The sequence below is a fragment of the Perna viridis genome, chromosome 5 (assembly GCF_037379345.1).
Source record: "Perna viridis isolate PV_CMFRI_1.1 ecotype Kerala chromosome 5, ASM3737934v1, whole genome shotgun sequence".
Lineage (NCBI taxonomy): Eukaryota > Metazoa > Mollusca > Bivalvia > Mytilida > Mytilidae > Perna > Perna viridis.
This window is the reverse complement of record NC_142449.1, coordinates 26,836,415-26,962,643: the sequence shown is the minus strand read 5'-3', so window position 1 is coordinate 26,962,643 and position 126,229 is coordinate 26,836,415. Positions and strand designations below refer to the sequence as shown.

The 126,229-nt window shown below is 32.2% G+C and overlaps 7 protein-coding genes and 1 long non-coding RNA gene across 10 annotated transcripts in view; 4 read left to right on the top strand and 4 right to left on the bottom strand.

Moving 5' to 3' along the window:
• Positions 1-7,599: 7,599 nt before the first annotated feature.
• LOC148616883 (uncharacterized) lies at positions 7,600-12,240 on the bottom strand. Its single transcript, XM_088581611.1, has 4 exons — positions 12,157-12,240; positions 9,604-9,787; positions 8,492-8,506; positions 7,600-7,909 (listed from the first exon to the last, which is right to left on the bottom strand). Exons 2-4 carry the CDS (start codon positions 9,773-9,775, stop codon positions 7,635-7,637), a joined length of 462 nt encoding a protein of 153 aa, XP_088437737.1. The 5' UTR covers positions 9,776-9,787; positions 12,157-12,240; the 3' UTR covers positions 7,600-7,634.
• A 4,523-nt stretch (positions 12,241-16,763) lies between these two features.
• On the top strand, positions 16,764-21,928 carry LOC148616882 (uncharacterized). Its single transcript, XM_088584033.1, has 2 exons — positions 16,764-16,995; positions 20,427-21,928. The coding sequence occupies exon 2, from the start codon at positions 20,461-20,463 to the stop codon at positions 21,571-21,573; it is 1,113 nt and encodes a 370-aa protein (XP_088440159.1). The 5' UTR covers positions 16,764-16,995; positions 20,427-20,460; the 3' UTR covers positions 21,574-21,928.
• Positions 21,929-26,081: 4,153 nt separating this feature from the next.
• Positions 26,082-33,543, top strand: LOC148616881 (aquaporin AQPAe.a-like). The gene is made up of 4 exons (XM_088584032.1): positions 26,082-26,219; positions 27,722-28,334; positions 31,944-32,024; positions 32,564-33,543. The coding sequence occupies exons 2-4, from the start codon at positions 27,750-27,752 to the stop codon at positions 32,810-32,812; spliced, it is 915 nt and encodes a 304-aa protein (XP_088440158.1). The 5' UTR covers positions 26,082-26,219; positions 27,722-27,749; the 3' UTR covers positions 32,813-33,543.
• Positions 33,544-35,298: 1,755 nt separating this feature from the next.
• On the top strand, positions 35,299-42,431 carry LOC148616880 (aquaporin-5-like). The gene is made up of 3 exons (XM_088584028.1): positions 35,299-37,453; positions 40,700-40,780; positions 41,380-42,431. Exons 1-3 carry the CDS (start codon positions 36,827-36,829, stop codon positions 41,620-41,622), a joined length of 951 nt encoding a protein of 316 aa, XP_088440154.1. The 5' UTR covers positions 35,299-36,826; the 3' UTR covers positions 41,623-42,431.
• A 441-nt stretch (positions 42,432-42,872) lies between these two features.
• LOC148616879 (GEL complex subunit OPTI-like) lies at positions 42,873-53,388 on the bottom strand. Its single transcript, XM_088584031.1, has 4 exons — positions 53,205-53,388; positions 49,842-49,945; positions 49,190-49,319; positions 42,873-46,253 (listed from the first exon to the last, which is right to left on the bottom strand). The coding sequence occupies exons 1-4, from the start codon at positions 53,304-53,306 to the stop codon at positions 46,209-46,211; spliced, it is 381 nt and encodes a 126-aa protein (XP_088440157.1). The 5' UTR covers positions 53,307-53,388; the 3' UTR covers positions 42,873-46,208.
• A 4,501-nt stretch (positions 53,389-57,889) lies between these two features.
• Positions 57,890-99,685, top strand: LOC148616878 (Golgi apparatus protein 1-like). 2 transcript variants are annotated; one of them, XM_088584026.1, is made up of 25 exons: positions 57,890-58,283; positions 64,207-64,239; positions 65,417-65,503; positions 66,291-66,512; positions 67,362-67,610; positions 69,589-69,769; positions 71,717-71,958; positions 72,336-72,457; positions 72,992-73,093; positions 76,828-76,981; positions 82,456-82,602; positions 83,846-83,998; positions 84,308-84,418; positions 85,675-85,763; positions 87,072-87,186; positions 88,418-88,510; positions 89,112-89,183; positions 89,598-89,660; positions 90,755-90,875; positions 91,489-91,631; positions 92,744-92,845; positions 93,271-93,432; positions 95,546-95,666; positions 98,396-98,502; positions 99,515-99,685. In XM_088584026.1, the coding sequence occupies exons 1-25, from the start codon at positions 57,909-57,911 to the stop codon at positions 99,680-99,682; spliced, it is 3,534 nt and encodes a 1,177-aa protein (XP_088440152.1). In that variant the 5' UTR covers positions 57,890-57,908; the 3' UTR covers positions 99,683-99,685. The 2 variants fall into 2 exon arrangements, with proteins under 2 accessions (XP_088440152.1, XP_088440153.1); XM_088584027.1 differs by lacking the exon at positions 76,828-76,981 and adding an exon at positions 80,526-80,679 and having other exon boundaries at positions 57,896-58,283.
• Positions 99,686-107,377: 7,692 nt separating this feature from the next.
• Positions 107,378-122,861, bottom strand: LOC148616877 (large ribosomal subunit protein mL66-like). Its single transcript, XM_088584029.1, has 5 exons — positions 122,682-122,861; positions 119,053-119,084; positions 118,274-118,387; positions 109,087-109,210; positions 107,378-107,495 (listed from the first exon to the last, which is right to left on the bottom strand). Exons 1-5 carry the CDS (start codon positions 122,833-122,835, stop codon positions 107,401-107,403), a joined length of 519 nt encoding a protein of 172 aa, XP_088440155.1. The 5' UTR covers positions 122,836-122,861; the 3' UTR covers positions 107,378-107,400.
• Positions 122,862-126,014: 3,153 nt separating this feature from the next.
• LOC148616876 (uncharacterized) overlaps positions 126,015-126,229 on the bottom strand; it is a 7,251-nt gene continuing 7,036 nt past the window's right edge. For both annotated transcript variants that reach the window (XR_015921913.1, XR_015921914.1), the window contains exon 3: positions 126,015-126,155. This is a non-coding gene — a long non-coding RNA (uncharacterized LOC148616876). The remainder of the gene's footprint in view (positions 126,156-126,229) is intronic.

The following is a 126,229-nucleotide window of genomic DNA, read 5'->3' as shown; positions in this document are numbered from 1 at the left end:
CTGTTTTCAGGTATTTCATGCAGGCACTGACGGATCCGCATATTTACAAAAAAGGGGGCAATGGTTCTAATCAAGATACTAACATAAAGAAGAGGTTCCAGGCAGGGACTATACCCCCTGTTCCAGGCTGTTATTTGCCAACTCATTTTTGCCAAACTTTTAACAAAAGGGTCACATAACCCCCCAAACAATCCTGATGTATCGCCGTTTGTATCGTATATTTTTTACTACGGTTACCACCTCGTGACATTGGAAGCCCGGAGATGACAAATAAAAATGAAACTTTGCTTATAGACGATGGAATAGGAATTTCGATAATGCATTTCTCAGGATTGTCAGTCTATGGTTTGGTGACATTGATGTTAGTAACACTGTGAAAATCTAATTGTTCGTGGAGTATCAATTTTCGTGAATTTAAGAAATAAAAATCAAAAGAGTTCAATTATAACCATTTACAACAATAAGCTTTTGTTTAGATACGTTTGAATTTGTTCCCATACTTTCCTTTCATCCCATATTTTTGCAATTTTACGATTATTTGAGGCGTAAAAATTCAAACGATCGATATAATTTTATTGAGTATTTGGGTACTTTGATTTACTATATAATCAATGTGGTAATGCCAAGAACCATTATTTGAAGAAAAAAAATAATACCAAGATGTTTATGGGATTCAACTTCCTGAAGATCCTGGCCTTTCATCATCAAAGTTGGGTGTAATGGCTTTACTGACTTACGTGAGACAATCATTGATTCAGTTTTTTTTGTGGATTAAATTTTACTAGCCACTGGCACGACTAGCGGTGTATCTTTTCTAGGTCAGTGCAGCTTAAGACTCCCGCAGCATTTTAGTGGTGTCTATAATTACATACATTGTATATAATAATGTCATCTGCGAAGAGCTGGATGACGCACCAATGTCAGATACTATATCGTTGATAAATAATACAATGTCTAAACCATAAAGGTCCCAGAATGGAACCCTCCCCGACAAACAATTTTAAACCAACGTCCCCGTAATTCCATTTTTTTTTTCAGTTTAAATAAGAGTCCAGCATGCCAAACTCGGTCGAATGCTTTACTTGTCACAAAATACGACTCTTATTTCTTTATCACTATCAAGAGCTCGACCACTATCTTTCGAAAAACTAATTATTTACAGCTGAATCACCCATGTAAAACCAGACTGACTGGGGGCGATAATTATGTTTTCCAGCAAAAAATGTGGACGTGTTTATATACCCATCTTTTAACGCATTTAAAAAGAATACATAATAATGAAATTGTCTATAATTTTTCACTTCAACGGGGTTATAATTCTTAAAAATAGGCGTTACTTTTCCATTTAGTTGGAAAGAAGGAAGAAGAGAGTGACAAGTTAAAAAGTTTACATAATGGAGACTTTAGCACAGAAACTGGTTCTTTTAACAGCTTGTGTTATATACATGTCATACGCACTGCAGTCAAATACAATAGAATGCTAACAAATGTTTAGGCTATATTGTCTGCTTGCCTTGAAGTTGTCAGCAAGACATGCTGCTATACATTTGATTTTGTTTTCTCATTGCTTAGTACTGATCGTTCATATCTAATGCAAATTTATTAATATATTTTTTTCTTTATTATTCATTATTATTTATTATTAAAGCCCATTATTGAGCTCATTTTCGTAGACTAAAACATTTTCCCGCGCGATATAACGCGAAACTTACGCGTCATGACGCAAAACTAACGCGTAAAAAACGAAAATTTCGCATAATAACGCAAAACTTATGCGTAATAACGAGAAACTAACGCGTAATAACGCAAAACTTACGCGTAATTATAATGCGAAACTTCGGCGAAATAACGCGAAACGTTTGTCTTGTTTGTATAATAAAAGAAGAAAACTTATGATTTGTCCGCCTGTATTTTCACATATGAACTTCCTAATTTTTTTATCTAAAATTTTCAATTTTCCCTCTTTTTGTGTTGGAGGTCGAAGTGGAGAGATTTTAGACTGTTTCTCATTAATATAAAATAGTACTTATATTTTGTTTGATCAAACAAAGTCACTTATGAAACTTTTATATCAAGAATGAAAATTGGAGGAAAATGGAACCAAAAAAAAAAAACAAATAAAAGTAAAAAAGAGAAACAAAAAACAAAATAAAAACTAAAACAAAAACAAAACAAAAAAGGAATATAGGAGCAACAATCATCTCTGGTGTAAAAGGTCATGACACAGAAAAGTACTTCATTCGTTCTATTAATGCCAATAAGTGCTAACTTTCTAATTAATATTTTTTTAAGCAGGGGTATGCAAATTACAGTCAAACCTCGGTAACTCGAACTCCAAGGGACCATTGAAATGTGTTCGAGTTATCGGGAGTTCAAGAAATTGAAGTTCGTATATTTCCGGATTTTTTTCGGTGCCGGTCCGAGTTATCGTCAGAAATAGCCTACTTCCTAGGCTAGAAACCACTAATTCCACTTCCCATAGGCTTCTATGCTAATTTCACAATATTCAATGGCTTCTCTGGACTTTACCTTAACTTTAACCTGCAGAGGACTATATATCAGCATGATTCTACATATGTCAGCTCACAATCCTCAGAATGGCATGTTGGGTTAGCAGACTTGCAGTGCAGTACTGGTCACCGGAAGTGAAGGGTCTATAAATAGCATGGGAAATCCCAGTGTTGTCACAAGATAGGGGTATATATAGAAATCATTATGGAAATTAGGCTTCACATCACAAGAAGCAAAATGCACCTATAAATTGTACAGAAATATTTTTCCTTTCAGAAACTGTTTAATTTTTTTAATAAGATGAGAACTTTTTTCACAGCACTATGAGGAACAGGGGTAATTTCTGCGTAGGACTATTTGTTCCAAATGCTCATTGGTTGAATTGGTGGTCTGTAACCTCCTACGAAGTTGTGTTAGTTCGTATATCTTTTTCGTTCGCTTTTGGAAGATAATGTTGATTTGTGAACATTAAAAATGCTGTGTTCTATTTTAAAAACGTTCAGAGTTCGAGTTCCTTGGTCAATAATTTGTTTTCATCCGATTTTCTTTCATGCTTTTATCATACCGACTTCGGAACATTCTCAGTGTTATGTTGAAGATCAAAACTACCTAATTAGTGATGACTTAAATTTTACCTGTAATTAACTAAAATGACACTGATTAATGATAGGGCTTCAGTTTTTCACAAGCTGACAAAATTGCTGACGGGTTCGAGTTAGTGATGGTTATTCGCTAAGATTGATTACCGAACGGACCGACAAGTCAGTTCGAGTGTTGGAGAAATCCAAGGTTATTTATATTGATTATATAGAAGAAAATTTTGGTACTTTGAATTGTGTTCGAGAAATCCCGGGTGTTCGAGCCATCCGAGTTCGAGTGAGTGAAGTTCGACTGTACCTGGCTGCCCCAATGATTATATAGCGATCACCATGAAGTTTCGATATAAAAAAAATGAAGCCGCTGAATAGGTTGTTTGCTTGTCATCGATTAAAAATGCATTCACTTTCAAGGAGAAGTTTATTCATGACCACAATGGCAGCGAGAAAACTCACTGCGACGTACATTTCAAGTGAATGATAGACATTTATAAAAAAAAAAATCGGTCTCCATAATGCATGTTTCATAATATATATATAATACTTCACGTTATAACGTGTAAGTTTCGCGTTATTACGCAAAATTTTCGCTTTAATCCCGCAGTTCTGTAACATCGGATTTTTCTGTTGCCCAAGCATCTCTCTAAGTCATAAATTTCAGTTTCTATGTGTGGCTTTTTTGGGGGTGGGTAGAGATCTGTACGAATATGAATGTTATCTCTTATAAGTGCTCTTATATTTTCTAATATTTCAAATTAGATTTCTAATATCACAAAACATTTTTTTAATATTAAAAAATGACTTTTTAATATTCGAAATTGATTTTCTAATATTAGAAAATGTATTTATCGTATTCACTTATGATTTTTTTAATATAAGAAAATATTACAAAAATATATACAAAATGTGTGATGTTTTGTAATATTAGAAAATGAATTTTTAATATTACAAAATGAATTTCTAATATTAAAAAATCGTTTCTAATATTAAAAAAAATATATTTTTTAATATTAAAAATTCATTTTCTAATATTACAAAATATTGATTTTTGTCCACTTTGGATTGCCATATACGAGCATATCTTTTACGATCAACATTTTTAAAACAAAATTAAAGGCTCGAAACTAAATAAAGGCCTTTTTATAAGCTGATTAACGGACAGCAGTTCTGCAAATTTTGAGTAAGAGGAGGTAAATTAAGGCATTAACTTTTTTTTAAATAGTTGGTTTACGGAATGCCATCTGTGTAACAAGTATTTTGTGAAGGTACGAGATCACAAATAATTTCCCTTAAATTTGCGTTGTATATAGTTCCTTTTTTAGTGTGTTTCTTCCTGATTTTTTTCTTCGCTGTCTTAAACTTTGCTGCAGAAATATAGGGCAAGGATCAAATTTACAAGAGCTTTTTCATGTGGAAGTTGTGATTTGGTCCTGTGGAAGAAGGTCAAAATTTAGGTCATTTGGCAGTAGTCACTTTTCAGGTCTACGGGGTCTCCGACGCAAAGGTGCTAAAATAACAAAATGATGATGATTTTTCTGCCACTTTAATAGAAATCTGCTTTTATACATGTTTCCATATTGTTGAAGTTTTATTGAGTTTGAAGCGGTGGATTTTTTTGTATGTCTAAATGGGTCTGTTGAAATGCACAATGAAATTAATTGTATTCTCGTACCCGAAAGGAAATTTTAAAAAATAATGCTACGCTTCTACACCATTTTGTGAGAAAGTTTGACATCAAAAATATAAATACATTTTTTGCCTTATAAAAGGGCTTGGTGCTGCTGTTTTCTATACATGCACTTCTATTTTTTTTGTGTGTGTGTTAAAATGTAGTAATTGTCCTTTGATCTCTTCCTTTCCATATTCCTGGTTTCGTTCTTTGTCCACACACTCTCCTCTTTTTGACACTTAGGTATACCACCTTTTTATACTAAGTAAAACATACCGGTAAGTATGCATAATATAAAGGTAAAAAATTCATTGGATTGCATGTTTTGTCTTTCGTTATTTCGATTAGCATCAGTTCTGGTTGGGCTATTGTGATTTCGATTGCTGTGCATAAGGCCATTATTGGCGGGAGGTACCGCTTTATATTCTGCTCTATCTAAACGCCATATTATTCAAAGTATCTATGGAAACTGATTATGAGATTGTCCCAAAATGCATCACCACAACATTTGAGTCCATAGTATCTGGTAGATTTCTTTTAATATACCAGTAGTTTGGGGTTGTTTCAGAATTATAAACCAAGCTTTTGACGGGTTTCCTGCTGTACATATGAAATTCATTCTTCTGGTTTTTTTTTGTTTTTGTTTTTTTGTTTTTATTTTTGCTTTTTGCATTCTAACAGGTTGGAAATTAAAACTAAATCGGTGTATTATACCTGTATTTGGAGACTCTCCTTCAATAGAGGGATACATTTATACCTATCTACACCATGTATGGTGGAATATGTATTAAGATATAGCAAAATATTTCCCTGTCAATTTTCAGTATAAAGTTGATTATAATATCCGTGAAAAGAAAGTAGTTTTAGCACAACTCAAACAGGGGAAAGGGATGTTCAGTTTCCGCAGAATCTAACAAAGATTGTATGACCGATCTTGTGACAAAAGATTATGTAAATGTGAAATATATTCATTTATGCTTCTTACAATGCACATTCAGTGATAGGAAATATCACCCAATTCATATACAATTGTGTAATAATTAATTCGAGGATTTGTCCCTTCCCAGCCTGTTTAAAGTTAAACCCTACCCACAAATCATGTTTGCTAATTCTGAAACAGCCCTTGTATACACAAAAACAAAAACAAAAACCAAAACCAAAAACAAAACTAAAAATAAACAAAAACAACTGTGTCGATAGAAAAATTTGAAGATAAATGGAGTCCTTGTGGTCAATATTCTGTGATGCTATATTTTTTCTTTATTTCTGAGTGAAATTTTGTATCAATAATCAGTTATTGTTTTTAATAATTTTACAAAGTACATGTTGTCGTACTCCCAAACAGTTATAGTGGGGAAACGCTCTCGGACCCACATGGGGTCTGGGTGTAGGCCAGAGCGTCAACACAACAGCCCAGCCGCTAATTGGAGTTCTTCGGTCAGGTATCCCGAAGGCTGGGCTCCGCAACCAATACCAGTTGGTTCTACTAACCCACTAGTTACACCGACCGTGAGAGGCCTGTATTGGTATTCAAGGTCGTTAAAACTCCCAATCATCATCAGTCAAGCATATTACTGGTTAGCAATAAATATTATATGCCGTAATCTTTTCTGTTTTTACAGGTAAATCTTTGGGTCAGTTGTCAAACAGTGACAATTCTACGGAATGTACAGGGAAGTAAATGTACGACATGGGAATGATTTCATCAAAATCCGTTCAAGGAGGTAGACCTAGGGTAAGGGACATCACTCTTGAAATAAGTGATAAGTTTGTATCATAATCATTTTCACCAAAGCCTATCAAACTTTCATTTGAAACAGAATGAAATCAGTCCAAGTTATCTTGATGCTTGCATGAGATTAATGTAAAATACTGAATATAAACATTCCATTGATTTGAAAGAGTTGTGTCCCTTACCTTGAGACAAGTATTTTATTAGTTTAAATATATTTTATTTATTAATATCAAGCATATGTACAAAATAGATCAAGCGAAGTTTAACAAACAGGATTCAGAAACAAGCACTAAGCTTTTATTAATCCGTCTCCTTATCAACACTGATAATTTATACATTTAAACATACAACAAGCATGCTTAGGAAATAAGAAACATCATATATATGTACTACTATGTAATGCAATATAGGTATTAATAATGAAAAGAAATTAAATTTAAAAAAATAATAAATATATATATAAGCATGTTGGGAAGAATGAAGGGAGTATTGAAATGCAGTTCAACAGACGCGTTTGCTCTGAATAATGTATTTTGGAACAAGTCTATATACATAAATATTTTCATCAAATGTTAGAATATCTGACCCATACAATAACAAGTTTATATCGATAGGATAACTAAGTGTATTTAAAGTTAATGTACGAAGCTGGTCATACTTATGACACTGAAAAAGAAAATGATAGGCTGATTCGACATGACCCCATGAACAGTTTGGAGAGTCTAGAAGATTTTGTATGAACAGATGCTCGTCAAGGGAGCTGCTGTTCATGCGAAGCCTTGCGTGTAGAATCTGTCCTTGCCTTGTCCCTGTATAATAATATTGTGGACATGTATTTTTATGTGTCTCTAGTTTTCTCTTAAATATACTTAATGAACCAGAAATTCGTGTTTCCAATGGCAAGCTATTCCACAAGCGGAGTTTATTGATTTTCAGACCACATCAGAGTTTTCTTTATTTACACAATGAAAAATACAGTCGGCGATAAAAGAATGCAATTTGAAGTTTTAATTTTATTCCACTTTTGACAAAAATCGAGTTGTCGGATCCGTAAACCTATTTATAAAAAAAACTAAAACTAAGTGAAATGATTTAAACATACTTTATTATACAACAATTTGATTTAGCGAAACTTAGGACATGCCATCCAACTCGCTACAATATTGATTGTTTTTGATGTACCCCAGGTATATAATTTCATTTTAAAACCAGTTTTCGTCACATCGGATATATACGCTTTAACTCGGACGTTTGTGTCCTTATCCGTATCTAGTTCTTCGAACCCGTACGTTATTACAGGTACTTCTTCGAAACTGGGACTAAACGTAAAAGTAGTTGTTCTGCTCTTGCCGAGTGGTGGTGGATTAGAATATCCAATTCCAGCTATTCCAGATTGGCCTGAATGAGATAATAGATAAAATAGAAAGTGTAATGTCATTATAAAGCTGTTCAAATCTGTGTCGCGTTTTGATATGTTGTTTGTTTTTACAAACAATAGTGTCGCATATACGAATTAGATGTTAATCAAATACAATTTTAACTATTTATTTTTTTAGCGAATAGGGTATAAAATAATGCCGATGCAATACATATGTACATTATTCCCATGTCTTGTACATTCGACTTGGTATATGTTCCAAGTCAATTAATAGACTTTATAGCTCTTGTGAAAATCATATACTTTCCCGTTGTTTTCATACTAAAAACTAAAACATTAATGACGTAACAATGTAAATTTACTTTGTTTCTTCGACATTGAAAAGTAACGCAGAAACAATTCTAGGGTCTAAGAGAGCAAAAGGAATTACTTAAAAAAAAAGATGTATGAGCTTCATCGTGAGACACACGAAAGATTTCTAGAAACTACAGGAGAGGACGATTTTGCTCTTCAGCATCATAGTTTATTCAGTACTTTGATTTACAAGCGAATATTGGTTGTTTGCTGCTATTCGAATAATTTATTTTTAGCACTATACTTACAACCATGCTTTCTGCCTGAAGAAAAAAAATCAAACATGAACATGCATTTATCACATTTGCTTTTTGTTAATTAACGATACATATTATATTTTCAAGTTTTGATTTTCTTTCATAAGAAAAATTGTTTTACCCCCACCCCCCCCAAAAAAAAAATAATAATAAAATATTGACATTCGCCACGTGGAGAGCGAATCAATTACGTAGATATAAAATCAAGGACATATATATGCGTAATAGTTAGATTTTAAGTAGCTGTCTTTGTAAGAATCATGCAAAATCTAAAAAATGTGATATACCCCAAAAAAGGCTACATATTTTTATTTTTGTAATTAAGTCGTTTTATGGGTCTACACTATGAAATGTGTAATTATTCATTCAAATCTGCCTGCTTTTAAGAGATAATCGACATTGAAAATACAGTAGATTCTAGTGTATTTGAGCGCCATTTACAGAGTTATCCCCCTTATGTTGAAATCTACACAGTGCATTCTATATAATTTTTATCTCCTAAGAGCACGGGTTATATGAAAGACCACATGTTTATTTCTGTTTACTGTGATATTTCAAACAAAATATCGAAAATAAAAATGTGCATGCTTTTTACCCATGAATCACATTTTGCATGATCCTTAGCTGGAGTGCTACTTAATGGTTAAGAAGGGGCTGCAGCAGCGAACGAGCCCCTTCTTAACCGTTAAAATTTTACTTAATATACTCTAACTAGCTTAGAATGTACCCTTATTTTTATTTGGTCGGTATTTGGAAGGCCAATTGTGAGGTCACAACTCAACAACACGAACGGTAGGTGCCCGTAATGGCTCGGAGATGGCTTACTGAATGATTTGAAAGAAATTGACAAGAAAGAAAATGTTACGTTGTCTCAGTTGCTGGACATCCCAACGATTTGTTGCTGGAAGGAGCTTCGCTTACACGATGTTTGGAACATATGGCCAAACAATCCAAAACTGTGCATGTGAAAGAGCAGAGAGAATAGGAACTGCATAAAAGTAACAACAAATGAAAATGAAAAGAATATATTAAGATTTTTATTTTGTTTGCAGCTTTCTTCAAAGAATTTTAAATATAATTTATCACATCAATAATAAAATTACCTTTTAGTTCGTTTACATCATTCTGCATTGTCTTTAGTTCCGTTACATCTTTTTGAACTGATTGCTTAAAAGCCGTATAAGCAGGAAACATATCCAGAACTGATTCCCCTTCCTGTTGTATTGACATTCCACAAAGCAATACTAATGTAAAACCAAATGCAATCAACATCATCTTTCTTTTTCTCTGAAATTTAGTTAAATATGTGACTCAATGTAGGTAGCATCATCAACGTTGGTGTTCAATAAAATGGTGATTTTATTTTCTTTAAACTTTTGCAATCTTAAATGTTTGCTTTCTTTTTATCACGATAACATCCGTACAAGCCTTCTTTCCTTTTTCATCATTTAAAATAAGACGAGTATCATTTTTCTCAACTATTTATTTTTATATTTACAAAAAAATATAATGATATTGAGGATGCACACTTTAAATTAGAGTTATTCCTATTGTATTAGGTATATCTACGCTGGCGACTTCTATTTTGATTCTAAATAAGTAACAGATTGAAATATATTATATTTTATTTAAAGTCCTTATTAATATATTAAGCGGCAAAATTTGACGTCTTTTTTGTATTGGGACGTACATCGTTCTATAATTGTTACATGTAAAAAGAAGTGTGCTTATTTATTTCTTTACATAAAATAACACACACGACATGTTTTATTATTTAATTATTCGATTCGATATTGATTTTTTTCGTACGTTTTGGTCAATTGAAATGGTCAGATTACATCCTGATATGGTAAATAGTTCGGCAGCAACCATTTAAAAATGATTTGAAGGAAATTTGATCCCATGAGAAAAATGTTAGGAGTTATGAAAACAAATTTCGTGATGCACTTAAAATAAAAACATAAAACACCCTCGCAAAACAGAAAGCTTACAAACCTACAAGCACAAAAGTCTGTAGCATTCCCCCCCCCCCGGAAATATTTTTGCAAGATTTGTTCAGCTTATTATATCTTATAGCTAAAATAATTGTCAAGAGGTAATTAGACGATCATGAATACATTGATTTTACAATATTTCACCAGAGAATGTGCAAGCGCGTGTCTACATATTTCAAAATACTTTGATGCAGGCACGCTGTACCCGATTTCATCAGGACACCATTGCATATGAACAGACAGGAGTGCGCGCGAAAGGGGGGGGGGAGGGGGGCTTTCTTTTTCTTGTTTCAATTTCTTTCATTATTTTATCAGATTCGCTAAAATCGTAATTTTTTTATTCATTACGTCAACAGTCGTAATAATTTAATGTAGCATCGTAACTTTTCAATACTTTTTATTGTTTTTAAAATTGACGTTAAAAGAGTTTTTACGAAAAATGATAAAACCATAGAGGAGGATGAATACATTTTTAAGTATATGAAGAAATCGACTCAACACCATTTGCCTTTTTGAACAATTCGTTCGAATTCCACATGGTGTACGCGTGAATAAATAAAATATACTAAGTTTAGATGTTGTGACATTTTGGTTAGACACAGACAAAATGCTTCTCTTAGATACTTGTTCAACCAAGTACCATTATTTTTAGAATATACTATATGCAGCATATATACATGTAAAATTCAAAATTTCACAGTTATTAGTTCACTCAAAGCGAACGAAAAAAAGCTTTTGATAAAGACTGGGTAGCACGCAACGTGAAGAACACTTCGGGAAAAAGAGAACGTGACATCACAACATACGTGCGTATTTATCAACTATTAGACAATGAAACTCATTATTTTTTAGAATAAACATGATATTCTGTATATTTATACAATCCGTTAAGCGCGAATAAACTTTGGTAAAAATACTATTCGTTGTTATATTTTACAATTGTAAGCAAGAAAGTAGCCAATGGCCAACGTTGAAAAAATTAAGATTTGTGACATAATTGAAATACGGACAAAAAGGCTTTTAAAAAAAAGACTGATAGAACATTTTATATATATTTTCATTGGGGTTATGTAATAAATTGTCAATATAGTTAATAAAAATACCGATTACAAAAAGCTGTCCGCATAACTTGTCTAAAATTTTGTCTTCAAATCGGTTTCTTTCCATTTTTACAATGTCCACATCAACGGGAAGACATTTGTGATATTGTAATACGCTTTGATCTTATCATTACGTCCTGAAAAAATATGATATTGTCTGCAGCGCAAACTGCTCTTTTCAAAAAAGTTGGTTTTATCAAAATACGCCAAGAAACAACTTATATTGGTGAAATGGGAAGCAAGCATTTCTTAATGTTACCCGTCAACATATGAAAATGGACGTTCTTGTGCTCGAATAATGCGTTCCCTCTAAAATGAACGGGATCTTTCAAAGATTTATGATTGTAATTCTAAAACAACAATCATTGTCGAACGTTTTAATATCTATATTGCCTTTGATGACTCCACATTCTAATAGTAATATTTCGGTTTTCGTAACCAGCCCCGGTTCAATCGAATGTGACAATAACGTCTAACCGAAAGAAACACATTTTAATTTTTTTAAGACCAAAATACTAGGAATATTAAAAAGCATGTTCATTTTGCAATTATTCGAACTTACCTTTTTCTAGCAGTGATCCGTCTAGCTGAGAACTGCAAATCTACACCAAAGCATTGCCTATTATATACGCTTTCTATACACACATGTTGCCAAAGGAGTATTTTCTATTCATAATGAACTTTTTTTATGATAACAATATAATTCTAAATTCATAATTATATTACCCCCGTTGCTTTATATTTCATTCCTATTTACACATAAACGTTTGGTTTCATTGTACTTTTATTTGAATTTCAGCACTTGTATTTAAATATCTGAATCTTTATTCATTTCTCTGTTTTATGGAATGATAAAATTCTTGTTCATTTTTGTTGAACATACATATTTCAACACATAAACTTCTATTAATACCTACCTTTTAAGACATGCATATCTATTACATAATAAATCGCTAAAGTTTATTACATGATGTTAGGGTCTTTTAATCAATTTAGATCAGAATTGATATACTAGTAGCTATCGTCAGAGCCTATAGATTTGTAAAGCCTGTTAGTATCTGTAACTATCTCTCCACCGCAGGAAAATAGTTCCTTTGGCATACAAATGCAAACACCAAGGTATTCTTTACCGTTATTTCTAAAATATCAGGATCAATTTCATGTTATGTACGCAAATGAACAAATAGACAACTTCAACTCCGAACCCTTTACTTTCGATACTCAAGTTGTCTAGGAATGTTAGACTCATAATAAGCTTTGTGATGTTAAGCTGGGAAGAAAATCACCAAATGTAAAGAGAGCTGTCGTGCTCATTACCAATCTGAAGAGATGTCTTCGCATTCCGTGTGGTGTTTGATCCAAATATTTACAAAAAATGGCAGTGATTCCGATAGAGGGAGGGCTCCCAGGCTATCATTAGCTCATTTTTGTTGGCATTATTTATAAACAAAAGGATGACCAAATCCTCGAAACCATCCTAGTGTATCCGTCATTGTAAGCCTTACTCTGCATTAGACCGTTATATCGAAAGAGTATGTTGTATTATTTATAGCCACAAGACATTCATATCCGATATATGTACTAAATATTTCTCCGAACGACAGTCCCCCCACCCTCGTGAAAGATGCTATATCAAACGAACTAATACTTGACTGCTATGTCGAAACCAAATTGTGATCCGATCTGAATCTAAATATTTTATTACGCTTATTGCTTCGGTCGCGACATCGGAAGGAGAAAAAATTAGCATAGAATTTTGCTTAGACGGTGTCATAGTGATTTTTACAATGCAATTTTCCCAGTAATGGTGTCAGTCTGCGGTCTGGTGTGATTGATATTTGTAGTAATCTGTATAGGCTTCTATGCGACAGTTTGTAGCAAATGAGCTATAGTTTATCAGTCGTGAATTAACTGCAGCTAGATGAGAGGACAAGGACAGGACTTATTTCATTGATAATGGCTCAAGTTTGAATGATTTTATAGACAGTTTCGCTTATTTCAATTTTCGACTTTTAACAATTTACAACAATCTTGTGTTTGGATGCGTTTGAAGTATATCCCGGTACTTTCTTCTTATCGTATTTTTGAAATATGACGATTATTTGATGGATAAAATTTCAAACAATCGAGTTAAATTGATTCAGTACATGAATACTTTGATATATGTATTACATGTAGTTTTTGAGTTGTTTTTTTTTTTAGTTTATGTACTATAATCCGTATTATTTTACGAAGAGTTAAGAATTTCAACCCTCTCACTTACTCTGGTTATGTCCCTTTGAACAGTAAAATGAACGCTACATTTATTTGTTTTGTAACAAGTGTGGACACAGACTGGTATTGCCCGAAGAGCAAATTTGAGCATACGTACGTTTTGTCTTGAATCTGTTTGCATTGTCTAGAAAACTCCTCCATTTATTGATATCAATAATAGAGTTATCCGTATGTTGATAAATATCCATTAACATATGTTACCAAATATCTACTGACATTAATAAATGGGGAACAAATTCCACAGTGGCTTGCCACAACCATAAGACAAGTCATATATATATATAACAATGCTTCTTTCTTGAAGGTGTACTTGCATGGATGTGTTGAACTTGATATGTCATATTAAGGATTGACCATTTCACTTTATGTACCTTAGCATGGTAAAATTCTGGACTCTCAATGTTTTTTTCGTTCCTATAAACGCACGATAGGAGCGTTCGTTTAAATGCACGATACGAGCGCTCGTTTAAATGCACGATAGAAACGTTCGTTTATGTTTGTACATTGATTATTTCCTTGATTCAACTGTTATTTTTATATTTTTTGCTATTATTAATGTACATAATTTCATTAATTTTAATTTTTTTTCTGTCTTCATTATTTGTCAATAGTATTATTTTTCGTCGTTCGTCTATCGTGCGTTTAAACGCACGCTAGGAGCGTTCATTTATCGTGCGTTGAACGCACTCTGGGAGCGTTCATTTATCGTGCGTTTAAACGCACAATAGGGGCGTTCGTTTCAACGCACGATAGAAGCGTTCGTTTATCGTGCGTTTGGTGAGCGTTTATCGTGCGTCTGGGTATTGTGTGTGCGGGAAACCTAAACGTCTCAAGGAGTGTAACTAAATAGTTTTTAAACAGTATTTTACAAAAGCGCTACAAACTAGTATGCATTGCATTTCAATTAGGATTCAGAAACAAGTTTCGAAAGTACTAACAAAGTAATTTACAAACTAACTTCCATAGACTGATTTACTATTTTAACTGCTGCACTGACAAGATAGATAAGTTAGTCGTACTTACTAATTTTATTTCAAGCTTTCTAAATGACTGACTGACTTAAAGTAACTTATATACTTCTTAGTAATCTACCAGCTACCTATTGGCTAACTTGAAATAGATTTCTGACCAATTGATTGATTTACATATCAATATTACTGACTAGTTAAAATCTGACCAGCATCGAGAATGGCAAAAGAAATAAATGAGTGAGCTGACCGTTTTATTATCTGACAACCTATTTTTCATCATACTCCACTACGCAGACTCGTTGGTCGAAAATTTTGGAACCCTTAATTTTACCATAAACTGTTTCTGTTTGTTTATTGTGTGTTGGATATCATTTGAATATGACTATCCTTTTATAGATTATTATCTGGTAGATAAGGCTTACTTGAAAATAACTGTGTGACCTGAAACATATCTAATTAAACCACTGATTGATGTGTTGACTAATCTAACGAGTAACCGAGTGTTTGAATAACCGACCGACTAACTATAATTGACTGAATATGTCATGGCTAAGTGAGTGAGCGAGTGTGTGGCTTGCTAATTTCTAGTAACCGAGTGAGTGAATTTCTCACCGGCTTACTGGTTGACTAATTGAAGAACTTGACGTACTTCAAAGCTCTTTAGACCACAGCCACTGTAAAAAAGTGATAAACACATGACCAACATTTCGTGCAACACACAGGGTGCGTCTACTAAAAATATAAAGAAAATAGTCCTATTAGAATCGAAATAAATCACGGAAACTATATTTTATCATTGTTTTACCATGTGCTGGTCATTTTTGTCGCATTGTTTTATATAACGACATAAATGGTCAGCCCGTGGCTTAAAACAATTATTTATAACCTACTACCCGAGTAGTAAGTGGTTACTTACAGACTTCTAAGTAATCAACCAATTATCTACTGACTGAGTTGAAATAGATTTCTGACCAAATGACTGATTTACATATCAATACTAACGATTAGATATTATCTGACTACAAATTGAGTAAGTGACCAGATAAATAACTGAAAATTCGGGACAATATTTAATTTAACCTTAAACATTTTTTGTTTTAATTGTACATTGTGTGTCAGTTACCTTTATGCCTATCATTTTTCTTGCGTTTAGTTTTGGATTATTATCTGGTAGATATATCTATCTTAATAAAACTAACGAAAATATCTACATGACATATTTCCCAACATAACTAATTAACCCACTGATTGTTTTATTGACTGACTACCCTAATGGGTTACCGAATGAGTGTTTGACCAACCGACTGACTAAGTGACTAAACAAGTGCCTATCTACGTGAGTGAGTGAGTGAGTGATTTTCCTATCAACTGGTTGAAATACTGACCGGCTTCATAGTTGATTAAGTAAGAGACTATCTGACTGTTTATTGACAAACTTACCAATTAACCTTCTTGTTTTTATTTTGTTATTCACTCACCTTCTAACTTATCCAATGATTAAGTAACCAATGACACAAATGAATAACGAAATGTCTCGCTTTTCAACTTCGCCTATATGGATGACCACTCAAATGAACTTGTATAGAATAAAAAAAATTGGTTTTGTTTTGAAAAATATGAAAATTACCAAATTAACCGAGTTCATTTAACATCGTTTCCGATGGGTAATCGTTTGTTTCTAGGTGAACAATACCTCAATGCAGTGATCAATACTGATCGCCGTGATTACATACAAGAAGACTATAGAGGATCAAATTGTTATCCTTGGATCTCATCAAATTTGACAGCGACGGGACTACTTCAAAAATAATGGTTTTAATCTAATATCTACAGATAAGCCTTAGATATAAATCAATATCTTTTGTAAATATTTATAATAAATATTTCATATGGTTCCATCGATTTAAATGTCAGCCTTACAATTGTAACAATTCTTTTGAATTACTATAAAAAGTGTTTTGCCATTAGACATATTTTGAAACGGAAGACTGGTTACGTTTATAAAGCAGCGTGCTATTGAGTACCATGATAATTGAGGAACTTTAACTAGTATGGGTTAATTGACGAGGTGTTTGTTGACAAGATTACACCGGATTTTAATAATCCAAAAACAAGAAAGAACACATACTGTGAACACAAGGATATTGCTGGACCAGGTATGTTGCCTTTATTCTTCTTTTTGTAAAATATTCGTTCTACCCCTGACTTAACTTTTTATGAACGGGTGTTTCTAGAAATTTGAAGCAGATGTGCGAACCCTGCAGTTGCACCTGATCCATGCTCTCAGTTTTAAATAGGGCATGAGGCACATTTTTCATTTGTTCCTTCGTACTCTTCATGTACTTTGTTGTGTGTGTCTGTTTTTCCTTGTCCTTATCGCTGGGTTACATATATATATATATATATATATATATATATATATATATATATATATATATATATATATATATATATATATATATATATATATATATATATATATATATATATATATAACAACAAACTGATCACATTTTTTTAAGCAGAGTTGAATTTTGATTTAAATTTTAATACACAAAACGTGGTCCATATTTGAATAGTCATTAGAGAGAATCAAAATTATCGAAGGTCATATATAAAGCAAAAACATTGTGCTATATTTTTCCAATCTAGTTTTCGTTCCATTTCCCTTTTTATTCGCTTTTTTAGTTTAAACGAGAAACAAGCTATATATGTTATGTTAAAACGTGGAAACATAAGAGTGGATTTGTGTATATGATTGTTACAACTAAGTCACCCTTAAATATTGTAGTTTGAAAATCGATTTGTCTTTTGTGAATTCGACCGAGTGAAAGTGTTTCTGTCATAATATAAGTCTCATTATTTCATGTCACCATGCATACAACTTAAGATGATCAAATTCCATACCCTCATAATCCTACCAACTCAAAAAGTAGCACATTGTCTCGCTGGCTCTAGTAAGCAAGCTCCACTCGTGGGTACGCCCCCTGTCGAGTCTCAGTAGTAATTGCTTTTTCGCCAAGCAGGCGGTATACAGGAGACACGACAACTGGTTGGTTCGAAGTCATAATAATCTATCCAACTGTGGTACGATGCTTACCCGTTGGCTGTCGCGTCTGAAAAAAAAAACAGGGTCTATTCGATTGGTTAAACGTTATGAAATGCATGAAATATCTGTCATCGAAAGTAAAACCACAATGAAGCAATCAACCCAATAATAATACCAACTCAAAAATTAACACAACCACTAGCTACAAAATGTACCACCACCCCCTGTGTTCCTGCTAGCACTACAATGTATCTGCTTTTGGAGTGGGTCAACTTGTACATTTATGAATATACATGTATGATGTAAATGAGAAACGGACATAAATACATATTACATATATAAATAAAGATTTCTCCTTTGGTATTTGTGTTACAATAAGCTAATGTAAGTTAAGAAATTTAAAGGTTTATTGTGACAAATTACGTGATTATCTGCTTAAGTATTTACTTAAGTTGCATACAAGGAGTTATTTTACGAGGTTAAATGGGTTTTATATGATAAAGCTGATTAACTCCCCAACACTTAAATGATTACAAGGATATTTAATTTCAATTATGCACAATCCTGAGTACTGTGCCCTGACTTAGGTAAGACTGCATGTTTTAATTGTCACAAGGCTGTGACCACCATAGAAGACTACATATGTAAATTGTCATAATGCTACAACCACCATGAAATACAAGTCATTTGTAAAATAGTAAAGATGCTACGACCATCAGGTAAGGCTACCTATGTACATTATTATTAGGCTACTACCACCAGGTAAGGCTATATCTGTAAATTGTTTTGAGGCTACGACCATCTGGTAAGACATTCAATTTATACTACATATGCAAATCACCATAAGAAAACAGCCATCCATTATGACTAAATATTTAAATAATTATTATAATTATTAACGACCATCTGGCAAGACTACATATGTAAATCAGTTTCAGACCATGTAAGTTATCATAAGACAACGGCCACCAGGTAAGACTATATATTTGAATAACAATAAGGTTACGACCACCAGGTAAAAGTACATTTGTAAATCCTATGAACATGACCATCAGGTAAGACTACATACGTTAATTATCATAAGGCTACGACCTCCCGATAAGATTACATATATAAATACTAGTATCCATTAGGCTACGACCACTAGGTAAAATTATATAGGTAAATAACCACACTGCTACGACCACCATGCAGGTAAAACTACATTTGTAAATCATCTTTAGACCACGACCATCAGTTAAGACTACATGTGTAAACAGTCATTAGATCACGATCATCAAGTAATATTATAAAATTTTATGTAAATTATCATTTATTCAGGCTACGACCACCAGATAAGACTACATATGTAAATACTAGTAATCATTTGTCTACAAACACCAGGTAAGACTACATTATAAATATTAGTAATAATCATTTGGCTACAATCACCAGGTAAAGGTAATACTTCATATGTAAATACTAGTGATCATTAGGCTACGGCTACCAGGTAAGACTTCATAAGTAAATACTAGTAATTATTAGGATACAACCACCAGGTAAGACTACATATGTAAATGCTAATGATCATTAGGCTACAACCACCAGGTGAGACTACACATACCAGTGATCATTAGTCTACAACCAACAGGTAAGACTACATATGTAAATACTAATGATCATTAGGCTACAACCACCAGGTAAGACTACACATACCAGTGATCATTAGTCTACAACCAACAGGTAAGACTACATTTGTAAATCCTAAAGATTGACCAACATCAAGTTTGTTAGGTTCACTATCGTATACGGAAATGTACAGACCAAAAGTGGACTAACCCGTGCCATGAAACATTTTTGTAAAAGAAATTTGTGAAAATATAATTATATTCATCAGATATAACCTGTGGTTATAATTGTTCATAACGAATATGACTGTTTATTAAATCATACTACATTCTGAGTAGTCCCAATGTTTTAATGTTTGGCGTGGTAAATGTAATATTTTAAAAAATGTAAATTTCAAAGATGTCACTCCTGGGTCGATTAATGTATTTTTTTTCTCAGATCGTGGTTGGATTTGCATGTTTGGGGTTTTCAATGCTTTATGGGAATTACTTAGTATTTTGTGCGTATTTCCAATATTCAACTCGTAGCGATGAAACAAAGTCTCTGCACGGTTTACCTGGTGATATAGAGCTAGCTTCCATTCACTAACTGTCAGTTCAATACTTATTCTATCCATGATCCGAAAGCCTTAAAAAAGGTCCCTCGCTGTGGATGTATCGGTATTCGATACAATATGTATCAATGACACTTAAATCTTTTAGATTATCCTCGTAGCAGGTCATGCTTTGATTATTTTAATCAACGTGCCGATTATAATGACTTGAACATGATTAATTGGGTGTAATTGCTATATTTGGATTTGAAGCGTTGATTTTCCCATAAAAATATTACGGTACCATGGGGTCCATATCAACACGAAAGATAACGGTCGTCGGCAAATCAATAAGCAGGATTTTTCTATACTTAAACATGTTCTTTCCATTTTTGCAGTCACTGTTGCGAATCAACTTCAGCGCTTACAGACATGAGTAAAAGAAGTAAAGACATCAAAGTGAAAACACTCAGCTTACCCGGCGAACGTGGACCGGAAATACAACATCGTCTGACACAGTTCAACCAAACGAACAAGATGAAGCCCGGTACAAAAACTAAAAATGTCCAAAGTACGAAAATAGCGACAAAAAATTTGACAACGAATGTTGTGCATGTCACTGTTCCGGAAGAGAATGAAAACACATCACCACAAACAAAAGACAGTGCAAAGAGTAATTTAGAATCGACTACGATATCTTTAAAAGAAATCGATCAACAGATTTCAGACATTAGTGGCTATGGAATGAAACCACTAACCGAATTTTGTTGCGCACACGAAAAAGACGCTACCGGAAGTTGGATAGCTGGAATAGAATTTGTTCAGGATGGTCATATAATTCTTCTTGACACCAATAATTGCAAACTTAAACGTTTTAACACGATGTTAAGATTTTTATCCTCAGTTGACGTTCCTGTCGATTGTGCAAACTTGACAAAAATATCCAGTAAGGAAATTGCAGTGACTTGCTTGAATGAAGTGCATTTTTATTCAATTGGACATTTTGGAATTAGTCGATCGCCTAAGCATTTTGATATTAGTGGCGATGCGTATGGAATAAGCTATGAAGACGGGAGATATTCTATCATTTCTGACGTAGATTTGCCGGAAAAACAGGCTATCCGTATTTTAGACATATTCGGCGATGAAATCCATGTGATCAAACCACAAGACTGTGTAGGAGAAATTACCCTCGGACCTTACTGTCAAATTAGCGCTAAGCACAACGCAGTCGCTGTCTCAGACTTTGACAACAGAATGATTTACTGTTTTAATTTCAAAGGTTCTTTAAAATGGAAATGTAGTGTTGAAGGTGGTCCAAGAGGATTGATAAAAGTGGGAAACGATTTTATAGTTTCAGATAATTATGGACAGGAGATATGTGCAATTTCTGTAGAAAGTGGTAAAAAGAGAACATTGTTACAAGACGATGATGGCGTATTTAACCCGGAACTCTTAGCAGTAAATCACAAAGACTTAAAACTTGCAATTACCCAAAGAGCGTTTGACACAATAAGCATGTTCAATTTAACAAAGGATTCTTAAACTTGCCTAATAGACTATTTTCACTAAAATACATAATGTAAAACAGTCGCAAAACTATGCCTACAGCACGCCTTATTATATCTGCCATATATAATTCATAGTGCTAGAGAAATATGCATGTAAGTGAACAAATTATGAAACGCCATAATATATGTGAACGTACCTTTAAATATGCACATTTATACTTCGGAAGATTATAGCAAAAAAAAATGTACATGTTCATATATATATGTTTGACGTATTGTTTTGTTCGAGATTAGTCTCATTTGAAATCTAGCCACCGAGTGCTTGGTGTTTTTTTGGGTTTTATATTTACGTTGGTGGTAAAATATTTATAGACACCTAATATGCTTGATGATTTTGTCTTTATATATTGTGGTTTCATTTTTACGTTTTGTGGTATTGCGTTGACGTATTTACGTGTGGTGGGTTTGTCTTAAATTATGAAGTATCATTTGTGTTAAGCCACATTTTCGTGCATTTTTAAGGTGGAATTTATTGAAATGCCGATCAACTGTTCCAGGTCAGAGTTTGATCAATAAGTTTTCGTTCAATAGAGCCAACCACTCCATTACCATTCGATTGGTGACCGATAAGTGATTTATGATCAGTTGGATCGCCAGAATTGTCTGATATGTGAAGGTTATTTTGTTTTACGAACCGTGATAAAATTTTCTACACATCGCTACAACATAACATAAGAATCAAAGTAAGATGAAACAACCACCATAACGAGAATAGGCAAGGGCGTAGCTGCCTATACGCAAATACGCAGTTGCGTACTTTCGGAAAAAGTAACAAAAATAAAAACACACATTTTAAAGATGAAATAAAGGTTATTTATCACATATGCATACCACGAACGTAGTATAGGCTCTGAAAAACTGGCCCCAAAATCGTTAAAATTCAGGAGTTTCCCTCAGGGCTTTGCCTTGCCGGACTCACTGGGGGCCTTGAGCGATCCCCCCTCCAAGACCCCTCGCCGTAATTTTGCGTACAACTAAAACGGGCATAGCTACGCCCCTGATAGGTATGGTGTATATGTTAAAGCGACAACAACCCAACAAGGATTAAAATGTCAGCCAAGGCACGACCACCAAAGGTAAAACTCGTTAGCTTGACGTGAGGAGTTTATACGTCATAAACAGTTATGCGTTCTATTTTGAGTAGGAAAAATGGTACTATGCTGACATGCATGAAATTACGGAATCTGTTGTAAATATGCGATAATTGTCATCCTCTTGTTTTGTTGCGATATCTCTATTTGCCTGATTGTATAACAATAGAACGACCGGAAGTGCATTTTAGACCAAAAATGTGATCCGCCTTAATCAGCGACGTTTGGACTATTTCGTATGTGTTGGCCGTTCGAAAAATGACGTTGAAAATGACAATGTAATGTTTAAGCGATTACTGTGTTGCATCCAGTGGACGGAAAGCTATGATTTTTTCGCCATGGAAAATTTAGATCTTTTGAAAGTAGTCTTTCTACTTTTCTTGTCTAGATTTGAAAAAAAATAAGCTTAAGTAATTTTTTTTTTTCGTGCAAAAAATACAGACACTTCTCCACATGATCAGAAAATAATTTACGCGAATTAGATACAAAAAAAGTTACCTCCTGGATTTTCTTGAAAGTTGGCAATATGAAAATTGAAATTCCTGGCTACATTTTCGTATATGTCCGATTGAGAGTCACGGTTAAATAAGTGATTATATTAGAAGAATTCTCGTAAACTCATAAAACTTTATAAATGGAATATTTATAATGAATTATCTGGATGCTTATATCACAATATCAAGGGAACGCACAGCTAAAATACATGGAAAAGTTCTTTTAATTAAAAAAAAAACAAGATAAAAAAAAACAGAAAAGCAGTCTCTGTAAGAATCAGACAGAGCAACAACTTGGTCAGAGAAAAGCCATTCGCTGCTAGTGAACAATTCAAATAACTCCGTCAAAATATTGATTTTTTTATATACCCGAATTGATAAAAATAACCCAATGTCCTAGGATAACTACGACAAAATGGCGGTCAATAGTCGAATATCTAACATTGATGTTAAGGGAAAACGGTAGTATTTGTTTTCCCATAGCCGACAATACTAACCTTTTCAGTAATTTCTGATTAAAACTAGGACTCAAAAACCATTTTTGTTGTAGTACTATCATTCAGAAAAAATCACCATGGGAATAGAGGTTAACCGTGTTTTTTTCTCAACCACCATCAAAAGTTTGGTGGTACCGGAAGTTTTACATTTTTTTTGGTTCTGCACTCATTTGTAATATGCAGTCTTTTTTAAATTTCATAAACTATGCATTTTGAAGAATAAAAAAATAAACTTATTTTTTTTTAAATTTTAATCCTTTAAGAATCTGAGAGAAAAATCATCATTACAAACTTTGTCAGTACACCAATCTGCCCTTTCTAAGTTCTACTTCCTTTCATCTGGTACGAGAACACAATTAATTCCCCTTGGTTTTCGTTGTGTAGGAATATAGTTCCAACTTTGGTAGTAGGTACCTTACACATTTTTGCATATTTTTACTGGAAACTTATTTGCTGAAGTTTTGCCTCTAATTGGTAGAAAATAGGTTAAAATTATATGGAATTTTTTTTCATTAATCAAATCTGACTAAAAGTTGTGATTTGGTTCAGTGGAAGAAGATTAAAATTTAGGACTTACAACTTGGTTCATTTGTCATGTTTACCCCATCTCCGGGTTATATGTATTAATTTCAGGAAATGATGGTAAAATTTTCTACAATTTATTTATAAAATCCTGTCTATACATATCTTTAGGCCAGTGAAGTTTTATTCAGTTTGTGCCTGTAGAATTTTTTTTAATCTGCTCAAATGTGTATATTGAAATGCACTTGAAAATTAATTGTGGTCACGTGCCATCTGAATACTATACACGATTGGTCAACCTAATGCAGGGACATAAATAATACTATTTTCCCTTAATTATCGGTAAGAATGTGTGCAAAAAAGATAATGAGAAAAATCAATGAAGAAAGTATCCGGCGAATACATACATAGCGTTTTTTTGCTTAGACTCCTTAAGATGTCAATGAGCACGGAACTATTTACAGAAAACCTGGACTTTTCTAAATTTCTACATAAAAACAAGAAAGATAACGACAAATTGACTGTAATTTGACTACATTAGTTTTTCTCCTTTTTGTCTAAAGGTATGACTGACAAAACAATTAGAAATACTAGGAGACAAACTTCGACAACATGAAAATTCATGATTTAAACTAGTAGCTTTTTAATGATAGTAACAAATCATCAGTGTGGTTATGGAAACGATGATTTGTCTAACCTCCAGTTGGTGATCCAGGAATTTCGGAATGGTGGGGACGCTGACTAGCCTAAAGGAGTCGCTCCAGTAATCTCCTTCAAACTTTTGGCATACATGTATGGGGGTAGGGCTCAAATAGTTTAAAAGAAAACATTCTTGTCTCTTGAATTGAAAGTGCTTTGAACTGTTAGAAATTCAACTGTTTCGTTTCACTTCAGCGGACACTTTAAAAGACCCGCTGATGGAAGGTCCAGGATGCCTGTTAATTTATACATCCCGTACCTATATGAAGCGAACGTCTTACAACTGGTATTAGTCATGGGCTGGGAGGCTCCATCTTGCACCCCAATCATCAACTTATTCATGGTGATTTTTAGGTACCTTTATATCTCCCATTACTGAATCAATATGTCTCCAAAGAATATTCTCGGATTCTTTTTAATTATAAGCCTATATTTGTACCCCACTTGGTCAAAAAGCAAAGATGTTTGTCTGGTATACGAATTGTTCTATTGTGTTATTAGTTCAGTTGCAGAGTTTAATTGTTCTTATTAAAATTCTAGTTCTTTATAATGCGTTTATTGATCACCTGACAACCCCGACTGACAACACACGTTCTTATAGTTTTGATGTTGCGATGTTGTCGATTTGTTTGGTTTGTTTTCTATACTTATTACTTTTAATTTACATCGATGTACTTATCGTTCGTAAACTAACCAAAAATTTACACTAACACTGTATTTAAATACATTTTCATATATAGACGAGTCATTATAAACACATAAAAAGTAAGATAAATGAATTTTCAATTTAAGATATCAATATATGCATATACCTTGCACTTTAAAATCAAATGCATCAAATATGTGCATCGAAATCAGTCATTCGCGTCGTCATCTGATTTCAGCTTACAGTGAAATCGCTGTCTATACTGAACTTTGAATAATCCGAAAACCTGTCGAAAACACACGCTTCTTAAATTCTCTTTATTATCAATAAAAATGTATTTTCTACCTTGGTAAAGCGGACACCTGTCTCAACAGTTTTTTTTTAGTTGAAACAGGGTTCAGTTTAGACAGGTTTCACTGTAATAAATACCAACGCCTCCTAGATGTATAACATTTTTGTCTCCGTTTTTTAATTTAAATAAGAAACCCCAAAGGCAAATTACAAATGTCAAATACTAATGTCAAATTGTGGTAAAGTTTGATGATTTTTACTTGTTACGAAATGTATAATTTTATTTTTGATTGAGAAGCTGCATTTAAAACGTGATCCATTTTTTCTGCGCAAATACTGAGCATTTCAAAGGCGTTCCGGGATTACAACAAACATGCAAGGTAATTTACAAATATTTTCAAACTTTGTATTTGTTTTTTTTTTATCGTATGAAGTGAATATAACTAAAATTTGCATTTTAAAAAATTATCTAGAAAACAAAATTTAAAAAAAAGAGCGCAAAACTTAACTAAACAATTTTAATAATAAACTAGATTTTAGAGAAGGATTTTGAAATTGTTCTATGACAAGCATTTGCTGACAATAACTAATGTATCATCCCAACCATTAAGGAAGTCTTGTCCGACATTCGTATATTATCATTTTTGTCTAAGTTAACTGTTTCCTTTTCTCTGTTCCGTATAATGATATAAACAAAATTAGAAGCTACGTCTGTTTTAATTTCTTTAATATTAATTGAAGGGGAGTTCTGCTTTGTTTGTTTGTTTTTGTTTTTTTTTTCAGTAGCGGTTCTTTGTGTCTTTTGTTTTGTTTTGCTGTTTTCGTTTTTTTAGCGGATCTACTATGTGTACGATGGAATCTCGGATTCTTCTTTTGTTTTCGTGTTTTGTTTGTTTTGGTTTTTTTTTCTGGGGGATGCTTTGTTGTTTGTTTGTTTGTTTGTTTTGTGGGTGATATCGCGTTTTTCTCTATTTCCCTTTGAAACGTTTAATTTTTAAAGATTTTTTTTTGTTTCTGAAATTCATTCGACACACCTAGAGAGAAGACTTGACACAAATGTTGTAAAATAAGGAAATGAATGACTGGTTAAAAAGTATTGGATGTTAACAAATTTATAGTTCAGTTTTACATGTTTAAACGTTTCTTCACAATTCTTTATATACGCGGGTTCATTGCATGACCCGGTGTATGCCTCCGTATGGGAGTAAAAAAAAATAAATACATCCAAAAATTTTCTTGCATTGCTGCACATTCCTTTAGCTCTATATACGCCCCCAAATCTTGAATTCTGGACCCGTCCCTGCTGTGTATGCAATATGAAGTGTATTTTATGGATTGTTTCTGAGTTGGAGCTTCATGTATCACTGTTCATTTCATGTCTTGCAATTGAGACCAGTCTGATTTAAAAGGAAATGAACTTAAGTAAGTTACGAAAAATAAATATAAATACCGAACTCCTGAGCATTCAAGCACACAATTGTATTAACAGAAAACCATAGCCACCATAGCAAAGGTCATCTTTAATTACGTAACAAATAATTAACATTGGCTAGAGAGCATATTGACAACTGACCAACTAAAATGGGACCCATTTCATGTACAACAAACACAGTTATCAGTCTCTTATGTCATGGTACACTTCCAAATGTCCTAAAATTTCCAGATCACTAGGGTTAGATGACCACTGCCCAGTAGTAGATAAATAAATAATTTCACAGCGAAACACAAAAACCTTTCACCAGTGGGTCCTCCATATCAAACATTTAAAACCATTATGTAAAAAGGTAAATAAAAGGCATAGATAACGACAGGTACGTTATCACACGCTTGTCACAAATGATATTCCTTACAGGTGAGACTGAGATTTACTCCTTTGCTTTAGATTGCTATGCTTCAGGCTGCAGGACTAGATGAGTAGTTCCAGTATACTCGTGAAATTAAGAATGGCTACAAGCGTTGACGATTTGAAGTCTATATTTTTCTGGAGAGCTGTAATCGCCGAAGCCATTGGTACGTTGCTCCTTGTGTTTGTAGGATGCGGATCTTGCTTGAACTGGGATGATCCGCAAAAACCGACGGACAATAATCCCGTTGTTCAGATAGCATTTTGTTTTGGACTTAGTGTTGCCACCATAGTTTGGGCTATTGGTCATGTCAGTGGTGGTCACATCAATCCAGCAGTTACTGCCGGTTTCTTCATCACAAGACGGATAAGTCTTGCAAAAGCGATGTTTTATATCGCAGCTCAGTGCATCGGTGCAATACTTGGTGCCCTTATTTTAAAGGGCGTAACACCGTATGAGAGATGGGGTGCCTTAGGAACTACTGGATTACATAAAGAAATGGAAGCGGGCAGAGCATTTGGTGTGGAATTCATGATAACTTTTGTGCTGGTTTTTACCGTTTTTGCTTCATGCGACGGAAAGAGGAATGACCTCAAAGGCTCCGCTCCTATGACAATTGGACTCTCAGTTACAATGTGTCATCTTTTTGCTGTAAGTAAAAACTATCTTCTTATAAAATGTACCAACCAGATCATTAATTTTACCCCCAATAATAATAAATGATAAAGCACGATAGCATACACTTTTCTTAAATTTGAAAGTTTGTTTACAATAATTTTGGCTTTCTTACATTTTTTTTATTACGAAAAGCCTAGAGCATGGTGCTAAATGGTGTTCCAGTTTTCTATAAGGGCATTTTGTTAATGGATTATTTGTTGGTTGATCCACACTGGAAGCGTATGGTGTATAAATATTTTTTTTTCTTCAGGCAATATTTTTGCCGGTCTCTTTTTAAACATCGTGAGAATGTAACAGGGTGCTGATGCATAGTTATCAATAGTTGGGTTAAATAACCGGTTTCACTGTTCGTTAATTATCAGTTGTTATAATGAAAATACAGCAAGCTGCTTAATTTTCGTATACACTTTAAATGAGGTGAACATGGATCGTTTATACTAGTAAACACTCTTTTATTTAAGTAACAGTCCAAATAAAATTCAGACACTGCTAATGGTAAAGTGATTAATGGCGAAGGGAAACCCACCAAACAAACGATGCTTATTTTAGTCTACATATGTTATATTTTCGCATAATGATATAATTATTTCTCCATTCAGATCTACACTGTCTAGAAATTCATACATTCATCTCCCAATGAAATCAACGAAATGGAACAAAATCAAGAAAGATAACTCTTTCTTAGTGCCAATTTCATGTATAAACTATATAAATTTTATCCCAAAAGCGCAACAACCAAATGAAAAACTATCACTGGTTATGTGGTCTGTAACTGATTCTGAATAAGAAATTAAACTGAATTCGGTGGTTTTTCGACGTGCATGAATCACCTCTTGTCTGATTTAAAAAAAAAAAGACTGCTACATAATCCTACACGCAGTGCTTAATGAATATGAGAAATTCAAACGAATTTACATAATATGTGTTTTGAAGGAAAACTGTCTGGAAACCACTTCAATTACACTCACAAAAAAACGTATAAATTGAAAAAAAGAAAAAAACTGCAATAGAACAGCAGAACAAAACATAACTCTAAGATGGAAAGAACTAAGAATGTTAAACTGACAATAGAATGGTAAGACACAATTGTAATAGAAAGCGGAGATAAATTTCAAATGAAACTACAATAAAATGCCTTATACATATGTATACACTAGCACTGCCATTGCGGATTGACAATGAAACAAACGTAGGTGTTTGCTGAGCCAAAAAAAAACGCTATGGAAGGTCAACATATGTCGCCTCTGTATAGGCGAGTGGGGGTAAATAGCTTTGCTGGTGGGCACCCTTGGTCTCTCTTCTGGCCAAGGATATCATTCTAGGGTTAAATCATGAAGACGTCAGTGATAATCCGAGGTCAAATTGTTGCCACCGTCAAATCAAATTTCATGATTTTACGGAGACACTTTGGGGAGGAATGTGAACCAAGATGAGTATGTAAAACAAGTACATGTATTATCTACGTGTATCATTGAGTTTGACTGATAGGTATACATTGACGGTTCAGTTATCAGGATTCTCAAAACCTAGATAGTTTACTACAACACTTAAATAAAGTTCTGATAAACAATCAAATGTTTATCTAGAAGTCAGTTAGAAATTCGGTCAAGGGTACGGGCTTCAATATCAGTATTTTTTTCCTTGTGACAATTCTTGACAGCATAAAACTAGGTCCTAATCAAGTGCAAGTGTTTTTCCTATAGTTTCTTGTTTTTTTTTCTTAATTTTTTTCTTGTTTTTATTTTCATGTGTCTTTTTGCTTGTGTATTTTGTTGTCAGTTTTCTTAACCATCATTTGTCTATTCATCGATACACTGTTAATGGAGTGATATCGACTTTGGTAACACGATAGACCCCATGTACATATATTTACTTACTATTTGTGGACGAATTTTACCTAAGCGGTATGTAGTTGCTTTTAAGTCGAAGTACCCAATTCTACAATTTGTTCATCGAACGATTCTCAGTTAAAACAAATTTATGACTGTTGTCTCAAGTACACTTAATCAGGAGGTTTAAAAATACTCTTTTTTAAAATCGAACCGGTTCGATTTGTCCCATATTTCATTTTGATAAAAAGTTACGTTTTTTTATGTGTATACAATAACCAGGTCTTTTACAGCTTTTAAATTTTCTGCAGCTGAAAAAATAAAGCAATACTTGAACTGAATGCGGAATAATGGGAGGGATATGAAGCTAGATTTTTGATAATAATCCAAACATTCAATGACAATAATATCATTTACTTTTCATGATTTGATAGTACTTCAGTATTCAAGGGTAACTGTCAACATTTCGTTACGTTTCGAGTGGAAAATTATTTAACAGTAGACGCGTGTTGGTATTCTTGGTAGCAATAAAATGAGGACGGAGAGCAATATACATGTACCTTAGAAATATAACATTCATGTGCATGTACTGCATGTTGATGAATGGTTTTTGGTGACTAATTGTGACACACGTAGTTCGTACATTTTTAATTTGACGTTTTTATGTGATACTGGGTGCATCCTTTGTTTTGATCCCTCATTTGTCGAAACTGGCAGAATTATAACCGTGGTAAAATAAATTAGTGTTTTGGTCGTTGTCCGTGTGTTCATATTAATTTGTAATTTGTGTGTCATATGAACTAAGCTAATTATACCTCAAGAAAGGGTATTCTTCTCACCACGCTATCATATAATTTTTGCATTTTGCAGAAAATTATCAGCTTTTTAATTTGCAATAACCTTGTCGAGTCGTGAATACAATATATTCATATCACGTATTTATATTAAAATATACCTTTTTGTATAAGCATTTTAAGCGTTTGTTTAAACCTTTAATATCTTTTACCCTGTATCGCACACCCTATATCACACCCCTAGACCTATATCGCATAACCTATATCGCACCCTAGACCTATATCGAATACGCTTTACCGCACCATTTCACGGACCACACTTGAAGTATAGTTGAAATATATGATGTAATGATTGATCGATTGATTTATTGATGGGTTTAACGCCCGAGCACAATATTTCAGCTATATTCAGGCGATGAACATGAAATTGATTATAAAATGAACATGAAAAATGGGATGGGACACAAGGATAATGGGGTCGGAAAAGTTCTGATCGCCACTGGAAATAGGGAGAGGTGGGTAGGGTCGGGCAATTTAGCCTCCTGTGGCGGAGCGCAAAGTTCCTACTCCTATCGAATACCACAACAGGGTTCTTTAAACGTGCTAGGAACGTGGCATCTTTCCCCACACGGTGCACCATCATGGTTTGCGGTCAGGTTTTCCGTATTATAGCCTGACGACCCCAGCATGTAACACAACCCCCACGGAATGCACCGCCTATGTATCATGACTGGCCCATGATTTTCACATGAAATGCAATGGAAACTGTGAATTTTCTTCATTTGTATGATGCATCTCATAATTTTAGCGAAATTAAATGGAAGTTCTTCGTCATAACAAAATGACGGGGTAGGTACCGGTTTAAGAGCTTGGTGTCTGTTGGTAGCATGAGGAAAATCAAAGTAAAGGTATTTTGTCAATACACACGAAAAATATTAATATAATAAAACTAATTTCAGATTCCGCTGACAGGGTCAAGCATGAATTCTGCCAGAAGTTTTGGACCTGCTGTAGCAATGGATAATTGGGAAAATCACTGGGTGAGTAGGATTAGTTGTCGTTGGTCTGTATTTATACATGTACTTTACAATTGTTCATTTATAACATCTACATCTCTTAAAGCCAAACCACCTGACATCAGCAATAAAATATCGATAAAAACGCGAAGACTTATAATAAAACACTTTGTACCTATTGACATTGCGATAAACACGGTATAAAAAATTTCGATTAAAGTCGGTAATCCGTGGCGTTTCAAGCCTTTAGGTATTGAAATGTGTACCATCGAATTCAGGTCTTAATCTATTTTTATTGTATTTTCTGTGATATAGACGCAAAATCCTTGACATATGCATGGAATAAAAATACCGCCTATCCTATTCGGAATCCTATGCTGTGACGGTTGAGTATACTGTACAGTCAGTAGTACTCAATTGGCAGCAATTAAATTAGAAAAAGTGCGGTTTGCGTGGTTGCATAATTTCAATTATATGAATAATACACTACATGTTACTTGTAAACACCAACTAAAGAAAACATGATTTTTGTGCAACAAATTTCAAAATTAAATTCTTTTCAGGTATACTGGATCGGGCCGGTTTTGGGAGGTTCTATAGCCGGTCTGCTGTACGAAAACATATTTGCAGCCAATGCTTCGGTAAATAAAATCATGGAGTTTTTATTGGCTAGCAAGTATGACACAGAAGATTTTCCTGCCCAAGAACAAAAGATAAAAATCATAGCTGGATCTGACGAAAGTGACATCTTTAATAAAACGGAAGAACACGTCCCTATGTTCACAGCAGATAAACAAGAGCATTCACAGTGAAACCTCAAAAGACTATTTTAAAATCTTGTGAATATTTCATTGCCATTAATCGTTTAAAATTCATAGGAAAATCATAAGTAGCACTTTCAGTAACTATTTGTGCTTGTGATCAATATAACAACGTTTTTCCCACAAATACCTCCTCTAGAAAAAAAACTTACCAATGATAGAGTGTATTGCTATAACAAAATGAAACCTGTCCAAACCGAACTCCGTTTGGACTTTAGAATTGGTCAGTTCGGTTTACCAAGATTCGAAATAAATAAAACTGATATAAAGGGTCTTTCAAAATTGTTTGGTTAAGCTAGAATTTCGGATTTTTCATGGTTCGGTATAGACACGTTTCGCTGTATATGAGTGATTCATCTTGGTGAATGATAGTGGTTGTTCCTGAAGTTCAATATTTATGGCCGTAACCTTAATCATAAAGCATGCATCAAAAATATATCCATAACACAATAAAACGTAAACTGTATATAAGAAAATGTGTCTTCTCAATCATTTATGGTACTTAAGTGTACTGCAACTTAGTTTCAAAGAAGGTACGTTAATAAGCACTTATCAATAACCAATTGATGCAATAACTGTAAGAAGTTCTGAGACAAAGACTGCTTTATTTCCGGTTACTGGGTCTTAGAAACCTCATTCAAGTAAAAGAACTCACGCATCAAACAGATTTTTTTTCTTATTCAGGTTTAAGTAGTTTCATGTAATAAAAACTGTTCTTTCTACTCTGCGGTTTGATTTGCATGATTCTCGGCAGACCTATAACCGCTTTCTGATTTACCTATGTATCACTCCGCTAGCTTATATAGACTCTACTATACACTATGTGAAAAACACTACAAGAAAATACACCAAGCACTATTAACTATGACTGAAAAATAAAAGTGAATAAGTTACAGACAAACAAAATTATATAAAAACAAGTGTTGCAAATTAAATATTATATGGAAGTGTTTATAATTAATTTAAAAATGTAAGATAAGGCGGCAACCCTCTGATTTTCTAGGGGGAGGCTATGGGTTTCTTGGAAAAAGTTTGTTTCTGGAAAATGTGGAAAAAAAACAACTTGACTTTCCTCTGGAGAGAATAAAAATGACAACAAAATAAATTGTTGCCTAAAATGCCAAATAAATAAATAAATAAATAAATTGTTGCCTAACTTAAAACATGAAAAAAGTAGTAAGATGACAAAAGGAAATATTGTTTTCAATAGATGGTGAATGTTGCCTAACTTAAAACATGAAAAAAGTAGTAAGATGACAAAAGGAAATATTGTTTTCAATAGATGGTGAAAAATACTTTTTTTAAGTTATTTTTGCTGAAGGTGAAAAAAAAAGTTTGTCTCAGTAAAAAATCCATACCCTCCCCCCCCCCGAAAATCAAATGGTTTCTGCCTAATTTAAGCGACTACCGTCACCTCAATATTTATAGTATCTGAATCTAAATGCCTTCATGTATGCATTCCTATAGCACGCATATGCCCCCTTTAGCATTATGAAAATTTTGTGTTGTTGAACTGAACGAATTAAAGCTGATTCCAACATATAAAACAGCAGCGCAAGACAAATTTTGTTATGGTAAAACTCCAGTCCTTTCACGCAAAATAGTACAGTTTCGCGCTTTTGTATTAAATGTGTAATGTAATCAAAGCATCCTTCGCAGAGTTATAACCGCTACCCGATTCAATATGTATCACTCCGCTATCCTATAGGATCGGATATACTGGATGTGAAAATAAACACTCCTAATTACAAATTAAATCCACCGCTGTACTGTACTGATGTGCACAAAGAGGCTGTGTTAAGTACTGAGTGCACAGGGACTTTATGTCACAATTTATTACAGATTCATTAAATGGACAAAAATTGTACTAAAATGCTGTTTTATTTTTTTTTTTTCATTTTACTATTCATGGCCATACACTAAAATCGAAACAAAGCTTGATTCTATATCTTAGACCATCGTATAGCACCGACCGTTTTTATCCTAGCAGGGATGGAGCCTGAGGTTTGATGAGGTCGAATAAGAATGTTTTTGCCCAAGTGCAAAATTTTCATTTATATTTCAGGAAATATCCGAAATCAAATACATGTATATTTATTTGAAAATCTTCTTTCCTAGATAATTGGGAAATAGAAAACATTACGTTTATTTTTTTTTTAAATTAAAAAACACCAATCATTTATATATTGCAAATACACGTGTTTCACAGCCCTCCCCCAACCCATGGTCGGTGCTTAAGCTCACCAATAATACATGCTAGAACAGGAGAGAAGGCGTGATATTAAGCGGGATAACCGCTACCAATATTAAAGGGAAATACCATGTTGTTGTGAACGTTATTAATATCGAAAGTAATCTGTAATTGAAACAAATTAATATCCTTTTCTTAATTAATAAACCGAGATTTATAATTAGGAAATTTGAATTTCCCGCGCCTATGGGCGCCACCATGACCAGTTGAACTGTGACGTCACGAAGTCGGTTTGTAAAGTGAAACTGAAAGTAAACAGGTAATTGATTACGATGTCCGAAGAAATCGCAAATTTGGGGCTTTTCCCCTGCAATTTCAATCCAAAATAAATAGAAGAAGAGATTGAGGCACAACATGTATAAGCAAATGTCAGACATCATCGACGAACAACGGGATTTGCAGCCAGGTGACAAGTATTTGTAAGGAAAATCGTATGGCTACTTCCGAAGAATGTTCGTGTTGCTGGTAAAAAAAATTCAGAAGATTTCTCTTTTATTATTCATGCAATCGTAAGCTTGACAAGTCATCGTGTTTTGGTGATTAGATAAACATGATCATAGAAATATTTACGGAATATTCTTTGTTTACATATTATTTGCAGTACTTGTATCAGTACCAAACCGACTTAGTGACGTCACGAGCCAATCGGAAGCTATCGGTAAAAATCAATAAAATCTGGCTATGATCTTCCTTCAGATAGAAGAGTTCTGCAAGATGGCTATCCCCTTATATTTTAAGGATTCCGAACTTTGCATAGCCTTGAGCATTTTTATAAAACGCACATTTTGCATTTAAGGTTATTTATTTTTGTTTACGTGTGTATGATTTACCATAAGAGCCCAACTTAATGCAAAGGTGATCTTTCCCTTTAATCTTGAATAAACTAAATAATAGCATATAACGGAATGGCAACAATCTAATAAACTAACGACACGACAAAATATGATACATTTATCCTTACTAAAAGAAATTCAGGAAGAGGAAGACTCGTAACTAAACCATACCAAAAAAATGACTTCTCTTTTGAAACCGTCATCTTTCAAATTTGAAAAAAAGAAGCGCGAAATTTGGCACTTTTGATTTTCGACCAATGAGCGACAAAATGCAAGGAAGAACAAATAAGGAAATGCAAAATTCTGTTGGTGTGGCCTAAACCCTGACCGAACTTCAATTGTCGAGTGCAACGATCGCAGAGATAACAATTAGAAATCCCATGCATATATAGTAGTCGTTATAAATGGTAACATTCTATAATTAAAACTAGTTCATGTACACTTGGCAATTAATTCCATTTTGAATTTCACACTTGTGCATTTTAATGCCTATATGATCAATCAATTGAACCATGTTTCCATTAGCAAATTAGCCTGGGTAGTGTACGACAGAACTCCACACTGAGCCATAGAAACCAGATAGCGGCGTAAAAAATTCTTACTTAGATGCAGCCTAAGTTATTAATTGGATCCAGGTCTATTTTCGAAATGGATAGGGTGATTCTATGGGGAGGCAACATTTTCCTATTAGTAAGTTTGATTATTTAATCTACCAATGTATTATCCCATACTTTGGAGATAATACATTGTTGGAAATGACGGTATAATATGTTATGAAATGGTCTTCCCAATATCAGGATATTTTATGTATTTACTTTCGTGGATCGGACAGTGTTCGAGGAGGGACGCGACGATAACTGATAGCCAGTAATTATTTTATGACCACAGAAATTTTCTGATTTTGGATTTAAAACGCCACTCATGACTCCAGAGGATTCAAACCCGAAAGTCTTGGGATTCGGGAAGGACTTCTGGGTACGGTACAGGATGGTAACAAGTGTCGATGATATCAAATCTCTCCGCTTCTGGAAAGCAGTTATTGCAGAACTTATAGGAACTCTTTTGTTAGTAATGATAGGCTGTGGGTCATTCACTGCGTGGGAAGACCACAATAATGAACACCATATTTCCAATGCCGCCAGAATAGTCCAAATATCACTGTGTGTGGGGTTCGGAATAGCCACTCTTGTGTGGATATTTGGCCACGTAAGTGGAGGTCACTTAAATCCATCTGTTACCATGGCCTTTTTTATTACTCGTCGTATTAGTCTGGCAAGAGCGGTAATGTATGTTGTCGGGCAATGTGTTGGTGCTGTTATTGGAGCCGGACTTCTGAAGGGTGTGACGCCATCAAACTATACAGGGAACCTTGGTGCCACAGTTCTCCAACATGGAATGAATGGTGGAAAGGGTTTTGGAGTAGAGTTCTTCATCACATTCGTATTGGTTTTGACGGTGTTTGCTGCCTCTGATAAACACAGAAAAGACCTGAGAGGCTCCTTCCCTTTATCTATTGGTATAGCCTATACATTCTGTCACTTGTTTGCAGTGAGTATAAATTAATTAAGTCTCTTCTATGCAAGACAAACTGTGTAAAGTAAAATTCGCGAAATTAAATTTTGTAAGGCAAATATATATATATATATATATATATATATATATATATATATATATATATATATATATATATATATATATATATATATATATATATATAGCATTGTTTCCTCTTACCAGCAGGGTGGGTAGGTTCATTTTTCAGAAAAAAAAAACATTTAGCACGGAGTTAACGGAGAAACCAACTAGATTTAAGTACTTGAGCCATAATTCCATAAACAATATATTTGGTAGGCACAAAAGATAGGGTAGGTAGGGTAGCAGGAAACAGACATATTATTCTTTTGGTCTAGTATACTAGAAATAAGTGAAAAAAATTTATTTTTGTATACTTTCGTGGGTAATGAAATATGTCTTGAAATTAATGTAGCACCCTCAAATGGGCATTTTGCTGCCGATCGACTAATTAGTGTATTGTATTCTCTTTGTTATCATTTAATGCTGTTGTTTATTTAATCTAGAACATGAATAATTTGCTTTTTATAACTGACCATAACTACATGTAGTATTATATACATAACCAACCCAAACGCTGAAAGATAAACAAAATTAAAAAAAATATTGTAACTTGTTGCTCTTTTCCTCCCATTTATATATCAAGCAGTCTCATACTTAAATGGCACTTTTTATGTGTCACATCGAGAATTTAGTGCATTTTTTTTATTATATCCGTTAACGCGACGAACATCTTGATCAGAAAATAGAATATTGGTGATAAAAATAATTTTATGTATAATATCGTCATCAGATTTATGACAAATGAGAAATGAATACTATAAAAAGATGCCAGAAAACTAAATTACTGTTAAGAGCAAAACAGCGTATGTTGCATACTAGTAGGTCCGCTGAATTATCAAGGGCATATGTTTCATAATTTACAAAAAAATGTAAACAACTCGTCTGCTCTAGTTGATCTATTGACCTGTTAACATTTCACACGATCGAAAATAAAGAACTAAATGTAAATGTACAATGCAGTATATCATCCCCGTCACATTGAAAATGCGACGAGCAACATGTCGCCCTATTTGTATTTGTAAGATCGTCAGACAATAGTAGAGCTTACAATTATCTTTCTTCACAAGGGCCTGTGCTTTATACCAATAATGAAATTACACATTCAATGCTATATATAGCCCATTGTAAAATAGATAGTGATTCTTAAACCAGCGAAAATATATTAGAGAAATCGAAATGATCTAATGCTTATAACGATGTACTATAACATTTGGGGCGAAATTTTGCCGTTTGCATGTTCGGAAAAATGTTTCACTAATCATTTTGAAAGAGATCTTACAGAGGAAAAATCAGCATCCGGTGCACCTGGTCTTTATTCCCGGGCTTGTTTAAGGGGATTGAAAATCCGCTGGTTGCTTTTTGAACTGTTTCTTTTTTTTTGGGGTGGGGGGGGGGGTTGTTTTCTAATTTTTTTTCTTTCGGTTCCTGTTTATTGTTTGATGTATTGTCTCCGCCTTTTTGTTAAATCTTGGTATTCGAAATTCAGATCTTTCGCTCTGACAATGATTGCCCTTTATGTATTTCTCTTACTATCGAAGGCGCACATGCAATACAAATCACTGCAATACAAATACACTTCAAAGTAAGGTGTTATTTGTCTTATAAACCCATTTTGGCCACTAAGATTATAGAATTATGTAATCGCCTTCCCCTGTCCGGGCAAAGTTTAAATGGAAATGTCATAAACTTTTGTTGAAAACTAATAAATTGCACTTCTCCAATCTGTGTACATAATAAAGTTTTTGAAGTGTGATTGAATTTAAATGGGATAAGAAGTTTGTGGTAAATTTTGTCTTATAAAGAGTGGTTTATATTGATATTGACGATTTATGTACAAGTTACCCTACACTTTATTGGTTGAGTCAATGGGTAATCATAGGTTATTTCGACCTCTCTGTCTTTGTTGTTAGTAAGTGCAAATCAATTCTCTTGGTTGTTGTGTTTAAACGGCCATTATCGCTAGATAAAGGAGGTAGACCTAGGGTAAGGGACATAACTCGTGAAATCAGTGATATGTTTGCATCATATTTAATTTCACCGAAGCCTCTCAAGCTTTCGTTTGAAGCAGAATAAAATAAATCCAAGTTAATTAGATGCTTACATAAGATTGATGTAAAGTGCTGAATACAAACGTTTCAATGATTTTTTTAAGAGTTGTGTCCTTTACCCTAGGTCTACCTCCTTAAGTGTATTTATCTCTAGAAAGGTGGACGTCATATGTGCCCAATAGAGTGGACCCTTCCTTCTAGTTAAATCAATCCAATCGAAGTCCTAATTTGCAGTGGCAGATCCAGAAGGGGAGTTCGCCGACCCCACCGCCTAAAATTGGGAAATTAAATTTTTTAGCATGAAATTTAGATTTTTCACAAATTCTACCAACAACTTGTAATCCTGGATCCGCCACTGATTTGTTTTGACCTAAAACTATAACTCGTAATACGATCATTGCGCAATCTCTCTGTCGTATTCATTTGTTTGGGCGTAAATTAAAGGACACAAAAGATGAAAAATAATACAATTGTTCATTATTATATTAACACATTTTACATACTAGTATTCCTCAACGATATAGCCGTCTGTACACAGTAAGCATATGGTCATAAATATCAGCGTATCATATATAATGCCCATTGTATTTTTAAGAATCTGAACTATCGGTCCTATGCTTCAACCATTTCAGTCGGATGCAAACAAATCGTGGTTAACTCTGAGGGTTAATTGGTAATTAATGATCATACTATCAGTGCAACACAGTCCAGCAGTTGTATAAGGTCGTTAATTCAAACTGATAAGACCTCTAATACTTCAATCCCAGCATTAATGGAATTGCTTAATGTTGGTTAACCATTTCTAACAAGGTTTCTATGTGGCTACAAATTTGCGTTCTGAAATGAAATAACATCGTTTTAAGAATCGTCTACCGAATTGACTGGAAAATATTGACTTGATACTTGCAAAGGTTTTTCATCCAGTAGTATTAAATAATTGTAAACAATACGGACTTTTTTTATTAACAAGCATATAAAGCAATGACAAATGCAGGTAAATCAAGGAATACTGATGTCAAGAAACATCATGACACGCATAGTTTCTCTATTGTTGAAGGCTAAGTATAATGGATAGGCAACTACTATTTAAAGTAAATATTGTTGGTTTAAGGTTCCCATGACTGGAGCTGGGATGAATACTGCAAGAAGTTTTGGTGCTGCCGTTATTTCGGGAGTTTGGACTAGCCACTGGGTAAGTACAAAAGGTGCCAACTGAACCTGGCCAGAACCACACCTGCAGAATTATACAGCGATGGATTCAGAAATGTATAAGACGGTTCGATCCGGACATATAAGAGGGGCTTTCAGGCTATCATTTGCTAATTTTTACCGGCATTTGACATAATTAACATTTTTTTCCCACAAAAGGTTTGTATACATCACTTTAACATTTCGTATGCAAGGACTTGTTTTAAATACTCCTTCGACCCAATATCATTTGCGGCTAACTAGAATTTGATTGCGATTAAACGTTTGACACAGGATAAAGTTGACTCAGTTCGAAGTGTCCAATTTTTCGCGACCCTTATACCTAAGCGGTTCTTATCTGTTAACATCTTTCCCATTCCCCTTTTTGGAATAATTTTGATGTTGAAAATCCCGAATTTGCTAATTTCATAAATAATATAATGGTTGTGAGTAGGGAAAAAAGCAATTTGACCATTTTTTTCAAGGCTGGCCTTAGAACTACCAGTATTTAGTTTTCTCAACACTCTTAACCAAAGCAGGTAATTATTATTAGTTCTCAACACACACGCACAAACAGGTGACCATCACTGTTGTTTTTTTAAGGTCTACTGGTTGGGACCATTACTTGGTGGGATTCTGGCCGGATTAATGTACGAGAACCTCTTTGCTGCAAATGCTTCACTAAACAAAGCTATGGAATTCCTCCTAGCGAGCGATTACGACACGGAGAAACATCCTGGCAAGAAAGCGAAGATAAGAATCATACACGAAGAGGATGTGGAGGAGAAGGAGAAAGTTCCTTGTGAGCTACATTCTCCGGATACACCTATTGCTATGCATCCTTGACTTGAATGCACGTGACAGTAAGGACGACATCTCATAAGTTTACATTGGGGAATTGTATGACTGGAGATTTGTTTTAAATGGAACATTGCGCTTGTTTTCTTAGGTTTATATATTTCTGGTTGTAATCATTTTTAAGAACAACACTATACATTATATGCACATTTCCAAAAGAAACATTATTTTACGGCAAAATTAATTTTTTTCTTTACAATTGTTTCCAATACAATTTGACAAGGAAGTGAAGTCTGTTGTAACATGCGGAAGACCGGTTAGGATGCAGTAATTGTATGTGGTATATTCAATTCAAATTCAAGATTTCTCAAAATATTCTTATTATATCTTGATGTCCCATTGAATTAATCATTGTTTCATTATCTTATGTTATCAATAACTTTCACCATTTTATGCAATTTGAATGCTTCATGTTTCTTCACTGAATAACTCTATAATTTACTTTACATCTTTTCTCAAGTTATCAAGTTGAGCTCATATAGAAATACATAATCATCTCTATATTTCAATACATACTTTTTTTTATTTCAATAGATTTTGCACACCATTTAAACAGCAAATGATTAACATTCTTAAGAAACGTGATTTGTATCCCAATCACGCTATGTATCATGCTTCACAAAAGAATACACTCAAAAAATACACATAGAATAAGTCTATACATGTTATGTCTCCATTGTCATTTGTTTCATTAATATATTAAAATGTAGAAGAGTTTAGAAAAGTAAGTATTAAATGTTTGATAGCACCCATTTTTGAAATAAATAAATAAAAAATATGTTTTACTCGAGAGTTCATTTACAGACTTTCTTTCTTTGTATAATCATCACAAGTCTTTCTATGCTTCTGATTTTACGATTAGTACACAAGGTGGCAGATGAGGGGTGGTTCCATCCCAAACTTGAAGGAAAATCATGTTAAATCTAGACAGAATTTTGGCAAAAATCAGTAAATGATAGCTTGGAACATCACTGTTTAATAAATATAATCTTCTAGATTGGAAACCCCCTTATTATTTTCTGGCTCAGCCCATGAAACCAGGTCACAACACATTTTATTGTCCACAGTGAACACAAGAAAATAAGAGCCAGTCTTTAGGTCAGTTGAAAATTGTTTTTGGCAACTTTCTACAGATTTTTTAATTTCATCTTCAATATCTGAAAATTTTGCTAAATTCATACAAGTATCTCCTAAAATAATGTCCACCATGCACACACTGTCAGAAATCAATAATAAAGTTTAACACAGTTTACAATTTATTCTCAACATAAAGTTCATATAATACAATTCCCTCCAATGACTTTCTTATACATTAAAATACAACTAGACCATTTGGTACATGTATATAAATAAGACAACTCTACAGTATATGAAAGTGAATTTTATAACTGTCTTTGGAGTATGCGGCAAAAAGTCCAATGTAAGAAGAAGACCATAAATAATTCAAGGCAGATATGTAAGAACATAAGAAATACGAAAAGTTTGATCGAGGTCACATAAACACCATAACGAAAAAAAATAGGGCATCTAATGGGATGTTAAATGATACCCGGACATGTTGCAACAATCTTTGGGGGTAGTAGATAATCTGATCAAACTGAAATTCACACCTGACTTGTATTTTACAACAATAACTGTACAAAGTTTGAATTAGATCTGTTGAACAATATCTTTTAAAGTTATTATCTGCAAACCATTTAGGGAAGGCCAGACAACTTTTTGGAGGGTATAATAATACATAACCACATCGTGTGGTGGGGTATAAAAAGCAAATCCTTCCCAAGCTCCTTTAAGCCCATGTTTCATTTATGAATGTGTATTACATGTGAATGTGCCATTTTAGATTATTATGAATACACAACAAGTACACTTTATATTCAGTAAGGAAATCTAACGATACCACTGTCATTAATTAATCTTCAAAATCATTGTATGTTGAGTTCCGAATATTTTTTTTAAAAACGTAATAGTCAGACTAGAGACACAAAATTAGTGTAAATAGTTTTAAGACAAAATATTGAGGTTGAATAAGGAACTTTACAACAAGACAAAACTTCTAACTGAGGAGGTGAGCATGCTCATATAGTTCCTACATAAGTGTCACAAACAATACGATTACTCCAAACAACTGGACTAAAGCACATGATACACTTACCCCCTTACTCCCTCAAAGTCTTATAAATCCTCCGAACTGGCTTTTGATTTATTACAAGTGGACAGATAATTAACCCTCAAATTTGCAAATTCATGAAAAAAAAATTGAATAAAGCTTAAATCAATGAACACAAATAATGTACATAAAGTGTAATGGAAATTTCTGAAACAGTTTTATTGTCTACAGAGAGAACAAGAGACAAACAGACATCCTATCTGTCAAGAGAGCCATGTGAAATTGGTTCTACACCAACTTTTCCTTTTTAGTAACAACATTTAAAAAATACATGTGAAGCAGCTTCCAAGTTACTAAATGGACAATAATTTCCTACAGACTGACAGACAGACATACTTCCATATAAATTCTTATTTCTATTTATAGACATAATACATAACTATTATAACAATATACAATTGAATTGCACCATATTAAAAATCTTTTGTACATATGACAAACATGAAGTGGCACCCATCATGCTAGGTTTACCCCCACTCCTTCTATATAGTTATAAATGGGAAAGTCCTATGAAACAGGAAACTGATATCAGACAGTAACCAATCACTTTATAACATAAGTCCAATATAATTTTGTATATAAAACAACATACTAAATTTGAAATCATGCTATCCACTACTAGAAGACCAGACAGATAGATGGAAAAATTGATTCCAATTTACTACCTACTTGTTGAGTGGGGGTATAATGATCTTGAATGAAAGATATGTAGATATGTGTGCCACTTTTGCTTAAAATCAAATTTGACCCCCAAAAATTACTTAATAGTAAACAGTCTTGTCAACAATATACCAAAGGGAGGTAACTGTAGAATTAATACACGGGAAATGCAGGCACATTAGAAAAATATCTTAGGATGGCAAATTAGGATATTTCAAGTTAATTGAATTCAGCAGATAAAGTAACAAAAAACATAGATTTACTTATTACTGAATTTAAGACTTAAAATATGGTATGTTTTCTGATAAGAATAAAATTGTTTATACTTTAAACCAAATTCAACATATGATAGTGATGTGTTTTTTAATAATTTACTGGTTAATTAATGTGGATACTAATATTGATTAAAATATTTTTGAAATTAAACCTCAACCAAAGTTGTGCACAATTGATAAAAATTTTTCATACACCAAAAATGTATCCGTCATTTCTTAAGTAAGTTCTGCTCAAATATCATTGTTATTTCCAAAAAAAAAACATAATAAAATTCAATTCTACAGTCAGTACCGTTATGAAGTTAAGAAGAATCTCAGCAAAGGTGAACTTGAATATGTATTAAATATACATGTATTAAATGTAGAGTACATGTAAACATGTAGAAAACATGTAAAATGTACAGTCCATATTTACATGTAGAAAAACATGTAAAATGTAGAAAGAAGCTAAACTTTCTTTCCAATTAAAAATCAAATTTCTGTTTAACAATCAATAAATATAATATAACAAATTAATTTAGAATGTATCATACATGTATCATACATGTTAACCTAGCAGTTAAAATATCAATTTCATAATCTTAAGGACATGAAATCAGATGTCATTTTCATTCCATAGAAAGTTTTATGCCATATAGTTGGAATAAATTTTCATTCACATATTTATAAGATTATTAAAATACACAAATATTTCTCTGTTACAAATTCAAAAGTTCGAAAACCACAAAAATAGATTAACAACTGCAAACAAACTTATTTAAAAAATATCTGTTTATGGTGACAATCTTAAAGATCTTAGAATAATGCAATTTATGTTGCAATAAAAACTATTAGGAAATGTGACAACTTTGTTTTATAATAAGATAACTAATTGGAAAGAGCAATTAACCAAAATATGATTAGGAGTGGCCAAAGAACACCCATATTAGACAAGTTACATTTTCAAGTGTTCTTGGCATGAATAATAAAATTTTGGTTATTCATGACTAATTGGTTATCCCTTTTATTATATAGATTGTCCTGAAAATTTATTTTTTGGCTATTTTCAATACATTTCTAAAGTTTGTGTTTGGTGGATTGATATTTATGTTTTGACTGTTGGTGGGAAAAAGTCAGAAAGTGAAAATACAAAATTTATTACATAGGGAACACCTGATTACTACTATTGATATAATAATTTTGCTGTAAACAAAACAAATGATCTTCCAAGTGTATTTCTGGTCTTTAATATTTGAAAGTCAACCTCAGAAAAATTTATTTGGCAGTTATGATATTACCATAAACAGATATTTATTTTTTTGGCCTCGGCTATTTTTACAGGGTAAAAAAATCCAAATTGCCTTTGTTCAGATAATCCTGATTTTTACACTGTTGCTGTGATATAAATGCTGGTTGTTCAAAGTGAAGATTTCCATGGGATATAGTTATATCCAACAATATGATGCGATGAAATTCTAATTAAATTCTTGTTATAAATCTGTATGTAAAGATGAATATAACAGGATCCATGCTACCTACAATGACAAAAAACCATAAAAATAAATCTTACATATGATGAAGAAACCAATTTTCCATTCTCCTAAATCTGACTCAAAATTTTATGAATAAAATAAGATAAAATCATATTATTGATTTGACAATATTATTTTTCATACCCAATATATATTTAATATTCATGAGGCCACCCACTTAGGCCAACTAAAATAAATTTGTTGGTTCTCCCATATCTCATTTGAATGTGTCATATATAAAGCCATTTTTTTCACCAGACCAATAAAATAAAAACAAAAAAAAGACGAAAAAAAAATAACTCCATCATATTGTCCTGGCTTGAACAAATGTTAAAATCATCCTTATTACTTTATTTTCATTTTAAAAAAACTGGCATGTGAACAAATATGTTATAATTTGAATGGCATTTACTCTGATGTCAGTTGTTGAACATTATACTTATGCTCAATGTCTGTTTATTTGGCAAATTATTACATGTCCCCATAATTCTGAAAGTCTCAAAAGTCGAAAATTGAAAGGAGAAACCTTCCACAATGGCTTACATACATCATGTACATGGTAATATTTGAAGTATAAATGTAGAAATAAATGCTTGATAATAAATGTTGTAATGGCCTGGGAAATAACTATGCAGTATATCATTTTTAGAAAAGAACTGAAGTATTCATAAATTTACGCTGCAAATATTGCACTGTTTTCAAGTGTCAACACAAAATGGTGGATGCAGATCATTCCAAAATCTATTTTATTTGTTATTAAAACTGCAGATGGATATTAAGAGACTGTCTATGTAGAAACCAGGCAGTTCCTATGATATCAATGGCACATGGAAAATTTTATCCCACAGAACTTACTGTTCAAATGTTATGTTTATATAAAATGTATGTCATTATGATACATTTCTGATACAAGACATTTCAATACGATACACAACAGCATGCTGTCCTATATATATATTTTTTTTTCAATTTTGAATAAAGAATATTCAATACATTTAAATATGAAAAATTTTGTTGAACTTGGTCTACAACTTTGATCTTCAGTGTCAGTCTCTGTAAGAATCTGGAAGTCGGTGAAACATGGTATGAAAAAACTTTGTTTTGATAGTGTAATTTGACTATTTGCACCATCAGAATCAAGGAAAACGGACAAGATTGTCCATATTATGCTGGACCATTGAATTACAATTTCACTGAAATGCACTAATTAAGAACATTTCCAGGGCTGATAACTCTGTTAAAAACCTAATTTTTTATTCTATTGAAAAATTTCTGCTCAAAGCCAGTGATGCAGAGATCAAATAATGGTCTTTTCAAATAGAGAAAGTACCCTTGAGTGAAATTACATTGTCAGATTGGTGAGTTTTTGACATGCATGTTTCTGATTTTTCCCATTTTGCCCAATTCTTACAAACACTTATACTTAACAAAGATTAATGAATTTTTCCTCACAAAACATGTCCTACTTTACTATTGCATAGTAATTTCAGAAACTGTTTGAAAAAAAGTTGTGTTTTGACCTGAATCAAATCATATCAAAACCTCAGTCAAATGTATCGTATCATGACCAAAGAATTGTGATTCATCGATGTCATGATGAATAGTTTCATCCTTACTATATTTGAATAAATGGCATTTTGTTTTTGATAGTGACTTTATCACAGTCACTTCAGGTGAACATGCTAGGACAAGCCCCAATATTAACCGTGATGAAGTCACTACCTAAAACAAAATGTCATTTATTCCTTTTATCGGTAGTCTGCAAATTATGAAAGAAAACGATGCTCATTATCTGAAATATGTTATGATATTACCCAACAGCATAATTTAAATAGGGATTATTTTATCTCATGACCACTGAATGTCATGACTTGCGATATGGTCCAGTAAAAATTTAGCATGTGCGAAAGTTAATGAAGTAATGAAACAAGGAAAGTTGACATACCACAAAATTAATTTGTTAACATTAGTTGTGCATTTTTATCAGGATTATTTTAAGGATTTATTATAAATTCTACATTGGTGAGTAAGGATTTTGTCAGTTCTCCTGAAAAATAAGGTCACTCTCGTGTATGTTGTAAGAATTGCCAAGAAGTCCAAAAGACAATAAACATTGTCAGCTTTCTGGTTACCATCCATGTGCTATGTTTTATTTTAAAATAGCACTTTACAGTAACTACTTTGCAAGACAAGATAAACATCAGCTACATAACTCGTAAGAGCATCATGGTTTATCCACATTATTTTACTTCAGCACCAGAGCAGATGATTTACATGTACATGTAAAATGCCACAAATCTCAATTCAGGCTTTTAGAAAGTATACCATATTGGTTTTTTTATACCATTTTAGGAAGAGATTTGTGACTGTTGTACATGTATTGTATTTCTTTTGAATAATTTACAAAAGATTATTTTCAGTAATGGTTGCAGGTACAAATTTGCCAGTCATTGCAACATCATAGTATAAAGTAATTTCATTGGTTTCCCCCCCAAAAAAGATCCCTACGTGGGTAATTGGCACATGATTATTGCAAACTGACCAATATTTCTTGTATCATGTCAGTTTGCCGACCCAAGCATTGTCAGCAAGTACGAATCAAAGGGATTATGCTCGAATTACCAAAAATATAGAATAGAATGGAATATGTTTTAATCCAATCAAAAGGCCCTTTACATAGCATATACAATAAAACTGTCATTACATTTTCATTGGTAAATATTATCCCTCCAAAAGTTTTATATTGCACTCGCAAGCTTGTGTAATATAATATATGGTCGAAACAATATTTACCAGTATAAATGCATTATTCCTATATTTAATACTTATAGCATTTTTTTTATTAATTGTATTACTAGTGGTCTAGTGGAGCGACAGATAGATACATGTACTGAGTGGTGAACCATAGTACATCATTAAAAAAATCTTTCAACACTTACAAGAAATGTGGAAAATGAAGTCATTAATCCTTCTTTTAATATCTCTGATGGTCCACCATACTCTTCATCATCAACTTTTTGGAAACTGTTGTAGTAAACATAAACTATGCCTACATTTATGGCAAAAAATCTGAAATTCAGGGAATATATATATATATATATGTGTGTGTCTAGGAAATAATATTTGGGTCACATGAGTACTGAGTTACGAATGCAAATTTCATAGTTCTCTAAATACTACTGGGTATATGAAGTATTAAAATATGGCATATAACGGGACAATAAATGATACCCTGCCATGTTTCAAAAAATTTTGTGGGGAAAAACAACTTAAAACGGCTGTAAATTTTGTTTTAATAATCAGATCAAACTGAAATTCAAACTTGGTCTGTATTTTACCATACTCAATAAATATACTTTTGAAATCATCCTTAAATATCTTCTAAAGCTATGATATGGAAACTGCCGGGAGACAGACACTGTTGGACACCCAACTTAAAGGGTATCACATACTACCTCACTACTTCTTGTGGTAGGGTATAAAAAGAAACACTCATCTCATAATTGATACTGGAAATATCCTATCTGATGAATGTTTATAAAATAATACAACTGTGATACACCTTGAAATCTTCTACATGTATATACTTACAATATCAAACCTACAATTCCTTTCAGGGGTATAAGACCCCAAATAATACCAAGAATGAGTCCTAATATCTGTCTCATCCAGTACACAACATCAAGAAATTCATCCTGTCAATATGAAAATAACAGTTGTCATGACTATAAATTCATGAAAAGTCTTGTATAACTAAAACTGTGAGCAATTTCTCAAAAGAATAACACAAACTTCCACTTGAACTCTAAACAATTGCATGTACAGGTCTCACTTACATTTGTACCACCTCCCAATACCAAAAACACACTGAACCTAGATCTACATGTATGTATTGTAAGTGTATAATCTGTGTGTAAGTTAATAAAAAGTAGTCAAAATAAAACTAAAAAAAGGTAAATTCCAGAAAGAAAATGATTGCCTTACCTATTTCAGAAAAAAATATGCCTTTGTTAGGATAATACAATGGGAGCTAAATTTTTTCCAAGGTGGGTATAGTTTGTGACAACAGCAAGTGAAGCAATCCAAAGAGGAAGACATTATGTGCATTGTGTACATCTAACTTTTCCTGAACTTTTTAAACAGATCATATTCACATCTTTTCATTAGAAAAAAAATCTGAAAAGACCCAAGACTTTCAGAAAAGATGACTTTATTTATTGTGAAATATCATCTTTAACTGTTTGGAATAGAGATTATTTAAACTTTCTCTGTAAGGATCTCACTTTTTTTATAATATTACTTTCTGTACGTAACTTAAAAACTTTTTTGTGTTGGTACATGTACAAATGTACAATGTATATTGGGGAACATTAAGGGAAGATGTAATAACCACTTGGCTATGCTCGTTTTCACATGATCTTAGAGATATAGTTCCGTGAACAAAATTATGGGCAATAACAATCCTGCTTGAAAAATTGTATGGCAGGACATACATTAATCCAAACAATTATGCGGTTTAGTGTGGCTAATTTTTATTTTGCTTGGTTGCCTCCCTTTGACATAACTGTCAGATTAAAAAAATGCCTCAGCTAATGTCATGATTATCTGGACTAAAATACAATGTGCAAGTACCTAAGTAACTTATATGTTTCATGGACTAATTTTCTAAATAAAATATGTAAAGTAAATCATTTTTTGTTTCTCTGTCCACTGCTTTCAAAAAAAGATAAGAAACTCTACAACAACAACCCAAGGCATGCCAATGAAATATGATGATATCCCATAACTTTAAGCATACAATCTTTATATAAATTATAAAATTTCTATGCTGGAAAGCAGTGGCGTATCAATGATGCCCCGTGAGTATCCACCCGCTACATCTCAATGTTTACCACCTACATGTACTTTACCAAGTTTTGCATTGAAGTAAATGAAAAGGTAGCCACAAAATATTGGAGTAATGGACAGCTTTCCTTGAATTTTTTAAAGCCCTGTCTGTCAACCATGGCACAGTGGGTTAACCCCACTGCAGCGGTCAAAACATTAAGCACCTGTCCCGATAAAAATTCAAGACAACAATTGATGGACATTTTCTATTTCTATACTTATAGCCTAGATATTTTTTTATTAAATTTCAAAGAAAAGTATTATGATTGTAAATGCTGATCTCTCAAGGGATGGATGAATGACAAGGGCCATTGGTGTCATTATTGTTTACGTGTAATCTTGTTCTAGTGCAAAGTTGTAATTCTTAGTCATATGTGCATTAAATTATCATCCAATTTAGTAAAGCATGTCTCTCACATAGCAAATCATTTATCAGTTATGTTTATTTCATTGTAGGTTGAAAATCAATATTAAAATATGAATCTAATTTTGAATGTATACACCGATTTTTAGATTGCACAGTAAATCACAACAAGAATATTATTCCTTATATGGAATGATGAATTGCTTTGAATACGTTAGTCAACACCTCTTGACCTGACCTTGATGACATGATCCACAAGCCCAGGTCCCTGTTCTTTGTTAAGAAAAATCCAAATTTGTGATTGCACCAAAAACAAGTTGCAAAGGAAATGGAAAAAACCACAAGATGTCAAGTATCAATATTGAAAATCTCAGAGGAATTTTGTTGGTGAATAAGGTTAAAAAATGGGTATTTAAATTTGATGTAAAGGTAGTCGTTGTTTTGTAATAAAAAGGAAAAACATTCACAATAAACTGGTGATTACAAATGTACAGTTCACCCATTTCAAACTTAGTTGGAATATAGCTGAAGGAGCAGGGTATGTCCAGTTTTGTGATTTTTCTAACGGAAAGGCTATAGGCCCATATATCTCTAAATTATCTCTATGCAAGAGCCTGCTGTCTTGGGAGGCAATAGGGTATGTAAGTCTCGTCACGTGACTGTGATTTCATGAGAATGGGTCCTCATCTCCCATTCAAATGCACAGAGATTTGTCATTAACATAGCATTGAGTTCAATGTTAAAAGCAAAATATATTTTTGTGAAAAAATACTGATAAAAATGACAAATATCTTGTTCTACTGAATAAAAATGTTAAGAAAAGCATAGAAGTAGAAAATTTTGCATAGTGATACAGCGTTTTCATTTCCCGGAAGTGAACAATAAAATGCAGACTGGCCTTCGGATTTCAATACGTTCTACATCTAAAATTCCACAAGGAAAACTGAAAGTAGAACGAGACTTACAAACCCTATATCAGATTATAAAGATGTCTCAGTAAATGTCAAGATTATCTGGACTATAATTGGTATCAGTTCAAGCCCATTTTTGATTTAATCATAATCATAATTTTATTTAGCCATTTTTTATTGTTAGTGATTGTTTTTATTTGTTATGCGTTTCTTGGTATACAAAAACCAAAACCAGTATTTGTGACTGATATGCACAATCAACGAAGAATTTTATAATTCCATACCAGAAATTTGATTGTAATTCCACAATATTTGTTGCTAAGTGTGAATTGTTGACAAAATACTGATGATTGTATTTTTTAATTTCTACAACGTATGTTGACAAATGTGCAATTTCTCACAAATTTGAAAAAAAAAATTAATTATTAATAATTAAGTAGGAACAATAACCTTAAGAATTTTTGACACAAAATTTTTGCTTTTGTCAACTACCTTTAACCAAAAATCAGCTTGGTGACAATATCACAGCCGATTTGACCATATGAACATGTGATCAGGATTTAAAACGTCATTGAATCTGAACAATTCACAATTGTTTTCACGGAAAAGCCGTTTCATGAATGAGCAAGTTATTGCCTCATTTTAAATATCGGAATATGTCAATAAAACTGTACTCTGTAGACATATTTTTATTTCAGATTTGAACAATATCTCATGTAAGTGACGCCTATAGTCGCCTGTGAACATACTGCACGCCAAAATTTTAAATTATGAGTGCCAAGAAATAATTACTTTGTCTTCCCAAGCAGAATCAGCAGAAAATGCTTTGTTGATTGAAGTCACAATAATGGATCCGTTAGCTGCTTTTTCGCTAGATTTCGCTAATCTCTTCATATTTTACTTTGAAAATTGCGAAACATGAATAGTTTACATGTGGAAATACTGAAGCGTCTTTTTGACTTAGATAATGTGAACAAATGTGTGTTTAAGCAAAGTGTAAAACTGTTCCCAAATGCCTAAAGCTACGACCAGTTTTCCGGTTCATACTTTTTTTGCGGATGCTAGTTAAAGTGGCAATTGGACAAAACGGTACCTATGTAAATAGTTAAAATGGCACCTGGTTAAAATGGCACTTATTTAAAATGGCACTTGGTTTATTGTATTTTTTATCTGTTTACCTGATACAAGTCTTCCCCAAAATGCAATGCACCTTAACTTTATATCAATTTCTAGTGGGTATCTACCCAGCTCACCATATATCATATAGCTTGGAGTGGAAGATTTCAAATTTAAAAGAATTTTACATAATTTCAAGTAAACTTTCTCTAATACATCATTAATACCACATCCAATAATCTCAGAGCCATGAAGTAATATAGGTTTTACCATTTTATCAAATAAATCAATTTGAATACTTATTGGAAGTTTATAGAGTCGTCCCAATGTAAGAACCTCATACATAGCTCTAGGAGCTTTATCGGCTAAATGATTTTTTTGCCATACCAAAATTACAGGTTTTGGTAAAGACAATATCAAGATAATTGAATTCTTTAACAATTTCAATGTCAGCGGTTCCATAAGAGAATTTTAAGAATTTGCCGGTTCTGTCGAATCCAAAAACCATGACTTTTGTTTTAGTTATGATATCTGTCGACATAAACTATCGCAATCTGAGAATTTAAAGTTGTGAAAATGCCAAGTAGTGTCAACAACAAAACATGTGAGTTGCGATACATCATGTTGACTCTTTCATGAATTAACTTGATTTATTGACTTAATAACTCGACAAAAGCTAGTTTTTCGTGGTAAGTAACGGTAAATTATCGCGAAAAATTTCGCGTTCGTCGAAATAATATGTCAACAATTCAAGTTATTTCACAAAAAAAGTCAACATGATTTATCACAATGCAAACATTTTGTAGCTGACACTACTTGGCATTTTCATAACTTTAAAGTATAAAATTGCGATAGTTTATGTCGACAGATATCAATACGTTCACGACAAGTTGAGATAACATGTCTCCATTTTGTCACAATAATTAGCTCTAATGTCGTGATATTGGTAAAAAGCTATTGCGAAAATATTTATGTCGAAGCTACATATTGGCATGACTCTCTATAAGTTGTGATAATTAACTCGAACGGTGGACATAATTATCTTAACTATCACGAAAAATTATTGTGACTTTTTGAGATGAAATTGTCATTTACGTCGACCAAATACACCAATTATCACGACTTTTCGAGATAATCTTTCGCGACTTTTATTTATCACGATGACAGAAATAGACTTCCATAAATACGGAAGCGTACAGGTATCATTTTTTGTTGTTATATATTTCAATTAAACGATTTAAATATATCAACATCCTGTGATATAATTCGTCATTTTCAAGTTTTCTTGTCGTATGTTAAAATTATATTGATATATGAAAGTCAATATCTTATTGTTGATAATTTTTGTCGATATTTAAAAATCAACATTTTATATTAAACGATTGTTTTATTGACAATTTATTTTTATATCGAGGTATAATCGGTATTTTGCCATAATTTTGATACGAAATTACGGAAGCGTATAGGTATCATTTTTTGTTGTTATAAAAGTCGACATTTCGTATCAAAATTATGGCAAAATACCGATTATACCTCGATATAAAAATAAATTGTCAATAAAACAATCGTTTAAAATAAAATGTTGATTTTTAGATCTCGACAAAAATTATCAACAATAAGATATTGACTTACATATATCAATATAATTTTAACATACGACAAGAAAACTTGAAAATGACGAATTATATCACAGGATGTTGATATATTTAAATCGTTTAATTGAAATATATAACAACAAAAAATGATACCTATACGCTTCCGTACATAAATAACTAAAAAATGGAAAGACGTGGCGTACGTTGTTGGTGTCATTTTTGGTAACGTCGAAGTCGGCAAATTTTGACGTCTTTTTTGTATTGCGACGTACATCGTTCTATAATCGTTACACGTGAAAAGAAGTGTGCTTGATTATTTTACTTAAATAACACACACGACATGTTTTATTATTTAATTATCCGATTCGATATTTATTTTTCGTACGTTTTGGTCAGTTGAAATGATCAGACTACATCCTGATATGGTAAATAGTTTGGCATCAACCATTTAAAAATGATTTTAAGGACATTTTATCCTATGGGAAAAATGTTAGGGATTATGAAAACAAATTTCGTGATGCGAAAAAAAGCAAAACACCCTCACTAAAACAGTAAGCCAACAAACCTACAAGCAAAAATGTCAGTAGCACCCCCCGCCCCCGGAAATCATATTTTGAAAGCGTATTAAGTGAATCTTTCCTATTTGATTTTATATCTCTAGTGTAGATGTATGTTGATATTTCCGAATAAATGTACTCGTTTCGGAATTTTATAAGGTCTGTTGCTAAACATAAAACATTGCTAAACATTTCGGGAAATACGTTGATTTTACAATATTTCACTAGCGAATGTGCAAGCGCGTGTGTACACATTTCAAAATACTTTGATGCAGGCACACTGATCCCGATTTCACCAGGACATCATTGCATATGAACAGACAGGAGTGCGCGCAAGAGTGGCTTTCTTCTTCCTGTTTTCTTTTCAACATTTCTTTCATTATTTTATCAGATTCGCTAAAATCGTATATTTTTTTTATTCATTACGTCCACAGTCGTAATAATTCAATCTAGTATCGTAACTTTTCAATACTTTTTATTGTTTTAAAATTGACGTTAAAAGAGTTTTTACGTCGCAAAACAGAACGTTACTTTGGGAACGTCAAAAATGCGCTTTGTGACATTTTTGTTAGACACGGTTTTACACACACACACATATATAGAGGAGGATGAACACATTTTTAAGTATATGAAGAAATCGACTCAATACCAATTGCTTTTTTGAACAATTCGTTCGAATTTCGCATTGTGTACTCGTGAATAAATAAAATATACAAATTGTAGATGTGGCATTTCGGTTAGACACAAATTGATGCACTTAGACACATGTTCAACCAAGTACCATTATTTTTGGTATATACTATCTGCAGCATATACACATGTAAAATTCAAAATTTCATAGTTATTAGTTCACTCAAAGCTAACGAAAAAAGCTTTTGATAAAGACTGCGTAGCACGCAACGTGTAGAAAACGTCGGGAAAAAGACAACGCGACATCACAACATACATGTACGTGCGTATTTATCTTCTATTAGACAATAAAAACTCATTATTTTTTAGAATAAACATGATATTCTAAATATTTATACAGTCCTTTAAGCGTGAATATACTTTGGTAAAAATACTATTCGTTGTTATATTTTACAACCGTAAGCAAGAAAGTAGCCAATGGCCAACGTTGAAAAAAATAAGATTTGTGATATAATTGAAATACGGACAAAAAGGCTTTTAACAAAAAGACGGATTGAACATTTTATATATAATTCCATCGGGGTTATGTAATAAAATGTCAATATAGTTAATAAAAGTCCCGATTAAAAAAAGATGTTTGCATAACTTTAAAAAAGAAATGTCTAACATTTTGTCTTCAAATCGATTTCTTTCCATTTTTACAATGTCCACATCAAAGGGGAGATATTTGTGATATTGTAATACGCTTTGATCTTATCATTACGTCATGAAAAATATGACATCGTCTGCAGCACAAACTGCTCTTTCCAAAAAAGTTAGTTTTATCAAATTACGCCAAGAAACAACTTAGATGTATTGGTGAAATGGGAAGCAAGCATTTCTTAATGTTACCCGTCCACATATGAAAATGGACGTTCCTGTGATCGAATAATGCTTTTCCTCCACAATTAACGTCATCTTTCAAAGATTTATGATTGTAATCCTAAAACAACAACCATTTTCGAACATTTTAATATCTATATTGCCTTTGGTAACTCCACATTCTAATAACAATATTTGGGTTTTCGTAACCAGCCCCGGTTCAATCGAATGTGACACCAACAACGTACGCAACTGCAAACAAAATAATTAAATAATTTTTTTTTGTCTGATAAAAAATCCTGGCCCCAAATGACTATGACCTATAGTGAAATGGAAAGAAATCATCTTCTCCCGATGTGTTTGAAAATGAATTTTCTGACCCGCAATATGTCAAAAATAAATATTTTAACCCCACAAAATTTGCCAGGCCAAAATCCCTCAAACAAGACACGAATGGGCTGTCGTAAACTGTTACCGTGACATCATCTACGTGCCAAGGAAGAAATCACTACGTATTTAAACCAGTTATGATCGTATTATAACAATACGCGTTAACATGAATCGCGTATATTACAAAGCGTTACTGTTTTGCTTTTATATATTTTATGCACTGCACAATGCAAACAACTTCTGAATTAAGTTCTTGGTATTAAACTACCATTTATTCTGAATTAATTACCATAACCAACTTGCTATTTTTTATGCGCACGAATACTTTGGGTTGTTGTTAGGTCAACATGGATGCTGAAAGTCGACGTGTACCTGTCATTTTGTTGTTAAACTTGTTTTGTCTTTTTACATTGTGTCATGGGCAAGTTCAAAATCAATATGATGCTATTAACAATAAACTCAATCCGAAGCATGGCCCTATGATGGGCAAAAGTGACGATGGGGCCATGCCAGTTGTTCCCGATGCCGGGCTATCAGGAAAACCACAAGGCCAGACTGGGCATATACCCAAAGATGGTACCGGTCCGAGGAAGCACAGAAAATTCCCACAGTTTAAACTGTCAGAAGTTCCTCAATGTAAGGATGATATTCATAAATTTTGCAACCCGAAGATTGTTGACAACAATTTTGAAGTCATTGACTGTTTGCAAGGAGACCCTAAGGTACCGTATAAATCAACATTAATATGGAGTAGACATTGCCTGTATCAGCAATCACCACAAGCTTAACCATGCGTGTACCGTTTGTGCGAGACTCATAAAAATAGTACAGGACATTAAAAACCTCTTTGGCACAAAGGGGTGGGGGTCGGATGAGAATTTGTTTTGTTTCACAAGTGCAATATTTTTATTTATATCTTAGTAGCATGCAAAATCAATATTTTTATGTGAAAATCTGCCTTGTTGAATAATGGGGATGTTTTTTTTCAATGAATGATTTAAAAATGTTTATTCCAAAATCCCAGTCATGTCCCCTTTCCCATCACTTTCAATATGGTTGATAACTTTGTTGTACATTGCCATACTTTACTATTTTTAGCTCTTTATGGTATCTTGAGCAACATCCTTTTCATGTCTAGAGGGTTAGATTAATTTGTTCAGATACTGGAAATATTAGGGTTCTCTACCGATGGTGGGAATATTTTAAATATATCATGTGATGTAAACAAAATTCAGACGCAATTGACAGCTGTAAATTCCAAGAAAGAAATTGTCTTTTCCATCTTAGAAAATCTATGCTTCGATTTGGATAATACAATCAGATTTAAATTCTTTTCTAAACAGTCAAACAGCAAAGATACATGTACTTTTTAAACAACACATCAAATTCACTTCTTTAAATAAGTAAAAAAATTAGAAAGGACTAAAAAACTATCAGAATAGATTGAGTTATTTTCACTGAATTGTAATCTTAATCTACCATATTTTCCGGACTATTAGTCGATGTAGAGTATTTCGAATTGCCTGATTTTGACTAAAATCAAGGAAAAAGACATAAATAAGTCCAATTGGCATATAAGTTGAGGGTCAGACATGTGCATTTATATCGTAGGTGATAGCGGAGATCCGAGATGATCTATGTGTTTTTTCACAGCATACTATTTCAGCATTGTTACCTTGTATAGTATTTCTGAAAAAAATTAATATTTGTATTTTTGTTAAAGTGTGCTTTGTCCACGAGTTCAATTATTTTTTATTGAATTGCTTATCAATTTTTCTGAAGCAATAGATAGTCGGTGTACACAATCATAAACATATCAAGCCTTGGTACCCAGGTGTGAAATTTGCGGGAAATTAGTTTGATGAATATGTCATAATTACGAGTGGTAATTAATAAACAATTACCTGGTATTTTGAAATACATTAACATGGGTTTCATTTTTTTTTTTTGAAATGCAGGTACCTTTGGTTTTGTAGGAGGTACTTTTCATCATTTTGTTTAATAAAAATGTATGAAATTTTAAAATTCTGGAGGTACATGTACCTTTCAGTAGTTTAGAAGGGTAAAAGTACCTGGTACTGCCTCTTAATGAAAGGCCTGCATTAATAACTAATTATTAATTCATAAAGGATACCGGCACTCATTAATAATCTTCGAATTCGATCGCCGGTTTGACTGAGTTATGGCTTTCATTGATTGTTTACCCAAAATTTTAAATTTCAACAATGAAATAAATAAATCTAATGAAATGCATTGTAGATGAACATTTTTTCTTGGAAAATCCTTGTATAAAGTTGAAGTGGACTATAATTCAAGGCTGACACTTTGCTGGAAAAAAGTATTGACTTGTAGTCTGGAAATTGTGGTATATTTTTTTATTCGTTTGATTTAAGGAATTCATAAATTTCTCCATAAGGACAGTCACTTTTTTACGTTGGGGACATGACTTTTTTTTTCTTTAGTATATTGGGAACCTTAAGGAAAATTGAGATAGTGCATGTAATAAGCATAGAGCTCATACTACTTTGCGGTGCTTGCTATAATTTCACTTTTACTCTTAAAAAAATGCTTGTGGCCTCTTTGATATCAGCAAATATAAACTATAGCATCAAAACAGAACAAACGCATTGAGGCATCTAAATTTAAGTACACAAGTAGTTCTTCTAGACAGAAACAGTTCACCCCAATATTCACCAAAATTTTAATCCTTAATGGAAATTGTAGTCTTTCTTAAATTTGGGACATGAACTTTTTTCACAGGAAGAAAAAATTGGTTGCCCAGAATTGATTGCTTACATTGCTTTTTGACAAGTACATGGCCTTAAGGTAAAAACAGGAAACAGTGATGATTTATATGTATTTTGAATGGATTGAGCATGTATAGAAAAAAAATGAATTCTTGTAGTTTGTGCTGATACTGGTTGTTTCAAAATGTACCACCAGGTTATAAGGTTTAAGGTTGTCCTTTTGCACTGTACAAGTGAAACTACCATTGAGACAAGTAAAAATTAAATTATACTTATCCCAGATACAACCAAATTTTATTCCTGTTCAACATTCATTTACTAGAGGACAACCTAGATTTCAATTTGGGCAAGTAGAATTTTCATCAACTTGTTCGATAGGTTCATAAAATATTAACATCATTCCCTGATCAAAGAATGTAAAAATATGTACATTGTACAATATATTCTTGCCAAGAATTTCATTGTGATCAATTTAAACAAACATGGGTTTCCACTCTACATTTGTATGATTCACCTAAGTGTTTGAATGATAGAATTTTTTTTTAACCTGAGCATTGCCCCGTGCAGGTCCGGGTGTTGAAAGAATAGGCCTGCAGCAGTGCTAAGCTCGTCGTAAAAGGTGACTAAATAGTGCTCAGAAACCTAGCCAGGGGCTAGGCGCTCTGCTCACAGAGCAACTGGGATGTGTGCCCCAGGTGGTTGAATGGGGTACCCTTGGCATGTTACATGCTGGTGTTGTCAGGCTGTAATACAGAAAAACCTGACCGCAAACCATAGTGGTGCACCCTGTTCGGAAAGATGTCACGTTCCTCGCACGTTAAAGAACCCTGCTGTGGTATTCAATAGGAGTAGGAACTTTCGTGCTCCGCCACAGGAGGCTAAATTGCCCGACCCTTCCTATCTCTCCCTTTTTCTAGTGGCAATCAAAATTTTTCGACCCTATTGTCCTTGTGTCCCATCCTTTTTTCTTTCATCATATCATTTCATGTTCATTTTATCATCCATTTCATGTTCATTGTCTGAATATTGCTGAAATATTGCTGCTCGGACGTTAAACATCAACAATCAATCAATCAAGCAATTAAACTATAGTTTTGAGGATTACATCACAAAATTGCCTTAGAAAGGTCTTGTGGAACTTCCCATGTTTAAATTAAAGACTACCCCAGGATTCTCAATAAGTTTTAAAGTAGGTGGAAGAAAATTAAAAGTAGGTGGCACCATTGAGGGCCCTCAGGCCCTAACCGAGCGCTGAATTGATTCTTAAGAGTAATCAGGGAACCAAGGTTATAGCGGTAATCAAAAGAATGTAATCCAGGGACATGGATAACATACACAACAAAGAACATAGAGTAACTAAAATCATACATAATAAGTAACAAAAGCAAATGAGCAACTCGGACTCTACTAAAAACTGGGAGCATGGACCAGGTGCACCGGTAGGATAAGCGTCCTCTGCTTTTCTAGAAACACCCGCCAAGCTATTCAATTCCGGGGTAGACGAAAGAGGAAAGAAAAACCATGACACATTGAACAAATCAGTTTTCATGGCGCAGATAGATACACCGTAACGATCTACGAGTTCATGATGACGGCCATAAAACTTTTGTAGTGATGACTTCAATCTGGTAGCAACATAACCAGAGTGCACTATACAGTTACATTAAGGTGCACTGTTTCGCACACCAAGTTACCTCCATCAAATTTTGTAAAACTTGAAATTGAAAAATGAAATTTGGTGGATATATTGTTTAAATGTAGTTAAGCATTTATACATAGACAGATGTAATATATGTAATGGTAAACAGGTGTGATTTAAAGGAAGAATGGTATCCGGAATGTTTCAGTCCCTGCCGTATTAGGGGTATTTCTGATTTATGTCAGCCGAAATGGGGGATGAATTTCATTATCTGTTAAATTGTACCTTCCTTTCGATTGAAAGGAATACTTTGTTACAATTTATACTTCATAAAGTTTATACTAGGCCAAACACTATCATATTCTATGAATTGTTTTGTTCCAATGATTACTGTACAGTGGTCAATTTTCAAAACAGTAAAATTGTGTTGTTTGTTATGGAAAATGTAAATTGATTTGCCTTCTTATTATGTATTGCTATTGTTAAAGTTGTAATAATTTCGCTTTCATGCTATCCATTCCATTTGTTTTGTATATACATCATGCAGGGTTCAAGGTACTTGAGAAAAAAAACAGGGTAGAAGTGACTTTTATTTCAGAGAAACATCAGGGAGAAGTGAACACTTTTTTTTTAAAAGTTACACTATACAATGTACATGTAAGCAAGCATTTTTTATATGTTCATTTTCTATAATTGAGATAAATGTTACTTTTTCTTTAAGCTACATATGTGTAAGTAAATAAATATTTTGGACAAAATGAAATCAGTCTGCTGACTGAATGAGAGACTGACTACTATGTATACATATACATGTACATGAATTTCCATACCTCGACCCATTGCCAAATTTATTACAGCAAAATTAATAATTGAATTAGCAAAGCAAAGTTTTTTGCAAAGCATTGTGTATGACCTTTTTAGCAGCACTGTGTTATAAACAATTTCTTTGGAATTTCCATTTTGTTAACACAATATTTTGCAGGTGAAAGGGTTTTAAATGACCATATCATCCATGTGATGTTAATATTGTATAGTTTTTTGTTCTAGAAGTGGCCAGAGAAGAAATGTTTTATGTAGCATATATGTCTGTGCATAAATTAAGCATTGAATTTCAACTTAAGGAGGCACATATATAAATTTATCTCTAGTGCCTGATCGTTGGGTAGATTTGAATTAGTGTAGTCGTGCACTTAGCCCTGCAAAGAATGTGTGCATTTGTACTTTTACTTCTACACTTAATAAAGCTTCAGGCAACCGATCATTTTTGTCTCCCGTTCTTTAAAATAACGTTTTACTTTAATCAACCTTGTATAAAATACAGTGACCATCAAGGCTCAGAGTATGTTCCGCTGAGAACAGAATCAACAGAGATGTTATAATTTTAAGAGTAATAATGTCTCCAATTATATATACATTGTACTAAAAATATATTGACCTTTTAATATAAGTTATAAATAATTATCAAGGAAAAGGGATTGTACATTTTGAATTTGTACATGTAAATGTTGCTCAAATCTGCATAATACATGTACTTTTTTCAAAGCCAAACATACAATGTACATATATAATTCATGAGAAGCTTTCACATGCATTACCTTATGTTTATAAAAATTACTGCAAGCAAATAACAAAATCTCTAGACTTTTTTTACAACCACTAAAAATTTCTAGTTGTATACCATAAATGTACTATTGCGATGTACTAGTTTTCGTTATTTTCCCGTGAAATTAATTTTAAACATAACATAATGTTTGGTAAAATTGGTACCCGCGAATATGTTAACAATCGCAAAAATACTTTAATAGTAATCATATGCATCATATGGTGCTGTTGTCATTGTCATTTATAGACTGTTTTTGTGCAATAACTTGGTGGATCATGATAAAATTATTGCAACAGTTTTGAAGAATGCTTGATAACTCATACACTACACATCATGCCACCATATTACATTAAACACACACTGCTATATAGCATTTTTACCATTTTCATGTACTTTTTGGCAGTTGTATATTTGTATGTTCAACAGTATATATGCTTGTACAGCCTGATACCTGTCAGATGTTACATATATTTTGTTGAATTCAACTCTTGTCTGATGACTGATCAGCTGCTAATGCTCAGGTAGTTCACCAGTCCATTATTACCCTCATTGACACTTCTTAACATTGAATGCTGGGCCTATGAAATATGTAGTATTTATTTGTGTATGCTGTAGGTTATACTGTCTAACCCTAGATTTTTGTATTTTTTTTTTAGATTGCAGATGACATTTCTGTAGATTGCCAACATGTAAGTATTTAAGTTTTATGTTAAGTTTAGCAAATGTCATTTCAGCTGATTTTCAGAACATTTCTGAAAAAAAGATTTCCAGAGATTTACAATAAGCTAGGGTTACAAACATTTTCCTGCTTGCAATTTGCAAGTGATTTTATGTTGACTTATGAAAGTCATGCCATTATTCATATTATCATGTGGGCTCTTGAAATTATTGTGTCCACAAAGAACATTCATATTTGACATAAAATACATTTGTTTTTATGAATGCCCATTTTACACATGCTCTGGTCTTAGTTGTAAATAGCTGTTCTATCTACCCAAAGGTTATACAATTGAACATTTATATGTATGCAGTGTTCTAGGATTTTTCAGAAATTGAGGTTTCCTAGGGAAATCCATATAAAATCAACTTTCCCACAGTCAGTGACTGCTTTCCTAACAAAACAAATCCTTACAGCATATGAATTTTTCAACTTGCTGCAGGAAAGTGTAACTAAGTACCTAACTTTCCCTGACCTAAATTTCACTTGCCCCGGTTAATGGGAAATAGGAATCCTAGAACAGTGGTATGTTTGCTGAAACAATTTTTTTTAACATTGTTACATTCATCTGAGTTGTAACTTGCCGTAGTCTAAACTCAAAATCGTATATCTAACACAAACAGAAAAACTATTTTTAGAGAAATGTAGAGAAATTCCATAAAGTACAAAGAAAGTGGAATAAAAAATGGAAACAGACAATTGAAATGTGTATGAAACAAGTATTTAAAACTCAATATGCAACCAAAAACTTTAGTCATGTGTTATTTCTATCTGTCATGCTTACAATTTTGGAAAAGAGAACAACATTCAGTTGGTTTTACAGCCACTATATTTTAGGGATTAAAGGGTAGTTAGGACATTAATACAATTTATGTCAACAGACATGATTTTTCTCTGCTTTTTAGCAGAATTCTGCTATTTTGAATCTGGATTCTTTTTACTGTATATTTACTTCCGATTTTGCCAATATCTGCTTTGTTTATTGACCTCATAAAACCATCCCTGTTCTTTTACAGGCAGCAAAAATGTTGCAAACATTGTTATGTTTATGGCATCACTTACTAAAATCCTGGATTTTGACAATACTGCCATATTTGTTCCTGTCATTATTTGATTGAGGGCATAACATATATTTACAATTTTTTCAGTTCCTTTGGAATTATAAGAGAAATCTGACCCATGATGACAGATTTGAGATGGTTGCCAATGATGTCTGTAAAAAAGATTTGAAAGAGGTGATGTTAACAAAATTTACTGGATGAATGTTAAATAAATCTTCCTTTCAGATGAGTATAAAAAACTCTTAATCTTCTGTTATTGGTGATGTTACATTTACATGTAGTTTGTTATATGGAGCATTAAGTTTCTTTTAATTAATTCCAGCAATTATTTTTGCCTAACGTATTGCAGCTATCTTTTTTGGCCTTGTATTTCAACCTATTGTTCACATTCAGTAGTTTATTATACCCCTTCCCCCCAAAAAAAAATGTCCACATTGGCCCCAAAATGTGCAAGGGGAATTAGTCCTGATAGGGGCAATATTTTGTATGCTTAAGTGCTATTCTCTGTAAGAATCAGGCATTGGGTAAATCATGGTTTAAAAACTCACCAGTCTTTCTATGGAATCTTATTCAAAATGTATTCTGAAATGCAAAAATGACATTCATTCCTTTGTTTAAGTGTCAGTAATTTGACATACAAAGTATATGAAATGCAATGCAATTTCATCATCAAAGGGAGATAATTTACTTGACTTTGAACATGTTTTTCTGCATCCTTTGACACCTTTCAATATGTCTTCAATCAATAGATCATAAAATATGTGCCAACTTTGTCAAATTCGTGTATGTTTTCTTAGCGTGTTTGGTTATAATTCAATTTTGCCTGATTCCTATAAAGTACAGCACTTAAAATATTGTAGTCAAATAGAAGGAGTGATCTATGTCAGCAGACCTATTTAAAGTTTTTCATAAGGCATTTTGTTGAAAGATGGTCTTATAAAAATTTTATATCTATTTTTAGATTACAGATTGTGGACCAGGAAGTAATTTACCTACAGGCCATGTCATTCCTTGTATGGTTGACAACATTGACCAGATAAAACAGCATGATTGTAGAAGATACATTGAGAAAATGTCCAAGATTGTCTTCAGTGACTATAGGCTTATCTATAAATTTGCTGATTCTTGTAATGAAGACATTCAAAAACTCAGTTGTGGCAGATTGGAAACACAAGAAAATGAAGTAATATTTCTTCATCATCTTTGGGAAATCTGAATTCAAGATTATATACTATTCTGGGAAAAAATAGTTACTTCACTAAAAATGTTTAAGAATTTGGCAGGATGACCATATTTATCATGAAAATCTGTCGACCCCTGTTGGAGTTATTGCCCTTTTTATTTTTTGGGACTATTTTTTGTTTTATTATCTATATTAAATTTTACAACCATGTTTCAAACCACAAAAAGAAGGTTGGTATTGATTGTGGTGGTAATGGCTACAACTGTTTTGGAATTAGGGGCCTAAAAGGGATAAAAGCAAGGATGTCACAAAATTGTCACATTCATTGTTTAATCAGCCAAAGAAAAATTGGTTTCCATGTGTGCAGTTCTGGCTTCTGGGTGCCTCTAGTTTTTATTTTCAGGGTTTTGACAATCCACATTATCAAATTTCCAAAAACCAGATTAGCACTGTAATAATAACAAATTTCACAAAAACACACAGGAGTAGAGCAAAAAAATGTCCAAAAAGGGCAATCACTCAAACATTGGTCAACAGATATGTGTTCCTACATACAACTTGCATCAACCATTTTGCTAGTTGGACTTCTTTATTTCCTTGTACATCATAATTACATTTCATATGAACATGAAAAGTCATATGATCGGAATCATATTTGGTGGTTTACATCAGCTGAAGAACAATGATTCACATTTAATGTAAAATTGCAATACCTAGCAAATCTATTGATCTGATCAAGGTTTTATACTGGGGAGGTCTTGTACTTTTGAGTATCAATCGTCATGATTTATCCAGATTCTGTATACATGATCGTTTCATTACGAAAACAAAGTTTTTCATTGTTTTCAGGAAACCGTACACAGACAGGGACGTACCTTAGAATGTTTGGTCAGAAACATCTCTAAGCTGTCGCAGCAATGTAAACATCAGCTGTTACGTGTTGCAGAACTTCAGGCTGATGATTACCACTTGGATAGAACACTTTACTATGCATGTCGGGAAGCCAGAGAACAATTTTGTGCCAAGACTCAAGCAGGGCACGGAAAAGTATATGAATGTCTGTTTAAACACAAGTTTGACCCAGCTATGCCAAAAGAGGTTTGTTTGAACATCCTTTTAATATTTGTTATAGATCATTTCTTTGGAATAACAATGGTTGTAATTCAACATTTTGCTCATGAGCTCTTAGAATACGTTCTTTCTTCAAAACACAGTAGTTAATACCATATTTTGGTGTGTATTATGCCTCATTTTTACGTAGAAATTATTTCCTGGACATGTGGGTGCATATTACCATATATACTTGCCTATAAGTCAGATTTTTGAGACTGAATTTTTTCACTGCTAGGAAGGTTTTCGACTTATAGAAGAGATCTAGCTTATGAAATAAAATTCTCAGCTTGAAAATGTTGAAAGCTTGATATTGGCATGAGTGTGACATTCAACATTGAAAAGCCAGACTGGCGCTGTCTACCCCAATGTTTAAATTATAAACTCTGTTTTAGGAAAACTGTCTTGATATTCTACCTTTTACAGCTAAAATATGATGCTGTAGAAGAATATTTACTGTTTAGTCTTTAATTTGCCACAATACTGGCCTTTTATGATTTTATTTGTATTTTCCACTTGTCCATTTTGTTTATTGATTTTTGCCTTTGTACACTCATATATAGATAAGAACCCAAAGGTATATGTTTAATAGAAACAGGACCCAATAATGTACCGTAATTCGTAACAAAAGTAATGAATATTTTAGTTGGTTATGACGAATCTTTTTATGAATTTCTGTTTTCTTAAGATAAAACCTCTTAACTTACTGAAATATATTTAAAAATGTGTTTTTAGAGTGTCACATGGCTTGTCAAGGCAAGATCTTGTTAATTACTACTATAAAAACAACTCCTGTCTGGCTTGTAATTATTTATTTCATCATTTATTGAAGTTATCAAAACAAGCAGGTATACTCATTGTATAAGAACTGTTAGTGATACAGCTGTCAGAAATCAGTCTGACTTGTAAGTTGGTCAAGGCTACATTCCAGAAATTTTGGACTGAAAAGGGGTGGGGGGGGGGGGGTCTGACTTATAGGTGGATTGACTTATACACGAGTATATATGGTATGCATCAATATATGAGAATAGGCCACGAGATAAAAGACTTTGGTACAAGAAAAGACATTATGTAATATAAACAAACAAACCGGAAGTGAAATGTTACTGAAAGAAATTTTATCTAATCATCAAATACATCTTTAAGTATTAAATTTTTAGTGATATTTTCTTCAAATCATGTTCAAATGACTTAATAACATGTTTTAAACAAAGGTTGTACAATATTTCCTTCTTATAAAACCTGGTTAGATATTAAAATGAAACCACTAACAACCAAAAAGTAACAAAGTGCTTTGTTGTCAAACCGTTCTTATCAAATGCTTTTGCAGCTGAAAATGATTACTTTGATTGTTTCTTACAATTTTCTTTCTTAATAGTATGTTTTTGAATTTTTGTTTTATAAGTCATTTCATACATCCTGTGTCAATTTTATAAAGTGTAGAAATTAAAAATTTTCCAATTCATGTAGTTAATGATCTTTACATGGTGTTTTAGTCTGCTTGTAAGTTTCTTTCCTTCACAATTTCGTAGGAATTACCAAAAGGTAAATGAATTGACGAATCAAGTGCAAAATGTTGATCTTTTGTCTCAAAATTTTACTGCAATATTAGTCTAAAAAACTTTTTTTCAAATGTTTAGACCTTCAAAATTACACTGTGCACAATACATAAATGTGTATTATGCACATCAAAATATGGTATATACATATGTTTCTGCCTCATGCTTAAATGTGAATCAGATGTATCTTAATTTAGAAACATTTTGTTCTTGTCCTAAAATGTGTGTGTGTGTGTTTTGTGCTCAGGAATTGAATTGAAATGGATGTAGTTAGGGTTTCAAAGGCCTTTAACTTAATGTGTGTTTTGCTCAGGAATTGAACTGAAAGGATGTAGTTAGGATGGCAAAACCCTTTGACTTTACAAACACATAGAAATAAGTTTTGAGAATTTTTTTTTCTATTTCAGTGTAGAGACAAGCTACAGAGAAGACAACAGGAAATAGCAGAAGATGTTAAGGTAGAGAAGAAATTTTATTTAGCCTGTATGAAGGATATACAGAAATTTGATTGTATGAATATAAAGACCAACCACCCAGACACCAGGAGGGCTGGAGTTCTTGTTTGTCTTGAAGGAGCCATGAAAGATGGTATGTATATGATAGAAGTGGTTAGGTATTATGTGATACCCTCGAAAAGTTGTGTGTCCATCCATCCAACTGTTAGTCCCGAACAGTTTCCATACAATTACTTTAGAGATATTGAAGGATCTTTTTCAAACTGTATTGTTGTTGAGTATCTTAAAATACATATCAAGTTCGAATTTCAGTTTGATCAGATGATATACACAAAAATTATGGCAATGTTAAGTTGTTTATACCCAAAAATGTTTTTACAACATTGTGGGGTATCATTTAATGTCCCATTAAATGCCCATTTTATTCCATGTGTCTGACATTTGGATTGACACACTTCTTGATTGAGCCAAAATTTGCAATGTTGCTATGTTGAAGATGTGTCTTTCAGCTCAAATTAAAAACATATTTTACTGAAATTCTTTTTGCATCCTGATAAGTTAATTGTATAGAATTTACACTTTATTCCATTGAAAATTTTTCTGAACTATCAATAATATTCAAGAAATTTTTTTAAAAAAGATCAAACCTTATATTTGTCTATAGATTTTCCTAATTATTCAAAGTTGTCCTTAAATGAACATACTCTAGAATTTTAATTTGAAAAATATAGGTCATGAATGTGAGACAATTAAGCCTAAATATAGGCAGTTATTTTATGTAGGTTCAGTATAGAATTTTTGCTCTCTGGAAAATTTATTAAGAAAGTAGTAAATTCTATTTCATATGAATTTGTATAAAGTAAAACCATTTGACTTTCTTTCGTATTTCAAATATAAAATTATGGGTCACTTCACTTTTTATCTTGTAATATCCAAAAACTAGAATTCCCATTACATTTATCCAGAACATTTCCTGCCAATTAACTCCCCTTTTATAGATATGTTTAAAGTAAATGTTTGTAATTTTACTGAACTTAATTTTATGTAAAAAAAATCTGTTTATATGATTTAAAGATATTTTTATAACTTTTTGAGCACTATTCGCTCATTTAAAATAGCAGCTTTTGTAGGATTTTGCAAGAGGACCGAAAAAATGCTCAATGTTACTTATATTATTTTTGGTATTCTGAATTGATTACACTTCTTTAGTCTATTAATTAGCAAAGATCTTTTTAAATGTTTTCTAATGTCTTAGTTTACCCATTTCTTGTCATTCATGGCAATTGAATTTTGTTGAGGAAAAAATTACTCTTTTCCACCTTTCCTTTGTTAAATACATTGCCTATTTTTTTTTTAATCCTAGAACATTACTATTTCATACTTGATATAACATATTAGACTGCATGTAAAATTCATGAAAATCATTGTGTGATTGTGTCCATCCGTCCGCATTTTCCACACTTTTTTTTGTCATGCTATTACCAAATAAGTTTGTTTTTGGTATGTGGCCTTATTATGAAGAGTTACAGATGAAGTTTGACTTTGGTTATGGTTGATTGATTTTTATGGAAGTTATGGCCTTTGGACTTCAAAAATTTCAGCGGATTTACAGTTTTCTGCACTTTTTTTAGTTATGCTTTTACCAATTCTTTAGTATGTAGTCTTACTATGAGACATTACAGATTAAGTACGACTTTGTTTATGGTTGATTGATTTTTATGGACGTTATGGCCCTTGGACTTCGAAAATTTCAGCGAATTAACAGTTTTCCGCACTTTTTTTAGTAATGCTTTTACCAATTGATTTTATCTTTTGTATGTAGTCTTATTATGAGAAGTTTCAGATTAAGTTCGACTTTGGTTGCGGTTGATTGATTTTTATGGAAGTTATGGCCCTTGGACTTAGAAAATTTCAGTGAATTTAAAGTTTTGAGCACTTTTTTTATGTGGGGGACATTTGAACACTGCAACTAATTTCACTTATAGCATGTTGTGTCAAGGGTGACAACTTTTTAATGGTATCCTTATTGAAAATATTGATCCATTTAGTACCTCCATTTTTTCCTTTGGCTTTCATTCAGATGAAGAACTAAGTGCTGAATGCCTGTCTGAAATGAACGAGGTGAGGAAACAGTTACTGAGTGACTACAAGATCAATCCTGAGCTGATAGCACACTGTGAGAATGAGATAAAGAGCTGTATACCTGAGAATACTGATAAACTGGAGGAAGGACAGGTTATGCATTGTTTAATGGACATGGCTAGAATGAAGAAAAAGAAAAACTCACCAGATTTAAAACTGTCTGCACAGTGTATGAGAGCTGTGAGTAGCAATTTTCAAATTTTAAGACTTTTGCTGTGAACATTATACTAACACATATTTTTTTTTCACAAATGTGACAGAAGAATTGAATTACCATGGTTTCAGTTAATTTTGTTGGTATCAGTTTTTAGTGGGTAGAGGAAAATTGACCTTTTGTTTGGTACTTGACCTCATGGTTAGTGTGACAATTAATTTTTTTTTAAAAAGCAAAGGTTTATCTGCATTTTTGGCAAAATTTAAAGTACAATGTTCTATAGGTACTTAACTACATGTACATACAGGTACAACCAAAATTATGTGTGGCAAACAGTAGCTAGTTTGATGTATAATTTTAATCATATTAACATGTTAAACAGCTTGAAAAATTCTCTTTTTAGGTTGAAGAAGTACTAATGGAAGCTGATGTTGGCAGTAATTTCCAGATGGACAGGGTATTAGCTAAAGCTTGCATGCCTGTTGTACAAACTGCATGTAAAGATCTCCCACCAGGAGATGCCAGGTTTGTTCAGTCATAGAATAATATGTGTTTCTGCTATCATGACAAAACCACAGTTAAAAAACCAAACAATGCATTCTAGAAAAAAAAAACAAAGTAACTACTCACCTACCCTTATTTTAAGTATAGTTCCATCGTAGAATAATAAAAAAAAATATCATGGGTTACTTCAATTTAACCCTGAAAAAGGACAGGAAATTTGTACACCCTTTTACAACTGTCAATAATTATCAGTTTTTTTTTCATGGCCAATATATTAATTTTAAACCAAAAGACACTTCCGTGTATTTAAATAACATTGAGAAACCATGGAAATGTTTTAGGTGCCACTGGTCAGGTATAGTCAGGGGTGTGCTTTAGAATAAATGTTATAGAGTAAAACATTTACATTTTATCTACATGTATATTATATTAAAAGTTAACATGACACCGCATAAGTAAACTGAGTTGATAATTAAAATGTTTAGCTTTTCTTATTGAAAGTTCTAGGAAATAAATTTATTTGATTGTGTCTTCACTGGTGATTATTGTTAACAGAGTTCTAAATTGTTTGATGGAGAAGATAGATGATGATGACATGACTGATGATTGCGAAGAGAAATTGATGGAGATCCAATATTTTGTTATGAGAGATTGGAGGTAAGAAGTCTGTGCACCTTAGTACAATGATGGCTTAATAACAATATTATACATGTAGTTCCCTCCTTAAGAGTGGGCCTTTACTGCTTTCATAGTACCAATCAATTCTAGTCAACAAAGAAAAGTTACATTTCTCAAGTGTTACGTATTTGCATATTTGGTATATGGGTCAGTCATGATGAGTTGTACATAAGGTTTAAGTTTTTAAAGTCATTTTGGTTCTAATGAGATTCCAAGGGCCTTAGACTGTTGTAAAGAAAAGAAAATCTATATTAAAGCTGAGAGATATTGCACAAAAATAACGTATAATTATACAACTACAATTTCACAATAGATAGGAGCATGGGCTGCATAATGATACACAGGAGACTTAAGCGTACTTTGCTTTACTGATAGAACTGCAGTCATCAATATAGGTCAATGATAATACTTCAAGTATTAAGTTATATATTACATCTTAAAAACAGTTGATATGGTTGTTAATTATTTTCTTCTGTTTTAGAAGTAAATTATGAAATTTGCATGCACACCTAAAGCTATACAAATTGACACTTGCCCATTTTCGCTTTGTTTGTTGACCCAGAAAAATCATCCCAGTGATAAGTTGTCCCCTAATAAATCATGAGCCTAAATTGTACAGCTCTTGGATTAAGTTTATGGTTGTACATGTAGTAGCTACAAAAGCTTTTAAGGGAAGTTTTTTTTTATATATGGTAATATATAAGAGTTCAGGTGGTATTAGCAGGAATTAAATTGTCTAAGATTTATACTCAAACAAGGAGGTTTGATTTTTTTTTTCTTTAAAACAAAACCTGTTAGGCTCATTGAGAAAAAGTAGAGAAAAATGACATGTACACATGTAACCATGTATTTTATAAAAATACTGTGCCAGCTCTGGTATTTTAAAGCATTATTTTATATTTTGTAATGTCAATCTGATGCATATTCAAAGTTAGCTGCGAAATCGTAGCTCTGATTTTTTTTTTTTTTTGATTTTGCGATCTAAAGTTTCAAAAATACAAAAAAAGTTGGAGCTACGTTTCACAGCTAACTCAAAGCTAACTGCACAATCGTAGCTCTTGATTCTTTTTTTTTATTTTGTGATGTTTCAAAAATACAAAAAAAATAGTTAGAGCTACGTTTCGCAGCTAACTCAAAGCTGGAGTTAGGGTGGTGTCAGAATTATATTCTAATTGGCAAATAAGGAGATTTTTTTATTAATTCACCAGATTTTATTTTGTTTGAATTTACCAGAGCTTGCTCATGTATTAAGGCACAAATTTTCCTTCTATCCAGTTTTAACACTGAGATTGCATCTGTAGCAAATAAACCTCAGGTAATCGCACACAATAAGCAACAAATCACAGTAATTACACTATGTTCTCAATTTCAGTGTGAAAAAAAAAGATAAAAACTGTATTAACTGTATTAAACATATTAAATTTTTGCTGTGTACTAATTTTTCACTATTTTTGTGGTGGACAGATAACCACGAAAAAAATAGTACCTACGAAATGGATTTTTTAACAGTAGAAAAAGCTAATTATTTTTTGAAACCGCAAGAACAGAAACCAGTGAAAAAGTTCATTTGACAGAATCCGTGAAAATTAGCAACAACAAAAATTAAGTAGCACTCCAGCTAAGAATCATGCAAAATATGATTCATGGGTAAAAAGCCTACATGTTTTTATTTTTGATATTTTGTTTGAAATGTCATAGTAAACAGAAATTAAAATGTGGTTTTTCATATTACCCGTGCTCTTAGGATATAAAAATTATATAGAATGCACTGTAGATTTCAAAATTAAGGGAGATTACTCTGTAAATGATGCTCAAATACAATAGAATCTACTGGATTTTTAATGTTGATTATCTCCTAAGAGCAGGCAGATTTGAATGAATTATTACACATTTCATAGTATAGACCCATAAAACAACTTAATTACAAAAATAAAAATATGTAGCCTTTTTTGGGGTGTATCACATTTTCAAGATTTTGCATGATTCTTACAGACAGCTACTTAATACGTTTTACAGTATCTCATTCTTTTAATTGTCAAATCAGATCTTAAAAATTACTATGTTACATGTACATGTAGTTCATAGAATTTAAAGAAAGCTTTATGAAGCTACAGTTGCTTAATATATATCTTTTTTCATCAGTTAAAGGAATGAGTTTGTGGTTTCTACACATATCTTTATTCTTTATTCTTAGTTTTAGCTTCATTTACACTTGTTAAGCTGTGTGGCATAATTATATGGTAGTCAATTTGAATATAGATTTTTGAAGAAGTTTGAAAAGCTTTTCTTTATATTTTCATTCTATATTTGTATTTCAAATGTAGCTTTGTTATAAATATCATTGACACAAAAGTTTAAAATTGTTGAACACGATTTACAGTTTTTATTACAAAAAATTATAGAATTTTACAGAGGCTAAAATTGTATAATGCAGAATTATTTTTAAAAATTACATTTATTTATATTCTACCTAATTTGAAATAGCCCTCTTAGGCCTTTTCCAAAATCAATCTGGTTTTAGAGGCCCTTCTATTCAAGATCAAATGGGTGGTATTTCTGGTGAGATTGGTGGGGCCCTCTTACATGCCATGCTAGACAAAAACCCTTTAGATCCTGCAGAAATTTTCAGATTTTTCAACTTGTATAAAAGAAATGATTGAAATTGGGTTTGGTCGAAAGTGTTTTATAGTATTTTTGCAAATACTGGAGATTGTTGAAACAGTTTTTTTATGTATTTATAGTTGAAAAATAATAACAAATCTTATGGATAAAAGGGTAGAGGAAAGAGTGCTTCCTGAGACCATTAAAAATATTGATTCTGGAACAGTCCTAAAATGTCCTTGATTCAATACATATGTGCAAATTACAAAGTTTTAATGTGCGTGTCTATTATATGTTCATATCAAAGCTTTTAATAGCAATTTTTAATGATTGTTGGTTTGTAGTTCATTTGACTAATGGGTGAATTTGTAGTTCATTTGGCTAATTGGTAAATTTGTAGTTCATTTGGCTAATTGGTAAATTTGTAGTTCATTTGGCTAATTGGTAAATTTGTAGTTCATTTGACTAAAGTGACTTTTGTAGAATTTTATACAGGATATGTTAGTAATGATGTAGGACTTTGCACATGATACAGTCAGGACTGACATTACACATGCAGGATTTTTAAAAGAAATTGTTAGGATTTTCTAAAATAAATGACACATGTTGATTTTTTTATTCAATATACATTTAGGACTGACATGATAAAATATGCAGGATTGATGTATTTCATACATGTAGGATTTAACTCATGATATTATCAGGGCTTACATCAGTGACACATTTAAATTTTATACATGATATTGTCAGTACTGAGTCTTAGTCAAAAAGCTACAAACATACAATTAATTGAAAATTGTTGCACAGTGGGTTGTAAAATTTAATAATAAAGTAAACATTTCATCCACAGTGACCTATGGTACAGTCTCATTTGCTAATGATTTTAAACATTGAGTTTTTCTTCTTGGTCAGGAATTGAGAAAATCAAAAAAATGATAATTCATCTTTTACTTCAGTTCCTTTGACAGTGTTTTCTTCATAATGTTTCCCTTTCATGACTCATAACTAATCTTTCAACTGTCCTAGATAATGAACTATGTACCCTCCCTTGACCTTTGACCTATCAGCCTGCTTATTAGACGTTAGTGTAAGCTGAAGCCTTTAATTTGCAGATTAGACGCAAACCTTTATAAGCACTGTCATGAAAATGCCAAAAAATTGTGCAATGCCCCAGAAGGCTGGAAAGATACGACAGGGGCTAGCAATTGGGGGTTAGTCATGCCCTGTCTGTACCAACATATGAAATCTGATGACCCTGAGTTGCAGGTGAGACTGCTGTTCATGTCCACTTTCATATCATAGCTTATTGATCTGGGTAAAGAAGGAATATTGATGAAACATGTTACATGTAAGTACATGTAGGTTATTATTGAAAAAGTCAGTGGATTTAAGAATTTTTTGTAAATCTGTTTCCTAGTTCATAAAAATGTCTTACACTTAAGATTTTCTGTAATTTGATTAATTGTAGCGATACCATTATGATGCATTAGTCAATAAAAACAAAATTGTAATCATCAGTATTCCTTCAGATTGCTTATAAAAGCTTTATATTAACTGGTTGATAGATTTTTCTATATTATATACCTTTTCTATACAGTGCTGTTGATTTTCAATTGTCAATAATGGTCAATTTTTGCACATGTTAAATTCTGATTTGGTATGAAATTGATGGTTGAACCAACAGCTCTGTATGTGAAGAAGCTTATCTATTAATGCAAAAAACACTTAAAATTATGATTTTTTTTCTGGCTGTTAGTCTCCAGTATCTTGAAAGTTATTTTCTCTGTAATAGACTAACCTTCAATGAAATATATTTATTTCAGCCACACAAAATAAGATAAGAAATTAAAATTGATAAAAAAATTGGGGTAGATAACTGAGGTTTCCTTTTCTTAAATTTGGTTCATATTGTTGGCCAGTAATATATTTCTACATCATGAAATTTAGTGGATTCATATACATAGATTGGTTTGCAAAACACAAAATGCATGAACACACCTCTTAACCTTTAAAACAGATCATATGGAATTACATTTTTATGTGGGAGATTCAAATTTTTTCATTGATGTTTGTGGGAGTCAACCCTTTAATGTGGGAGGGTTAGGAGGTTTGTTTGAACATGTTTTGTCTGTTAAATGAGGGTAGCTTTATACTCATAGATATAAGTTAGAGGATAACATTGCATGATATGTTCTGTACTGTCATCAGACTGTCTTCTATAGGGTATGTAAGTCTTTAATATTTCTTTGGGTGTAATATCTTCGTAAGTGAAATGGTGATAGTATTAAAAAGTATTATCTTTAAAAAATAAAAAAGATAGCCGATGCAGTAAAATTTTGTTTGTTTTCCAACGATAGTACTTTTTACTTATAATTTTATTCATTTGGAGTTCTGTTTAGACAAGTTTTCAGTTTATTCAGGGTTTGGTTTAGACAGGTGTAACTACTTGAAATTAGTTATGATATAACACCTGTTAAAAGACTTGCATGCTCTATACAGTGTAGATAGATTACATGATGTATCAGCACCCCTCAGTACATTTGCATGACCTGTGTACATGTCTCTGTAGAATGTTTATGTCCTTTCCTGTTTATTTTTGTTCTGAAAAGTTTTTTTTTGGTGTTTATTCATCTGTCTGTCTACCTTTAATTTTTTCCATACAATTTGACTAAGGGTTTCAGTTTTTGATTAAGAACATCCTTTATTTTACTGTGAGGACTTACAGAAAGTAAATATTGACTGTAATACAGTAATATTGTTTTAAATTTCTCTTCTTCGTGACTTTACATTATATGTTGAATTCAGAAATGATATGGTTCAATTTTCATATCACATCTCGTATCAACTCAAGACTCTTATATCATCCATGAGGGCTTGCTTGAGGGATAATATGGGTTGAGGGTGATATAGGGTTTGATATAAAAAACACCTGTTCTGTTTATCATATATTTACACTGTAATACTGATGAGGTAGTGATATTAATTTTGGTATGTGGAAAACCTGAAGTCAAGATAGTTTCCAGTGAATATCTAATAGAAAAGACTGTCATATTCCATACTTAATATATAGTAAAATACTTTTCACAAGATGACAGATTATATAATAAAATCACTTTTCCTAAGATGAAGGATTATATAATAAAATCACTTTTCACAAGATGAAGGATTATATAATAAAATCACTTTTTCTAAGATGAAGGATTATATAATAAAATCACTTTTTCTAAGATGAATGATTATATAATAAAATCACTTTTTCTAAGATGAAGAATTATATAATAAAATCACTTTTCACAAGATGAAGGATTATATAATAAAATTACTTTTCACAAGATGAAGGATTATATAATAAAATTACATTTCCTAAGATGAAGGATTATGTAATAAAACAACTTTTCACTGGATGAAGGATTATATAATAAAATCACTTTTTCTAAGATGAAGAATTAAATAATAAAATTACTTTTCCTAAGATGAAGGATTATATAATAAAATCACTTTTCCTAAGATGAAGAATTATATAATAAAATCACTTTTCACAAGATGAAGGATTATATAATAAAATTACTTTTCCTAAGTTAAAGGATTGTATGAAAAAACCACTTTTCACAAGATGAAGGATTATATAATAAAATCATTTTTTCTAAGATGAAGGATTATATAATAAAACTACTTTTCCTAAGATGAAGGATTATATTATAAAATCACTTTTCACAAGATGAAGGATTATATAATAAAATTACTTTTCCTAAGATGAAGGATTATGTAATAAAACCACTTTTCACTAGATGAAGGACTATATAATAAAATCACTTTTCCTAAGATGAAGGATTATATAATAAAATCACTTTTCCTAAGATGAAGAATTAAATAATAAAATTACTTTTCCTAAGATGAAGAATTATATATAAAATCACTTTTCACAAGATAAAGAATTATATAATAAAATTAATTTTCCTAAGTTAAAGGATTATATGAAAAAACCACTTTTCACAAGATGAAGGATTATATGATAAAATCACTTTTCACAAGATGAAGGATTATATAATAAAATCACTTTTTCTAAGATGAATGATTATATAATAAAATCACTTTTTCTAAGATGAAGGATTATATAATAAAATCACTTTTCACAAGATGAAGGATTTAATGTCTGCTTTATCAGAAGACTGTTAACTACTAAATGCATGGAGTAATGGTGGAAAGATTCATATTATTACTATTCAGGTGTTGCATGCAGTTTATTTGTTTAGGTTTAATGTTTGGGAGAAAGCCTTTTAACTTCTTAGATATAAACATTCAGATGCCTAAAATTTGTCACTGAGAAAAACTGCAAATTCAGATTTTACTTGTAACACGAAATGTTTACCATACTCCAAAAGTTCTTGTTGTTTTTGTGTAGTTTTTACAAGTACATGTGGTAATAATTACAATGTTAATATAGCACGGAAACTGTAAGCTTACAAGTTTGATATTGATGTTTATGATGAAGAACAAGTTAAGACAACATACATGTAAGTACATGTTAAAAACATTTATTTTTTTCCTTCCTTTTTTTTCTAAAAGAAGCTAGAACACCAAAATAATGTGAATAACTAAATTGAAATCAATAGTACTTAAGAATCACACTTAGATTTGAATAAAAATGAGGTTGAATGATCTTTTTTTAACTGTTTAATTTGAAGTGTTACTAAAATTTCTAAGTATGTTGAAGGCTTTCTTCCAAGTTAAGTGGAATCATTTATACTTTTAAGAATCACTTTAAGGAAACTAAGCTATTGAGTATAAGTTGCATTATTTTGTCAACCAGATTAGACCAACTTGTGTATAAGAAGTGTCGACGCTATGCCAAAGAATTTTGCAACTATCATGGAAAGTGGCATGAGAAAAGATCCAAAAATGATACGACGGGACAATATGTTATGTCCTGCCTATGGAACCACATGAGAGGTGGAAAACAAAAGGTTTGAATGAGGGAAAAATGATAGCTTGGCATACATGTATAATCCTACAAATGTATCTAGATTCCCAAGTACAAAAGGAGTGCTTATTGGTTTTTATATATATAGGTCATTCTTTAGCTGAAACTATCATTTGTTTAATCATAGGAGATTACCAGTATTTTTTTTTGTGGGATTTATATTTCTAAATATTTAGACATGAACTTCCATTTCTTTTAGCTTTCAATATGTTGAGATCCAGCATTATTAGTTAAAAATAAGTTTTCATTTCCCGACAAAGTTTGGAACTTGTCATATTAAATCATCACTTGGCGTCAGTTATTGACATTATACATCAACATGTCCATTCAGCCCAACTGCTCAGAAATCTTGTAGTAGATTTGTATAACATTTTCTTTAAAAGAGCCTCTTTACATGAAAAAAACATATCTTTTGACGTGAATAATTTTACCACAGATCATAACCTTAGAGTGTATTATTAGTTTCAATAGGTAAATCTGTTCAATAAGAGTTAATTTTCTTATTAGAGGCTACAGCTTTGAAACTCGTTTTAAAAACAATTTAAAGGTAGGCTCCCTATGAAGGTTTAGCATGAGCTGTGGTAACACTTTACTTTTTGGACTGATTTTGAAAATTTTTAATTAATTTTTACATTTTATGTTATAGTCAGTCCAAAACAGTTGTGTCCATAATGAACAACAAGTCCCTATGATTAAGTGTGTAAAAAACTCCACATTGTAGTTGTATCATGCTTCACTCCATGAACCTCTTTATTTTTTTTGGAACTCATTTAATTTTTTCGTAATCATGTGATATTTTTTAAAATCGGGTACAAGTTTTTAACCATACATGTTGTATTTTGTATGTTACTTAAGAATTACTAATATTAGGTATATAGCTTCAGTCTAATGAGATGTACAGTACATTTGTTGTACTTGAGTATTTTTTTTTACATCAGCTTCCTGTTAAGGCCAAAAAAAAAAAAATAATAGTCTTGTTTCCTGCTACCTGCAAGAAAAAAAGTGGATAGGTAGGTAGGGAAATTATTTTATTTTTCAAAGACATTATACATTGAATAAATTAAAAAACAATCTAACTTTAACAGTGCTTTAGTCAAAATTGCCATCAAAGGTTTAGGGTAGGCACAAAAAATTAGGGTAGCAGGAAACATATTATTTGTTTGCCTTATCAAATGAGTCAACATTGGACCGTATTATTTTACAGTTGTGTAGTATTTGATATAATATGAGTGATACAGACTCTGAGGAGCCTCTAGTTCTAGTTCTAGTTATTCCACTTCCTGGTTTCCTTCTTCATTTTTATAAAAGACCAAAACATTATAGAGTAACTAATTATAAAAAAAGAACTAAAATTTGTCGCAAAAAATCATTTGCAGACATTAAAGTGCATATAGTTCTTATGATATGCTAGAGTACATTGTTGCTTATTGAATTTATATCTTTTTTTTCTTTAATTTCTTTGAATATGTTTATCAGTATATCACATGTGCAGCATCTTCTCAGATATTCAGTTTATTAGATTTTTTTTTTCATTTTATGTACCACATTTTTTAGAAATTGAAAATTGAAAAAAAAATTGTCATGATATAAGCCTGATTTCAAAAATATTTAATATAAAGGATGATGTTCCTTGAAAATTTATGATTTTCATTTCTCATTTCATCAAAACATTTTGATTTCAAATTCCTGTCAAGGATCTGAATCCTGAAAACTGCATAAATATAAATGTACATAATGCAATGCTTCTGTTTCTTGCTAGGTGTCAAGAGCCTGTAAACATGAAGTAAAAAGAGTGATGAGAAATCGAGCTCGGAGAATAGAACTGGATCCTGAAATAGAGCAGAACTGTGTTACTGATCTGGGAAGATTCTGCTCTGATCAAGAACAAAATCATAACAGAGGAGATGTGAGTAACAGTATACCTTGTTTATTGTAATAAGCCAGTTTTGGGAGGTTAACATATAGTTATGTCTCCTCAAATTTTAGGTTTAAATATTTTTTTTAGCCTGGTCTATCTGTGTGTCTTCCTGGCTGCCTGTCTGTCAGTCTGTCTGTCTGTTTGTCCATTTAACTTTAGTAAGCACAACTTACTAGAAACTACTGCACCAAATTCCATAAGACTTTTTAGGTAGTTAAGACATGATATGTAGTTATATGTGCATATTACCAGGAATTTAAGATCCTGTGAATTATTAGCGAGTTGTATCCCTTTAAGTTTTGGAACTGGGGAGACACATGTTGTTTAATTCTTATTCTCATTACATGTACCATCAGATCAGTGATGACCAGACTTCTTCTGCTGTTTCAAATCTGGATTTTATCATAACAATTTTATATGTTATACGATGTATAGTTATTTCCAAAAAAAAGTTTTTCATCGTTAACTGATCTTGTAATATCAGGTCTGAGTAATGGCTTATTGGTAGAAAGGGGGAGGGGGCGTTACGAACCTCGTTTGAGTGTCAATGCATGGTCATTATCAGACTGCAGAGTTCAAAATGGTAGTTGCAAAGCCTATGATATTTTGAAAACCAAATTCATACTGATTTGCTTTTATTTGAATAATAGTGCGTCTTGTTTTTCTAAATGAATACTTGATGATACTGAGTGAAGTTCATACAGAAATATAATAATGTATGAAAAAGTTGTTGGTCTTTTAAAATATTAACCCACCTTCACACAGACAGGTAGGATTTCTATGAAAGATAGAGGAGGTTCTCTTAGGTTTAGTTAAGGCCCTGCTGATATCAGTGGGAACCGTTAAGCAGAGTTAGAAATAGTAGCTTGCCTGCCAGCCCGAGACTAGCTATTTTTTGGCAGGGATGGCTAATGTTTGCAAAAATCTATATAGCCATATATAGTAAATATATCAAAAAATTATATTCAGGACTGGCTAGAATTTGAGTTAGTTTCCTACCCTGCCTTAAGTAATCAGCTATTCTGTCTGTCTGATCATCCATCTGTCTGCTCTATAACTGTTATACCTTTTTGAGTTAGTAATAAAACTTGGCAAAATTACTTACAACTACCTAGAAGGTGTGTCATACAGAAGAGAGTAAACTATAAGTCAAAAGAAAACTTAGTTAAATTTGTTTACCCTTTTGTTCTTTTATCACAATGAAGGCAAATATTTTGACATTTTTTTATAGGAGCTGACTTGTTTACAAGATAACTATGACGATCTGACTGATGCTTGCCAGGAAGTGGTTGGCAACATTACAGCTGATGAGGATGAGTTTATGGATCTAGATGTTGTGTTGGTCAAAGCCTGTACACCTATGCTGAAAATGTTCTGCGGAGAAGTAAGTAAATAAATTGAAATGCAGCTCCATTTAGTGGCAAGCCAGTAATTTTGATTTATAAACCTGATTTCCCTTTATTTTATTCCAATCAGGATTTTTCTGTTATTTTATATTTACATCCAATATTGTCAATTTAGCTTTGTTTGTTGACCTAATAAAATCAGGCCTTTATTGGTTGTCTTTGTTTTAATGTTTTGCCTTAGTATTTCTGTATTAACTCGCTCGTTAAATCCATGTTTCATTTGTAAACAATTATGATATTATATATGTGTCATTTACCACGTTACCATACCCATTTTATATGGACAGGAACTAGAAAATGAGGAAGAGGAAGATGTGATTATGCAGTGTCTAATTAAACATAAACACCACAATAACATGGATCCAAAATGTTATGCTGGGATAGAACATCATCAACTGGTAAGTATACCATTACAAATGTGTTTTTGCTACCCATAATTATACCCCTGCTAGGTTGGAGGGGTTTATACTGTTTCATTCTTTTCTGTCCCTCTGTTTTCACAATTTTATTTCCAAGTTTCTCTGAAAATGCTTGATAAAATCACTTGATATTTGACATAAGCTTGATATACATGTACGCAATTTAGTGTCCCCTTTGTTGGAAAGTTATTTCAGGTTTGTCCCTGGGTTACAGGACACCAACTTCATAATTTACAATCCAGTTTATTTTTCCATCCATATGCTAAAGTTGGTTCTTGAAGGAATCATTAGTTCGCATTTGAATGCAAAAGAATTTTTAATGCTGGAATTCTGCCTCTGTTTTTTTTCAAATTTATTTAAGTATTGATTGGTCTCAAAAACTACATTATGTAAATAAGTAAACTCTTTCTGTGTGTAAATTAAGGCCAACGGAAAAAAATTCTTGGTTTTCAAGCCCTTGTCTCTTTTAATGGTGTTTCATTTTTAACTAATGTCACTGTACCATTGAAAAAAAAAAAAAAAAAAAAACAAGAAAACATTTCATCATTTTTTATGGTAGTGTTAAAAGCCCCTCATAACATTTTTGTGGGGGTATAAATAGTAAAACAGATATGCCTTCCTTGTTGAGAACCAAGAAATTATTTTGGAATGGCCTTGTCATACTTTCCAGCTTTGGAAAACTTATTTACATTTTTTAAATAACATTAGCATGAAACCTTAATATTATTCTGTCGTCTGAATATAGCTGAAATATTGCTGCTCGGACGTTAAACCCCAACAAACAAACAATAATATTATTCTGTGATAGAGTATCAATTGGTACATGTACATGTAGATAGTAGGATAATTTACAAATAGATAGGTGTAAGTACATCCTCTACAAGCTAACAAAGTGTTAGCTGTGCTTTGCTGTGTTGTGCTGTGCTGTGCTGTGCTGTGCTGTGTTGTTTTGTTGCATACATGCTAAAGGAACTATGTTAACAAAATTGAGTTAAGCTGGTTTGAACTAGGAAGATGAAAACTTGGTAACATCTTTCTGATATTTTAGTATGCATGTTTATGAAGGTATAATTTTTATACTGCTGCATCAATAGGGTATGAAGCTGTGTCTTTATTGATGTTTTTGAAAAAATGTATACCTGGTGTACATGTAGATGCCATTTTATGACTCTTGTAAGAAAAGAATGAAGTGGACCATCAATGCTGTATTGACGAATTTCTTGTTTATCTTTCAGATATCAATGAAAAATTATGAATTTTCACACAAGTTTAAGGAAGCATGTAAGAAAGCAGTCAAAAAATACTGTCCCAAAGTGAAGAAGAAGTAAGTACAAACATAATTGTACCATTTAAGCATCTGATAGATGGACTTAACAAGTTTGTGGTATATTGGAATCACCCAGTCCATCCGTCCTAATTTTGTACGAATTATTCAATAGATTTATTTGAAATATGGTATGTGGCTTCACACAGTGGGGCATATATTGTAAGCTATTTTGTTTACTTTCTTGAAGCAACTTTTTCATTGGACTTTCCCATTCTTATATGCCTGTCTTTTTTTTTTATAGGGGACATATTATAGTTTATTAAAAAATGCCGCCACTAAAATAGTCACAAACTTGTACTAAGTGTACTAAATTGTAGAAGTAGTAAGTGATAAAATATCTGTAATTGAAAAAGAATGGATATAGAAGGTGAAATGTAACAAATGCCTAACTAAATATGCTTGTTTCCTATTAGTTCTTAAATATGTACATTTTTCATATCACTGTTTTTACATTGAATCTATGGAAGAAAGTCTGACTTCAAAAGTTCTTATTGAAAATTGGCCAAAAAACCTTTTGTGGTCCACTGTTTTTACCTGAAATTAATGACTGACAACTGTTATACTATAAGTTGGTTAAAACTTGAAATTAAACTCTAAGTAAATTAGAGTTTGTTTGCAAGAAGTTAAAAGGTGTTTTATGGCACCACATCACTTGTTGTTATTCCTTATATTTAGTACTTCATGGAATTGTTAGCCTAGTACAAAGCTAGGTTAACTGGAATGAATGTATCAATTATTATTATAAGAGATGCAGATTGATTCCTTACACTAAACAATCAACCAAATGTATATTGATTTTAGTTTTGTTTTTGTTTTTGTTTTTTTTTGTTTAAGAGGCCAACAAAAATGTTTCTGCAGTTCTCAGGTAATCTTTTTTATCTGTAGCAGTTTAAAAAACGAAAATGAAGAGGCACTTTCTCATCATTATTTCTTGTAATTATTGACATAAAAACACAATCGTAGTGATTGAATATAAGGGAAATACTTAAATACTAAATGCAAGTTGAAATTCAATTTTGCTAGTAGAAATTATTTCCATTTTCTTAAATTTGCAAGTGGAATTCTATAGGTAATATAGGTAAAGAAGTAACCCCAAAACCTTGAATTTAGTGAATGTAAGTTTTCAGTATTTGCCAATTTTAGTTAGTTGAAAAAATTCTGAAATTCAATGATCATTTTTTGATGCAATGGGAAAGTAATGAATTACACACCTCCTCCTACTTTAGGAACTAAGAAATTCACTTCAAAAATCATATGGTCTACAATTTTTTGTTGGAAATGCATTTTTGACATATTTTGTTTTAGGAGTGATGTAGTATCATGTCTGAGTGAACATGTAAGAAATGATACATTGTTGGATACTGATCACAGGATAGATAAACAATGTCGAAAACAACTCCGATTTGAAGTCATGCAGAGGGTAGGTTTCCCATCTTAGTTGATGTATACGAGATAGGCTATATAGGTACTCAGTAGGCAATATTTGTACTCAATGGGTAATATAGGTACTCAGTGAAGTTCAGTCTTGTGTTTTATGACTGGTCTTTATCTACATTATAAATTGTTTGCTATAAAATGTAGTTTTAATGTTTGCAATATTGTTGAAAATTTCCTCATTGATTAAAAACATTTATAATGTTGTTTATTGTACTGGTAATTTAATCTGGTTGACATTTTGAAGATTGTAAACATTTTAATATATTTTTATTACAAGTGGTTCATTAATACACCCTGCGCCAATACTGTCATCTATGTATTTTGGCAGATCTTTCAAAACAGCAGTTCCATCAACAAGTTTGTATTAGTGAATTTCAATTGAACAATGAATTTACAAATAGGAAATATTTCTTGAAGAGTGTGCAAGATACAGTATGATTATCATAATGAAAATCAGTTATTCAAAAGAAAATATTGCATAATTACATGCACAATGCATTATCAACTTGCAAGAATAACTTTAGGCTATTCCCCCCACCTAATTCAACTTTTGACTTGCATGTAAAGATGTATTTCAGCAGAGTATTGACAAGTTTGTTCATATAAATTTCAACTGAATTATGAATTTATGACAATAAGAAACATTTCTTTAAGAATATGAAAGATATTGTATGATAAACATGGTGAAAATCACCACTAAATGCATAAGACATTATCAACTTGCAAGAACAATTAAGAGGCTCTCCATGTAAAAATCAGGCAGATCCTATGATATAGGTGGCACAGGGTAAATGTTATGCCACTGAATGATTCCATGTGAATGCCTAATAGTATCAAGTTTGTTTAAATTGACAATGGGTGGCTCAGAAATTGACTTTCAAATTCCCTTACAATGCAACCAAATTTTGCTCAAATTAAAGGGTTAGAATTAGTCTACCCTTTTTCAATGAATTTCTATGGTTTTTATGTAATTATTTTCTCTTTAGTTCTTGAAGTTAATCAAAAACCAACTTTAAACTTCAAGAAAGGATGCACTTGTGTAATAAAATAAGTGAAATTTAAAAAAAAATTTAAAAAAATTGTGATGTGCCACCCACTTGCCTGGTTTTTGCACGGACCCCCTTTTTTTGTAATCAATTAAGCATTAAATACATACATCAACTCTAGCATGATATTCATGTATATGCAGTTTTAATTTCTCAAATATTTACCAGGGAGAAGATATAGAATTAGACAAGGATCTAAAACGTGCTTGTAAAAACGATGTAGATAATTACTGTTCTAAAGTACATCACGGAAATGCAAAGGTAATTAATTAATGCGAATAAAACTTAGTAGACAGAACAAATTTTCATGGTTTTCTTGATTCTGTCAAATCCATAACAAATGTAAAATTTCCATTTAATATTTTTAAGATCCATGAATTCAATATTTTGCCATTTCACTTAATTGAAATTGATAAACATACCTGTAATTCTTCCATAGTATATCATGTGTTCATAATTAATAGATTTGCATGAGTTATGGGACTTTGTTTAATTTGAACATGCTACAAAATAGGAAAATTTTATGCAACCCTTTGGAAACAGTTCAATGAGTTTTGTTCAAATTTTATATGATTGTTATTTACCATGCCTAGTTGATCATATTGCTCCGCCATTTTTTTTTTGACAAATCATACAGGAGTTATGGTACTTTGTTGAATGTGTACATGCTACACTGTAGGAACTTTTTGTGGATGCCACTCCTCAGAAACTGCTCAATTTCTTTGTTCAAATTTTGTATGATTGTTATTCACCATATGTAATTGATCATTTTGTGCTGCCATCTTGATTCGACAAATTTTACAGATGTTATTGGTAATCACAGTAGTATAATGTTACATGAAAATGGTGGATTATATTTCAGGTCGTGGAATGTCTGAAGGCACATCAAGCTAAACTCCAACCTAGATGTCATAAGCTGTTGTTTAAAAGAGAGGTATGATATTATCGTTTCTTTGATAAATGCTCACATGCTGCAGATACTTGTTACTGAGAACATTTTTATTTCAGTTTAGAGTGTTAGGCTAGCTGAACGTTAAAGAGTTGAAAATTTAATTATCAAGTGTGACTTAACAATGGAATTTGAACCAACCATCAGCTGAGAATGTAAAATCTGTAGAGAGGGAAATATGTTTTCAATTCTTAATAAAATGGGTTAAGCATTGTTAGGCATCTATGGCAATTAACAAATTCACCAAAAACTAGCAACAAATGATAATAACGTGTAGATATATTGGAAACATACTAGTTTGACATAATGACCATCATCCAAAAATATGTTTGACTGAAAGTGTCAGTAGTATATTGCCTTCATTATTTTAATACTGACAACATTTCTTTTGTTATAAAGAGAGAAGAGGTAAAGAACAATGCTGATTTCAAACTCCAACAAGTCTGCAAAGTAATGATAAAGGTAGGTGATCAGTTATAATCTTTATAAACCTTGAATTTTTTTCAGACAATTTTCAGTTTCTTGTTCCATGAAATATGTCTAAATCAAACTTTGATTTAAGGAGGTAGACCTAGAGTAAGGTAAATAACTCTTGAAATCAGTGATATGTTTGTATCATGTTCAATTTCACCAAAGCTTTTCAAGCTGAAATCAGTCCAAGTTACTTTGATGCTTTCATGAGATTGAAGTAAAATGGTGAATACAAACGTTCCAATGATTTGTAAGAGTTGTGTCCCTTACCCTAGGTCTACCTCCTTAAACAAGAAACCAGTTTAAACCAGAAAACAGACATTGTTTTACCCCTTTTCTGTCAATTTTCAAGCTTCTCAAACCTGTCTAATTTGGCTGATTCATCAGTTCATCAAAAATGAAGAATTAAAAGCTAGAATGTTGTTTATCAGTCTGAAACAGTTATATATTCTTTGTGAAAGTTATGTATTGGACCCTGATGGAGTGACATAGTTTTACACCTACTGTCTTAACAAACTGAAAACAATTCTAAATCAGATTCTTATTTTTAAAGTCCTTTTCTGATAACATACCTCCACTCATTGAGTTAGTGGTGTATTGGAATCACCTCATCTGTCTGTCATTCTGTCCATCAGAATTCCGTTGCAATTAGCACAGGTTTCACTGTTACCTACATATACATTGAATCATATTGTGTGGATTACATTTAATCATATGTGTAGATAACATATAATCATATGTGTGGATTACATTTAATCATGTGTGAATTACATTTAATCATTTGTGAATTACTTTTAATCATGTGCAAATAACATTTAATCCTATGTGTGGATTCCATTAATATGTGTTGATTGCATTCATCATACACTTAATCATGTGTGTGGATTATATTTTTTCATTTTTTTGTGGATAACACTTAATCATATGTATGGACTTTGGTGTGGTTATATGTATTTTGTCAAACAGCTTTAGTTCCATGGAACTAATGCATAAATGTATTTTTAAAATTTGCCCATTGCCCACTATGGGCAAGTCGAAATGAATAATTCAGTTTTTTTTAATCCATCTTTTCTGCTCTTTCACAGCAATATTGCAGAGGAGATGAGGATGACTTGGTCACATGTTTGGTGGCACATAAGCATGAACCTAACTTTGATGCTGCATGTAGAGATCTCCTTACCCGGAGACAGGTTGTCAGAAATAGAGGTATGGTTGAGGATAGAGAGTGAAATAGACATGGAAACAATATTCAATACTAACTTCAGCCTCATGAAGTTCTGAAAGACTATAACAAATGTTTTGACCAGTTAAGTGGTTTGGTATACTTGTCAAAATTTGACTTTTAATTTTCCATATTTTGGTTTGTATTATGCATATTTATGTATTGTACTCGTGTATGATTTTGATGGTCAAACATGTGAAAAAGTTTTTTGCTGGACATAGATTGCAGTAGAATTTTGTAAGGCAAATCTTTTGCTGTTGATCAATCAGTTATTTCTTACATATATGTTCAGGAAGAACCTTTTATTCACACTAAAACATCATCTTAAGGCTGGTACCTGCATAAATTGGTTGATTTTAATTTCAAAACATAATAAAATTTACATGGATGTATAGAATGGCTTATAAAAAAAAAGTCAAAAGTTAGAAAAATCAGACAATTCTGGTTTGGATCTTTTGAAATGAGTCAAACTTTTGGGAAAGTTATTATTTCACTATAAAAACTATAAAAAAAAAGTTGACGTAATGCTGCCAAAAAAAAATTCACCAAGACTTGTTTGTAGCAAAGTATTCCTTTGACATATGATTCTATTTTTAGATTACAGATTAAACCCAACATTAAGGAAAGAATGTGGAATGGACATCAAGAAATTCTGTCAGTCTGTTGTAGCCAGAGTACATGAAGATGAGGATGCCAGCGGAGAGGTTTTAGTGTGTCTTAGAGAACAGTTTAATAAACAGGTATAATGCTGAATGGCTTAGAAAAGATGAATTTTGTTAATGATATTTTATTATTATTTTTCATACAGAAGTCTGATGCAGCTTCTGGAATAAAGACATTCAGAGTTTGCCTTTGCTCTGAATGATGTATAGAATTGATTTTTAGCTTATCCGGGTTGAAGGGCCATGTGAGCTATTGCCATAACTTGGTATCCACCATTGTTCTTTACAATTTTCATACCCCGCGACACAAGTTGCAAGGTATTAATGTATGTGATATCCTTCAAAAAGTTGCATGTTCATATGTCTGTCCCCTTCATGTTTCCAAATGATAACTTGAGAATGGATCAGTGAATTTTTTTGGAAACTTTGCATAGTTGTTGGTTACTATGAAATACAGGTTATGTAAATTTTTTATAGAAATCCAAAATGTAGTCATCAAGTTAGGCCATGTTGAACATTTTGCCTTCCTATTTTTTCACCATTACGTTTGGTATTACTTAATGTTCCATTTATGCTGTATTTTTTAAAAATCTTCTCGTACACTACTGGACAAATTAAAACCATATTTAACATGAGTGTTCTTCAGTTAGTCTACCCAGAACTGATGTGGAGATTTGTTTGTTGACAACAATGGCCACTGCAGTTATATCTTGCTTATTAACGTTTTTTTTGAAAAAAAATGGTGGCTGTTACTAAAAATAGAACAATGGGGGTCAGACAGCAGTTTTTTGTATACATCACCAAAACTGTAATTTTTAGCCAAATTCTGACAGAGGGTAAATGTATTTATCATAGTAAGATCTACCTGAGGTCCAATTTCTATTTACTCATGTTGCAGTTAAAGCCTTTTTTGGATGTGTTTCTTTGTTTTTGCTATTTTTTTATGTTATATTTTCAAAATCTTCTCTGTGAAACTTCTGGACAGAATTCAATGATACTTGATTTGACTAAATCTTAAGGTCTCCTGCACAAAATGAGTGTTTGGAATTTGTATCTATGGAAAAGCAAGGAAAGCAATTCAGGCTCTTTATAGCCTCTAGTTATGTTCTGTTATTTGATAGAAATTGAGTAATAGGTGTACGGATGTTACTTATTTCAGACATCACTTATAACGTTACATTATTTTATAGAAATTGAGTAATAGGTGTACAGATGTTGTAAGAGACATTATAAAAGAGTCAGCCTTAAATTACATGGAAGACACTGCTTTAGCTACAGCTTGTGAAGATGAGGTATTAATAAAATTAAAGTAATAAAGTTTTAAAAAGAAAATAATTCTTTTACCTGGAAGTTTTTTCAAATGCTTGATTAAATGTATGTTTATACATAGAAAGAATTTTTTTATTTACTTCCTCAAAACATTTTTTCCTTCATTATATTACCTTTCTTATTAATTCCATTGAAACACTTTTTCTTTTGTTGTTTAGGTGTAATTTAATTTGGTTCATAATAAGAATGCCAGATGTAAAATGACCATATTGACATCAACGCAGTTTGTACTAACTTTCTAATTATAAAATAATTGAATCACTAAATTACACCAGCAAAACCTGACATAAGTCTTTAAAAAATAAAAATGTAAGTACATCTAGATTTTGTCTGAAAGCTTCCAAGTATCCAATGTATTGCATTATAAAGTACAATGCTTTGTTTGTAGATAAAGAAACATTGCCGTGCAGAACATCAGAAAGCATTAGAGTTATCTCCCAATCCTAATGAAGTTGTACAGATGGAACAAGACCCTGATAAAGGAGAGGTCCAGAGATGTCTCATGGATAAATTTAAAGAGAGATTAATTAGTGGTGAAAAATGTAAACAGGTCAGATTCTAATGAAATACAGTCAAACCTGTCTTAATCCATTAGTCTCTTCATGTCAGTAGTGATGCAGTTTGAATCTATGTGAAGTGAACACGAAAAGTGCAAATGGAGGTGATTTGGACAGGTTTCACTGTGTTGTTCTTCTTTAAATCAATCAGTGAGGTGATTAATGGTGTAATTGAGGTAGGAGCACCATTACAGAACTACTTGTACTTTTTATGACATTAAGATTTGCCCACCTTTTCAAACAAGCCATTTGTGTGACTAGAGTATATATTAAAGCACCTCATTCGAAATTACAACAATAATAAAACAATTCTATTATACATCTATGTTATTGTTGGCTGTTAGCTGATGATTGATGTGTGGGCCTCTTGATCATTTTAAAACCAGCATTTTAACACCATTAACTATTAAGGTATTTTTGGTTCAGTTGCTGGACAGCTTCTCCTAACATGTATGAACATACATGTATTGTGTTGTCTTGTGTTTTTTACTAAATTGATACTGTTCATGTATTATGCCAGGTCATCCTCAGTTAGTAACGATCTGCTCTTTGATAACATCTGAATCCTTTAAATCAGTAAATGATGGTATTGAATACAAGCCAGTGTCACGGAAAGAATTATATAAGATGTTAACCTTACCTCATCTCGCTTGTCCTCTTCATGCCCTCGGTAACAGAAGGTCCTGATATATTGTCTCCATCTTTGTCTGTCCTTGACTGCCACCCTTACTTAGTCTTCTGCCCAAGAAGTGATTCTTCTGCCCAGTTGGAATCTTTCTTGTGCAGAAATCCCCTTCCATGTTATTTTTAGGTTGACCAAGTTTTCTTTTTTCTTCTGGAAGCCATGTCAAAGCCATCGTACATGTAACCTGGTGTTGTCTGTTCTGGGTATATATACAATCCATCTCCTTTTCCTGTGCGCTATATTTTTTTATGTTCTTGCTCTCTGATGAAGCTCTTCATTTGAATCTTCTCTGATTTTCTCTAATTTTTATAGTTGTATCTAGTGTCTGTACTGGAAGATTGCCTCACTCTGTTGTTAAGCTCACGACCACAGTGTCAAATAATTTGACCTTTGTTTGGATAGAACTTTTTTATTTAACAAAGAAAATTAACTATATTTTAGTAATATTTCAATATTAAGATCCTAATATTTTAGTATTAAGATCCATAGAGGTGTGATCTGGATAGTCCTAGTAGAATTATTTATGTTGAACTATAAAATGTTTTACTTGATGCAGACTTTCTAGTGGGCCCTTCTTGTCCAAATTTTCTTATTTTTTAATAGCAGTCCTAAGTTTCCTTATCCATAAAAAAGCCTGAAATTTTTTGTAAAATCTTACTTTTTTCTAATTTGAACATATTTAGACATGGTGTACACCCCTCGTGCTAAAGTGGGAAGAAAATATTTTTGAGCATGAAATCTTGATTTCTGGCAAAAATTTCGTCGAAAAATTTACATTTTTCACTTTGCTCAGCCCTTCCTATCCTGAAATTCAGGATTCATCTCCATGGAGTTGCATACACAAATATTTTTTTCTATTTTGAGAAGAAGACATAACCCGTTATGGTTTGTCAAATAAAGTTCTGAAAATTCAAAAAAATACTCTTCTTTTTTCGAAATTTCCACAATAAGTTGCTTGAAAGGCTGTTGACATTGTTTATGGGGTAAATTTGAATTTCAAGTATGGAGTATTGCAATTGTATATACATTCAAAAGTGCCACATGTGATCAGTGCTCAGCTCACCTTAAGTGACTAGCCCGAACACTGGGGCTAGTAAAAATTGATTCTGGCTTTTGGAATGATGTGTACATTTCTTGTTTCAGGCTAGCTGAATCCTATACAGTCCTCTATTATTCAGGCTAATGGTTGAAAATTTTATAAGTGAAGTATCATGTATAAATGAATTGATAAACCGAACACATGATAATCATAATGATAAGTCTTCATTCATATGTTAAACATTTCCTCTACATGTGATTCTCATGTGTATCTTTTTTTTTTTTTTTTTTATGGCAGTGTCATGTCGTCATTTTTTCTTAAGGATTAAAAACACCATTAGTTTTTGAAATAATTAATATTTACATTTTATATTCAATTGTAGAATATTGCAAGAATTATTCAGGAATCAGAAATAGATATAAGTATAGACCCTATACTACATACAGCATGTCAGAAAGATCTGTATAAATTCTGTGCTGATTTAGCCCCAGGAGAAGGCAGAAGTAAGTCTAGGATCATCTGTTTTAAGTATCAATTCTTATAAGAATTATACTGTGAAAGTAATAATGTTTTTTGGGTATCAATTTTCAAATAAAACCGTAGGAAAAAACATTCTTAGAGAATCAATTTTCAGTAGTGCATAAGTCATGTAGAATTAACATGCCTGGATTACCAATTTTTAGCTCGCCTGGCCAAAGGCCAAGTGAGCTTATGTCATCACTTGGCGTCCATCGTCATTGTCGTCGTGGAGAAATTTTCAAAAATCTTCTCCTCTGAAACTACTAGACTGACAAGTTCTAAACTTAGCATGATTGTTCCCAAGGGTATTCTGCACAAAATGACCTTTGGGATTTTTGATCCATAAAAAACATGGCCACTGTTACTAAAAATAGAACTTAGGGGTCAGATGGCAGTTCTTTGCAAATAACTCAAAAACCGTTGCCCTTATCAAATTTCTGGCGTGGGTGTTATTGTTCAGCATCATGAGACAGGTCCATGCCGAAATTTACAAAACGATTCGTAGACTGATGTAGGAGTTACGGCCCCTGAAAGTTTTTTTTTTTTGCATTTTTCGCATGTGCAACATTGTAAATCTTCTCAAAATCCTTCGCACAGAATTCAGTGAAAGTTGGCATATATGTTCCTTAGGGTATCCCACACAGAATGATCATTGGGATTTTTTATCCATGAAAAAACTTGGCCACGGTTACTAAAAATAGAATGTTTGGGTCAGATGGCAATTTTTTTGCAAGTAACTAAGAAACCGTTGCCTTTAGCAAATTTCTGGCACTGGGAAAAATTGTTAAGCATCATGAGAAGGACCTATGCCGAAATTTTCAAAACCATTCATTGACTGATGTAGGAGTTACGGCCCCTGAAACAGATTTTTTTGTTGTTTTTTTTTCACATGTACAACTTCGAAAATCTTCTCTAAAACCATTTAAGATCATTAAATGAAAATAAGCATGATAGTTCTTTAGTGTATTTTGCTCAAAATGACTTGTGATTTTTAATAGGTTAATAGATATGGCTGCCTATACTAAGAATGGAACTTAGGGGTCGGAAGACAGGTTTTTGAAAATAATTAAAAAATTGTTGCCTTTAGCAAAATTCTGGTTCAGGTCATGAAAATGCTATTAAAAGCATTTGCTGCATTTGACAATTTAGTTGATTTTAACTTAGCCTGTCTTGTTCCTCAAGTTTTTCAAATAAGCAAATGGTTAACCAGGTGAATGATTCAGGCTCTCTTGAGCCTCTAGATACAAGTTCCTAAAACTACAAAGAAGGAATATTCCTGGATTAGCGTATATCATGAAATTAGGACAGTAGGTTTATTTTGGTTTATTTGGCTTCTTTTTTTGAAAGTGCCAAAATTAAACACACCAAGATATAACATTCTTCGAAATTTTGAAATTAAGGCAGCCAATATATATCTGTGTATTGGAAGGTTCAAACGAAAACAAGATTGATATCCTAATACCTGTCTGCAAAGCAATTAAATTGACCTTTCGTTTTACTTTGTTAAAATTTAGGAATGAAAATGACACTGGTAAAGATTCTAACAATACCAGTGACATATTTATTACTGCAGTTTACCTGGGTAAACAAAGAGTAATCAAGGGAACCAAGGTTATAGTGGCAATTAAAGGTTCAGTTTAATTGCTATGTAAACATCTGTTGCTCATGGTAATTGATTTGCTTCAGTTTCACAATCAAAGAAGATTCGAGTGGATAATTGACACTTGTGGCTTGGCTAGTGTGACGATCATTGTTGTTTTATTACAATCAAATAACCATGAAAATAATTGGTAACAGTTATATTTTCACTAATAAAGTTGTCAAAGCCATTAAAGATAATTACCAATAGCGTAAATAAAATTCTAGTTGTGAACCTTGATCATTTTTGTTTTTAGTTAACTTTTGTCTGTGAAGTAAATCATTTAAATTGACAATTTTCAAATTATGAGTCAAATTAATGCTGAACTGTTAATTACATTAGTCTCTCTAGGATTGATTTATCTTTTATATGCAAGTCGTTCATATAACAACATTAATCTGTTTTTGTATATATTATATTTTGGTACTTATAAGAGAGGCTCCAAATAAACCAAAATGTAACATGGTTCTAAACTGCAAAAAGGAAGGTTGGTATTGATTTTGGAGGGGATGCAATGGTATGTAATTAAGGTCCAAAAAAGGTTTAAAACAAGCATTTTGTATAATTTAACACTAACTCCAGTAAAATCAATAATATTGCTCCACACTATTCTTTTCCTCACAGATTATGACTTGAGGTGGGTGAGAATTCAGGGCCAGAAACAAGAATTTATATCTAGATGACACATTGAGTAAAAGGAAATGGAATTCTTTGAAATTGTGTCACAAGGTACCACACTCCCAAAGAAAGATTGGGATTGATTTTGGGATTGTGAATAGTACCATTTAGGAATTAATTGCCACAAAAATTCTTATCCTAGCTGTGTCAAATGTCATGACGCAATCAAAATTCAAAACTGTATCGAATGGTGTGTCCATACTTGCGCCATTTGCTAATAGTTTGACCTCTCTGGTAATATGAAGTTGATCCTTGGAAAGCATTTTGTTGTGAAATTGACCTCAGGTTTTCAACTAATATCTTAATGACATGAATTCTCTCAGATACTTCTTACTTCCATAAAAACCATTAAGTAATACAATATTGTCTGACACAACAAATTTGTTTGATTTTTAGAAATGACTTGCTTATTACAAGAATTTGAAGATCATCCCAACAGGTTAGATAAAAAATGTTATGCTCAGTTAAAAAGACGGAAAGAATTATGGGAGTTATCAGTCAGGGTAAGTTGATGGCATAATCAATGTAAAGATGGTCTCCTGTTTATCAGCTAAGTAGTATATGTTTGAACTCAAGAGTACATACATGTAGATATGATTTTAGGCTTTGCCAATGAGTGATGGAGCTATCTGTAGATATGATTTTAGGCTATGCTTTTGAGTGACGGAGCTTTTTGTAGATATGATTTTAGGCTTTGCTTATGAGTGACGGAGCTATTTGTAGATATGATTTTAGGCTTTTCCTGTGAGTGATGGAGCGATTTGTAGATGTGATTTAGGCGTATGCCTGTGAGTGACGGAGCTATTTGTAGATATGATTTTAGGCTATGCCTATGAATGACGGAGCTATTTGTAGATATGATTATAGCCTTTGCCTATGAGTGACGGAGCTATTTGTAGATATGATTTTAGGCTATGTCTGTGAGCGACGGAGCTATTTGTAGATATGATTTTAGGCTTTGCCTATGAGTGACGGAGCTATTTGTACTCAAATTACATTGAACTTTATTGAAAATGCATGTTATGAATTTATATTGTTGATATCTCAACCAGTGGTAATATTCCAGACTTCATTTAACACATGATAATGATGATGTGCATCTGCATTGAAAATTTAACAGTCACACCCTAACTGTGAACATCTCTTCCAACAGATTTTAGGCCATTCATGTTCTGACAGGATTTACATATGTAAGATGTCACTGATGTTCCACCCTGGTAGATAAAATGAAAAATTGTGTAAATTTCTGATAAAAATATAAATAAAAATTCTTCTCTGTTGAGGTAGCTGAAGCTTTCTACCGCTAGCTTTTTATTTAATAGTATTTTTGAATTCACACACAATCAATCTGTAATTTTCCCTTTTTTTTCAAACTGTGCAGTAGTGGTAGTCCCAATCATTATAAGCTTAAAGAACATACTTGAAAAAATATGCTCATTGTGCTCATATGACTAATTGACCAAATTTTTTGTAATAAACTAAAATTTATGATTTCAAATTTTGTTTGTTTTGTAGATTGCTCCATTGGAAGGTTTCCAAGAGCTTGCAAACCAAATTTCAGGATCACCAGCAAAGACTTATTTATTGGGAGTGATTTGTTCAATAATAGGTGTCATCTTTTTAATTGGCATTACATGTGGAAGAGTGACTAAGCGTGTTACAAAAGAAAATAAGAATAAATAAAAATGAGTGTATGTTTATTGCTGAAAATACCATGGAAATATTAGAATAACTCATTGAAAATCATTGTTTTGTATAAATGTGTTTTTCTATCCTGTAATTTTGATTTGTGGATGTGCAGTGAGTTAGAATTTCTGTTCTGTTAGAGAAAATTAACTTGCATAACTTGGTGTATTTTGAAATGAAATTTTAGATCAAGTTCGGTTGATTGTCATTGGCAGCTTGTTGTTATTAATGAACTGAATTAACATAGTTTGAGTCTTAATATGTACATGTACATGTTGTAAAATTGATATTGAAAGATGCTCTGTACAATGTGGCTTTGGCCTAAATTTAGATATTGTTTCCTGCATCCAACCAACTAGCCTGAAATGAATCAATCTAAAACATTTTTCATAAATATTTATTGTAATTTGAAATGGTTAGTATTTAGTTATGTCTTCAAGATATTTTAATACTATAAACTTATTAACTTCTTGGAGATTTTTTCGTGATAACATACTCGCGGGTATCATTTTTTTGCAGTTTCAAAAAATGTATGCATGATATAATATTAAAGATAAATTTCTTGAGTACAGTTTTTCATGCTTTCCTTAGCAAAAATAAGTACACAGTGAAAATTCATACCTTTACATGAACTTGTGTTCTTCCAGGTAATGGTTGGTGGTGAAAACAGATAATTTCTAAATTTTGGCCTTGACAATTTTTGTTGTCCTCCTTCATTAGGTCTTCTGGACACTGTTAAAAGAATCGTGGTATTCTGAACATTTTTCATTGACGTCATTGGTGACTTTGTCTCACGGTAGAAGAAACATTCCAAAAGGCACAAATCATTCTACAGTTGTTTTCTTTGTGTGTTATTATTGACATTTCAAATTCAGAATTTGATTTTGCAAAAAAAGCTGAAGTTAAAATAGAATGTTATTGATGAAGAGTACTTATACCCACTTTTTAAGCTTGACTTGAGATCAATTTTACATTTTTGTGAAAGCATTCAGTTTTGTTAAGAGATTAATGATCATGGCATTAAAAATATTTCCATGGTATTTTCTCTGAAGTCTTTCTTTTGGGTATAAAATACTTGTTACATGTGTATGAGTTTGTTAGAGGGATTGTGATGTTGATAAATATATTTATTTTTCTGGTCGTCTCATCGTAAAATTCCACGGGAAACAAAATGTGATGAGAATTGTACATACTTATATTATACATATTTGTTTTGGAAAGATTTGTAAAGAAACTTAAAATCAGAGATAGGTATGACTTTTTCCCTTGTCATAAACACTCTCCAATCAAGATGGCAAAGCTGTGATTTACAGCATGTGAATATTTAGAAGCATGTTAAATTCTAAATTTCGCCATAGAGAGTGGGGGAGTTGTTTTAATCAAGTATGAGAGTCTGTTACTTCTATAAAATATGTAGAGAAATTGAAGAGTGTAAAATGCTTGGAAATTTATTGCAGAAATTTATCACCACTTGGGTATTAAAAAGCAATTTCATCTTTAATTACTGGCATAGAATGGGAGAAGTTATATATGTGATAACCATATAGAATGGGAGAAGTTACATATGTGATAACCATATAGAATGGGAGAAGTTACATATGTGATAGCCATATACTACATGTGTATCCTGATCTTATGAACTTGTGAATACTGTGGCTTTTTAATATACAGTAATGCTACATGTGTTTTTGTATATGACAAAAATAAGCTGTAGAACAATTCAACAACAACTTTGGAAATTCTCATCAAATTTTGTTTTCTTTAAAGCATAATTATGATCCTTTATTAATTTTTTACTGTTAATGCTTTATTCTTTAGGTTTTGGCCATTATTAATTTTGGTAATTAGAATCTGTATAAATATTTGCTTTAAATCATCGCATTATGATATCTTTATGTTCAGATTTTAGTATCATTATTGTTTCTATGGCATTTATGTTAGTTGATGTGAAGTGTCAGAGCATGTATAACAAATTTTAAAAGGATGCATTTATTTTTTGTCCAGTGCTACAATGATTCAAAACTTATTCCTCAGACACTGCTTGTTACTCAGAAAAAATCATGGGCCATCAAGATGGATTGAAAAAATACACTGAAGTACATACAATTTGATCAAATCAGGGATATAGTTCTCTTATTGAATTATTTTTTTTTTATATAAATCATAGATATTATGTTTCATTCTGATTGAATGTCTCTCTGAGTTATATTTTGGGAAAGTGTGAATAATGTTTTTGATTTTAAGATCAGTGAAACTTAAAAAAGAATTAGCAAAGTCTGTGTGTCAAAAACAATTTGAAGCTTTTTGAATCATTATAACCTTTAAAAACCTTTAAATTCCTGCAAGGCCTAACAAAATTGAATTTTGGATTTTTGGTTAGTGGCACATAGATTGTAAGCATGTAAAGAAATTTGATTTTTTATAGATAATAGATCATAACAATGTTTATATTTTGTTATAAGTAAGGTCATTCAAAGGATGATTTTTTTTTACCATTTTATTGCCCGTATAAAGAAGTGAGGATGCTTGTTCAAAGCCAGGGAAAAATTGAGAAGTCCTTTTTGTTTTTATTGTATTGATATTGCAATAGATGTGGGTAATTCTGGATTTGCAAATTACAGTTATCTCCCTTTGTCCACCATTTGGGTAGGTACCTCCATAGAGCCACACTAGTGAAAATCGAGTTTGTATTTTTTTCTAAATTAATTCCTGACCAAATTTTTACACCAGAGGTTGATTTTTAGCTGAATGTGATATGTATCCTTCATGTCCTATTTTTTTCTCTTGAGATTTTGGCACATGTTTTGAAGAAAACACAATTTAATAAAATCCCCCCACTGACCCTATGTTAAAATTCCTACCCACAAGGGAGATTACTTTTGCGTAATGGCTAAATTATGTCCTTTGGCCCTGGTATGTGAAAAGAGGGAATGAAGATGAGGGAAGGCCTGGAAAACTAAGAAATTAATTTCAGTTGGCATTATTGCTTCATATGTGTGATTGATACTAAAGCAGTGATATTATACTAAATTTATCAAATGTGCCATTTAGTAAATAAAAACCATTATTTCATAGAAGATGTATATATGTTATTGTGTTGTCATGGCAACCATACTATTCTTTGTGATTTGTGATATGATTATCAACTTATTCCAGAAAAAAAAACAATTTCTTGAGTTTCTACATTTAATATCAGTTTTATCGTGGCTTACATGTATGAGAAATATTAGAAATATTGTACATGTAGTAAGCAGTATTTTTGCCCTAAAGTATCAGTTTTCAAGGATAGGGCTAGAACTAAATTGAATCTCATAAATAGATTTTTCATCGTATATGTTATTATTTGAATGAAGCTTGGCATAGTTTTACAGAGATAATTGAAATAGATGTGTTATATGGTGAATACATTGTACTTTCACACATGCTTTGCCAAAATTTTACAACAGCCTGTATCCAGTAGGTATTCACATAAGTAGATATATAGAACATTGAATGAGATACTCAAAATTTTTATTTTTATAAAAAGTACTTTTATGTTAGAAATCTAGTGGAAAGGATACAATACACTTTAAAAAAAATTTGCTTGTGTATATAAGGAAATCTTTCTTTGTGTTTTTACTGTGTTAATGGTATAAAGTTTCAACGCTGAGTTGAACATTCCCTTGCCGTCATTTAGAAATTGATTAATTAGCAAGTATTAAACACAATGTTGTAGTACCAAATTGTAAACAATGTGTGCATGAACAAAAGGATATATTCAATAAGAGAAATAATGAGATATTCATGTTATTAAGTGTATCTGAAATTTTTGAAATGGCTGTTTCCAGCTTTAAGACATTTTAACTAGTAGTTTGATTGCAAGGGAGCTGGTTTGTTCACAGCTGAAATGTTTACCATAAATATATTAAAAGCTTGACATATGTAAACATCTCCTTGTTGAAGCATCACTTTGAAGAGCTTGGAACAAAAGTTGTTTGAATAAATATAATGTATGATATTTTCAATGTAATTTTTATATATTCCACCTACAAGTTCTGTTATCATATTTACAAAAAGACATACAGGTTGACATTAAAGTCAGACAAGATGTGACTGCTTTATAAAATATACTATAAACTGATTTATTTTTGCACGAGATGTTTTTTTTTGGCCAATTTCCAGACCAAAAGTAAAACCCAAAAATAAATTGCTGCAGATAAATTTCTTTATACTATTTTGAGTGGATGTTAGCTGTGAATATGTGGTGATATCGGATTGATATCCTTATCCAGGAAAATAAGCATACACAGTCATTACTAATTCCTTGGATTACAACTTTTTGTGATTATGACAACTAGTAATAATTATAATTTATACAATTGAAAGCTTTAATATCTTATTAATCATTGTATTTAGTTTTAAATATGTTCTGTGTGTTTCAGGATCATGGTATATATTGTTTTTTTTTTTCTCACATGAATCATTTATTGATTGCTTAGTTTAAAGTTGCGCTGTAACAACATTTAGAGATTTCAACTGTATTTGTATTATGTGAATATTCCAACACCTAAGTTTATTGTCTGTTCATCTGTTATACCCTTTTCATAAATGTTTTCACTGCAACAACTTGTCACAGCCATTTGATATTTTGGCTTTAACTTTATATGGGTGTGTCAAAAAGGATTTTATTTTGAGGGGTGGCAACAACAGCTTCTGTTTAATGGCTGTTCATAGTTAGACCATTTACTTACAAGTCAAGTTGTTAAGAATATCACTACTGGGCATTGGCTGACAGATTTCTTGTTTTATTTTTTTTCAGCATTTATGTCATTCTATAAAACAAAACCCCCTGTATTCAACCATTTCTCCATAGCCATGTGCAATACAGTGTTACTATATTGTCTTCCATGAACTTCATATGATTTAGGTGTGGATTAATGGATGATCAGGGGTCCAAACTTTATTTTGGACATTTTTAGTTGAGGTCTGTCTACTTTAAGATGGTTCTGTGGTCTGCCAAATGAAGGAAGCTTGCAGTACCAATGGAAGGTATGGCATGTCTGCATTTTTAAAAAATTTCTATCGAATTGAAAGTTTCCAGACTGTAGACCACTCTGAAAACTTGAACCCCTGATGATTTTTTTTTCACTGATTTGGATAATCTTTTAGCTCCATATTTTGTAGAAAGATTTGTGATTTTATTGGTCTTGGGTTATTTTTCAAATGAAACAATTTTTTTAATTTCTCTTCATGTTCATACTGTATAATAGTGCGTGTTTTACCCTTTGCTTTAATGCTTCAGAGTTATTTTCTGGTCCATAAATGACAATTTTTTTCTGCAGCATCCTATTTTATGGGAATTGAGTGGAAATTTTCTGAACTGGGAAATGGTTTTTAATTTGGGTTCCATCATGTACACTATTGAACATGTGATGAAAGAAATTTAAAAGGGGATATCTGCTGAAAGAAATTTATTGTAAATTAAATGTGTGCATTTTTAAAAATAATTTTGCAGCTGAATGTGATTTGAAATAATAGTAAGCAGTAGGATTACTAATATTTAACAATTTCTATTTTAGTTAAGGCAGAATTTATTTTTGTATTTATTATATTTTTCCAACATATTATAAACAGATGTATGTGTACTATTAAAAGATAAGAAAACTAACTATATTTACTATCAGTTGGTTTTTATCCAGAAACCTCATTTGGTAATCTCTTAAAGTACTGTTTACTTGTGTAAATTACAACAAGTAATAAAGTAAAAATCATGGAATAGAGTTGTTCATCCTTTGATTGAATGACTATTACCTAACGAACTTTACCTGGTTAATGGACAGTGGACTAGGAAATCTGTCAGATAGAAAGATAAAATCTCCTTAATTGTCCTATTTACTACCTAAGACAGTTCATCAGATTATGGTTATTCAATCAGTTGAAGTTAACTATGTTTCTCGCTGTTACAAATAATATTGTAAAATTCATAGGAATAAAGAGGGATTACCAAATGCCAATATTTATAGAATGATGGTCCTGAAAAATATTGAAATGTATTGAGTACATTATGATATTTTAAAGGTCAAGTAAGACAATGTGTCTTCATAACTGACTTTATTGTCCCTACTACAGGCATTATGATGTCATATTGTCCTCAACAGTAGTGAGTATGACTGCAATGTGATTAAAATCAGCTGTTATGATAAACTCCACAGCCTTATGCTAGAGAGAGTTCGACAGTGTAGCTTATTATTACAGCTGATATTTATCAGATTGGTTCAACTGTAGCTGAAAATGTTCAAGTTGCTGATTAATCTGTATTCAAGGTCATTTCATTTTGTTTTTTTTATATTTTGAAGGTGTAAAAGGTTTTAACAAATACAGGTTGTTCTAAACTAAACAGACGTATATTTTACAAATATCCATACTGCAACTGATCTACTCTGCCAGTCTTATAGTCATTAACTGTATAAATTGTAACCTCTGCCATCTCTTTAATTGGAAGGAAGATACATATAGATAAAGTTGGATGTTCTTAAATAGTATGGCGGAGGTTATATGAGCTTGGCATTGGAGATTTCTGTTACTGTTTGTGTTTTAAATGCAATCTCATCAATGTTGAATGGTGTTTTACTTTGTTATTGGATTAATTCATGAATAAAATACTATTTGCCTTACTTTGTAGTCATGATTTGAATATCTGAATCAATTCATCCTGTGATAATTCCATCTCTAGCAGGTCCAGAAAATTACAGGGGGTGTCCTGTGTAATGTAAACCATGAAATTTTTGCAGCAGTTTTATTTTTGCTATTACGGGCCATTATTCGCAACACATAAATATAATTATTGTAAATATTTTCTTCAAAGAATATTTTAGTACAATTTGTTGAATGTTCACGAATTGGTTTTTGTGAGTTCGCAGTTGGTGGCTGAGACAACTTGAAATTGCCACAGAAATCTAATTGGAAACACTGTAGGACCTATATTTATGCTGATATTGAACCAATTGTAACCAATTGCTACAAGGAGATTTACAAGCTTCTGACAGATCGATTTCTCTAACAAGAGAGACAAATACATTGAAACTTGTTGGGTTGTTGATAATACAATTCCTCACCCTGGTTAAATTTTTTACTTTCAAGGGTAGTAACTCTACCAATTGGGCTGTGTAGCAAATGACTTGCCATCTAAAGTGTATGGGACATAAATACTAATTCTGAACCAATGGGAATCAAACGTGGCAACATTGATGAATAGTTTTTTTTTTGTTTGTTTTTTTCACATTCTATGTTCAATTTTAGATGTAAGTTCATTCAAAAATTTTGATGATGAAGTCTGTTTTGTTTTGTGCTTACTTGTAATAAAAGTACAACACAACAACAGAGAATTGCTCAGTTGAACGACTAAAATTCTCTGGAACCTGTTTTGCTATTCAAATAGACAAAAGAAATGATTGTGTTCGTTTTCCCCTCAATGATCGAGTTGCTGCCGTCTTTCTAAACATGGATGATATAATATTAATTTTGTAACCAGAAAAACTGTAAACAAAGCTCATTTAAGGACATATTTCTGAAAATACAACTCATATTTTGGAAGGTGCAAAATACACAGAATTTAAACTTGTATTTTTCTAAGTATATTTGTAATAAAACCAGTGCTTTAATGTTTTCAGATTTGTACATGGAAACTTAGTTCATGTTAATGATTTAACAACATTTAATATAAAAAACATTATTTATTAAATGAAATATTTGTCCTCTGGTTCAAAATACACATTATACTTCTTCCATTTCCAGTCTGGTTTGCGAATATGTGGAAATTCATTTAGTAAACCTTAAGAATAAGAAAAGATAAAATAACAATTATGTGTAAATAAGTGGTTGTATGAAATGTTGTACATAAAAGCCAATCTATACATCAATTATTTCACATATTTGAGGAAATTAAATTTATGTAAATCATGCCAAGTTCATTTCAATCAAGTCTTTACTTGAATTTTGTATGAAACTTGCATGAATTATATGTTAGATTCTTGTGAAGCTTCTATATCATAACTGTTTTAAAGCAGGTTTATCATCAGCTTATCATAGTGTTAAGTGTCAAAAAGCAGGTACATGTACTGATTTCTGCTTATCTTTAAAGTCCACTACAATACTTGTGTGATATTTGCACACCACGATAATTACAGCACACACATGATGTTGAAGGGATAAGATGTTTTTATGTTAATAAGACAATACCAAATATTGAGTCTCATAATGTTACTTTCAGAGTGTTTTCAAATGTTTTAACTATCCATTTTTAGATAATGACTTTCCCTTGTCACCATCATATGGTGTTTACATATCACAACTGGTTTGATTTGCTTGTATTTGTTACAATATTTTGGATTTTAACAAAAGGAATCTTATGTAATCGAGAAATTATTACATCAAGTTTTTGAAATCACAAGCTTGTAAAGACATTCACACAATTTTTTAACCGATACAAGGACCTCACTCTCAAATACAGATGTACTGTAAAGATTAATAGGTGCCGGTATCTCTCACCCTTTGTTTTATGGTAAAATTCTACACAAAGCACAGAAAGCTCAACACTCACCCAAACAGTTGAATAGGCTAATTTGTAAGGGATATAGTTATGATATTGTTGCCAAATCATTAAGGACAGCATTTTTTGGTATCAACATTGATTTGGTCGTAGGGTCTTTACATAGAAATTAAAACACTATATTTAAAAGCAATTTTTTGTATGACATGGGTTGTATCCTTATTGTACTGTGATTCTTAACCCCATATGGGAAGAATTGGAATTGATTTTACATATAATGGAGACATAACTTTTTGTAGGTTAAAAATGGTCTGGAACTAGCATGTCAGTTAATTGCTAGTAGTCCTTTTTTGTACATTTATGTAATTTATATTCAGTTCCTTTATTTCCGTTGTAACAAGGGACTCTGACCTTTTTGAACTGATTTTTAGGTGTGTTTAATCGTGTAATAATTTTTCCGCAGTGACCAGATTTTAAAGGGGAGGGTTGTGATCACGCCAAAGTACTTTAACCCCACAACATTTTTTGCGCCTTTCCCAAGTCAGAAATTTCTGGTCTCTGTATGTCTTGTTTTCAACTTCAGTTTATATTCATGTTACTTGAGTACATAGGGGCAAATCTTTTGATGTACCTGTGTATAATGATGTTTAAGGGCCAGCTACAGTTGGTCCTATGATGTAAGGTTTCCTCATCATTCATTGAAAACCAATAGCCTTGTGCTGACATTTTCATCCCAGTGGAGTTGTTGTCTCTTTGACCTATACATCATACCTATTATCGTTATATTTAACCCCAATTTTAAAATTAAAAAAAAAAAAAAAATGATTTCGTAATGGGGGGGGAGTACCCAGGCCACCCCTATTTCCATCTTTACCTGCTCTTGAGGCATGATCTATCAATTTTTTCATCTCTCTGTGCTGCTCATAACACAAGCCAGTAATAGATCTAGGTAGCTGGTAACCTTCTGGGGTTAAAAACTGCTTTACAATCAACACATCCTGAAATGAAAAGGTCATAGGTTGAATGTTATAGGTGAAATGTAAGACAGTTACATTGACTATAAAGCATGATATATGACTTAAATTTACTATGACTAATTATATCCCACCCAATGAAGTTGCAAAGGGTATAATGTTTTTGACCCATCCTTCATTCCGTCGGTCAGTCCATTTTCAGTTTTCTGGACTTTTTTTAAACGCTTGCAGATATTGATATGATTTTTAGTATATAAGTTCACCATGATAAGTTACAGGTCAATTTAAACTTTCATTCCACTCTGAGGTCTCACTAACCACTTCTAACGTTTCCATTACTTTACATGTTAAAAAAGTAATTTTCAAAGTCTCACTGTGACTTCCCAGGACAAATGACATCTTAAAGCTGCATACCGTTGCGAAGCTTGGAAAATAAGGCTTCCAAAATCATTATGCTAATGGTACGATCATAGTAGAACTTCTTCACAAAATTTACTTGAATAAATAATACTGAAAATCCACATTTTTACCTGTCTGCTAACTGACAGCATGGAGGCAAATTACTCACACACATGTAAACAATATTCATACACTTTTGTAGTTAATTACATATATGATTTTAAAGTACACATTCTCAGCTTTATTTTGACTACTTTTAATCATAATACACACAAATAATGCACTTACAATGCATATGTCTAGGTTCAGTGTGTTTTTGGTACTACATAGGGGGGTGGCCATTTGACCCGGAAGTGGTTAGTGAGACCTTAAAAACATTTTATGAGTTTTTATGTTTTTCTTTTTTTACATTTTATGAAAGCTTGTGGTATTGTGAGTCTAATAAGACCAAAACTATCAAAATCAGACATAGGACTACAAAGAAATGGTCATTTTTATATCATGCCCCTCAGTGATATTTTCCCTAAATTACTAAAAAATTACAATTTTAACTAACTTGTCACACCAAATTGATACCTATGATAATTCAAGAAGTTGTAATAGTAAATATCATTTATCATTATGAAAAAAGAACAGATTTCAACAATTTATATCATACCTATTTCATTACTGTGTGATTCTTAGTCTGTGCTGTGTGACTATTTGAGTACTTTGAATATCCCAAGCAGTGATGTTGTGTATTTCATGGATGACGTCAAGTTATGAGTCACTGTTACTGATAAAAATCTTGTTGCTATGTTGTTTTTTAAAATACCTTGCACAATGCACCTCTTAAAATATAGCCAGATTACCAATATCATTATACTGATTTTATGGGAAAATGGAAATAATGACCACGAAAGGCAATTTTCCTCAAATTATGCATTTCTCTGAAATATGCCATAATTTAATTTATGGTCTCACTAACCACTTCTAACGTTTCCATTACTTTACATGTTAAAAAAGTAATTTTCAAAGTCTCACTGTGAATTCCCAGGACAAATGACATCTTAAAGCTGCATACCGTTGCGAAGCTTGGAAAGTAAGGCTTCCAAAATCATTATGCTAATGGTACAATCATAGTAGAACTTCTTCACAAAATTTACTTGAATAAGTAATACTGAAAATCCACATTTTTACCTGTCTGCTAACTGACAGCATGGAGGCAAATTACTTACACACATGTAAACAATATTCATACACTTTTGTAGTTAATTACATATATGATTTTAAAGTACACATTCTCAGCTTTATTTTGACTACTTTTAATCATAATACACACAAATAATGCACTTACAATGCATATGTCTAGGTTCAGTGTGTTTTTGGTACTACATAGGGGGGTGGCCATTTGACCCGGAAGTGGTTAGTGAGACCTGATGATTTTTACCGAAATTACGGGCCTTGAACTTAGCAAAATTCACAGAAATAACAATTTTCAACAAAGTGAAGGCAATAGCTCACACAGGTGAGCTAAAAAGGTATTCGAATTTAAGTCCAACAGAAAGTACAAATCACCACCTCAATTGTCCTGTTTGCTATCTAAGGAAGTCTATATTTTATAAAGGAAAGAAACACTGTTTCTCTTGAACATCATCATTGTATGCACTTATGAATTATTAGCAAAACTGAGTCATTTCTAGTACAGAAATCTATACCTTATGCCATCATCAAAAAAATCTTAGATTCTCATCCAACATTTTTCAAAATTACAGGCAGGTGGGTGATTTTTATTTTATTTTTTTATTAATTTTAATGAAAATGCAGCCAATTTGAAAGAAATTGACCTAAATAGGAAGAAATCATAATTCAAATTTTCAGGGAAGGGTTGGAATGAGAATCTAGGATATTTTGTATTTTTGGCCTTATCCAGGGAATTTTAAAAGAGGGGATTCCTGCCTATTACCAATATTTGCTAATTTGTGCCCAAATTTAGCACTAAGCTAACCAAATTTTCAAACAAGAGGCTCCCAGGAGTCTGAATCACTCACCTGGTTTAATTTGACTTTTCCAGGGCAATAAATTTAACAAGGAGTTGTTCAACAATTTGGACTTAAGAAGAGTTTGGTTGTACAACTGAAAGTTTCTTTCTATCTATCAATTTTTAAGTTATTGGCTGACAACTAAAAAAAAACATCTTTTATCACCTTTCAAGGGCAATAACTCTTACATGGAGTCATCTGAAAACTTTGATCCCTTGGAGACTTTGCTAGGCCTTATAATGAGGATCATAATCAGCAATTGAAAGAATTTGGATAAACCAAACGGTTTTGGAGATAAATGCAAAAAACTACTGTCTGACCCCTATGTTCTATTTTTAGTAATGATGGCCATGTTTTTTGACAAATCAAAAATCCCAACATTGCAGGATACCCCAAGAAATATTCATACTAAGTTTGGTTCCAGCTAGTCAAGTAGTGTCAGAGGAAAAGATTTTCTAAAGAAATAACATTGAAAACAGCAAAAAATCATTGAAAAAGGATAATAACTCTAACATAGCTTATCAGATTAACACGAAAATTTGACCACAGGTAGATCTCAATATGATAAACACTTTTACCCAAGAAAATTTGGATAAACTTAACGGTTTTGGAGATATATGCAAAAAACTACTGTCTGACCCCTATGTTCTATTTATGGTAACGGCCGTGTTTTTGATACAGATGGTCAAGTGGTGTCAGAGGAAAAGAGTTTTGAAAAAATGTTAACGATGGCGACAACGACAACGGACGCGAAGTGAAGGCAATAGATCTAAAAATTGGATCTGCTTTCAACATTATCTTCATTAGACCTTATTATAACGCCAGGATACTTCGCTGACAGAGAAGTTATTGTTCCAAATATAGTATTCACAATTTTTACACCTAAAAGAACAACAAGTGGGAAGCATGCAGAATGGCATTTTCTAATTAGCAAAGACATCCTACTACATTTCCCATTGAATATGACACCTTCAAATATCACTTTACAGTGTTAAAAATGTGTTGAACTTTTCATCATCTTGTAACATTTAAGGACATGATAAGACTGCATGTACATGCAGCTGAAATGTGCCTTAAGTGAACTGTGAATAAACTTGGAATGAGCCTTTACAAAAATATTATGGAACAGCTAATCAAAATGCAAATTGTGGAATGACACACCATAAGGACTAAAGCATTATTCCACTTTTACTTTGAAAATTGGTTCTTAAAAATTCTTTTGTATTCCTTGTTTTTTGAAAATGCTAGAAATGACCACAGTCACTAAATTTAGACTTTTTTAATGCATATAATATTTAACATTTACTAACAAGGCAACTTTCTCAGGGGAAACTTCTGATGAGACTTTATAAGTGCATATAATAGAATTTCAAGGACGGAGCTATTTTTGCTCAAATAACATTTGACTTTATTGATAATGCACCATTATGTTTAAGAAATAAATCAGGGTAACTCCATTTTATCATTGTTTTACCATTACATCATTTATGTCAGAGTTTTGGGGATTTATTACAATTCTAATATGACTAGTTTCTTCATATTTTTGAATAGACACAGCCTGTGTTGCACAAAATGTTGGTCACATGCTTATCACTTTCTTACTATGGCTGTGGTCTAAAGAGCTTTGAAGCATGCCATATTAGAATGTTATATCGCTGATATCTTGACCATAGGGAATATGCTAGATCATGCGCTTCTGTTTTAACCATTCAAACAAACACATCCTAGTGGTAACTGCTTAAATCACTTCCTAAAATATCACTTCTGATAGATTTTGAGCCATTCATTATTTGACAGATAATCTTCATATGTAGGATGTCATTGACACTCATTTTTTTACTTTACACTAAAAAGGCAACCACATGTAACTCAGGGGAAACTACTGGCGAGACTTTATACATATATTATTTATCTTATACTAACAAGGCAAGGGAAACACACTCCGGGAAAACTTCAGATAAAATTTTATACAAGCATATTAGTATATTATCTATCCTATTACTTTTTAGTGTCTCGGCAGTAGCACAGAATAAAAATAATAGGCAGTAAGAACGATGGCAATCATCTGCCATCATAAAGGACAGCCATTCTGCTATAAACACAGATAAAAGTCAAATGTCACAAAAACATAAAGAATTTACAGAATAGACCACACAATTTATCCGCTAGTCATTTTAAAAAAATTGGTAAATACTTCATTACTGGTATAAAAAATGTGATCGATTAATTAATATGCTGCCTTTTTAATATTACCCTTGTTATCAGCCCTCAAATGATATTGTTCCTTGGGCCAATTTCAAGATCTCAGGCTGATAACAAGGGCAATATCAAAAAGGCCATGTATTATTCTTTAAATACTAATCACATACACAAACTTTAACTAGTACAATATTGTATGTTCACTGTCAACACTTTGCAAATTGAAATATCACTTTATAAGGGCATTAAAATGTCACAATTGTGACTTACATGTTCTTAGTCAAAACAAAGATATTCAACACCTACATGAATATGAGTTAAGAATCTTACATGTATGTAAAATAGACTTGACTTTCAAAATAAAATAAGCTTGATAAGTCCACAAAGTCAAACTGTGAACAGTTTGAGTAATTATAAAAAAATATTCAAGCTTGATACAGCTCTTAAATTTAATTTTGATTAAATCAATGTTTAACACAGCATATGTTTCTTATCAGGATGGAAGTTCATGGAAAAAGAACTTTAAAATTTGCAACTGAACAAAATCAAAGAACCTTAGTGAGCATGCTTACATACCCAACGCGTCCCCATGTTGGATACTAAAGTAAATTTTTTCGTAAAAGAAATACATGTAGAAGGACCCCGATAAAAAAAGGAATAAGAGTGTTTTTTTTAGGCTTTACACACTTATCTTCTAACTAACTTCTGTTACTCAGAATGATAGTTTAAAACTCCAGACTGTGATTTCTTTGAGTTTTAGTTATTCCAAAGTAAATATCATTGTAGCGAAACAAAACATACACTTGACCTATAACTTATCATGGTGAATTTAAATACCAAAAAAAATGTCATAATCTGCAAGCGTTTAGAAAAAAAAAGTCAGAAAAACGGTTATTTCTGTGAATTTAGTTCAAGGCCCGTAATTTTGGTAAAAAACATTAGAGCAGAATCAACTACAGCCTTGTCCTGTAACTCATCAATGGTGAATTCAAATACTAAAATACTAAAATTCATGTCAATATCTGCAAGCATTTAGAAAAAAAGTCCAGGAAAACGCTTTTTACTGTGAATTTTGTTAAGTACAAGGCCAGTAATTTCGGTAAAAAACATCAGAGTGGAATGAAACTTCTTAAATTTGACCTATAACTTATCATGGTGAACTTATATATCAAAAATCACATCAATATCTGTAAACAATTAGAAAAAAGTCAGGAAAACTGTTATTTCTGTGAGTTTTGTTAAGTTCAAGGACTGTAATTTCTGTAAAAATCATCGGAGCAGAACGAAAGTTAAACTTAACCAGTAACTTATCATGGTGAACTTATATAGCATTTAGAAAAAAAGTCCGGAAAACTGAAGATGGACAGACGGACAGACTGACGGACGGGTTAAAACATTATACCCTTCGCAACTTTGTTGCGTGGGGTATAATAAACAAAAGACTCTAAAGAACCTGAATCATTTTCCCCCAAAATATAGGAATCTCACTGTAACAGACCATTTTATTTGATACAGATGAACAAAAAAAATATTCATATTTGTTACTTACTAAGTCCATCATCAAGTAAAAGTTTCTTTCATTTTGTGATTATTTTCAATATGTACATGTTTAAAGATAAAAACCACTAGGATCATTATTTTGATATTTCAAGGGCAATAACTCAAGATTATAAGGAGTTGTACTACACCTTTTACCATTGCAAACATTTAAATCATCAAAGAAAGTTTCTTTCTATCCATAAAAGTTTTCAAGATACTGTAGAAGCTATAAAGCAAGATGCATAATTTTTGGTCTTTCAAAAGTGGTATAAAGGAGTTGTAATTCACCTTTTCATGGCTGTATTGTAAGAATCATTCCAGGGGCAAATCCAAAAGTTTGTATAAAGGGGGTTCCAATCCAGAAATTTACAGAAAGGGGTTTCCAATCCAGAAATTTATAAAAAAGGGTTTATCATCCAGAAGTTGATATAAAAGGGGTTTACAATCCAGAAGTTTACATAAAAGGGGTACAATCCAGAAGTTTATATAATGGAGTTTCCAATCAAGAAAAAAATAGAATGGGGTTTTTAATCAAAAAGTTTGTATAAAATGGTTCCCAATTAAGAAGTTAATACAAAAGGGTTTCCCGTCTAGAAGTCTATATAAAGGGATTTCCTACCCAGAAGTCTATATAAAGGGGTTTCCTACCCAGAAGTTTATGTAAAGGGGTTTCCAATCCAGAAGTTTATAAACTGAAGAGGGTGTTCCAAGGTTTTAACAAAATTCTGCAGCAAAAGGGGGGGTCCAATATTCAAAACCCTCCCTCTGGATCCATCACTGATGTGATCAATTGAAAGTTTCCATTTATATGGGTTTTAAACATTTGATAACAACAGCAAAATATACAATTTTTACAAGGAGTTGCTTTAAATTTTAATTACCGTAAATGATAACTTAGATATTAGAATCATTTAAATATAAAGTTTTCTATTACACATATATTTATCTTTTCAAGCTAAACAAAGCTCCAGTTCCTATAATGAGAAGTCCTACACATTTCACCTTAAGCAGGACTAACAGTCCAACTTTTATGGTACAATGTCATAGCGATTCATGCACTTAAATTATAGTTAAGTTTTATAAATTTTCCTTGTTCAAATCTGGCAATGAAACTTACAACTGTAGCCAAGCAAATCATGAAAATAAAACCACTAAATTTTCACATTTACAGTATAATATGCTTGTCAACTAAAAAAATGAACTTTCTTATGGCAAGCCAGTGGACAAAAATGAGTGTTTTCCAATATGAAAAAGTAATTTTTTAATATTACGAATTTGATTTCTAACATTACAAAACCCTTTTCTTAATATTACAAAATCATTTTTTGATATTAAAAAATCAGTTGAATTTCTATTATAAAATATTTTTTTTAATATTAGAAATTGAATTCCTGATATTAGAAAATGGATTTGTGGTATTCAATTACGATATTTTTAATATCAAAAAATCATTTTGTAATATTAAAAAATGTGACTGGTTTTACAATATTGCAAAGTGATTTTTTAATATTACAAAATCATTTTCTAATATTACAAATTCAATTTGTAATATTACTAAATGTGTGATATTTTGTAATATCACTAAATCATGAAATTGTAATATTAGAAAATGATTTTTTAATATTACTAAATTAATTTCTAATACTAAAAAATGATTTTTTAATATCACAAATTTATTTTCTAATATTACAAATTAAAAAAATGATTTTTTAATATTAGAAATTTATTTTTTAATATTAGAAATTTTTTTTTTTTTTAATATTAGAAATTTATTTTTTAATATTAGAAAATGGATTTGTTGTATTCAATTACAATTTTTAATATTAGAAAATCATTTTGAAATATAAAAAAATGTGACTGATTTTGCAATATTGCAAAGCGATTTATTTATATTACAAATTCATTTTCTAATATTTACAAATTCATTTTCTAATATTTACAAATTCATTTTCTAATATTACTAAATGTGTGATATTTTGTAATATTACTAAATCTGGAATTTGTAATACAATGTATTACAAAATTAATTTCTAATATTAAAAATATTTTCTAATATTTAAAAAATGATTTTGTAATATTAAAAAAATATTTTCTAATATTACAAAATATTGATTTTTGTCCACTTTGGCTTGCCATACTTTCTGGCCATGTAAAGTCAAGAAAACCTACTCAGTTTTCCAAATATATGTACACAATTCTGATGACTGTAATTTACTATATTTCAAATTTTAACTTTTTATTATTTAACTGATTAACTGAGAAAGGGATGCAGCAGAGCAAGATAAAATGAGAAGCATGGCATTCCATGGTAATAAAAAATAAATATTTTTGTGACTTTGACCATGAAAAATGTTCACAAAGGTTTTGAGAAAGGACAGATGATAGTGATACATATACATTTGTACTAGGCTTTTACTACTTTGTTGGCACAGAGAGAATGTAGTTAAACAAAATGTTGAATTTGCCCGAAAGTCACATACAGAATGCACTTATAACAACATCTCATATGCAAAATGGAAGGTCAACTCCACCCACTCTTCTGAAATATTTCTTACTAGATATCATTGAGATGGAATCCATCTCTATAGGCCCTGTTGTGGTAAAAATCCAGTACAACAGCCAAGCATACACATTCCGTTTATCACAGATAACTCATTACGGCCCAGACACAAAACAGTTATGCAAAAAAATCATTCATTTGACCTTCAGGTCAAAGTTCAAGGTCAAATGTTACCAACCATGGTACAAAACACCTTGTCCGGAGTTTATCTACCTTCATGCCAAATATTGCAAGCCTACACTAACAGAAAAAAAGTTACAGCTCAAACATTAATTTGTCATGCAAAATAATTCATTTGACCTAGAAGTCAAAGTTCATAATTTATTATGTACATGACACATTGTATAATTCCAAATTTATCAAACCTACTGTGTATTTCACTTTGACACCACTATTCTCCAATTTACATAGGGAACAGGCATTTTTGTTTCCACTGAGTTTCAGCAGCTTGCTATAGTCTGTAGGTGTTGTCACACCTTCAACCTGTAAGTGTAGGGATAAAACATTCTAGTTTGTATTAGTCAACATGTAACAGAGAGTTCCAAAGATCTCACCATCCCTGTATCCAAATGATAATGTAGTAATGATATATTATGCTTGGAAAGTTAGGTTTATTACAGATTAAACTGGAATTCACTAAAGTAGGCCTTCCTTAGGTCAATCAAAAGATAACACCTTTAGGAATTTATGGATCCAAAATTTCTGTCTGTTCTCAATGGATTATTTTATGCTTAGCTATTTTATCTACACATCTGCCATGTAACTCAAAGGTTCAAATGTACTTTAAAGGGTGGTGGGCCATGAAAAAAACTGAATTGATTTTGATTGGAATTATATGTAGCACTCCAAGTAAGAATCATGCAAAACATGATTCAAAATTCAGGAAAGCCTACATGTGTATTGTTGAATTTAAACCTAAGGGAGATAACTCTATAAATGACACTAAAATACAATACAATCAAATGAATGTTCAATGTGGGTTATCTCCTAAGGGCAGACAGATTAGAATGAAAGATAATACATTTCATCATGTAGATCCACAAAACAAGTTATTAACAAAAATAAAAATGTGAAATCTTTTTTTTTTAGGTGTATCACATATTACAGAATTTGCATGATTCTTACTTATGAATTTTTTGGCAACTTACTATAGTTGTTTCTCCCTCTGTTTTTTCTTGTACTGAAAATAACAAAAATATATATTTAGTAAAATGTCTGAGCTATCTGTCACCACAACATTTTGATGTATGTAAGTCTTAATTTCTTCTGACTTCACAACCCTCCAACCCAACATTTCAAAATAAAATAAAAAGGAGGAGGGTTGCCGAGACACAGGAAATTCAGACAACATATTCATGCGTAATTTGTACATGTGAAGACCTTTTCTAATAACAGGAATTTTGTTTGCAGAGTCAAAGACACACTGTCATGTACTAGTAACCTCTCAACATTTTTGACATATTGAAGATACTTGTATAACAAAAAGTGAAAGTACAAATGTAACTGCAAAGAGTCTTAAACTAAATGAAGTCATACAATATTTAAACTTAAACCATGTTTTATGAAAGTGTAAGTTTCTTCATATAAATGAGACAAACAATGAAAAAAATTAGTGAAAGCATTTACATGAATATCACTAATTATAAAATACTAGAATCTTTATTATTAAATTCAAGAGTTCAGTCAAAAGTCTATGAGATCTTTTCTCCTTTAGCTTCTCCATATATATGCCTCTTCTTCTTTAGCTTCTCCATATATATGCCTCTTCTTCTTTAACTCCTCCATATATATGCCTCTTCTCCTGTAGCTCCTCCATATATATGCCTCTTCTCCTTTAGCTCCTCCATATATATGCCTCTTCTTCTTTAGCTCCTCCATATATATGCCTCTTCTTCTTTACCTCCTCCATATATATGCCTCTTCTCCTGTAGCTCCTCCATATATATGCCTCTTCTCCTTTAGCTCCTCCATATATATGCCTCTTCTCCTTTAGCTCCTCCATATATATGCCTCTTCTTCTTTAGCTCCTCCATATATATGCCTCTTCTCCTTTAGCTCCTCCATATATATGCCTATTCTCCTGTAGCTCCTCCATATATATGCCTATTCTCCTTTAGCCCCTCCATATATATGCCTCTTCTCCTTTAGCTCCTCCATATATATGCCTATTCTCCTTTAGCTCCTCCATATATATGCCTATTCTTCTTTAGCCCCTCCATATATATGCATTTTTTCCTTTAGCTCCTCCATATATATGCAAATTTACACACTTACTGTTGTCAAGGACACTTAAGTTAGTATCATCCTCCCCCTTATTTTCTTCATGTGTACACCAATAGTACATGTATACCAAATATTACACATTTTCATTATAGCACCCATACATGTATGTAACATCTGTGTTGGCCTTATAAACATGTTATGTAATTTGATGTGATGCACACAACTGTTTTGCAACTAAATCGTGTGCTTACTAGTTAATTTTTGCTATTTATAAGGATAAGAAGGCAGTCTTCAAGAATGATACTCGACTGTCCAGATACTTTATTGAAACAAACTATACTTGGTAATGATATACAAGTACATAAATGAAATTATAGATGTACATGTATGATAAGACATAATTTGATGATATACTTTAACTGGAAGTGTTTCATAGTGACTTATAAAGTCACTGCAATTAAGGGGCAAATGATGACTATAAAAATTAACATTGGTCAATGAATGTGTGAAAGGATGTCTGAATTTCAATAGATTTTTTGTTATAATTCAGCATTACATCTGTCCTATCCTTAAAAATTATAAATGACTAGCCTGAATAATAGAGGACTATATAGGATTCAACCAGCCCAAAACAAGAAATGTACACATCATTTCACTAGCCCGAACCAATTTTTACTAGCCCTGGACGTCGGGCTGGTGGCTAAAGGCAAGCACTGTTACATGTACAAATAATCAAAATTAATTTAAACTAACAGAGTTTGACAATAACTTCTCTTATTTGGTATCCTACAGGACTATTTGATAGATTTATTAGGTAGTCCTCAAAATAATTTTGTGGTCCTGTCCTTTAGACTAATAAAATTTTAAGAATAAATTTAAATAGCCCAAAGGACTACCAATTAAAATTTCAAGGTAGTCATCTCTCAAATTAGGTAGGCATAGGACTACTGGACCTCTGTTGGTGTCGAACCCTGACTAACAAATAATTGTTAATTGTTTAACACTAGTGTTAAATGCATGTAAATCATTTAGAGCATACACATGTAAATGTACCTTTGAATTTTTTAATATGAAAAATGAATCATTGAATTATGAAAGTTGTTCCTTATCTTTCTTTTTCCCCTAGAGTAGAACTGTAGAAGTCATGAAAGTGATATGCCTAAGAATGTTAACTGGTATACAGGCCAAGCAAGATCTCCAACAAAGACTTACATGTATATGTAATGACTTCTCAAAGAGACATCAGAAAGAAAATAAAAACCAGAAAGTGGAAGTGGATAGGGCATGTCTAAAGAAGAGAGCTAAACAATATGGCTAGAGTGTCACTGGGAAAAAAAAACATGGACGACCAAAAGATGCATGGCAACAAAAAATGGAGGATAAGATGAAAGAGATGGAGATGTCATAGCCAGAAGAGTCTTATGATGAAAACTACAACCTATTAAGCATTCGTACATCAATTCAAATCTACAGTGTAGGGTAACTTTGAGTTTCACTTACATTTATTTTAAATTTCCTAAATGTTTCTCTTTGAATTTGAAGAGAAGGAGCATGCACTTTTTGCAATCTGGGAAACATGGATCGGGAAACACAATTTTATTTCCTATAAGAAGGTCCATGAGAGAAGCAGTATCAATATTATGATCCAGAAAGGAGAAGTTCAAAATGATAAAATGAAAAAAGAGATCCTGATAAACAATATTTTGTGATTGCTCTGACATTCAATGACTGATTTACCAAACAAGTTAGGGCCATGTGATGTCAGAGCTTGTCACATATCAAAAATATGGGATTTTGTACACCAATTTAAATGCACGGTTCAAGACTAAAATGTATCCTTTTCTTGGCTCTTGAAAAGCCGAGTATTTATTGAAAGTTTATACTGTAACTGTAAACAATATTCATATATGTTTTTCTGCAACTATTCTTGTTTTTAAGAATAGAAATTTTAAAAGAATTAATGAAATATTGTGACCTTGAACTTATGTAGTTCAAGATCATGGAATCAAATATAATGAAATTTTGTAATACAGTTTACAAAGCCGTGTGAAAATTTCATATATAGTAAAAGCATGTCACTAGCATTGTCCATTGTAAAAGAAACATCAAATAACTATTTCTTCGAATTTACAGAAATAAAACTTTCAAGCAAAATCTAGTGTTTTTATGAGATGAACTCTGATGTCCCACTGCCCCAGCAGCTGTTCCACATCAAAGCAATCTCAGACTAGATATACAAATGTACAAGTACATTCATTGTATGGTCCAGAAAAATTTCTGCAAGACAGTCAAAAGAGGGTTTCTTGCACATGCATATACACCAGCTTCCTTAATTTTATGAGGTCAAAACAAAACGTGAGAGATGTAAGATGGATTCAATCAGACAAAGCAGATGGGAGACATATTGAGAATGAACTTATGCTTATTCCAAGTGTTCTATGTTTCACCTGTCTCATATTACATATAACTAACAAGGATGAGTAGTATACTATGTAAACGTAGTCCTTCTCTTCTCATTAGAACATATTTTTCGTTCATTTCCCTGAAAGCTTACTTTGTCTTTTTTGCACAGCATGTGTTGTAGAGAAGCTTCTTTTTAGATCAATACTAAAAACTCGTTGAATAGGTCTTGAAATATTGTAAATTTGTTGAATGACATTCATGACTTCAGAGTGTTTTGATAGTATGGTTTTGGCAGGGGATATCATAGGGAAAGGGAATGGAAACAGAGAAATATCCCGCAAGAAAATGGCGATTATTTCCTCTCGGAAAAGCTTTGGGTTCTTTAAAAGTGCCTGATAAATATATTAAGTAACGCTGTGTTCTCGCTAACGAGATGTTCATTTCATTGGATGTAAATTTAGCCGAAACATAACGAATATTGTAATTAGCCACGTGCATAACAGCTTTTTTTTTTAAGGTTAAACCTCTAGATTCGGCATCCTTTATATAATAATTTACAAATAATATTCAAACCGTAGACATTTGTTTGAAATTTAAACAAAGCAAGTACATGTATCCAGGGGGTCATTTTTTTCTGTAAGTGGAAAAGGGGGTTCAGTTTAACTTCAAAGAGGGGGGTCATTTTTTTGCACATGGATTTCAAGGGGGATCCAAATTTTTAGTTAAACAGAGCATTACACCAGTCAAATTAAAACATATTTTACCACCATTAAACATTTTATTTCATTGTCACATGCATGATCTCTGGTAAAATCAAGTCCACACGTCAACATAACCATCATGACCTAAAACATTTACAGTTATTACATCAAATTGGTCCGACTTATCTGCTGACGATTCAATTTCCTTACCAATATCTTGAATCTCAAGAGCTGTGTCTGATTCTGCTTGATTTTGATAAGACTTTTCCAAAGTATCAAGTTTTGGAATTGAAGACTTGATTTTTTTATTGTAAGAATTCTTTAACATCTCGACTGCTTTTGCTTCAAAGAGTAGTGAAGGGAACTACGGTTATAACGGTAATAAGAAGAATGTTATCCAGGGACAAAGGCCAGACATGGAAAACAGACGTACAAAGAACATGAAATTTGTTAAAATCAAATATACAAATTAACAAAAGCAAATGAGCAACTATGACTCCACTATAAACTTGGAGCATGGACCAGGTGCGCCAGTAGGATAAGCGTCCTCTGCTTTTCTAGATAAACCCTCCGAGTTGCTCCTAATAAGTCAAGTCCGGGGTTGACGAAAGAGGAAAGGAAAACCATGACACGTTGAACAATTCAGTTTTCATGGCGCAAATGGATACACCATAGCGATCCATGATTTCATGATGACGACCATAACATAAAATTTCTATAGGGATGACTTCAATCTTGTAGCAACACAACCCTGTTCCAGAAGTTTATTTGTTGGAATTCTAGCGCGATACAAACTCTGCGTAGTTTCGGCAAGCTCTGGCATAATGTAGGAGTTGTTACATGAAAATTCCATACGTATGTTTAATAGAGGGGGTATCACATTTAAAAAAAATGTTTTTTAAGGGGGATAAGGAAATATCATGGGGGGTCAAGAAAATTTTATATGATTTCAAAATGACCAGTCCCCCCTCCAAGGTAAATAATGATAAATTTCTATATCCATTTGAATCGTTAGGGGAAAAAGGGACTATATAGTCAAATTTTGTGTCCTGGATCTTTTTATGTAATATTCAAACCAGAACCTTCTTTTTCGCCTATTGCATTTTTGTATTTATATAAAATTATATATCATTGTCCTGCCATTTCAAGTGTGATCCTAGCCCCGACCCCACTCATAAAAATCAACATGGTTACTCGGAGGGGTATTCTGGTGGGGGAGTGCGCCCCCTAAAATTTGCAAAGCATGGGTTGTCATGGGTAGATTTAGGCGCTTTCAAGTTGAGACTTAAAATTTCTCGCTAATTTTACCACAAAAGATATCTACATTGCACCCACTCTATACTGTTTCAAAAATTTAACCTCAAAATTTGTGTCACCTCGCTCCGCTCGGCAGAATTTTTGCTGTGCGCCCCTATCTAAAATCCTGGATCCGTCCCTGTTACGCCTACAACGTAAGAGGTTGGAATTCCGTTCCTCTATACCCCAGGATGGCACCAAGTCAGAAAATAGCTTGCCAGACAACCTTTAGCATTGCTGGAGTACATGGTTTGCTACATAAGCACTGTATTGTTTTTTTATATATATATTTCTTTATTGCTTTTATGGAGAATATTAAAATAGTTTCAAAACAGGCAACTTGTTTCATGCTAGACGGTTAAAGCAAAATATGATGAAAGCTATTTACAGATTAGTGAACAGGGACGGCTCCAGACACTTTGAAAAGGAGGGTGCAAGCCAAAGTGATGGTGATGCTAACACATTATTTTCCATGTTTTGTCAATTTTACACATGAAAATGACTAATTTTCTGGTAAAAAGGAGGTGTGCCAACCCCCTCTGATCAATGAACAGGTATTACCAGCACAGTTGGCTAATAATTATCATTCGATAAGACGTCCTACTAAACAGGTGCATCATGAGCTTATGGTATGATTATCCTCACCTCAACATCTCTCTTAACTTGTGAACAAAAAAAATCACAATTTACCAGTCTTGTAGAGTTTATACAAGGAAACCATGAATTCAGATCAATTCAATGTAAATTATAGGTGCAAGTACATGGCATGATTATTAGCTCAAAATTCAACAATTTTCAAAATGTTTAATGTCTGTGAATGTTTATATTTTATTCTATTTACCCGTGGAACTTGTTTTTTTTTCATTGATTGGTTGTGGTTTCAATGCATATTGCAATTATTTCTTGCATTTCAGGACAAGAATGTTTTACTGTATGAAATGATCCTGCTTTATACTACTCTACTATTTTGACATTTTGAGGCGGTTTCATAGTGCTACCTCACAGAATCAACAGTTGCTTAGCCAAATAGTTGTTACACAAAATTACTTGTTCGAGAAGTAGTGAAAGATTTAGCACTCACTAGTCATAAGTAGAAAACTTAAATACATGTACCATTTATGTTTGCCAATGAGATAGTCAATCAAAAAACAAAGCAAGTAACGATTAAGCTTCTACAAGTGAAATCACCACATGGATATCAATAATGGGCAAACAACATACCATTAAGCAATCTATAAAAAGGCCCAAAAACAAATAAAGTAAAGCTATTTACAAAAGACCATAATCAACCTAATCTACAGAAAACAAAGAAGTAATTTTTTAGCTCAGTTGATAGAGTGACAGCTTGCAGTGCAAGGGGTTCTAGGTTGTATTCCAGGATGGTACTGTCAAGAAGTGTACATGGCTGTTATTGTATTCATGTATGAAAGTGACTTTTACTTTTGAAGCACAACACATTTAAACCTTGTACATTTGCATAAGAAATATGATTTTGAAAATATTTATTTTCAAACTTCAGCTTCATATCAGCTTTCATTACAGTGCAAGCAGAGATTTGAACAGCATTGAAGATCATCTAAATTATACATGTATGAATTCTTTTCAGTCATATATATTGCATGGATGACCTGGAAGTATAAAAATCAGTAATAAATATACATAATACTCATATTCAAAGTTATTGTGATTCATGAATCCTGTA

Excerpts from the sequence above, each read along its gene's own strand:
- LOC148616883 (XM_088581611.1), bottom strand. The coding sequence starts at position 9,775 with ATGATGTTGATTGCATTTGGTTTTACATTAGTATTGCTTTGTGGAATG.
- LOC148616882 (XM_088584033.1), top strand. The coding sequence starts at position 20,461 with ATGAGTAAAAGAAGTAAAGACATCAAAGTGAAAACACTCAGCTTACCC.
- LOC148616881 (XM_088584032.1), top strand. The coding sequence starts at position 27,750 with ATGAGTAGTTCCAGTATACTCGTGAAATTAAGAATGGCTACAAGCGTT. Across the intron at positions 28,335-31,943 it reads CAATGTGTCATCTTTTTGCT|ATTCCGCTGACAGGGTCAAG; the intron begins GTAAGTAAAAAC and ends AACTAATTTCAG. Across the intron at positions 32,025-32,563 it reads ATAATTGGGAAAATCACTGG|GTATACTGGATCGGGCCGGT; the intron begins GTGAGTAGGATT and ends AATTCTTTTCAG.
- LOC148616880 (XM_088584028.1), top strand. The coding sequence starts at position 36,827 with ATGACTCCAGAGGATTCAAACCCGAAAGTCTTGGGATTCGGGAAGGAC. Across the intron at positions 37,454-40,699 it reads CATTCTGTCACTTGTTTGCA|GTTCCCATGACTGGAGCTGG; the intron begins GTGAGTATAAAT and ends TGTTGGTTTAAG. Across the intron at positions 40,781-41,379 it reads GAGTTTGGACTAGCCACTGG|GTCTACTGGTTGGGACCATT; the intron begins GTAAGTACAAAA and ends TGTTTTTTTAAG.
- LOC148616879 (XM_088584031.1), bottom strand. The coding sequence starts at position 53,306 with ATGAAGAGATTAGCGAAATCTAGCGAAAAAGCAGCTAACGGATCCATT. Across the intron at positions 49,320-49,841 it reads GGAATTGTAGGTTTGATATT|ATTTTTTGCCATAAATGTAG; the intron begins GTAAGTATATAC and ends CCTGAATTTCAG. Across the intron at positions 46,254-49,189 it reads CTTCATTTTCCACATTTCTT|GTAGCATGGATCCTGTTATA; the intron begins GTAAGTGTTGAA and ends TTGTCATTGTAG.
- LOC148616878 (XM_088584026.1), top strand. The coding sequence starts at position 57,909 with ATGGATGCTGAAAGTCGACGTGTACCTGTCATTTTGTTGTTAAACTTG. Across the intron at positions 84,419-85,674 it reads GGATAGAACATCATCAACTG|ATATCAATGAAAAATTATGA; the intron begins GTAAGTATACCA and ends TTTATCTTTCAG. Across the intron at positions 88,511-89,111 it reads TACATCACGGAAATGCAAAG|GTCGTGGAATGTCTGAAGGC; the intron begins GTAATTAATTAA and ends ATTATATTTCAG.
- LOC148616877 (XM_088584029.1), bottom strand. The coding sequence starts at position 122,835 with ATGATATCCCCTGCCAAAACCATACTATCAAAACACTCTGAAGTCATG. Across the intron at positions 119,085-122,681 it reads TGCTGTGCAAAAAAGACAAA|TACAAGAAAAAACAGAGGGA; the intron begins GTAAGCTTTCAG and ends TGTTATTTTCAG. Across the intron at positions 107,496-109,086 it reads AGATCATGCCTCAAGAGCAG|GTTTACTAAATGAATTTCCA; the intron begins GTAAAGATGGAA and ends CTTATTCTTAAG.